At 37.4% G+C, this 144,179-nt stretch overlaps 2 protein-coding genes across 2 annotated transcripts; both read left to right on the top strand.

The window, feature by feature from the left end:
- The first annotated feature begins 23,096 nt into the window (after nt 1–23,096).
- Nucleotides 23,097–83,940, top strand: kcnd1 (potassium voltage-gated channel, Shal-related subfamily, member 1). The gene is made up of 7 exons (XM_026269106.1): nt 23,097–23,503; nt 24,404–26,213; nt 70,277–70,439; nt 71,653–71,736; nt 80,645–80,737; nt 80,840–81,078; nt 81,838–83,940. The coding sequence occupies exons 2-7, from the start codon at nt 25,099–25,101 to the stop codon at nt 82,040–82,042; spliced, it is 1,899 nt and encodes a 632-aa protein (XP_026124891.1). The 5' UTR covers nt 23,097–23,503; nt 24,404–25,098; the 3' UTR covers nt 82,043–83,940.
- Nucleotides 83,941–97,205: 13,265 nt separating this feature from the next.
- On the top strand, nt 97,206–121,747 carry LOC113106994 (scavenger receptor cysteine-rich type 1 protein M130-like). The gene is made up of 18 exons (XM_026269105.1): nt 97,206–97,257; nt 101,831–102,160; nt 102,283–102,390; nt 104,476–104,655; nt 104,802–104,990; nt 106,820–107,119; nt 107,253–107,564; nt 108,056–108,262; nt 109,085–109,393; nt 112,998–113,303; nt 113,843–114,139; nt 116,279–116,545; nt 116,782–117,066; nt 117,247–117,387; nt 117,601–117,681; nt 119,576–119,647; nt 120,404–120,556; nt 120,932–121,747. Exons 1-18 carry the CDS (start codon nt 97,215–97,217, stop codon nt 121,153–121,155), a joined length of 3,804 nt encoding a protein of 1,267 aa, XP_026124890.1. The 5' UTR covers nt 97,206–97,214; the 3' UTR covers nt 121,156–121,747.
- Nucleotides 121,748–144,179: the final 22,432 nt, after the last annotated feature.

Here is a 144,179-nt window from a genome sequence, read left to right as displayed (position 1 = left end):
ACATGACTTTAGAAAAACATGCGTTTCTTTTTTTTCTGAAGAGTTTCGAACTTTGTTCTCCTGCGTCCTATTCTTCATGCAATCCAGAATGGGTGAGGCTTATTCATTTTTTTTTTTTTTTTGCTGTAAAATGCCTTTTTTTTCACATTTGCTCAAAATATAACTTTTTATAGTAAGAACAAACAAGCAAGCCCAGCCCAGATGAGAAAAAGTAACGTACATAACTTTCCATAAAAAGTAACTAAGTAGTGCAATTAGTTACTTTCTAAAGGAGTATAAAGTAACTTAACCCCAACACTGTTTGAAACACTGGTTAAAAATTTCTATCTTTCAAAAGATATTGTTGCTTAACCTAGGGTTGAAAAAAATGGACATAAACTAGAGTTAATAAAGATGTAAAACAAAGGTTAAGCAGTTTCGTTGATCTAAATTGAAAAGAACAAAGAACAAATCAGGCCGACAGAAATCACTTTGCGTTCCTTCCAAATTTTTGCTTCTATATTTGCATTTGAGGATATTGATCAGTGTATTCAATCTGTCCAGAAAAAGTTGTACTGTACACCAGTGTTCTCAAAATATTTTGCTTGCGCTTTTGTAAAGTTAGAAAGCAAACGGATCTTGTTGCCTCCGTCCTCTAGAAAGGTTCTTGGTGTTGTATCGCTCAGATGTATTTAAAACCAAGATATGACCCTGGATTGTGACCCTGCATTTGGACTCAGTGTTGAAATCCTTGACAGATACACAAAAAATGTACTCCGGCTGAAGTAGGAAAGAACATTAAAGATTACCTCGAGGTGAGACGCATGCAATATTGAATATTAGTGCAAAACAGGGGTTACAGGGCTAGTTAAACGAGTTACATAAATATTGCGAAATTCTGCGGATTCCAGTTGCCTTGGTGATTTTCAAGAGAACAGTTGACCGGGACTGCACCAAAACACAAGAAATGGACATGTACACTTCACTGCCCCGCAGATTTTTTATCCTTAAGAATTTACACTTTGCTGAGAGTTTGATTGACAGGTGATTTGACCAATCATAATGGTGCCATTTTTTCTGAAAAACAAACTGGACAGGAGAGTTGATTAACGTTGGTGGACATGAACTTGACAAATAGTGCATATGTACGTCTTTCTATGGTTAAAACAAGATACATTCTGATGTTCATTTTTATTTACGGCTATCACTAGTAAAGAGGAAGACATGATTGTTTCACATGACTTGCGAAATGAGGCGCTACCGCAATATTACGTCTTGTTAAAGAGGTGCACTATGGTATTTATTGTTTGAATTTCTTTAAAAAAATGCAACATTTGGACGCTGATGCTTGTTAATTTATCTAGCATGAAAATAGGCCACTTTGAAACCGATTAAATGTCTCTATGCACCTTTTAAATGGAGATTTTAACCTGACTTGTTTTCGGCCTTTAAACTCATATGCATTGACATAATCTGCTGAACTGATTTTCAAATAATTATAATTTTAGTTTATTTAATTTTTATATTAAGTCCAAACATTAAAATCACACGAATCATGATTTGATTAGACATATTTTTATGTAGACCCATTATTTTTTAAACCATTAAAACATTTTTATTACTTAAAATAAGTGTTAACTGAAATCAAATAAAAAGGCACCATTTCTAATTTTAATTTTATTTAACTTAATGTACTAAAATCAATAAAACTGAAATAAAAATGATCTATCTGTCTGTCTGTCTAAAACTGACACAAAATGACAAAACACGCAAAAAATAAACCCTGATTTTGGCCGTTTTTGCTAACAGTGTTGCAATCCTAATATTAAGTTGAATAGAAAATATAACCTCATGAAAATTTTGATTTTACCTTCCAGAGTTGATGATCAATACATGTTTAAGCACATTCCTCCTTCAACCAATTGTTCAAAATATACATATTTTTAAGTTTCAGACCCTATTGTATGGAAAGTGCCGCAGTCCATTTTTTTGTGCTCTATTGTAAATAAAGAAAAACAACATTTATGAATTAATGTCCCTCAAGCATACGATCATGGAGTTGACTCTTTTTGATGATGCGTTGTTATAGGAATAATAACGCATCGGTTTTCAAAAGACCCCCTCATTAAATTACTTTGCCTAAACATTAGGTTTACTTAATATTCATAACCTTATGACTGTGTTCTGTTAATGAAGAATTTACTTTTATAAGGAGAAGATCTCATGTCCTTTTGGTGTGTATTAGACTATTTTTTTCCCTCTTTCCTTTTTCTCCACCACTGGGAATGAAAGTGTCTTAAGGTGAACTCAAGTTTCAACAGAGTTCAGCTGGTGAAAGAAATCGACAGATTCAGATGTTAAGGCTAATTGAACTGACACTCCAGCAACCTTTGAAATCTGTTTTTAATTAAAGGCTGCATGCTAAAGTGCCTGGTGTTAAACTTTCATAATTACACTGCCGCAGACACCGTCTCCATGTAAGATTTAGATAACGGCCTTCAATGCACCATCAACTAACTGCATCTCATTTCTCACTGCAGCCCAGTCCTTCACTGCTGCTTCAGTCATTCAGAGCTTCTGAGGAATTATTGATATTACTGGTTTTGATATTCTAACTCTAGCCAAGAACGTATTACACATTTGTAGCTTTTTATTTTTCCCCTGAAGGACACTTATAATCTCAGTCAAGGTTTTTGAGAGGATTTGAAGATCGTGTTTATTCTCTTGAGCTCGTCCGTGTATGCCAGTGGTAACATCTTGCCTTAAATGAAAGTTTTGTCATTAATCATTCCCATGTCGTTCCAAACCCGGAAAAGCTTTGTTCGTCTTCAGAACACCATCCATCCCTCCATCCATCCCTCCCTCCCTCCCTCCCTCCCTCCCTAAGATGTTTCTTTCTTCATCTTTAGATTCAGGTTTATGCTATTTTTATTTAGTTTGTTTCTGCATTAAAAACTATTTCTGTTTAGAAAGTAAAAATGGTAATTTTTATTTAATGTTGCCTTATAAAATGAAACTACTTAAATTATTAAATGATTGCTATCTGTTGATAAATGAACTTTATATTCACCCTTTCCTTCTCCAAGGAATTTTTTTGTCCTCTATTCTGAATGGACTTGGGTTAGCTTTGTGTTATGAATTTCAAAAACAAGAAGCAAAACCTTTTTTTGCTGGATATGGCACTTTAAAATAACTCCTGGCTCTGTACCTGCTTTAAAAAGAGCAGACTGACACATGGAGCAACTGTCTGACCACCACAAGCTTCACAAAAGTCTTTTCATCCATATTTGATGATAAACAGCAGCAGCAGCAGAGAACTGTACTGTAGTGCTGGTGACCATTTGTTTGGAGACGGTTTCCATAAAGGAAACTCCGAGATTGAATGGAATGGCCTGCAGCGTATGCGATTCCCCTCGTGTGGCGCGAGACTGATGTGCTTCTTTCGTGAGCTCAAATGTCCCTGACTGTCTCTCCTTCACACATGCTGCATGGTTCCACTGCCCATGTGGCCATAGGGTTAATATTTCATGACTGAGAGATTATTTTCAGATTTCTGCTCTGAGTAGGACATTTCTGCTTATTAGGTACATTGATTAGTGCTTTGACCAACTACATATTATGTAATTAGTTTTTGTGTAAAGTGGGGACATCCCATAGGCGTAATGGTTTTTATACAGTACAAACTGTATATTCTATGGCCCTACACCAACCCTAACCCTCACCCTAACCCTCACAGGAAACTTTGTGCATTTTTACTTTCTCAAAAAACTCATGTCCTCATAAGTCACCCTCTCCTTGTAATACCTGTGTCATACCCATGTCATTATACAGAGTTGTGTCCTGATATGACACACACACACACACATTCTTCCTTTCTTTGCTCTGGATGTATACTGGGACAGGATTGATTATTTTTCATTCATTCTGTTCAGTCATTTTCATTTTCACTGAATCTAGTAGGTTGCTAAATTTGAAAATAGATTATTATTAAAATATTTACTTCAATTGCATGCTCAAAACCAAGTATTCTGAATTTTTTTTTACTAAAAACAATCATTATTTTTTCAATATCGTTTGATGACCCTATAGCGGCTCAAAAATGACGATGAAAGTCTCAGAAGTGTATTCTGATTCTTCAGGACTTGTTGGCCATGAGCAGATGTGTAATACAACCAAACAGACGGTATCAAAGGATTGATGAAGAAAAATGGAGGCAATCATTCGCTTGTCCTCAGCCTGTCACAACGAAATATAACTCAATTATTTCTTGTCAACAGATGAGAAATGTTGAACGTGACATCAGAGTGGAACGGAGCCTGACTTTCACACTGAATGTGCAAAAAATACGAATGATGTGCCAGCTAAGATGTGCTGGTGTGTGCGTTAGGCTGAAGTGTGTGGACAGATCGCTCACAAGCTGTTGCTGGAGAGCGTGTCAAAGCGGGATATCCCAATGTGACCAAATGTCACTCGATTCAACATTTGTTTTCGACATCTTTCTGAGGAAGGTTGTCTTTCAGTATGCGTTATGTAATATTATATGATTTCTAATTTAAAAATCTATAAATTTAGTGAGACAACTAGCCCGGTATCCCCCACACATTAAGAACTTGGAGTTAGAGTTATTGAGTAAATACACTGTAATATGAAGACTGTAATGTCGGTAGCACTTTATTTTACAGTCCTGTTCCTCATGTACATACTATGTACTTATTATAGTAATTACAATAACTATGTAATAACTAGGTACTAACCCTGAACCTACCCCTAAACCTAACCCTACCCTATGTAGTTACCCTTTATTACCAGAACCTTCTTAGATAAATAAACTGTAAGTACATTATAAGTACATGTTAGTACACGTACTGTAAAATAAAGTGCAACCGTAATGTCAATTGTGATTGTCAACCTAATACTGAGCTCGAACAGGACTTGATTTCCTTAAAGGAACAGTTCACCTTGAATATAAATCATATCATTCCAAACAGCATGACATTTTTTTCTGAATATAAGTGCATATAATAAGATTTAAAATGTATTTTATTTATGTTTAATGTTTTTTATTAAGAGTTTATTATTTTATTCTTGTAATATTTAAATATGTATATAATATTTTCAATATAGAGCAGTAGTTCATATACCATGATTTGAACTGAATTTTTTATGTTTTGGATATCAGTCACTTTTTTTATTTCATTTTAATGTAATTTCCATGCTTTGATTTTTGGCATTCTTACGTTTCATTGAATTAAATTATGCTTTGAATTAAAAATGTTTTTTATAGAATTTCAGATTTTTTTTTTTTTTTTTTTTTTTTATGAAACCTTGAAATATAGTGCCTAATTTCTTCATTTTATGAAGTAATATTCAGCAAGTCATGAACTGTCTATCAATCTCAAAAAGACCAAACAATTTTAAAAAGTAAGAAAAGAATTAGCTTTTGTGTTGCAGTGAAGAAATAACCCCATACGTATTTACAATATGACGGTAAGTAAATGATGATTTGAACTGTGACCTGACCGTTTACACTTGTTCTATGTTTAAATCCAGAACACTTACTGTCTGAATTTTAGGAGGTGATGTTCTCCCCCGTGTCGTGACGTAACCCAGTCTCCTTTGGACAGACATAACAGAGATGGGAGAGGAAGAGCAGAGGCAAGGAGGTGAGAGAGGCCTGAGAGACTGGAGTCTTGAGTTTAAAAAATTTACTAGTTTCTTGATTCTTTTTCGCTGCCGTCTATAAATAGCTTCTCCTCTCAGCCTTACAAAGGATGCTAACAACACGGGACATCTGTATGAGAGGACTATGTCTGCGCTCCCATGAAAGTATTAAACTACACAGCACATGTTAGTCTTTTCCCGGACGGTCTGAGATCAGCTCCCTTCCAGACATTCATTATCTCCTGTAGTTAATTTCCCTCCCTCAGTCGTGCTAAACATGTTTGCCAGAGGTTCATAATTACGCCTGCATCATTTTTTTATGAAACCGTGAGTAGTGAAAAAAAACAACTCCTATGATGTTGTGGAGAACAGGAAGTTGAAGGGATAGTTCATCTGAAAACAAAGGTTCTGTCATCATTTGCTCATCCTGGTGATTTAGTTTCTGTGGAAAATGCAAAGATGTTAGACAGGATCTTGTGGTGCTCTCTTCCATAGGGACAGTAAATGAGGACTGGGTTTGTCACGCTCTAAAAATGACAAAAGGCACACCAGAAGAACAATAAAAAGAGTCCACATTAATTATACACTATATTTCAATTCCTCTGAAGCCATGCAATAGCCAAATGTCATAGGTTCACACATATCTTGAAACGTAGTTTTCACCAACCTTTACTATTTTGTCACGCCATAATTCAACTGGGTGAATATTGTGATATTCAAATTACCATGGCAAATCAATTAATATTTAATTGAATTTAACTAAATTATGCTTTAAATTTCAACCAATTCATTTTCAATTTGATATAATTTTAATTTCATGTAAATTCCAGTGTTTTAAATTTGTTACTTTTATTTATTTTTGTGCTTTGAATATCAGTCTTTTAAATTTAATTGAACTTGTATGCTTTGAATTGTGTACCTCTTATTGAATTTGTCATTGTAATTTAATTTTTTACATTTATTTTATTATTTTATGCTTTGCATTTCAGCCTATTTTTTTAATCATTTATTGTTAAGCTTAGAATTTCAGGTTTAATTTGAATAGAATAAAATGTATATACTTTGAATTCCAGTTTCTTTTTTTTTAATTAAATAATTTATTTATTTAAAGTACATATTTTATGCTTGGAATTAGATAAAAAAAAAAAACACTTTTTTTTTTATACTTTACATTTTTAATTGCAATTGAATACATTTTTATGCTTTGAATTTCTCTTTTTAATTTTGTTTGTTTTAATTTAATGTATGCTTTGAAATTTAATTGAAAATTAATTATTTTGATTTCTTATTGTTTCAGAAACCTTGAATTTTATAGTCCTACAGACTATATTCATGGTGCTTTTTTATCGACATCCTAAATCCCCATGTACTTTGACTAAGAGTAAGCAGCATTAACAGTTTTTAAAATTGCTTATTTTGTCTGTTTGAAATAACATTAGGGTATGTAAATGATGACATGAAATACAAATGTGTGTAAAAAAAAAAAAAAATGTATTTCTCTTACTCTTGCCACATTTGAGTGTAAACCTCCATCAGGGATGTCCTATAAATGAGTTTTGTTCCAGCAGTGATTTTGTTTGCTGTGCTCTCCTCCTTTGTCTTTGTGCTCTGGCAGGTGTGTAAAGCTGTAAAAGGATGTATTGATTCTCCTCATCTGAATGTCAGAGTGTAAGAAAATCTGCCGGATGGGACACAGCGTGTCATTGCAGCAGTGTGATAAGACACAGGAAAAGGATGGATTGGATGATAAATCGAGATACTGTAGGTCTGAATCCGTTTGTGGAGAACCGTTTTTCTGAGTCTAAATTGAGAAAGAAGACTAAATCTATCCAGAAACAGCCCCATTTTTGTGTAACTGATCCTGTATGCCAGTCCAGAGGAGATGGAGACCTTTTCTCTGAGATTTGATATAAAGACAGTCTTAATAGTCACACACAGATAATGATAATGAATTAATGGTAATGAATTAAACATTTAGTTGTGGTTAAAAACCAACACAGGCTTATTTTATACTGCTTTCCTTTCAAAGTCAGATGTGGGATCTTCCTACTGGACTTCCAATGGTATGGGTAATATATATATATATATATCTACACATACATACAGTGGGTACGGAAAGTATTAAGACCTCCTTAAATTTTTCACTCTTTGTTATATTGCAGCCATTTGCTAAAATCCTTTAAGTTCATTTTTTTTTCCTCATCTATGTACACACAGCACCCCATATGTGGAGGGCTGCAGTGATGGTTGACTTTCTACATCTTTCTCCCATCTCCCGACTGCATCTCTGGAGCTCAGCCACAGTGATCTTTGAGTTCTTCTTTACTTCTCTCACCAAGGATCTTCTCCCCTGATAGCTCAGTTTGGCTGGACGGCCAGCTCTAGGAAGGGTTCTGGTCATCCCAAACATTGTGCTCTTAGAAACCTTAAGTGCAGCATAAAATTTTTTGTAACCTTGTCCAGATCTGATTAGATATGCGTGTGTGTGTGTGTGTGTGTGTGTAACACATGCAGCCTATTCAAAGTACAAAAGACCACATTTATGCACGTTTTAATGAAACTTTTCCTGTTTCCTCCGTGATCCAGATGGCATTTTGTGTGTGGCTGTTGTGTTCAAAACGTGCCGCTGAGACAAAAGGCTGCCCGCACACGCACCGTCTAATATGAATAGTGACAATCTGATTGGGCTTAATCTCTGAAGCCCAAACCCACACGCTCCGTCAGCAGCTCTGGAAGTGTCAGTCTTTGCAGCATCTCCTAATCCTGGCTTTTGTGCGCCAGCGGTTAGCATGCTTGTAGATGCTGCTGTAAGGATGCTGTTGAATGTATTTTGTTCTCTTTACAGTGCTTTGTGAAGGAAGGAGGGCCTCATGGCAGGATGGAATTTCAGCTCTTGGTTCGTCGTTTCAGAAGTGGCCAGAGATTATCTGTTTGTTTGAGGTATCGGTCTGTCACTTGAGCCTGCTCGTTGGAACCATATACAAGTTGGGATGGGACTTTCACCGGTGTTAATTTCGGACCTCAGAGGCCCCGCGACAAAACTACAGCATTTATAACTTGATGACAAGTGTTTTATAGTCAGTACGGGATGACTAATTCGACTTGATGATCAATTTTACCACGCAGAAGTGCCCTCTTCACTTTTCCACTCAATGTGGGATGTTCACCCTGTCCAATTCATTAGCTACTCTGGGTGCTTGTAAAACTGTGGCCCAAGATGCACCTGTGGAGAGCTTCTATTAATGGTGACAGCCAATTAAATTCCCCATCAAGAGTCGGTTCGATGCCCAGAAGTCCTCGGTTAAACATACTGTCAGGTCAGAGCAACTGAGCTCTGTTTACCTTTACACCAAACAGTGTTTTGTTAGGGTGCACTGCTACTATTTTACAAATCCCACTTACCTGTACATTGCAAAAATAGCTTCTTAATACGGTTTTGATTAGGATTTTTTGACTTTTTGATTACAGTTTAAATAACTAATATATCCTTGTAAAGAGATGCAAAAGATGTTAAGAATTGTTTTTGGAGAATGTATCTTTAATGCGAGTTTATTTCATCTTGCTGCACTGGCAGATTTTTGCAAGTGTTTTACATATAAACAAGTTCAAACAAGGGGGAAAAAACCTGCCAGTGTTATAATATACAATGCACTTATGATCAAGTTGCAGTCTTTTAAGTATAACACTTAAAGTACTGTTATTGTATTTAATAGTATTTTGAATTAGTTCTTATTTTAATTTAAACATATTTTAAAAAAAAAATAAAGATTAAAGTTTTCAAGGCAAATGTTTTTTTTTTATATAACATTTTTAGCTTTTTTTTTGTTAACAAATGTTTTTAATAGTTTGAGGTGTAGTTATAGTTAACAAGGCTTATTATTAAATGTCAACTAAAATAAAAGCAAAACAAAAAATGTAACTTTTAGTTGCAGCTAGTTGCATTTTTTTTTTCTTTTTTTTTTACTTGAAGCACTAAAATAAATAAAACTGAAATAAAACGTAAAAAGAATGATTTGGGCATTTAAGAAATGAAATTACAAAAACACCTATTAAACAGTTTTTTAAGAAGGAAATTTATTAAAACTATAACAGTATCTCAGTTATAAATAACATTGATAACAACGCTGCTTCTCAAATACACTATGTCTAAATATATATTTTTAAAGAAAATTTCGATATTTTAACTGGAAAATAAGTAAAAAATGCTCATTTAAAGTGTGATTTTGATTTGAGTTGTGTTTTTCTCTAGTTCACTCCAAAATTTAAATTCTGTCATTATTTACTTGCCCTTATGTCACTCAAAATTTTTACACTGTATATATGCATTGGTAAGTTTTTCATGAAGATGGCTCCAAAAAGACGAAAGCCAAAAAAAAAATTGCATTGTGGCAGTGGCAGCACACTCAGTCTGTGGCTTCATCCATTATCTATCATCTACTCCTGGCTTAAGAAAGGCTGACATGCCACAGCCAGACATGTTAATGAAAGAGATACGGCATCGGTGCTGACGAGGGGTCAGAGAACAGCCCTGAATGGGGTTCATATTGATTTCACCACCAGATCCACCTTTTCATGCAACATCGTTCTGTCCTGATAAAGTTGATGTCGCACTTAGACCAAATGTCCAGTGCAAACAAATAAAGCTCACGATTCCTCTTTCCGTCAGATGGATGGATAGATCAGGTCATGCTACTGATGTGCAACTGGATGCTTCAACCCCACTGACATTCATATAATGGACATTATTCCAAAACAAATCATGGCTTGACCAGAAACTGCTCTCAGATTACTAAGCCGTTTAAACAATCAAAATAGCTGATATGTGAGCCATTACATTACTTGACCCAGCTTCCAATGGCGCTATGAATGTGCACAGATTTTCCTGCATGCATTGTGTCATCTAATTGCATCAACGGAAGGTTCTGGATGATCCAAAAGGTCTGTGACCTGTATAAAGGACTGCCATCTTTATATGCATGTTTAAAGAACATGTTTAAAGCTCTGTAAATATCCAGAGCCTTTGGTAAACAGTTGTCATAAACAATCAAGTAATTGGGCCTGAAACCTCCTTACTGGCTGATGTCATTGAGTTGAATTAGCTTTATCGTCTCGCAGAAAGAAGTGGCTGTTTTTATCTGTTGTCCACTAACAGCCTAAAAAGCTGGCTCACACACAAGGTATTTCTGCAGATTTCAAAATGATTATTTTTCAATTATTGACTCAGGAATGTGGGTAGATGCTTGCTCTGTTTGGCTGATGTTGCCATATGTTTTATACACATTCTCACTCACTATTAAGAACTAAATGTCTTAATGAACATTTTAAGTTTTAAATTGAGAAAATATGATTGTTTTGAAAGTACTGTGATGCATTTCTTGTTTGTAATTCTTTATAGGCATTGACAGATTATTATTAAGTGGCATTTATTATATTACTGCAGTTATTTATTTGGAACTGCTTATAGTAATATGATTGTATTTATGCATAATGATTTCTGATTTATATTTTATATCTTTAGAGAAGGCCAGAAGACAAGTTTTTGATTAGATAATATGGGTGAGTCAGGCTTTTAGGACAATTAATAAAAAATAATTGATAATGATTCACTCAGTTTTGAGTTAAAATAACAGAAGCGTTTTAAATATATCAGTAAACAAACAAGTGTGAATTTTTGTCTGTTGGTTGGTCGCATCTGTCCGACCGGTATATTGTTTGTTCATTTGTTCAATCCATGTTTTCTATGTATATCAATCATTCTTTTTGTATGTATATCACACATTCATTGTATTTATCAGTTCATTTGTTTGTTCATTGTATATATTGTTCTGTCATTTTGTCTTTTAATTTAAGCATGCATGTACTTATTTTGCTATTTTATTTTTTTATTTTCAATTGGGTTTTTATTGTTTTACTGTGAATCCAGCTATAAAAGATATGTTCAGCAAATCAATTGATCCGGCTGCAACCTCTGATTGGTCAATACAGTTTTTCCCACCAAATTAAATAAAATTAGATAAATACATACCTAAGTACATATGAAGAAAACTAAAGTTTGACTAAAATAATCAAATGTCAGAATAATACTAATTAGAAACAGACATAAAACAAATTTGCATTCCAACCTAAATTGGAGGCCATAATAAAATGGAGTCAGATTTGAGTTTAATTTGAATATGTGCTGAAAAGACTAAACACTCTGGAAACCTACAGCCAGCACCGGATACCTTCCTTGGACAGATTGCCCAATCCAAAAATAGAAGCAACAGGACTTCACAGTGGACTATTACCCAGCAGTCCATGTGGCAAAGCATTTTGAGGAGGATGGTGAAGGCCAGTAGTGACGTTTGGGACCAGGTAGGATATCTATGACCACCTACTAATGTATATGTAAAGTTTTAGTCAGATTTACCTAATCCTAAATGTATTAGAACTCTTCTTGACTACATCCCACTTTCTGTCTTATTGGGCATTTTATAGTCTGAATACGCTGCAATATGGACCAGACCTCATGCTTATACTGTATGATACTGCACTCTCAAACTCTATCAGTGTCCGCTGTTGCCGCATTGACGTTTTGCTGTAGTGAATAAAAATGACGGAGTAGAAATATAGAGAGGGTAAACGAGAGTGGCCATTAAAAGAAGGCAATCTATGGGGTAATAGGAATCATTATAGAGTCATCATGAATAAATAATGTGTCCTGTTTCTTTCCTTTATATTCAGCTACTGTATCTCTCTCTCTCCCACTCCCTCTCTATCTCTCAGTCAATACTCGACTCAGCAGGTTTCCTATCCCTAGCTTTCAGTCCATCCTGGAAACGGGCGAGGGTGGCGTAATTGAAATCTAATCAAGTTGATGAGTCAAGAGAGGAGAACTTACATGAGGGAAACACTCCTTCGCATGAGAAAGAGATGGGGTTTATAGGAAAGCAGAGTGATTTTTCAATGGAGTCAGTATGGAGGAGTGTGTGTATATAAACCTGCTAATGTACATCATTATAAAAACATCTGAATCACTTGAGAAGAAATAACCCTTGTTCTCTTAGAAAGATCTGAACCATGACAACTAGAACCGCCAGTTTAGTCTGTATTTTAAGTATAAATGTGAAGGACCATAATGTCTTGTTTTTTTACATTCTCTGAAGATAATGTGCACATTTAGGTGAAGGAATAGAGCTAAAGTTTATGGAGGTTTACTTTCCTAAGTTTTTTTTTTAATTCTGTCTAGTTGTTGTTTTTTTTTTTTTTCAAAATGATTTAGTTGAGTTGCACTAAAAGCACTTTCCATTGCTTTGCCATTAACAACTAAAATATTGCTGTCAAATGTTATTAGGCAGGGAGCTTATCTGCGCAATAATCTGTAAAATATCCCAACATACCAGATTGTACATCATCTCTCATGCTAGCTTATTACGCTTTGTTCATATGAGGTATCTTATACATATTTACATTTACATTTAGTAATTTTGCAGATGCTTTTAGAAAGGGAAGGAACAAAAAAAGTGATGGACAAAATAATTATTTTATATAAGTCAAGTATCGTTGAAAGAGATGAGTTTTCAGCTGTCACTTGAAAATTGTCAGGGATTCAGCATTGCAAATCGGAGTGGGAAGATCATTTCACCAGCCTGGAATGGTGAACAAGAATGTTCTGGAAAGTGGTTTTGAGCCTTTCTGTGATGGTACCACTAGGTGTCACTCACTAGCGGATCTCAGACTTCTGGTGTGGATTTAGATTTGTAATAGTGTCTTGAACTTGATGCGAGCCACAACCGGTAGACAATGCCAGGAGAAAAAAGAGAGGTGTAACATGGGCTCTTTTGGACTCGTTGAAGACCAGTTGCTGCACTGCATTCTGAATCGTTTGTAGAATTTTTAATTGTGCTTTATGGAAGTCCAGCCAGAAGAGCATTGCAGTAGTCCAGCCTAGAAATGACAAGGGCCTGAACAAGAAGTTGTGCATCATGCTCTGTTAGAAAGGGCACAACATTCTGATGTTGTGCACTGCAAACCTGCAAGATTGTCTTCGCAATGTGGTCTTTGAAAGTCAGCTGGTTATCAAAGATTATACCAATGATGGGAGATTCTGACAAAAACTGATTGTCGAAGAATCTGGGTGGTGAAATCATGCTGTAGAGTTGAAGTGGCAGGGAAGACAAGAAGCTCAGTCTTTGCCAGGTTAAGCTGTAGGTGATGTTCTTTCATTCATGCCAAGATGTCCGCCAGGCAGCCTGAGATCCGTGCAGCTACCTTTGGATCTTTTGGTTGAAATGAGAGAGAGCTGTGACTCATCAGCATAGCAATCATGTGCCTTTATGATTGGACACAGTGATGTAGTGTATATGGAGAAGAGGAGGGGTCCAAGAACTGATCCCTGAGGAACCCCAGTGACCAGTTGATGTGCTTTGGATATCTCTTCTCCCCAAGCCACACTGAAAGACACTACCAGTGAGATAGGATTCAAACCAGCGAAGTAGAATCCCTGTGATCCCCAGTGATGAAAGGGCAAAGAGGAGGATCTGATAATTGACATTGTCAAAAGCAGCTGATAGATCCAACAGAATAAGAACTGTTGATTTGGAATCAGCTTTTGCAATCCGCACGGCTTCCGTGATTGAAAGTAGCGCAGTATAAGTTGAATGGCCACTCCTGAAACCTGACTGGTTAGTGTCCAGTTTGTTGTTGTGTGAAAGAAACTATGATACCTGGTTGAAATCAACTCATTCGTGGGTTTTAAATATGAATGGAAGGAGAAACGGGTCTGTAACTCCCTGTAGGTGAAGTGTTTAATGTAGGTTTTTTGAGCATTGGGGTTACCTGAACCTGCTTGAATGCAGTGGGAAAGGTGCCTGTGAGGAGAGAGGTTTTAATGATGTGTGTGAGTGCTGGTAAGAGTGTAGGAGAGATTGTTTGGAGAAATTATGTGTGTCTGGAACGCTGTTGATCTTGTGGAAATATGAATATTTGGCAGTATGGACTTCAGCAGAGAAAGATGAAAGCAAAGACTGATACATACTCAGGTCTGACTGATCTTTTGATTTGTGCCATTTTCTCTCTGCTTCCCCTTAGTTTGGTCCGATGCTCACAAAGGACATCTGATAACCAGGGGTTAGAAGGAGCAGCCCGTGCTGGCCTGGAGGAGAGAGGACAAATATCATCTAGACAAGAGGTTAAAGTAGAGCATAAAGTGTCAGTTGCTGTATTCGCATCCAGAGATGATATGGGTTGGTGAGGGAAGAGAGGAGGATACTACAGAGGGAAGATGGGAGGGTAAAAGGGAGCATAGGTTTCGTCTAAAAGTAACTGGTATAGGGGTTGGTGGCATACAGGTAGCAAAATGTAGTTTGATGTAATGAAGAAATAGTCAGATATATTTAGTGGTTCTACCAAAATGTTGCCTGCAACACAATTGTGTGTAAATTAAGTCAAGGTGGTTGCCTGATTTGTACGTGCTTGTACTGGTAAGGCGTTTGAGATCAAATGAAGCAAGGAGTGAATGAAAGTCTGTAGCATAAGACTTATCCAGATGAATTTTGAAGTCACCAAAGACTAAAAGTGGACTGCTATCCTCCATGAATGAGGAATGCAGCCCATCTAGCTCATTTGGGAAAGTGCCTAGAATGTGCCCAGGAGAGCAGGAACTGACCACAATCTGGAGTTTTATAGGAGCTGCCACAGTAATCAAATTAAATTTAAATGAATTTTAGATGTGTAAGGGACAGTGGGTTAAGTATTTCTAATAGTTTAAAATAAGCAGACCAGTGCCCACACTGGCCAACCAGACAGAGGGTGTGAGAGAAAGAGAAATTGTTAGATAGAGCAGCTGGGATTGCTGAGTCTTTTGGACGAATCCAGGTCTCAGTCAATATTATCGATACCTGTTTTTGTTTTTTTCTCAGATCCTCTGATCATACAGTAAATATAGAATTTTGAATATATTGCTCCCCATCCTGTGCTGCATACACTAACGTATTTATTTTATTTTTTTATAATTATAAATACTTTGTTTTTGAAAGAAGTCTCTTCTCTTCTGCTCATCAAAGCTGCATTTATTTGATCCAAACTATAGTAAAGGTAGTAATATAGTGGAATGCTATTACAATTTAAATAAAATAGCAGTTTTCTACTTTAATATTTTTTAAAATGTAATTTATTCCTGTCATCATAGTGGAATTTTCAGATTCACAATAAAGATTTCACAATACAATTTCGTCATGACTTTTTTCTTCTTCACAAAATGAGATTTAAGACAAATTACAAATGAATATAAATATAAGTGTACTGGCTTTGCCTGTGCTCTTTCTATTTATAATTATAGGCATACGCTGCATTTTAATCCAAACAAAGATGCTTGAAGGATGTAGCATAAGCAGTTTTTGATTTGAATTAGATTGTATAATTTCTATGGTTTGATTTTAGCTTTGTGAAATTATGCTATATAAAACATTTGTAAGAAAATAAAAGCAGCAGAATGAGAAATATAATGCAAATCCACTGTCTGACAGCAGGTGGCGCTTATGGAACAGCAGCAATACAGTGTTACTTTGCTTAACGCTGTAAACAAATCAGCGCTGATCTTATAAACGATACTTTAATAAGCATTATACAGAGGCAAGATGAAACTTCTGAAATCAGAGATGCTTTCATACAACCCACACCCTCAAATATATTGTTATTCATTTAAAATCTCAACCAACTTGAATCATCAGGTTTTTTATTTTCAGATATACAACTGGCTAGGGCTGCATCGTTTCATCCCTACATGTGATCCTTCAGAGATTATGCTCAACATTAACAATTATTAATTATAACAAACTTTTGACTGGTAGTATACACAAAAATTATCACAAATTATGTATCGTAAAGTAACCATACAGCAACTACACGGCAATTTACTAAAAACGCGACAGCCACAAAGAACATGCTAGCATTGTGGTGTTTTTGGAGTTCTGCATAGTTGAATACCCAAATCACATTTTACGCTCACAGAAAATCCAGTTAAAATCTAGTAAAATACATAAAGTACAGGTGACTATGGTAAATTTTGTAGGTGTTCATACATAATCATGCTCTGTACTTTAGCAAAGCTTCCTGTGACAAGCAAACAGAGCTTGTGTAAAGAGCTGGCCCTCGAATGAAGAGTCCCTTCAGGGAGGTAAAATGTGACATGCAAGCGAAAGTTTATGTGTTCCCCTGCTCCCAGAGTCCTCAGTGCTGTCCATCGCTCATTCACAGCACACGATAACAGTCCCTGTAATAACATCAGCAGCAGGCCTGCTGCTTTTTATCTGCATAAAAGTGTGAACTACACACATCCATCAATTAGATTGTTTTGGAGGGCAGAGAGAAACTCTCCAGCGGCATTGCAGCAGAGATTAAACTTTTATTCAAGATGCACATTCATTGTATTTGTGCCTAAATTTATACTTCCGGTCAAACTCTGAGATTTGTATCTCTGTTTTAGTGCACGGATCATCATTGCTAATTCTATTTGCATAACATTGTATGAGTTCACTATCACATGCTGTTTTATTAAATCACATTTTTATTATGTTAGTCTTTTATATAAAAAAAAGATATGACAAAAAAAGATAAAATATACAAAACCTGAAAAATAATATAAATGTTTGTCATGTAATATATTTATATTTATAATGTACATGCATACATGTACATTAAAAACAATTGATGTTTATAAGTTTCCTGCTTTTAATCACTCTATCACATGCCATTTTATACTGTCACATTTTTATTCTTTTAATCTTTATGCAAAGAGTTGTGATAAATAGGACCATATAAAATATTGTATCGTAAAATCAGTGTTATAGGCTATAAAAATATTATTTATTTTTGATATGCTAAAATAAAAAAGACATTTATACATAAATGTACTGCTCTATCACATGCCATTTTATTCAGTCACATTTCTTTATAGATCTGAATAAATCGAAGTATATCTCAGATCTTAGTAAACAGGGCGTGGTGCAAACACTGGATCCAGCATTTATCGGGATTTGGACACAAAACTTTGGTAGTTTTACTCAATCTGACAACTTGAACCAAAACTAAATGCTCATTCAGCAACTTTCATAGATTTTATTTGAATCCTTGTGCTGAAGTCCTAATAATATCAGTTAATGTGAGAATATTTTGCCGACTATTTATAAAGGTGGATGCAGTATTTTGAATAATATTTCAATAGCTGAGGACATTTTTTTTTTGCTATGGGTTTCTGATTAATCTACTTGCTATGCAGCACCAGCCCAGAATGACAAATACATAGTCAAATACAACTGTACCTTGTTTTAAAAGACCAACACACTCCACTGGCATTGTTTAAGCTGTGTTTTGTACTGGTTGGCTTCTTCTCGTCTCTCTTACTAATATTTATCTTGGCAATGGTGTGGACAGTCTGACTTTTATAGGGTGAGGGTTGAATTTGTATTAGTGGTAGACTTCTGCAGTTGTCGCATAAATGGATCCAGTGTTGTGCTGGTTGTCTTCCCAGAGGACTAGTAGATTTAGAAGTCTGTGCTCTGAATTTTAAGCGTGCTGTCAAATGCTATCTCGACCACATTCCCGATCCCATATTCAGGGCTTTTAACTGGTAAGTCGGCAGAATTTTTACCCTTTCTGAGTTGCGAGCTTTCACATTTAATTTCTCAATAGTGTCTGCACTAATGCTCTGAATGCCACACAAGTATATTCTGGACAGTGAACTGGGTTTGAGAAATATTTGCTTTCCAAATAGAAATTTTGCTCAACCTTTAACTCATGCTCATCCATTAGCTCATCTATTAGAGTTCACTAATAGTAATGTTGTGCGTGCAATAGTTGTGTTTCAACTGTTGAAAAAGGCTCTTCAAAATGATTAAATTTACAAAACAGACAATAATAATAATATCAAATCTGAATATATTAAAATGCTTTTAATTTAGAAAATGAATAAAAATACACTTTATTATTTCCAAAGAATGTTGCAAAAATATACAATGTCCCTAAAGTCTTATAGATAAATGTAATAAATAAGACAGTGTAAACTATTCTCCCTTTCTCTCTGTCTTAGCATTTTGCAAACCTTTTTTTGTTACAGTGATTATGCACTGAAACATTTTGGGGAAGTCACTGGGTATTAAAAATCATAATGTTTATGCATATTTCTTTTAGGGGTGAATTTTAGAAGGTTGCAAAAGGTCATCACTGTTATAATTAAATATTTAATTACATATGCTTTGATTTTCTTGGTTTAGACTTTAAGGAACCTTCCCAGCTACAGCAGGAGATTGAAATGACTGTATTCAACTGCTACTCTTTGAAGTCTGAAGTTCCTGAATTATTCCTGCACCTCACTGACCAGTAAAGTATGAAAATGCACATTTACAACACAGCACCACACCTCTATAAAAGTTTTGTCCTCTTATAAATGTTCTTATCACTATACATTTCAGAGTGTGAGCTCCTGTTAAAGTATGTGTAGATTTTAAGCCAAAATTATTGAAAAATGGCTATTTTAAAAAAGTATTTTGCTGTGCTTCAGAGTGATAAATAAACATAACTGTATACTCAGTCATATTTCTAGGTTTGATTTCAGTTGCATTCAGGTACATTTAGGGCACTTTTTTTTTTTTTTGCATCTTACAGTATTATGGCCTCCATTGTGTAGTGAAGTATTGCAGTAAAGTGCAGAGACCTGCATGAAAGCTTTTTTCCCCATCTTCTTCAATCATTCATAGAAAGACTCCAGAAGTATGACGTAACGGCTCTGCACATTAATTCCAGACTCTCCAACAATAATTCATTTCTCTGTGTGGAGCAAGTGAGTCAATGTTGCATTTGTTGTTTCTGTTATAAAGAAGCAAATATCCTCATTGTGCTGATACCTCGATTTGATCAATTTGATGTCATTTGTGGAACATGTAAGAAGACATTTTTAATTAGTTGTAGTGACCGGTCTAGTTTCAAAAAGGACTAAACATGCATTTGTGCTTTTAGTTTGAATATATATGAGATTTGAATTATATTTTCAATGAATAAAGACATAAATGTTGTTATTTCCTCACAGATCTTTCCAAAGACTTTAGCGCAAGAGTCATTTTGACCTCTTTTTAATGTTGATGGTGTGATTTTTTTTTTTTTTTTATCTTAAGAGTTCCAGATAAACATGAATTAATTTTTGAATATGAATATATTTCAGACAGAACAGACAGAATTTCATTTTTGGGTGAGCTGCTCATCTAACTTTGAGAATCTGTCAAGGTGTGACCGTAAACGCAGAGAAACTGGGTAACTAAAAAAATATACAAAACAAGCCCAATTAATATAACACTGTCATTCATTAATATGTGTGTTGAAGACAGTAATACAGTGCAGTGAATGCATGATCAGTCTGTTTCCTTTAGTTAATGCAGACTTTTGACCATTTCAGAAATGTCCCATGTGACTGACAGGAAGTGGAATCTTGAGGAAGTGGAAATTTAAATCTACTCCGTAAAATAGAAACCACCCTGAGATCCTGTTTATCTCATTTCCCCCCTTTTCTATTTCACCTTTCTTTGCTTTCCTCACACAGAGGATCTTGGTAAAATCAGCGAATTATTGATGTTTTTGTACTGATCTGCTCTTGTACTCCATGCACTACCACTCTTCTGTTCTCGCTGTGTCCCTACATTTGGAAATTTCTTAATTTAGTCAGTAAAAATCTCCTCCTGGTGAGGCACGATGTGCAGCTCTACATCTGAAAGTATCAACATTTAAAAATAAATAGCGTATTTTGCAGTTATTTGTTACTCTAAATAAGACCACATGAAACTAGATGCATGATAACACTAAAACAGCTTCGCTCTCTTTATTTTTAAACTAACCTCTTGCATTGTTGACCTGTTTAGCTCCCAGGATTCCTTTGAAGACTCCACCTGTAACACGTCTATTGATTTGAGCATCCAGGAATCAATGCTGCCATCATCTTGGCTTACTTCACTCTATTCCAGTGTGCTGGAGTTCCTCCCATGTGAGACTGCTTGTTTTTTCCCACTCTATATATCGAAACGACAATATTTCCACAGAATCAATTGTTACGCCCTGAAAACTCCTTTAGTTCAATTCTCATAACAGATGCTATCACTGGGAATTACAGTAGCAACTGTTCCTTTCCTCAAGTAGGCTCCGGAGGCAGCCAAGAGAGTGTTTCATTTTAAAGGGTCGACATGCTAAAAGACACTAAATTTGCCATGGAGTTGATGTGTGTAATTTTTGTGTCACTAGTTGCTCCAAATGGAATTGCACATCCCGTCAATCTGTCCCAAACCTGACACTTTGCTGAGAAATTTAATGCCTGCTCTATAATTGAAACCAGACAATGTTGACGAACATGTGTGTAGAGAATGCTATTACATTAAATGGTTAATTCCACAGCGTAAACGGGACAGATGTAACCAAATCCCTCTATTTTAGGGGGAGCTCAACAAGCCATTGGAGACCCCGGCCGCATGTGTGTTGCATCTGCATGACAGGAATGGAAAGCGCAGTTGTTTTAAATGCTACATGAATGAGTGAGTGTCAGGCTGCTGAATTCTGCCTTTGTCCTCATGAATAATACAGTATGTAGACTAAAGAACAGTTTGTGAATGTAAACTAGTGGTTGACTGATATGGGTTTTCAATGGATTATGCCGATACTGATATCTATAGATCAAGACAGCTGATGGATGGTTATATACTACCAATGAAAGGTTTGGAGACACCTTCTCATTCATTGATCTTAACTTTCCCATTTAAATTTTTACATTTTAGAGTAATATTAAGACAACTGTGAAATTATACCAATGGAAGTATGATAATTATGTAATGACCACCCTAAAAAACATTATACCAATGGAAACTCTTTCTTCTTCGTTTAAATTCCAGCTCTGCACTTTCTGAACTTTCAGCAGTCAGCTTCATGCAGTGAATGATGGGAAGTTTTGATACGGTATGTATATGGCACACTTGTTGACTGCTTTTTCTTCACTAACCTTAACAATTTGAATTTTGGTTTTTGTAAAGAAATATATTTTTAGAAACAACGTATGTCTCTTCATAAATGTCAACTCTGAAACAACATACAGTACTACCAAATTTAGCTATAAGTTTAATTTCCAACGTATATAATTGCTAATAATATATCCTAATTAGCTGGTCTAATTATAGAGCAAAAGGTTGTGGGTTCAATTCCCAGGGAACACACATACTGATAAACAATGTATAGCCTGAATGCACTGTTACTCGATTTGGGTAAAAGCATCTGCTAAATATGTATATGTAAATGTAGTAATTATAATAATTTAATAATTGCATATAATAATTGCTATAATATAAATAATCTTTAAGTGATTTTTCCATACATTTCTACAATATGCCTGACAGTCACCACTGATAATCTACTACTAAATATATTGTAGAAACTTAATTTTCTGTAAAGTTGCTTTGCAACAATTTGTATTGTAAAAAGCTCCATACAAATAAACTTGAATTTAATTAAATAAATAAATGTAAAGCATTTAAGAAGCTTTTAGATCAGTGGTTTTCAACCTTTTTGACTTATTTAATACTTTAATACTTTTTGAATAATACTTATAATAGTATTATAACACTATGTATTATTTTGCTTATTATTTTATTTAAATATGCAAAACAAATAAAATACAATAATACCATTATCACTATTATTATTTTATTTTTGTAGTTCTTTTTAATGAGTCACACTATGTGTAGTGTGAGCACCAAACAAACCCAAAAATTATACATATAAAATATATATAAATTAATATTTCTATAAATGTGTATATACTGTATGTATGTATGTTTACTCATAATAAATTTTTTACCTGCTCATTTACAGCTTGGCCAAAAAAAAAAAGGGAAAAAAAAGTTTTTAAAGATTGTTTTGACTTTTCCAAACAATTTTTGCAGATAAATCTTGATTTTTAGTTGTGTTGGCTTATTTTAATACTTGTTTTATAATAGTTTTAATTATTTTAACTCATCTTAAGGTCCTCTTGGGTGTTTACTGAGGCCCCCTAGTGAGCCGGGCCTCCTGTTTGAGAACCATTGCTTTACGTCAAAAGATGTAACACAAATTCAATAAAGTGTGTCCACACTTTTGACTAATAATCTACTGTATATAATACAATTTTATGATACCAAACAATGCTAAAATGAAATTGGACAATAAGGATTATCATTGATGTAAAGCTCCCAAAGCATCTCCCAAAGATTTCCGATCTCCGTCAATGATTTTAATACATTCTCCACTTTTCAGAAGTGTGCTGGCACCCCATTGTGCTCGGAAGCAGCTGAGGAAACTGAAATAAGAATGAAATTCTCATCCTGCTCCCACTGCCGAGAGAGGTGGAGCAACATGAAACGATCTGTTGAAAGAGGAGAGGATGCGATGTGTCTGAATGCAGTAACCTGCAACAAAGGGCACAAGAAGATTGTGTGATCTAGTATTGTCAGGTTGTGTGGAACCTGAGCTATTGCCTCGTTCTCCATGACCCATTGTAGGGCAGGATGCATTTGCGAGAGATATAAGCTTTAAATGGATGTGTATAAGTGTAGAGAGAGAGTGTGAGAGAGAAAGAGGGTGGGGAGGTTGAGCAAGCAAATGAGAGTAAAAGAGAGAGAGAGAGAGGCAGCGCACGAATGCAACAGAGCAGCGGAGGAGAGGAGAGAGAGAGGCAAGGAGGACTAGGCATTACGGTCGCGCCTTTACAAGCTGCACGCGAGATGCCAGGACTGCTGCAGAGAGATTGCTGTTTCTTTCCTTTTTCTTTCTTTCATCAGCTTTCCCTCACATTGAACTCTTCCTCCTCTCGTCTGTCTCAGAGGTAACAAGTCTTTAAAAATAAGTCATTACTTATCGTTGCTGCTGTCAACTTGCTTGACTTTTTTTATGTTGTTTTATTTACGGCTCTCATTAATTTTGTGAGTCTCTTAAAAGAATGTGCATTTAGCAAAATTTTAGAAGTACCTACATTTGCGTTTACACTCTCGTCTGAAGAAAAAAAAGAAAGAATAAGTTGGTTAATGTGTTTTGCTCCAAAGCTGCATTAGTGCTAATGTAAACCCAGAATTTACTGTTCGTCTTCTACGTGCATGTTCTTGAGCATGGCGCAGGAGGTGTAGAGTAATGCATTATTGATTTTTGATTGTGGGAATGTGTTGTATGCATTATGTTGGGACTGGGCTGGGTCACCCTTCCTCTGAAAGTCGTGTGGTTATGTGATGATAACCCTAAAAAGTTTGTGTTGGTTTCAAAATCTGATTCTGGGTTAGGGAGGTTCTTTATACTGAGACATTTAGATGCAACAGGAAGTTGCATTAGCTTAGAAGTGGGGAAACACATTATTGATTGACTTTATACGTTGCATATCGATTGTTTTGAACCTGAACATTTACTTTTGCAAAATAATAGCATTTTTCTGATTGCATTGAAAAATGATAGCTCTCTATGCAAACTATTTTTATTTTTTTAGAAAGTACTACAAATAGATAAATATTTATAAGCAATTTATGAATGTATTTCTGTGTATCCTATTTTATCTATCTACAGTGTAATGGCACATGTTTTCTGTGTAGCACAAAGTGTGCGAGAGCTCTCATAAACAGACTGTGAAGCTTGTTTATTTTAACAGTCTCTGACGTAAAACATGCTGGCGAAAGTAGCTACTGTATCCCATGTTGCTTTAAGACATCATCTAAGGATTTGTTGTGCTGTTTCATGACAGGTGCATGAAGGAACGGCCATACTTGGAGTCCAGGTGGCTGCAGTTCTGAGATCTCCGTTTGAAAATCTTCTCAGCCTCTTGTGAGATTGAGTAGCCACTTGAAGCTTGAAGAAAGAAAAATTAAAGACAAGAGCCTTGAAATTGCATAAAAAGGAGGGAGAACGCCTTCAAAACAAAGGAATGGATGGAATAGAGGAGAAATAGTCTTCTTGCCTCATCACAGACTAATAAAAATTTGAAACGGCACAGCGCAGCAACAAATCAGTATTCCCCGGCAGAGCTTGCAAGAAATGGCCAAGAGGGTTAACCCTTTAAATAGCTGAACTGATTCTTTGAACAGCCACAATCTGCAAACAAAAGACTTGAGCTGATGAATTTTAATGGGTCATTTCAGAATCTTTTTTGATATATGGAGATCCTCAGATTCAAATGGCTTTGACACTCTGACAGCCCCAAATTTTTTGTAGCAGATAATGAAAACACACGCCTACTTCCATTTACCTCACAGGATTCCTTCTTAGCTTAATAAATGTACAGACAGAGCAAGGAACTATTCTGAGATCCTCAGCTCGGATGACTAGTTTGGAAAGACTCTCTCTTGTCCAAAACGGTTCAGAAAAACTTCTCAGGGCTGACTGGTGTTCTTCTCATTGACATATTTGATTCATTAGCAACGCTTAGCCACCAAATTAAACATGGCTGCTGGAGTGGCAACATGGCTACCATTTGCCAGGGCAGCGGCTGTCGGCTGGCTTCCTCTGGCCAAGAAAACCATGCCCAAACCACCAGTGGACAAAAAAAGCCGCAACGACGAGATCCTGTTCGTAAACGTGAGCGGGCTCCGCTTCCAGACATGGAAGAACACGCTGGACCGCTATCCCGACACCCTGCTGGGCAGCTCAGAAAAGGAGTTTTTCTACAACGAGGACACTCAGGAGTATTTCTTCGACAGGGACCCGGAGATGTTTCGCCACATTTTGAACTTCTACCGAACCGGCAAGCTTCACTACCCGAAGCAGGAGTGCATTCAGGCCTTTGACGAGGAGCTGGCGTTTTACGGCATCGTGCCAGACATTATCGGTGACTGCTGCATGGAAGAGTACAGGGACCGCAAGAAAGAGAACCAGGAACGTTTGGCTGAGGACACGGAGGCTGAGAATGCGACAGATACCCCACTTCCGCCAGACAGCACATCTCGGGAACGTTTGTGGCGTGCCTTTGAAAACCCCCACACAAGCACCATGGCTCTCGTTTTCTACTACGTCACTGGTTTCTTCATCGCTGTTTCAGTCATCGCAAACGTGGTGGAAACCGTCCCCTGCCGACCCCCCAAAGGCAGCAAGAAAGACTTGCCATGCGGGGAGAAATACACGCTGGCGTTTTTTTGCATGGACACGGCCTGCGTCCTTATCTTCACATTCGAGTACCTCATGAGGCTTTTCGCCGCGCCCAGCCGCTGCAAGTTCATGCGCTCGGTCATGAGCGTCATTGACGTTGTCGCCATCATGCCCTACTACATCGGCCTGGTCATGCCTGAGAACGAGGACGTGAGCGGCGCGTTCGTCACATTGAGGGTGTTCCGCGTCTTCCGGATCTTCAAGTTCTCGCGTCATTCTCAGGGCCTGCGAATCCTGGGTTATACTCTGAAGAGCTGCGCTTCTGAGTTGGGCTTCCTCCTGTTTTCCCTCACCATGGCCATCATAATATTTGCTACCGTCATGTTCTACGCCGAGAAAGGTACCAAGGGAACCAACTTTACCAGCATTCCAGCCTCCTTCTGGTACACCATTGTCACCATGACAACTCTTGGGTAAGTCCATTCCCTTTTTATCTGCAGCTTGTGATGTTTTGAATCTGCGACAGATTGTTTTTCTATATGCAGCGACTGTCGACTGGTGTTTTTGTTTAGACTACAGTGAAACTGGTTCCATGGTAGCATTAAAAAAGCTAAGGAAGGATTAGATGAGGTCCATTAAGAACTTTCGAGAAAATTCCCATGTGATCCAAACCACTTACAGCTTCATTGCTCATTTATGATGCTGACAATGTTCTTATATAGAAGTTTAAATGAAACCTTTGCAGTGATGTTTGAATATGAACAGGGTTTTGTCGTAAAGTTATAGCTATTGTGTGAGCTTTTTTTTTTTTTTGATTGAACACTGATTTGCTTACAAGCATTCAGGTTTACTATCGCACTTTTTTTGTTATATCTAATAATTATATTATTATATTTAAAAAGTTAATACATAAAATAAACATAAATTTATATTATTTAATTATTGTATATTATTAATATAATTATTTCTATGATATTGTATTTAATAAAAAATGTCTGTAGTAACCGGGTTAGTTACTTTCTTCTTGCTTAAATTTAAGACACCTGTCTACATGTTAAAAATGCAAGGTTAGAGAAACTTAAATCACCCCTAGCTACAAAACCAGTATATGTGACTTTGATTCCAGCAGTTATACCCTGAAACCTCTTTTATGGTTCTCTGTAGTGAGACATTTGCTCATAAACTGAGCTGTGAATAAGTGATGCGCTGTTTCTGTGTCTGGCCATTGGTTTGCTGTCAGGCTTTAGGGAAGCAGAAATGACAGAGTCCGGTTTTCTCTTGTTCACTGATGCAGTTTAATCCCTCAGAGTGATAGATGAAGAGTGGAACGCTGTGTCACTGCGCTCCAGAGCAGAAGATGAGGGAGATAGGTGAAGCGTACTCATTTTATGTGTGTTTCTCCTGAAACGTTTGGCTGTTTTGCAAATATCTCAATGTGGTCTCTCTTTCTTTTTTCATGTTGTTGTTGGGTAGAAAACACCCACACAGATGCAATGAGAATAAGTCAAATGTTGCAGAGTATGTGATGCAGATTATAGCACATGTAGGCTGTGTTCCCAATGACTTAGTATCATACAGTACTACTATTTTTTTCAGTATGTAGTAAGTATACTGCACAAGTGTGCTAGTTTTCTGTATGCATGGAACACCTGAATGAGCTGCTACTTTTGGCAAAAAGCGTGGTATATAACCATAGCACACTGTGAAATGTATCCTACAATGTAATGTGCTCGATTTGACCTTCCATTTCAAGTGTTAAGAATAAATTGGCAGCAATATCTATTCATTTGTTTTGTTTTCAAACAGATTTCCCTTAGCACTAATGGCAATGTTTGAGCCAATAATCAGGTTCTGAGAAGAAAATCTCCCTTCATTGCATTATAAATCCACTTCTGTTGAAGCCATCAGCCAGTGTAACTTCAATTTAATGTAAGTTTTGTATTTAGAAGTTTGAATTTAATTCCCAAATTTCAAATGAGGACTTCTAATGTGCGACCTTTATTCTATCATATAATACAATAAGAAACTATTTAGCTATATATGTGTAATTATATATATAGCCAGTGACTAAAATTAAAGGGGTCATATGATGTTTTTTTAAAGATCATTATTTTGTGTATTTGGTGTAATAGAATATGTTGACATGCTTTAATGTTAAAAAAAAAACTCTATTTTTCAAATACTGCACATTATTGTAGATCCTCTGTGCCCCACCTCTCTCAAAAATGTCTAGTTTTCTAAAAATTCCCTCCTTAAGACAAGCGCAGTTTGCTCTGATTGGCCAACAGGCCCAGTGCGTTGTGATTGGCTGAACACTGCAAGCTCTCGTCTGAAATGTAACGCCCCTTTCCATAATCGCAAGCATCAGCTAAAAAAATAATTGTAAAGACAGTTAATCATTTCCTTAGTTTTACCATCAGTTCATGTCTGAAAGGGGAACAGAGTGGCATGACAGACACAGTGATGAAGCTCACACACAAGCCATGGATGTTTAAGACAGCTGACTCCACTGTGTGACTCTCTCTCTCTCTCTCTCTCTCTCTCTCTCTCACTCTCTATCACAGATGCGAGGGCACACACTCACATGCGTGATGCTCAAAACTCCGCATTTGAACATTCAATAGCAAATACTTAAACTAATAACAAAACATACAGTAGCTGATTCAGAAGCACCAGATTGTCATAGCAAAGTCAGAATTACCTCCTCTCCTAGGATCACAAAACGTTCATCCATAAAATGCGTTGCTGTTCTGTAAGTAATCTTAAAGATTCCTAAAAGCATCTAATGTAGGCCAAATAAAGTGCTTTTGCTTTCGCCTAGATACACGCAGCATCTCCCTGACATGACTGCTTCATCTGTGTTACTGAAACCTTCCCTTTTTTCTTTGTGTGAACATTTGGGTGGCATTGCGCAAATATTTCCACATAGTGACATAGACATGTGGGGGCGTGTTTGAATGAGCCATTTTAGAGTGGCGTGACAGTCTTAACTTTGATAAAGAATATCTCTTTGGATTTGCAACTAACTTTCACAAAAAGCTTGTAAAACTACAAAGAAAAAGAAAAATTTAAATCGCATCATGTGATCCTTTTAAAAAGACTGAACTATCAAAACTATGTCTTCCTTAATTTCAAATCTTGGCTTTAAATCAGAGTTTGTAATGTTATGAGTCACACATCCAGATTGTTTCATGACTTTTTATTCTTTATTAAAGAGTTTTTCAGAATGCTTTATGGAGAAAACGTATTGGAAAAATCTGTCTGATGGCTGCACTTTGTATCACAGTGACTTGGGGGGTTATGATCCAAACTCATATTTGTAATGTATATCGTTGCATACTGCATATGGTTTCACATACTTTTTTTAGTTGCAGCCAGTATACGTTGGATGCTTTGATATACGACATTGTTGTGATTTTGGTGCAACTACATTTCTCTTGCTTTCGGGGAGTGAAAAAGTTATGATGGTCTGTAACAATAGTGGACAGGTTTAGATATCAGATTCACGTTAGTATTAATGACAATCTTCCTGTGCATTATGCAAATGTCGGAAATAGCACCATATTACTCATAATATCGGAGCTTATCGTGCAAATGTCAGGAGCTGCGTATTAACACTCTCAGCAATACATCATCCTGTTTACATGATCATCGCACACACATATATTACCTGCTATCAGGTTTTCAGCAGTTTTTCATCAAACGACATGAACACTTTATACATTTATCTTTGGTGAGATGGTAATAACCATATCTGAGCAGAGTTATTGCTATCTAGAAGTCTACATATTTTATATACAATTTTTGTATATATTGAACTGTGTAAAATATGATCTTCTTCCACCTTTATGTATAATCTGAAACATATTATTAGATTTGCCCATTTCATGAAGTGGAGCTCCCAAACAGATGGTTCTTATTAATATAAGAGGTTCAGATGTTTGATCTAACAGTATCATGGTTTCAGTCTATCTGTTTATGCCATCTAGAAACCATCTATAATGTGCTTATTAGTAGATATAATCACTGTTGCTATTGCTAGAGGTGATTTTAAAAAATTATTAAACCTGTGTCACACATTTGCCATGTGTGATGGTTGATATTGCGTGGTTTAAGAATGGTTGGTATTGTGATTCAGTTTTACAATTTTTCTCCAGGCGAATTTTGCTTAATGCGTATTTATTTATTTATTTTGCTTTAGAATTTGTTTTTCCTTCGGGAAAGTGATTATTATTATTATTTTATTTTCAATTTCAATTGCATTTCCTTTTTTAAATGAACAAAATAAAAAATATTTTCACCCTCATGAAAAACTTGTATGATTTTTGGCAAATCATTGTTGCTGGCATGTTTGAATATGCAGAAATGTGAATGAGATTTCAGAGCTATAGTGGAAGGAAAGATTTTAAGCGAATAATGATGTCAAGCAAGTTTTGTCTGTGACGCCATCCTGCAACTTAAAACCTAATCGGTGACATTTCACCTTAAAACTAATTACTTTTACATAGACCTGGCTATGTGACCATTGTATAGTCTCCAAAGAAAATCAAATCTGGAAGCAATCATGTTGGAACAGCAAAAGTAATGTTCAGTGTTCAAATTCAGTACTATCTGTTTATATTTATATGTTAATATGCCCGGAAAAAAAACAGAGCGACGAGAAGTATGGCACTGTAAACCCTATAATCATATTTTCCAAATATAATTATGCACTTCTGTGGTTTGGAAATCCCGGGCAATGAAAAAGTAAATAACTCCATCAGGTTGCATGCTTCAGCGTGCATGTTAATGAATGTTTAAATTGAATAAATGAATATATTTGTGGCTGTTCAGTACAGAGATCACCTGATGCATTCATGTTTTATTCTGGGTTGGGTTGACTGGCCATGTTCCCTCTGGAGAGAGCCGGATAAACGCTCTGCTTTAGCATTACTGTGCAGTGAGAAATGCATGTGTGCAGATCAAAGGAGCGAGCAAAGACACTGAGCAAGTACAAGATTCGATTGGTTGGTCTGTGGCGGCAGGCGAGTGGAATTCACATTACCAGGACTTAATAACCAACTTTACGCTTCCTCTCCTTTGACCTTGACAGGGCAGTGTTTGGAGCAGGAGCTGCTGAATTAAGATGTCTGCTTCGTTCCATTTGGATACTGTGTTAAATGTTTAATGCACCTTCTTAGTTATTATTTAATACAACCTGGGAGAAAGCAGGATACAGTAGCCCAGTGTAAGACATAACAGAAGCTGCTCGTAAACGAGGTGATCTTGGTAGGAGTTACCTTGACTGCTTGAGTTAAAAATGTGCAGAAGTGAAGAGGAAATGTAATTTGAATTGAGTTGGCCAACAGAATGAAGAATTGCAATTTGAATTTGACACAAATTTGGGAAGTATAAATTAATATACGTGGACTCATTTTTAATTAAATGAATGGAATGTTGAGTTGAAAAATATTAATAAATTTTTTTAGTAATAATAGTAAGAGTAATAGATTAGATGATGGGTGGATTGAAGGATAGATTGAAGGTATGTAGGCAGATGGATGAATGGATAGATAGATCCTATTCTTGTCATTCCAATTCAATGCTATTCAGTTAATTAATTAATTATCTTGCTTATTTTAAGATTAATAACTATATATAATTTTTATTTTTGGCCTTTCAGCCTATTTGCCTTTCATTTTAATGAAAGTGGAGTGTAGACAAAATAGGAAAATAGGGTGAGAGAGGGTGAATGGGATTGGGACATGACCCAGGTCAAACTTAAACCTGTCTCCCTGTGGGCAAGCAGCTCTTATGCCCTAACATGTGCACAGTGCACTGCACCACTGCCGTTTTATATATTTATTTATTTACTTTAATTTTGTTTGGACAGAATATATAGTGTATTTAAACATCTACATTCATTTTTTATAGCTTTCAAAGAGCATATTAGGGAAGATATGGAATTGCATTTTTTTAAAATAAGATATAGGAAATAAAATCTGTGTAATCCAAAGAAAGTGTTACGTAAAACAGGAGCAGGATGCAAAAGCAAGAGCACTTTATTAATTAGGTAAATAACAGTGGCCAGAAAGGAGACATCACCGATAGTCCACAACCCAGATGGTAGGTCGAACGATCACAAACTCCGATGGTGGGTGACGCAGGGGCTTCGGTGGACAACCAGTGATGATCCTCTGTGATTCGGTGTAGTATCCCAGGTGACGGTGCTCATAATCCCAGTGCAGGTTGCAGGAAGACATGACGAAGAACAGAGAAGAATCCACGATTTACGACGGCACGATAAACAGCACGGGGGAACAGAAGGGAACACACCGAAGAACCACAACGATCTGACAACATGACACCAGTTACTGCACTTAAATAGACACACAATAGGTAGCAGGTGGAGCTACTGATCAGCCGTGATAATAGGCCACGCCCACAGACACAGACCTGCACACTTAACAAGATGATAGAGAGATAGCGAATTCATAAAACGTGACAGTAAGTTTAACAGATTGATTGGTTCTCAAATGAGTTTCGGTCCTACATTTTACCACGGTACAACCACAGTACCCTTTAAAAAAATAACAGTTGTTTTATTGTAGTAAAAGTGATGTAACCATGGCGTATTGATTACTATTAGTATAACCACAGTTTTACTACAAGTACCATGGCTAAACTATGGTTAATTTGTGGTTACCATGTTGGTTTTCTATGTTTTATTTGCACAAAAACCATGGTTTATTTTCACATGGGACATTTGTTAATTATTCTTTGCTTGTTTTAGCATTTATCAATAACAGATATGATGGGCTGTTCAAATTATTTCCAGTCAGGGAGTAACGTTAAGCTGTCCCTTTATAAGAGGACAAAATTTGTTGTCCCAGAGCATCGGTGTCCCTCTCTAGAGTCCACACTCACCATCTGCTGTTGGCTTATATAAGTGTCTTGTGGGAAAAGCGTCGTCCTTGAACAATGCTAGACCCAAGAGATCTCACAGCAGCCGTGCTAAGCGCTAATGTCTGTGACAGAAACCACTCGACTTATCACTTCATTGAAGCTGTCAGGCTGCGTGATGAGATTGGGCCTCGTATTTTATTTATTTATTTTTCTCCTCGGAGTGATGATCTGTCAGAATTATGTATTAGTGATGTAATGTGGTTCTGGTCTTGGTTCAGTTCACATAATTTATCTTGTGCTGGAAGCAGCGGGAACCACATGTTTTTTTTTTTTTCGTTTGGTGTGTAAAGGTCAACCGTGATTGGCTGGGGTATTTGACTGTGGCATAAGAGATAATGTCGGCTGAGGACAGATTGAATTCAGGTGTGGATATGGTGCAGTTCGTTGAAGGATTTGTGCAAATTTATCAGTCAGCCTTTCCAAGTATTTTCTCCTTAAAACGTCAGTTTACCAAGTACAGTTTTTTTTTGTCCAATCACAACAACATACAGAACGGGCCTTTTCATATCTGTTGTGTTTTTGCTACTTCGCTAACTGAGTGAAAGAGAAGCAGTTCTAATGCTGCATTCAATTTGTACTCAGATGTTGGAAATTCCAAGTTTCCAGTTTGAACTTTTAACTGGAATGCCTTACCGGGTCAGAGTTCCGACTTAAGAATCCAATATGGGTGCTCAGTGCATCAACAAAAGAGAAAAAAAGTAGTAATATGTTGTTTGTCTGGGTCTCAATAAACTCTATGGAATTATCTGTGAGAAAAAAGGATTTTTAAACAACTGGTATTGCTAACAATGGATGCGTAGATTTGACAAGTTCAGCGGAAGGGAAGATTTGAAGCAAATTATGACTTTTGGGTTCTTTCCTCACACATATATGGCTTGGACTTAGACTGTTGCTTTTTTGATGGTATTCTTCTTTTTTCTTTCAGTATTTTGTTTGACATCCGCTTCTGTGTTTTGCCGAAAAATCGATGTGAGGATGAGTAAATGATTACAGAATTTTCGTTTTTGGCTGATCTCTACATTTAACTTAATTACTCCAAAGAGAAGTAAATTGACCTTTTTGTTGACATCTAGCACATTGTGTGTTTTATAATTTAGTGCAATGTCACATACTGATGGATGTCTAAGTACATTTATTCTGCCATTTAATCAAAGCAAACCAACTTCCTCCCTGCAAATGAATTTGAACTCCTCTGATCTGAAATAAAACCAATATCATCAGCTGCCTGTGGTCTTTCCATCTGTAATTATGGTCTGCCTATCAGGTGTCTCAGACTGTCTGCCTTGTAGAGATCGGTCTTAAAAGCATAAGCAGTGTCTCAAATGTTCTTCAAATTCCACCTGATTTCCAGGTACTGCTGAAGAAGTGATCAAGGTTAGATACTGTCCGCCTTTAATGGCACAGTCTTTGTGTGATGTGTGTGGTTTTTGGATAAGTGTATGGTTGCATGGCTGTAAATATAACAGTTTGAATATTTGCAAAAGCTAACAAATGCACAATTGAGGAAGTCACCATCTGTTTTCTAGCCACCCATCTTAACATATTTTTGCCATTTCATACTGTATGTTATTTTATGCTGTTTGTCTGTGATTCATGGACTAAGGCTTTTTTTCATACTGCCAATCCAATTTAGTCATCAGACCGGATCTCTAGGACTGCACTGTAATTTGCAGTCAATTAAAATCACTGCAGTTAATATGCATTTTTTAAAATAATTTCTTTATCTTTATAATATGTATAAATTTGCATATATTAATTTAATTGTGTTGTTTATATTTTTCATTAATATTATTTCTTATCTTAAGACTAATCATATTTGATACAAAAACTAAAAAAAGTCCGATTTTTATAATTATGATGATGATTGTAATTACAGCAACATTTGAATTATTTGTGTATATTTATTTATTTTATATTATATTGTTGTTTATTTAACTCCCTCTTCAGACTAATAATATTTTGAGTTAGACACAATTCGAAGATGATTTGTTTTTTTTTTCTGCCTGTCTGAACAAAGCTCAAAGGACTTGTATTGAACGCTGTAGTTCACACTCATGCTGGCTTCCTGACAGTTCTCAGGGTCCAGACAATAACAGGCAATACATAATCTTACAGGGAAAAGAGATCACACCTGGATTGCTGCAGATAAAGGGATTTGTTGAGGACTAGAGAGTCGTATGGTGCCATATGATGGATTAGATTAAAAAATCCTCTCAGCAGTATGCCATGGTGATTATTCGTCATTTCATTCAGATTTTTAAAATGATAAACAACTTTACAGCATAAGGAATAATAATTCAATGAAATTTAAAGGTCTGATTTTACTTTGCCTATGAGGTTGCAGGTTCTCACATACATGAGAACAGAAAATGAAATGTCAAAATGTCATGTGTAAATATCATATTTATTGTGGGGAGACAGCAGAGGTGATGACCCAAATGCAAATATCATTGGCAGAAAGGTGCTGAGCATGTATTATCCTTGTAGTTTAGTAAATCATAGGATAAGGGTCAGTGGTCAGGAAGAGGGCGATATTTTAAATCCATTTGACCGTGATAATAATAGCGGGCCCAGGACAGAGCCATGAGGCACTGCCATCAGAGCTAGCTTTGTGTCGTAATACTGGGATTGAACAATAGCTTAAATAGAGGTTCCCATTGCCTTTCAGATGTTTTATGAAGGACATAAAAGCTGACACATGATTCAGAAGGTCAACTCACAATCAGGAAATCCAGCTCTCAGAATTTTCAAGATGATTATCTTTTTTTCCCATGCATGTAATTCTCATCAAACACATCTATGAATGTAGAGGTTGGTTATGGTTACAGTGACCTAGATTAATCATCACAGGTATATAAACCATTCAAATTGTCATACTGAGAGGCATTGCTTAATCAAAGTGTTCATAAGTAGCGATAGCTCTGTGCACAATTCATCTTCATGGTGCTGTTGCAAAAACGCACCCTCCCATTCTCCAGTGCTCCTGACATGATTTGGCCAACTTACACCTCCCTCCTATCCAAAAATAATCGGAGCTGCTCAGTCAGGTGGCCCCTGGCTGTGGTCCTTTTGTGTGCATGAGCCTGACCCATTTACCGCCTTTGTAGAGAAAAATGACAAAGCTGACATCATTTCCTCTTTTGCTTGTGCCTCTTGGTGAGGTCCACACCTTTCCCACAGGAGCTTGAGAGAAAGGGAAGACTGCGGCACTAGACTGAAGTGCAGGCACCGTGGAACAGCTAGTGCAGAATACTGTTGCTTTGATAACACTTTGCATGTCAGTCTGTTTTCATGTTCGGTTCTTAATTAACTACTTACTTCCAAGCAGGACTTAATGTGTCACTGTGCAGACAGATATGTATTAGTAATGACAAACTTTCACTAAAAGGGGTCGTACCATGAATAATCAAATTTACCTTAATTATTTTGAGATGATAAAATCATAAAATGATAGTGTTCCTGTAGGTCAATTGGTAGAGAATTGCGCTATCAAGCCAAGGTTGGGGGTTCAATTCCCCAGGAACACATGATAGATTTATTTAAATGTAACTTAATTTAATTTTAATATTTTTAATTTAAAATACCAAGTGTTGCCAAGTCTGTGGTTGTTTTTCATGTCCGGGGTTCGAAGAGACCCCAATTCAAATAACGTGATGTTTAGCCCCTAAAATGCTAATTTTACCAAGGGAACCCCGCCAAATCATTTTTATTTTATCGCCCGGAACGAAACGCGATTGGGCTAGTTTTGAAAAGTAACGCTAATTGGTCAGGTTTTGTTTCTTTGAATCACTGATCATATCTGTGTAAAGGAAAGCTCTTGCGCTCAAATGTGCTGGAAGGGAATCGGTCGTCCTTGCACATTGCCGCCTGCAAACCTGTGGGACCCATTTACAAATCCATTTACACGCTAAGAGCTGCATGTGCGCTATGTGAAGGTGTGTATATGCTTCAGCCCAGTGTGCAGAGGTTTGAAAATGTGGTGTGACAGTTTCCTGACCATGAAGTTCAAGGGAGAGAACTTGACAGAATACGTGATGGATAATTGTCTCACTGAGAGATGCAGATGAGTTCCTTTTCTGTTTTTCTGTTGAAAATTGTTTTTGTCACACATCATGAATTATAACGACACAGGTCAATCATTCCATTCTGAATAAGAAATTAAATGCAAACTAAAGATTTTAAACTCTTAAAGGGATAGTTCACCCAGATGACAGATTTTTCATTTTTGTTTGAACTATCTCTTTAACTTTTTAAAAACAAAAATCCTATACGTTTCATCTTTAATGTTGTTCGTTTCCTGGGAGCAAGAAGCGTCCCATGAATGATCACCATTGTGCCCTTGAGGAAGGCACTTAACCCCAGGTTACTCCAAGGGGATTGTCCTTTTTATAGGGGTATGTCAAATTCATTTTAGGTCAAGAGCTGGATTGGAAAAAAAAATATCACTATGTGAGCCAATTCTTTAGGACTAAAAAGAAATTACACTTTGGAAGACATTTTAAGACCCTGGTTGTCTGGCCACGTTCTATTCTATTCTATTCTATTCTATTCTATTCTATTCTATTCTATTCTATTCCAATTCAGGTTTTTATTATTATTATTATTTATAATTTTTTTTCATAAAGTCCAGTCTGGCCTAATCTACTCTATTACAAGCCCAATGTTCATCTGCCCCTCCCGTTTCTGTTCCTCCTTTTTTTCTTTCAATATTAACTAGTTAGGGCTTATATACACAGTCATTCATTTTCACTCTGATAGTTAATCACTTTAATCATCTAGAGAACTATTCATTGTTCATTATGCTTTGATTTATAACCCACTAAACATGTCTGGTTCTGGAGGGAAAACTCAGAGCTCAATGTCACCTATAAGAGAGGCACCTTTACATTGACTTTAATATGGTTTTTAATGTATGTTTGGGCATTTCAATAACATGTAATGGTAGAAAACAGTATAATTTTATAAGAAGCCAAAAATCATATATATTTTTAATTTTTATTTTATACAGTACAGGGCTAGTTGTCACATGGGCCTTCTCAGGAAGTTTTTGAATGAAATATTTCTATAAAGAATATGTTTGGGCAAGTGCACATTTATCCTTTATGTGTTGTAATTGGAATATTTTAGTTTCATCATTTTTCAGTTTGTTCTTTAATTGCTTTTAGTTGAATTTTGTTGAAAACTTTACAACAGGCTGTTTAATGACAACTTACCCCATTAAGTGAAAAATAAGTGAAAAATCTACGTATGTATCGGATAAACTGTAAATTAAACAGTAGTAACTTTTTGGAGCAAAAAACAACTTTTTTTTTGAAAATTTACCCCACACAGAGAAATATTCACTAGAGTAAAAAGTGTGACACCCAGATCTGGTCTCCTCTACATCATAACACCAACAGCCACATTTTTGGGGACAAAGTTATCAGTGTTGACCTGATTATGCAACAATGTGTTATTAATTAAATATACCTTGAGACATTTATATATTCGCTATATTTAGGTCTCGTGAACTACAGGGTATTAGAAAAGAGACAAAGAGCTTCTACATGTTCACTTCTTCAGCTTTAAAATGAGGTGCATTTTATCATTTTATCCCAAGAGCTCTCATTGTGTTCCAGAAAGAGCAGACATCATGATTTTTTTTTTTTAATCTTTACGTTGGAACATGGATTATCTGAGTTTAAACTGTTCATTTTCAGAGATCTAACACGCTAATAATACTTAAGAACCAAGTCTAACAGGCACATCGAGCTCTGGTCGCATGTGTGCAGTCCACAGATCTTTAATTAGACATTTCTACAGCTTCCAATGTGGAGTCAAATTAAGTCCCTGCCATTTCCCCTCATCCCAGAGACCATTATCACCTTTCTGCATGATTGGGAAAGACTTTCATTTACAGCCTCAGCTCTATCTGACAGTAATCATGAGGAATGACAGCCGTGCAACCTTTCTTATTTTGAGCACTTGTATGATTGGGTTGGACTGTGTTCCTGTGATCCTGGCCAGCCATTGCAGCTTTGATTTAAGTGTTGATGCATGCTCGACTGTCTGGACATAACCATGTTAGCTGGAAGAAACCTGACAGATCCATGCACCGACCCAACAGCCTTTTTCAATTTGGCTTAGATGCTCTCTTTAGGTTCCATAATAGCTTTCGATCTGAAACAGCTGTATTCTACATTTTTGTAGCATTTTTCTCCAGATATAATTTTATTTTTATTTTTCTGCCTCTAAACCTCAAGGAAATAGTTCCCCCCGAAATGAACATTTGCTAAGAACGTACTCTCCCTCAAGCCATCCAGGATTTGGGTTTGAAGTTTAAAAGTCTTAAAGCTGGATTTGTTTATTACATGCACACAGCTTGTAGATTACTTGGGGATTATTGTGGTGTTTTTATCAGCTGTTTGGCTCTCATTCCGATGGCACCCATTTACTGCAGATTTAATTCCATTGTTGAGCAAGTGATATAATGCAGATTGTCTCCAAATTTGTTCTCACAAAGAAACAAACTCATCTACATCCCAATTACCAGGGTTGGGAAATGCAGCATTTCAAAGCTTCAAACTTTTTGAAAAAAAGAACACAACAAACCTAATTTAATAGTTAAATTCTGCTTTTTATTTTTTTTTTGCCATTCACATTTTTACCTTTTAAATTCTTATTACACGTTTACTCTTTTATAATACTACATTCCTATTGTGATTACTTACCCCATAGAGTGTGACAACATACTTTAGTACTGGGGCATGTTGTCACAAATGATCAATGCATGTTAAATTAAGTGTTGTTTTTTTGTGTGGTTTTGTATAAACAAGACTTCAAGGTGTGTGCATATAATCTGATTAATTGAATCAGTTCAACTTGTACAACCTTGGAAACACAATGTGAGTTACATTGCTGTTTTGCACAAACACACACTTTTGTTGTGCTACTGTACCTTTAAGACTTCTGTGGGGAGCTATATGTCTCTTTACATGCGACAAATAATCAAGTTCCTGAATTGAAGCATTGAAGATCATAGGCTGTGACATAATTTTTAATGTGGTTTCCATAAATAAGAATAGACTGAGAGCTTTGTTCAAGTAGAAACATATTTAGTTTGTATGCACACCACAAACTATGCAAATTTAAAGGTAAATGTGGAATAGATTACTGTGTGATCACATAACGGTCTGTTCTGTCTAAATTAAGGTCTTGTAAATTTAATTTAATCAAAAACATGTTCCTCTTGACCTGTACTTCTGACCTTCTCTTTGCATATCAGATGGTCAGAACTGGAAACTTATTTCCAGGAATGAAACTTTGGTTATGAGACTTTGATACTTTTCTCCTGTTTGTGCTCTTGGCTCATAAACTGAAGCACTGCGATTAGACTCAAGTATAGCATATGGATCATACAGATGCCATAGCTTATCTTGGGTTTGTGCTGCTTTTTATTGAGCAGGTGGTGTAAACAATCAACTATCAGGGGTTGAAGGAGGAACATGATTTCCCAATCCATTCTCTTGCAACTTTTATGTACTTCCCATTAATAAGTCATTACAAAATATTGCATGCACTTAATGAGGTAATGCTAAAAGCCAAGAGGCAGCTTTGCATTTGTTGAGTTTCTGTGAAGCCACAGTTCAAATGTGCGATTTTCTTTGTGTTGTTGAACGCATTGAAAATTGCTGTCTTATTTCTAAGCAATGTTTTAATATATTGAACTAGTTGGGCGGCGGGACTATCTGTTTGTATGACCAATGGCAGATTGGTTAGGTTTTTAGCACATCTACAGTATTTTTATTTATAGTAGCTATGTGTAAAACCATGTTGTGAGTTGTGGTAAATTTTGTAGATTTTCTTTTTAAAGTTAAATGAACAATATAAATACATTTATTGTATATTATTCTATGTCATTTATATTAAAGTTCAGCATTTATTCAGAATAGAAATCTTTTGTGACAATATACACTACTGTTCAAATGTTTGAGGTCAGTAAAATGATTTTCCTTTCTTTATGAAAAAAAAAAAAACTTTTATTGAGCATAGTGATAGTAAAGACTTTTATAAATGCTGTTCTTTTGACAGTTGTGTGTGTGTATATATATATATATATATATATATATATATATATATATATATATATATATATATATATATATATATATATATATATATATATTATTTTCCAACATTTCCTCAAATGCTTGGTTACTTTGGTTTTTGTCTGTCTCTTAGAGTTCAAGCTCCCTTTAGTTCAGCATTTCTCTGACCAAACTTCAATAAAAGTACACTTTTTCACTCAATTAAATTTATGTCCATTCTTATATTACAGATGGATGGAGGCCTGATGGTCTGATGACGAAATAGGGTATGAATTTTTCTCTATTGAACTGAAACTGCGGGGTATGCTTTCTTACATTTTGGAAGAATTGTTCAATACTTCATCTGTATTTACTCAACATGAAATCAGAATTGACTCTATTCACTTTAATACTTGTTCCCAGTCTTATTGGCGAGATTTAATTGGTGCCTTCCTTTCCAACGAAATCTCAATTTCTCAAGATAGGATGTTGCTCATCTGAAGGCACAATAGCACACGTATAGTTGGATAAATTATCATGATCATAATTTCATTTTTTAGTTTTATAAGTGCTTTTAACTACTGAATGAAGTATGTTTTTTTTTATTATCAGTACTTTACATCTTTTCCACCATATTGTCTCTTTAGATTTTTCTTTAGTGAGCCTTTTGCATTTTGCGAGGTCATGCTGCCTTGTCTTAAATGGGGGCTGAGTATGTACAGTAATTATTTTGTAAAAGTAATTACTTCATGGCTGATAAAAAAGTATGTACTATATGTATGCAGTGTAAATATAATCTGGACGTGCTACAGTTGCTTTGTTGTCATTGTCACGTGAACTTACAGTACCAGCGTCAGTTGCATCATTTCACCTTCACAAATCCTTTCCCATGGCCTCATGGGATAGTAAAAGAACCTATTGTATGCACTTCAGTAGGTCTTCTGGGTACATAATAAAAAAAAAAAAAAAAAACAAACAAAAAATAACATTTAAAAAAAAAACTAAATTAACTCATATAAAAAAATTATAATAATTAAAAACTTACCAAGACAACATTTCTCATTAATTTTCTGACTGATGTAGGCCTACTAAAATGAGGAGAATAAATAAATAAATAAATTATTTATTGTTATGCAAATAACACAAAAATTATGCAGCACACTATGCTTTGACAATGTTTTTTTATTTAAACAGCAGGTGCGTGTTGTCATTTAGATTTTCACTACATCATTTATACTATGACTCCATATTTCCATATCTCATAACTTAGTAATTTTAAATCACAGACTTGATGTTTGTAGACTGCATAGTAAAATCCTAGTTTATCTAAGAGCATTTTTCCTCCAGTTCCTGAGGCCTTTTTTTCTGTGCAGGAATAAACCCCAGCTTTGTAGTCTCTGTTTTCTACACTGATGGTATTTGTGAGCGGGTGGTCCATTTAACCTGTGGATGCCGCATATATATCTCGCGGACGAGGCCTTTCAGCACACTGGCAGCATCAGCGCCGGCTTTCCATTTATGGAGGTCTGCTGGAAGTCAAGCCTATGATCAGTTCTGTTTGTTTAGCTTCAAAGCTTTGATAAAAAAGGAAAGAATGTGAAACAGCAGATGGATTCTAATTTGTGCTCTGTCAGATGTCTCAATAAGTGGACCGCAAGCAAAGATCAGAAACAGGAGACTGAATCTGGCCTGAAAGCTTTAATAGTAAGTTACTATTTTATGCATACGGAATCCAAAAATAATGATCCCTTGGTTGATTCTCCAGTTGTTTTCTGCTGATCTGACTTATTCCCTGATGGTGTATTGATGTTGTGGCCACAGAATGAGCTAAATAAAACCAGTGTCTATTAATAGCTTTAATTTCTGTTGTTCTCCCTGTGAAGAGATGAGGTTTCAGAGCAGAAATATCATTTCTCACTTTCTCAGGCACGCTTGACGCCTCTCTCTGCTGCAGTCATCTCAGCTGGAGTCTAATCTGACCGATCACGTGATGCACGAAAACCCGTCAAAAACCTGTTTTTTCAGATTCTGACATCTCCTTATAGCCGTATCCACATCTCCTTCCTGTTTGAATCTCTCTGGTGAAACAATGTAGCTGTAATTTGTTGATATCTGCAATGTTTTTCCCGACTGGTTGGTTGTCTGTGAGTATGTTGTCCTGTTGTAACTTCGCCGTCATTGTTGTATTGACTTATACTTACTCAGTGTCTTTATAACAGATGAGTTTCACTGTTCATTTGACCTTCCTTGAATCTTAAAATATTGGCAGAAAAAGAACAGCACAACACTGGTGTAGTCACTTCATATAGCATTTTACTAAACCGACAAATTGCAAATAATAGTGAAATTTTACTGCCCATAAATGTATCTTCCTGGCTTTGAAACTAGTTTTTGTCCCTGTGACATTGGACTTTTTGCCGCCTTTGCATATATTTGAGTTTAATAATTAAGTGAATGGCCAGTTTTTATTTATACACCAAACCCATCATTTTCTTTCTTTGGGTGACTGCTGGTTTTAAACCCTGAAGTTTTGGACCATGACATTACATTTCAAAGCATATATATATATATATATATATATATTTTGCAATGGGCCCCTGTGCGTAATGATTAATAAATGTTTCTGTTTAACATGCATCTTTTTTGTACATTTTGCAGTTTAGCTTTTGTTTTGTAATTTCTTAATTCATTTTTTATTTTATTTTGTTTTTTTATTTCTGTGAAGTTTACATAATAGGGCTTGGGCGCCGCGTTCTCAAGCAGGTTCTCGAATCATTTGAGGCAGTTCGGCAGTTCGTAGCGGGTTCGCGAATCATTTGAGGCAGTTTGGGGATTGCGAATCATTTGAATCACTTCGGGAGTTCGGAGCGGCTTCGCGCATCATTTGAATCAATTCGAGAGTTCGTAGCGGGTTCGCGAATCATTTGAGTCAGTTTGGGGAATGCGAATCTTTTGAATCCGTTCGGTAATTCTTAGCGGGTTTGCGAATCATTTGAGTCAGTTTGGGGAATGCGAATCATTTGAATCACTTCGGGAGTTCGAAGCGGTTTCGCGGATCATTTGAATCAATTCGAGAGTTCGTAGGGGGTTCGCGAATCATTTGAGTCAGTTTGGTGAACGCGAATCATTTGAATCTGTTCGGGAGTTCGGAGCGGCTTCGCGGATCATTTGAATCAATTAGAGAGTTCGGAGCGGGTTCGCGAATCATTTGAGTCATTTTAGGAGTTCGGAGCGGGATCGCGAATCATTTGAGTCAGTTTGGGGATCGCAAATCATTTGAATCACTTCGGGAGTTCGGAGCGGCTTCGCGGATCATTTGAATCAATTCGAGAGTTCGGAGCGGGTTCGGGATTCATTTGAGTCCGTTTGGGGAACGCGAATCATTTGAATCACTTCGGGAGTTCGGAGCGGCTTCGCGCATCATTTGAATCAATTCGAGAGTTCGGAGCGGGTTCGCGAATCATTTGAGTCAGTTTGGGGCACGCGAATCTTTTGAATCCGTTCGGCAGTTCGTAGCGGGTTTGCGAATCATTTGAGTCAGTTTGGGGAACGCGAATCATTTGAATCACTTCGGGAGTTACCCTTACGAAAATTAACCATGGTTTTACTACAAATAAAACCAAAAAACCATGGTTACTGTAGTTAAACCATGGTAACCACAAATGAACCATGGTTTTGCTATATTAACCATAGTTTAACCATGGTATTTGTAGTAAATCTGTGGTTTTACAAATGGCAGTCAATACGCCAAAAAACCATGGGTTACTACAGTTTTACTATAATAAAACCATGGTTATTTTTCGTAAGGGTAGGAGCGGCTTCGCGGATCATTTGAATCAATTCGAGAGTTCGTAGCGGGTTCGCGAATCATTTGAGTCAGTTTGGTGAACGCAAATCATTTGAATCTGTTCGGGAGTTCGTAGCGGGTTCGCGAATCATTTGAGTCAGTTTGGAAGTTTGAATGCAGTAGTTCAGTAGCTCTTTCTAAGGGTATTTTTTCAAAATCCTTTTGCACATTTTATTTATGTTCAGTAGTTCTTTCTAGCTCAAGCAAATCCACAAACTAATAAAAGGATTTATTATTAAAGTCGCCTGTTGACTGCTGTATATAAAACCCCTTCAATATAGTTGTTGTTACCTCAGGGGATGAAGGGAGTCATCAAAAAAAAAAAAAAAAAAATTTAGCACCTCTTTTAGGCCACTTAAAGCACTGACTATATAGTAGGGAAGTATGCGATTTTGGATGCAGCTGGGGTGTCAGATGAGGCCAAATATTTAACTTTTGAAATATTGTTTATGTTAGGAACACTCACATGATATCTCATATTATACTGGGTTATTATAGTTTAGTAAAACTAAAGCCATGAAAAAGCATTTTTGTCACTTGAAATAAAATAAACATTAATTCAAATACAATAAAATAGAAAAAAAAATAAATAATTTCAGCTAGTTTTTCAACATTTTCTGATTGATGTAGGCTACTAAAAAAAACTAATGAAATAGAAATGAATAACATCTATAGATATTAAAAAAAACTACTAGGGATGAGTAACAACAAAATTAAAACTTTACATTTAAAATGAACATTAATATATATATATATATATCTTGAGGCTAAAATAACAGTTATGCAAATAATTTAAAAACTATTTATTTTACAATTTATTTTATTATATTAATTTTTATTTTATTGAAATATTACATAATTCTGATGGTGCATTTCAAATATACTTTTCATTCCAACTGCATTGACATGATCTGTTTTAATGAATATAAATATAGGATTTTGATTTTGAAAACAGATCAAGTACTATTAAAAGTTGTTTAGGGGAGAAAAGGGATGTGGTTGTTTATTGGACATTATGATTTCAATCCACATAATGTATGGGAAAAACTTTGGTGAAGTGGTATTTAGTTGCTTCACTTGCCATATTGCCATTCGTAAAAACAGCAAAAATACAGCTTGGGAAGCAGCTTTTAAAGCAACATTACCAGATGCAAAAATAAAATAGATTTGAGTGCACGGTTTGCTTCTCCACTCACTGCTGAACTGATTATTATTTTCATATACCGTGGTACTATGAAAGTTGCTTTAAACAATATCTGGTATAAACTTCATCATACAGTAGTGTGCAAAAAGCAAAGGTATTCCATTTTTATCATCTGAAATAAATCCATGGTGGGGCTTTGGTTTAGAAGAACACCTTTTTCTGCTTTGCTCCGATTACATGAGTGTCACCCAGAGGACTAGAGATGCATCAGACAGGAAGCTATGTACAGGCACCTCTGACTTTCTCTTTACTGGCCTATCCATCCTTGCTATTAGCATGATGGTTGATGCACTTTTGAACATCAACTTGTTTTCCACTCTTCCTTCCTCTGATCTTTCCATTCCCATTAGCTCATTCATAAGGGAACACTGAGAAGATTTTCTTTTTCTGCTTAATGCTGGCTAAGTAGTGGTTATTATTATTCTTTCTCAAACTTTTAATGCATGACTATTTTTTTTTGTTCATTTTTTTTAAAATTGGTATTATTGTCTTGTTTTCCAGTAAAACATACCAGAACATTAAAGATCAGTTCACTTGAAATGCAAAAGTGTGTAAGATTTGTTTTGCATAAAGAAATTAGTGAAAATGTTTTTGTAGGCTAGCACTAGAAACAATTAGCCTTGGAGAAAGAGCAATGTAAAAAAAAAGGTTGGAGTTGCCATTCTAAACAGCTGTGATTTCACTTCATGAGTTATTTCCTTGCTTCGCCTTTGTTTCTCACTACGTTCTGCGATCATTTCTCTCTGTTATTGCCGCTCTCTGCTGCTATTTCTCTGCTGTCCTCTGTGGTATGTGTGATGGCTTCCGGGCATGATTGAGCTCAGATAATGACTACAGTTCTTGTCTCCACATAGTGCCATTTAGCTGTCTTTTATTGACAGGCAGAGGTCAGTCACAGCCAGGGGAGACTTCCAAGACCACTGGAGACAGAAAGTGGACACAAATGTTCAGGGCAAACAGTCCTCACCGCTGAATAATTACAGTCTCAGGGAAGGACTGGATTTTGCTCAGTTCTGTAGTGATCCAAGGGATGACAAGTAGACTAGGACAAGGCACTAAAAACTATTAAGATTCAATTCTGATAGCTTGTATAAATCAACAACAGTATAGCCAACTACTTTAGAGGAGACCTATTGTGTCTTAGGTGTCCCCAGAATGTGTCTGTGAAGGTTCTGCTCAAAATACCCCACATATCTTTTATTATATTATTTTGAAACAGAAAAAATTGCACTTCTCTTTAAATGCAAATGAGCTGCTGCTCCCTGCCCCATTTTCCAGAATAGGACTGTGCTTTTACAGCTTGCTCTTCAGATACTCTGCTATACAAACAGCTGTTTGGTTTGGATTATATTGTCTATTGCTTTGAACTTGTGCATTTTAAACCATATTAGTTTAAACTTTAATAGCACACACAAAGAAGATTGGCCGTCAGACAGCATGTGATTAATAATACTTCTCTTTCACGTCTTATTGCACTTAAACATGGAAAACATCAGATTTTCATGATATGTCACCTTTTATGTACAATACTAATTTGTTCAGTGCAGTTTTGATCATGTTGATAATTTATAGGCCTTAGAAATTCACTTTTTCAAATATAATACAGTATGGTTTTATAGGATTAGTATGCTGTTAAATAACAAAACATAAGAAATGGTTTGTTGTAGGTAATCTTCCCAGACTATACCAGAATGGCAGAACTTTTAAGGGGTCCTATTATGCTCTTTTACAAAGTCTTGATTTTGTTTTGGGGGTGTACTAGAACATGCTCTCAGGCTTGGTGGCTCGAAAAAAGCATTGTTTTTTCACATAATTTACATTATTACAATACCTTTTTCCCGAGCCTGTTACAAACGTCTCGATTAGTTCCGAGTTTGATGAAGGCCCGCCTTCCAAAAAACTAAATGTGATGTGATTGGTTAGCTGTCCCAGTGTGTTTTGATTGGCGAACAGCTTAGACAGTGTTTCAGTACTGCCAAATCTTCAAGTTCCCGTCAGCTCTGGTTTAGTTAAGGATGGCCTCAATATTGCCATACCAATTTGAGCTGGATTCAGACTCAGAAAATATTGAGCAAGAGGATCCACAGAACTTTTGCACGCACAGATATTGCAAAACATATTAGAGTGGTAACGTAATTTTTTTTTTTTTTTTTACATAATACATAAGTGCATATGTATTATGTTTATTGTTCTTTACACTATAACATGAATTGCAGTGAAACGGTTATATAGTTGAATTTTATACTATAGTCCATTGTTACCCACATACTTGACCTCTATTTGTGGCGGCTAATATGCTTATTTATTCTCTGCCAGCGGAGGTGCTGTTGGAGTGGTAGAGATGGGGGTTTCCCGTTTACGGTTGAACACAAATCAGCACTACGCTCACAAACACAGTTTCATCAGACATCACATACAAGATGAAATGAAAATGACATCCAGTTTTCTGAAGATAGTCAATTCGGATTTCCACAGGCGGGAATTATTTTATTGATATTCTAAATGGCCGCTTTGTGACATCACAAACCCCAGAAAAGTCCAAACTGGCCGTTTGTTGTAGTTCTTGAGGGATTTTTTAAAAACAAAATATCTCCCTTTGGAGTGGACTTTGAGATGTGAAACTTTGTAGATTTTTTTTTATGCCCAAACATACTGTACACACTACACACTGACTAAAATGCAAAAAATTAAAAAGCATAATAGGACCCCTTTAAGGAATTTTGCTGTATATCTTTAATTTTCTTTTTGTTCTTGTTGGATTCCAAGGTTTGTCCTGATGGCTGATTGTTGGCCATTGCGGGCACTAGCGCAGTTTTGACATTGATGTATAGTTTTGTCCTGTATGAACTCTTTACACCCTGAAGGCACTTTAAAAGTATTCTTACCTCAATGACGTACATAATGGCTTATAGTGCTAAAAATAGCGAAAACACTCATTTCCATGGCTTAATTTTATAGAGACTATTTATGGGTTTGAAAAAAAATTATCACTGGGATCAATTATGGGACATTCAGGTACAAAGTATTTTGAATTAGTTTTTATTTTTATATTTTCCATATTTTTATTTTAGTTAATTTTGTTGTGTTTGTTGTTTTGTTTTGTTGTTGTTTGTTTTTTATTATTAACATTATGATTCTTTTTAAATATGTCTATATTTTTATTTCTTTTTTATTTCAGTTTTAGTTATTTTAGTACCATTTTAGTTTCAAGTTAAACTAAATGAAAATAAGAAATGTTTCACTTTTCAAAATGTTTGATCATCACAAAATTCATTCTGTTTTGCAAACATATATCTCAGAAAGTGAATAAATTTTGCTTAGTGGAAGGAAATAAAATTTTACAGCACTTGATGGACATTTTAATGTCAAAAAAGTGTCAAAAAAAAAAAAAACACCTTCTTGCAAGTAACTTTTTTTATTGAACGTAAAAATTGCTTGTAAATGCAAACATCACAATAAATCACCAAAGTACTTCTAAAAGAAAATTAATAAGAGTGATGAAAACTAGTAAAAAGTAATACTTTTCCAACACTGCATGACTTACTTACTTATAGACTCTGATGTTGTTTGCTTTTAGGCATTGTTCAAAATATCTTCTTTCGTGTTCTTCATAGGTAAGAAAGTCATACAGATTTGATGTAGACATTAGGATATAAGTATATGATGACATATTTTTTTATTTTTGGTTTGTCTGTCCCTTTAAAACCAACACTATTGTGTTGGCAGATGGATTGTATTCAACATAAAAGTGTGCACTGCTAATGAATCTGCTTTAACACCAGTACAGAGGCTCATTTGGTATCATCTGCAGTATATCTGATAGCCCCTTTGCACCCGTCAGGTGGTTAAAAGTCTAACGTGACAAGTAAATGAAACATTAAATTAACCTTAGCATCATGTTGCGTGTGGCGTGTTGTTCTTCATAACTTATGTAAATTGACCTTTACTCCAAATAGCTTGTCGGAGATGTCTGACAGCAGTGCTACAGTTACTCCAGCCGTCGGCTCCAGGCCGTTAGCCAAACAGTAAGCATCTTGGTTAGCAGTTAGCAGTCTTGGGTTGCATTTTCCCCTCCTGAAACTGGGGTACGGTGAAGGGCAAGGCTAAAAGCCACACAAATATGGTTCAGCATTCTGCATCGTGTTATCCATTATTCATGATTAGTGGTGCGCAAAGTAAATTTATCCGAGCTGTTATGAGGTGGAAGGGATTTTTGTGGAGTGATTACTGGTAAAGCACAGGTAGAGACTCCATTATGCCTTGTCTTTTACACGGTTTTCTGCTTCAAGACAGCTGGACAAGCCAGGCTAGATTTACTGAACGCCGCTGACTGTTTACAGTTGATTTCTTTTCCTGAGAGGATAGACGTCACTTTTTCCCCCAGTTAATTATCAGTAAAGTAATTTAACAAATGTTTGAGAATGCAGTAGAAGAGTCCATTGAAAATTAATGTGCACTTGAGATACAGTATGGATGTGGCCATGATGCAAAATGGAGTGGGAGTTACAGCTCTAGTGTGCATTCATTTTCAATAATTCAAAAACACGTGAAGTGAGTCAGTTGTTCTTGTTGCCACATATACACGTCTATATAATGTTTATCTAAAGACATTTCTCATGTTTATATGCCTAAACTAGTGTTGTGTGTAGTTTAAAACAGCTTTATCATTGCAGAGCAGAATATTACAGACAGGATGTTTTGACTTTTGGCACATTGGATATTTAATTTAATTTTTGCTGTAATTCTTCACTCAAATTTTAATCCCAAGTTTTAAGACCAATGTACACCAGTTACACATCAGTTACAATATCTAAAACCCCCTAAAAAAAGATTTACTTAGCAACACTGTGAAATGTTAAAAACTTGTTTTCAGAGATTGTGTCTATATTTGTATTACTGCCACTGCACTGACAGATTATCTTTTTTTACTTGTTTTACTTATAAACAAATTGAAAACAGGTGAAGAAAATCTGCCAGTGCAGTGAGACAAAGTATAAATATATCTATGAAAAAAAGTTGAATAAGACTAATTAAAACTTTTTAGCTGTGCATTAATTATCTAGGAAGATGAATAATAATCAGTGGAAACATGAACAAAAATAATTAGTGCATATTTAATGGTAGCTAATGAATAAATAAGACAACACACCGGTATGTTCCCACACCACAAATATAACCAGTTCTAGAGTTACCACATTTTTTGTAAATGGTCTATAATGTTAAGTAAGTTGTCATTAATTAAGATATACTTTAACTTTGTCACTGTATACAGATTAACTCTTTCCATGCACTCATGGGAGTTATGAACTCATGACCTCCAATAGACAATTTTGCAGGCCCAACTGCCAACAGATGATGTCTATGAATCACAATGATCATCTTGGAGTGTTTCCTTTTCAATACTCTTTAGCTCTGCTCATGCAAAACCTCACCCAGTAATGTGTAAAAATTCTTCCTCTGCTTTTTTGCGCTCTATTAAATTGGGATTTCAACAATCCCCTTCAATCTCATAATATGTAAAACCAGGAAGAACTTTCTTCTTCTGCTTATCATTTGGCTCATGGGTGGATTGTTATACCTGACACAGTTCCGGCAATAATATGTATCTCTAGCACATATCACTTTCGTCTTATTAGATAAGGGAGCTTCATATTCTTCCGCCTGCCAGTATCTCTAAGCAGAAATAGTGCTTCCCAGATGTCAGCAGTCCTACAGGTAACATTCACACTAGCAAAACTCTGTATTTACTCATCTATTCTCCTTGGAAAAGATACCAGAGGTTGGAATTGCAAACTGTTTTTTTTTATGTATATATAGCTAGAGTAATATAAAACTTTACAATAGTTCCATTAGTGTTGATTAGTGACTTAATAGGATAGCTAAATCTCCACCGGTTGCCCACTTCTCAGAAGATACAGTACGTCATCAGACTATATTTCCCTATTGTATCATGTATCTGATTGTTTATCAGGGACAAGCGATTAGTCCACAGAAGAGACGGACGGCAGTGCATGAGTTTTTTGCTTAATACTTTGAAGATCTGCTGTTTAAATGATTAGCCTACTTGCCGCTAGGAAGGAATATTTCGTTGTCTACCTATTTCTACTTTGTGTTTGCACTTTAGTCTCTCAAGGCTGATTTACATTTCTGTGTCAAAACTACGCCATAGCTACGCCATAGGTTGTGCATAGTACGTGCAGGCTGCAGCGTAACCAGTGCTTTAAGTGGGCCGGTACGCACCGGTACCCTCTCCGTGCGCCCAGAACGTGCTTTTAGCGTACTGGTATGTTCATTTGGACATCTGTTTTAATAGAGGTTTTAATCCTTTGCCGCTTTTCAGAGCGCCCTTCACAATGCACGCTTCCTAATTCTCTCTAGTTCGGAGTATGGAGCTCGAATCATTTGAAACAGTTTGGGGATCGCAAATCATTTGAGTCAGTTCGGGAGTTCGGAGTGGCTTTGCGGATCATTTGAATCAATTTGAGAGTTCGTAGCGGGTTTGCGACTCATTTGAGTCAGTTCGGGGAATGCGAATCATTTGAATCAGTTCGGGAGTTCGTAGCGGGTTCGCGAATCATTTGAGTCAGTTCGGGAGTTCGTAGCGGGTTCGCGAATCATTTGAGTCAGTTCGGGGAATGCGAATTATTTGAATCCGTTCGGGAGTTTGGAGTGGCTTTGCGGATCATTTGAATCAATTCGAGAGTTCGTAGCGGGTTCGCGATTCATTTGAGTCATTTCGGGGAAAGCGAATCATTTGAATCAGTTCGGGAGTTCGTAGCGGGTTCGCAAATCATTTCAGTCAGTTCGGGGAACGCGAATCATTTGAATCAGTTCGGGAGTTCGTAGCTGGTTCGCGAATCATTTGAGTCAGTTTGGAAGTTTGAACGAAGTAATGCAGTAGCTCTTTCTAAGGGTATTTTTTCAAAATGCTTTTGCACATTTTATTTATGTTCAGTAGTTCTTTTCTGCTCAAGCAAATCCACAAACTAATAAAAGGATTTATATGTTAACTGCTGTATATAAAACCCCTTCAACATAGTTGTGGTTACCTCGAGATTCATAAAAAAAAAAAAAAAAAAAAAAAAAAACAGAAAAGAAAAAAAATCAATTGGCTATAATAGAGTACCGACACCTCTTTTGGGCCACTTAAAGCACTATGCGTAACCTAACGTGCACCTCCAATAATGTCACAGCGCGTCAAATTTACGCAGACTGTAGGCTCTGTGATTGGTCTACTAGTACTCCTCCCTCCGTATGTATTTGAGTTTTGTGTGTGTTTTGCACTTTAATATATTTAATGTTACAAAATAAAACAAAGCAAAAAAACAAGTCTTATCATTTATAATAAAATGTAACATTACATCACTTTGTTGTCGGCGACAAACTGTTCTTCTGCCATGGTACAAGTCTTTGTGGAGATTGAAACAATGCCATCTCCTGCGGTTCCGTTGTTTCTTTTTTGTAGTTTTAAATAAATTATCAGTTCTTTGATATTTATTGGCCGCCATCACTGCTGTTGCTTCTCTGACAAGCTTCTTCTTCTTCATCTTTTGCCGTGGTGGTCTGCGGGTTACACAAGCAACATGCCTGTGGACACTGCAGACTAGCAGTTTGTATTTGAACTGCACGTCGACACGGACAATGATGCAGAAGTATAAATGAAAACCGGCACACATTCTATGGTGTAGAGGCTACAGCGTATGTCCGACGCAGAAGTATAAATCAGCCTTTAGACTGTGTGTTTCTTTTGTGTCTGTGAACTGATGCAGAAGTGTCAGCGGAAGCGTTCGATCCTCATGCTAAGACCAACGAGTGTAAAGACTTGCCACTTTACCTGTGTGACTTCACCGAGCAACGAAAATGGCAATGCACTTTTATCTTCCCTTTACACACTCTCTTTTCCACCTCTATCACGTGTTTCCAAAACATTTCGGTAGTTTCTCAACAACACTTTAACATCACAGGCAGACAGCAACTCAGTCTTGATAACCTGCATCCTTTCTCTACATCTTCTACTGCAACTCTTTCTTTCTCTGTGGGTCTCTGGAAATGTCAGTCAGCTGTCAACAAAGCAGACTTCATTTCTACTTTTTCTTCACAATTCACACTCAGCATCTTGGGCTTGACTGAGACCTGGATTTGTCCAGAAACTTAGCAACACCAGCTGCTCTATCAAACAATTTCAAACAATTGGAAACAATCAACCCACTCTTCCCTATGCAATTATAACTCATTTGAATCACTTGCTATTACTGTAACAGCTCCTATAAAACTCCATGTTGTGGTAATTTACCGCCCTCCTGGGCACCTTCCTAGAGGAGCTGGATGGGCTGCATTCCTCATTCATGGAGGATGGAAGTCCACTTTAAGTCTTTGGCGACTTCAACATTCATCTCAACAAGCCTTAAGGCCCTGATATACTTTAAGTGAAGTTCATTTTCATTCTTCATTTGGTGGCAAAGAGAGGTTTGGAAAAGCTGAGCGATGGTATACTGTTTTCGAACATTCCAACACCCCTGCTCTGTTGGAGGCGGGGTGTAGATTAATGTAAACATGTTGCAGTCTCGCGCATTATAATGAATGAATAATGCATTATAAAAAACCTTATAATATGTTGTATCATCTCATGAATATTCATAAAAACTGTTTTAATATATGATAATATTTACTTATTTTTCGTAATAGCTTTTAAGAGCATGATAATTTATAACACAATAAACACGTTGCATCAACTTTTACAATGGATTATACTTCTCATAGTTATAATATATTATAAGTCTCATATCTTGCCTTTTTCTGATGCTACTTTACTTAAAGTGGTCAAAGATCACTTATAAGTAGTAATAATAATAATAACAAAAAAATTCTCTCAAACAGCCATAAAATCAGATATCAGATACCAGATTAATGTGTAATATGACACATTTGCTTTGAACTATTTTTATTGTAATATCAGTTTGATTATTTTGATGGTACCCTTTAGACAGCTGTTGATAAGTAAATCAACTAGCAGTCATCAGAGTATTAGTATGTCTGCTACTGTATATATATATATATATATATATATATATATATATATATATATATATATATATATATATATATGCTAACACTTTATTTTGATGGTCAACCAACAGATCAACTGACTATAAGTGTCTTTGAAAGTACATCAGCTTATTCTACCATACTAGATTACCATTCTTGAGCATACTAATACTCTAATGAGAGTTGTAGTAGCAAAGTTGCTTTTAGTCGATTGATTAAGGGAACTATCAAAATAAAATGTAACCATATAAAACATTGCTTTTTTTCAGTTGGAGTATTAAGCTCACATCAATTAATTAACATTAGCTCCACTGGAAACACTCAAATAACACTCAACATCTAACCACTCACAAGCTGTAGTAAGATAATGTGCAGATCTTAAATAAATAATGTGTTCATTGTGTGTTATAAATAATCATACTCTTAAACTTATAACCACAAATACGTAAGTACTATGATGTATTATAATTGTTGTTATTATTCATGAGTTGATATATTATATAATAAGGCTTTTTATAATGCATTATGCATTCATTGTAATGGCTTAAGAATACCCATAAAATATATTATGAAGACAGGCTTCATAGAAAGTGTTACCCAATCTCTTTCTAGGAATTGAAATGCTTTCTCTGAAACTTTAAAGTCTGTCCACTAGTGATCATATGTGGATATATTTGTGTCAGCTCAGCTATTTGACGAGGAGATATTGATTTCTTGTCTGACCTCGGTTGAATGAGAAATGAAATGACAAAAAAGAAATTGCACATCAAAGAGGGTGGAGTTTTAGAAAACACCCACCAATTGCGTACTGGTCATGGAACAATGGAAGCTCAAAGGTGTTTATGAGCCAAAACAAACTCCCTCAGAAAGTTTGCTTTGGTCAGATGTTTCGAACTGCTGAAACGAACTCAAAATGAACTTAATTTAGACCTGACGTTAATATCAGACCTGACATCAAATCCGTTTGTTCTTCGATTTTGTTTGAAGTAAATAGGGGCTTTTATGCTACAGACTTCCATTCATTTGCTTCATTTGATCTCAAATGCCTTACCACCATACATGCACAAATCAGGCAACCAACTTGAATTAATTTACACACACCATTGTATTGCAGACAACATTTTGGTAGAACCCATACATATCTTTGACAATTTCTTCATTACATTAAACAACATTTTGCTGTCTGTATGCCACCAACCCCTATACCGGTTACTTTTAGATGAACCCTATGATCCCTTTTTACCCTCCCATCTTTCCTCTTTAGTATCCTCCTCTCTTCCCATACCTACCCATTTCTTGTCTCTGGATGTGTGTGCAGCAACTGACACTCAGTATTGTGTGTCAAAATCCGTATTGTATCTGATCAGTATTGAAGAGTCAATTTAAATTTTTACTCAAAATGCGATATTCGCAGGGCTATTAGGTCATGTTGTCTACCTTTTTTGCAGAATTAGATACATCCGCTCAACCAATCACAGTGTACCAATACACTTACAGACAACAGTAACAACCAATCACAGCGCACCATTTCACACACTCAAGACAGTAACGGCAGTACTTTGAATACACCTGGCATACTAGTTTGCCTCATATACTTTGTAGTTTGTGATAAACAAGGGCTGCATGATAAATCGCATGTGATTGTCATGCGCATCTCATCAGTAAAGCAGATGTTTTATTCAGACGCATTTAATACACAGAGCCATAGATCACTGACAAGCTACACTAATATTGCGTTCATTAGATGAATCACATTCGATTATGAACGCCATATTTCGTAGCTTGTCAAGTGTTTTTATTAATGTCATCTATGTTTTTGTTAATACAGCACATAGCACTAGTCAACTAAATAAATGTATCATGGCAAAGATGAATGCACTTTTGGAAGTTAAATGTAAGGGAAATGTGATCTTGAAATTTCTGTGGTCTAATGTGATGTTTTTCATGTTCTTTGTTTATGATGAAATTAGATTTTATTGCTGTAATTAATTTATAACATTAACAAGATTGAGTTGAATTCATTTTGGAAAATGACTGATGAATGTATTTTTAGTACACTGCCTGTATAAAGGATTAGTATTGACCAAGTTCAGAGGCTGTCATATGTCGATTAACTTACTATTTTGTGTATTTTCATTAGTTTCGATATGAAAAATAACTTTCATATTGATTCAATGGGGATTTATTTTTAAATAAATCTTTGAAAATCGAAACCTTTATTTAAATTTTTAATGTTTTTATAACCTAAAGATGCTCTGTGAAAATTTGAAACAGAAAATAATGGTTTTCATCTTGACACTTTCTTGGTAAAAAATCCAAATGGATTTATTGCATTTTGGAACTCTTCATATATATACATATATATATATATATATATATATATATATATATATATATATATATATATATATATATATATATACACATATACACATATATATATATATATATATATATATATATATATATATATATATATATATATATATATATATATATGAGACATTCCTGTTGATCAAAGCCGGATATATTGTGTGCGTTTCTCTTCTGTTCTGAAATGAGTAATTAATTTGTGCGGTAGACAAGAAACATGAGGCTTAGTTGCCAAGGCTGCGCGGTCCAAGAGGGTGGATGATAAATATAGCTCTCAGTCCAATAGGGATGACATCTGACCCCAAACACTTGGCTCATCCCGCTCAGCCTTGCCGAACAGCGCTGAATAGCTAGCTAATTGAATGTTAACAGTGGCTTTTCACACCAGCAAGGCCAGGGAGCTAAACCTGAAGCATGCAGAGAAAAATGGATTGGTTTAATGTTATCTCCTCGAGGGTGTTTTTACCGTCACACTCGACTGATGTAATCCAGTGTTTGGTTTCCTTTCTTCGAGAGCCAAAATTGGAAATGAAAGTGCAAAATAATCATGTGATTAAGAGTCTTTTTTTGTTGTTTTTTTACCAGCGCTGCTTCCTCAAAATATCATATTTATATAATCAGCATATTTTATTCTGAACGTATTGCGCGTTCACACTTTTGGTGTTAAAGTAATCGTGGGTGTTTTACCAGATGGTCTTTAATCTGGTGCTGCACATTGTACTTTGGTACTTTGTAGGATGCAGAAAATGGTAATGCTGGCATCACTATTGCTATGAAAAAAGCTCTTTATAATTCATACATATATACATTATACATATTATTATTTAACTTATGTGTAAAATCATATATCTATATCTATCTATCTATCTGACTATACATATACACTCACCCAAAGGATTATTAGGGACACCATACTAATACTGTGTTTGACCCCCGTTCACCTTCAGAACTGCCTTAATTCTACGTGGCATTGATTCAACAAGGTGCTGAAAGAATTCTTTAGAAATGTTGGTCCATATTGATAGGATAGCATCTTGCAGTTGATGGAGATTTGTGGGATGCACATCCAGAGCACGAAGCTCCCGTTCCACCACATCCCAAAGATGCTCTATTGGGTTGAGATCTGGTGACTGTGGGGGCCATTTTAGTTCAGTGAACTCATTGTCATGTTCAAGAAACCAATTTGAAATGATTCGAGCTTTGTGACATGGTGCATTATCCTGCTGGAAGTAGCCATCAGAGGATGGGTTCATGGTGGTCATAAAGGGATGGACATGGTCAGAAACAATGCAATTTAAATGATGCCCACTTGGCACTAAGGGGCATAAAGTGTGCCAAGAAAACATCCCCCACACCATTACACCACCACCAGCAGCCTGCACAGTGGTAACAAGTCATGATGGATCCATGTTCTCATTCTGTTTACGCCAAATTCTGACTCTACCATCTGAATGTCTCAACAGAAATCGAGACTCATCAGAACAGGCAATATTTTTCCAGTCTTCAACTGTCCAATTTTGCTGAGCTCGTGGAAATTGTAGCCTCTTTTTCCTATTTGTAGTGGAGATGAGTGGTACCCGGTGGGGTCTTCTGCTGTTGTAGCCCATCCTCCTCAAGGTTGTGCGTGTTGTGGCTTCACAAATTTTTTTCCTGCATACCTCGGTTGTAACGAGTGGTTATTTCAGTCAAAGTTGCTCTTCTATAAGCTTGAATCAGTTGACCCATTCTACTCTGACCTCTAACATCAACAATGCCCACAGGATTGCCGCATACTGGATGTTTTTCCCTTTTCACACCATTCTTTGTAAACCCTAGAAATGGTTGTGCGTTAAAATCCCAGTAACTCAAAATTGCTTAAATCACCTTTCTTTCCCATTCTGAAATTCAGTTTGGAGTTCAGGAGATTGTCTTGACCAGGACCACACCCCTAAATGCATTGAAGCAACTGCCATGTGATTGGCTGATTAGATAATTGCCTTAATGAGAAATTGAACAGGTGTTCCTAATAATCATATATATGTATATATGTATATATATATATATACTTTATGTTTGTGTGTATATTTGAATACTTGTATGTTTGTAAGTTCATATTGTTTGCGTTGTCATGAATTATGCGTAACTCCCTCTCATTAATGGTTTCTGTGAGCTTCTGTGCAATGTTGACAGCAGGTAGTCTCCATGGCATGATATTGGTGCATAACACCCTTGATTTCAGCTCCCATAATTCACTGATGTAGTGAGCCATTATTGTTATATATGGATCCAAGACGTTTTTGCCTTTCATTTCATATATACATATACAGAGGGTAAAATAAGTATTGAACACATCACCTTTTTTCTCAGTAAATATATTTCTTAAGGTGCTGTTGACATGAGGTGCAGAAAGGCATGGAAAGCCAAGACACCAGCAGAAATCTATCAGTAATTAGAAAGCAATCCTTCCCCTTGTCAGTGGAAATTAATATTAGTTGATTCAGTCCCAACTGATGGCCTATAAAAAGGTGTCTCATTACCAAGGTGTCACACAAGAAACATCTCATGATGGGTAAAAGCAAGGAGTTCTCTGAAGACCTCCACAACCTTATTGTGGCAAAACATACTGATGGTATTGGTTAAAGAATGATTTCTAAAATTCTGAATGTTCCTTTGACCACTGTTGGGCCATAATCTGGAAGTGGAAATAACACCATTTCACCATAAACCAGCCACAGTCAGGTGGTCCTCGCAATATTTCTAACAGAGGAGTAAAAATGATTATCAGAAGAGTTGTCCAACACTCAACTGCCGTGGCATGTCTGCATGCTCACCACACATGACTCCTTTGCTGAAGAAAAAGCATACTGAAGCCCATTTTAAGTTTGCTGCACAACATTTAGAGAAGACTGTAAAATACTGGGAGAATATAGTCTGGTCAGATGAGACCAAACTTGAACTCTTTGGATACTATAATACTCATCATGTTTGGTGGTCAAATGGCACTGTACATCACCTGAAAAACACCATACCAACAGTGAAGTTTGGAGCTGGGAACATCATGTTTTTTCACCATATGGAACTGCCAAACTACATATAACTTACATTCTTGATAAAAAATCTGTTGCCATCTAACAGGACGATGAAGATGAAATGACTTTGGACATTTCAGCAGGACTCAGTTGGTTTCAGAGAAAAAAAAATAAAGCTGCTAGAATGGCCCAGCCAATCATCTGACTTGAAATCAATAGAAAATCTATGGAAAGAACTAAAGATCAAAGTTCAAGAGTGGGAAGAGTCCCACAGAACCTTTTTCAAAACATCAAGATTTGAAGACTTGTGCAAGAATGAGCTAAAATCACACCTGAGCAATGCATGCCACAAGTTTCTCCATTTAGTAGGGGTCTTGAAGCTGTCATTATCAACAAAGGCTTTTGTACAAAGTATTGAATACATTGAATACAAGTGTTTTCAGTACTTTTTCTCTGTGACATTCCATTTTATTACACACAACATAATGTCTGAACTTATTTATATAGTTTTCTTTATATGTATGGATTACTTGGTTTGTTACTGAGATCTGATGAAAATGTCACGTCAACAGCACATTTAGAAATATATTTACTAGGAAAATGGTGACGTTCAATACTTATTTTACCCACTGTATACACACACACACACACACACACACACACACACACACACACACACATATATATATATATATATATATATATATATATATATATATATATATATATATATATATATATATATATATATATATATATATATATGGGCTGTCAGTTTACAATGTTAACTTGATTAATTAGTTTAAAAAATTTAACACAAAAATAGCATTAAATTATATTTTGCATGTATTTTCACAGCCATATATAATTTGCAGTTAAATAGATAAATTTATGACATATGTCATTAATTTAATAATAAAAAAGTAATTGACTGACAGCCCTAATACACACACATACACACACACATAATTATATAAATATATATAATATATAATATTTATTTTTACACACAACCAATCCATCCAGGCAGCTGATCCAAGAAACTCCAGATTTTCAGCCCATGCTTTATTTTGTTCTGTTTATGTCTACTTTTGGATACAAGCATAATGGCATATACACATGTGAACATTGAAGCAGTTGGATGTTCACCATTTTTCTTGTTTAATGTTCTCATTCAGCCTGCATCAGCGTGACTCTGGGCACAAACTCGTAAATCTGGAGCCGAATGTGAGATACGTGGACACAATCGCTTAGATTTCTCTGTATTCTGTGGGAAGAAATAAATCACTCTTGGCACAGCCAAATGCACTCAGCCAGAAACAGTTCCAGAACGATCATCAAGCCACTATCAGAGACCCAGAACACCCACCCTATCATTACCACAAAGAATTACAGTGTTGGAGTCAGTGCGCCTCCAGGACATCACAATTGTGAGGTTAACCCACATAGACCAACTGTTTTGTACTTCTTAGCTTGAACTACCTGACAAAATTTGGGACATGCTTGACTAAATTGAGGCTTTTTGTGGTCTTAAAGAAAAGCCTATGCTCATGCTTATGTCTATGTTTGAATTTCCTGATCCTTTGCATTTTGCTTTGTAAAGGGAAATGGCCACATGAGCACAGCAATTCCTTATATTTCATAAACTATAAAAATACACAAGTTAGACTAGATAAGTAAAAACATCCAACAAGTTGCCGGCACACATGAATGGAAGCTATTTCCACTTCAGAGTAAATAAAAACAACAAAGAAGAGGGAGAGAGAAAGGGATTTATTTTATTAATTTATTTTAATTTATGAGATTTAAAGACATCGTGAGTTAAGATTTATATATGTCTTAGTTGGAATTTTTTTTTTTTTTTTTTTTTTGAGTTTCACAATAAGAAATAATTATATTTGTGAGAGATGAAGTCGTACCGTAAGCTATAAAGTCACATTGTGTGAGATTTGAATCAAGTCACATTATAAAACAGAATTGTGATTGTGAGATATGAAGTCACTTTGTGTGAGATTTAAGTCCCAATTGTGATATGTAAAGTCTTAATTATTAGAAATAAAGTTGCAATTGTTATAAATAAGATTTAGATAAGATAACTCTCAATTATAGGATCTTAAGTCCTAATAGATAAATGAGAATATATATATATATATATATATATATATTTTTTTTATGTTGGGAGTGGGCTGTTTAAATTAGTTTAAAAAGCATCCTAATTAAATTAGTCTATGGGCTGTGTATGTGTTTACATAATATTCATTATTCATGATGCAATAATCCAGTCAATATCCTTGACTGGTTCTTACTCTAGACTTGGTTCCTAAAATATAATTTCTTTTCTCCGAATTATATATACCGATGCGGTTACATGGCTTAAATAATCATACAGACAATAGCTACATGATATAGCGCAGAACACTCGATCATCTCAGGTTTATCCAAAGGTAATGGCGATCTGTACTAGCGGTGAATGATACACAGGCTCTATGAGCATTTAGCATGCTCACAGTAACCAGGTGTTGCTAAGCTGGGATGATTAATGATATTAACACACTATGTGGAAACTTCAGCACCTCATTTAATTTTCAGCACGCCCTGACAGTTGCCCATTCATAATTGAAGTAATTACTTAAATGTGATTAAATCTGAGGGGGAAGGATTTGGGAGATCGGCCTTTGAACAGGGAACTTTTGGCATGTCAAGTGGCAGTTTTGGACATGTCAGTTGCTTAGCAAGAGCCTGTCAGCTGGAGAAGACTTGTGCTTGATAATATGGACTGTCAGGCGTAATCGTTGGCCGAGTCAAAACACATTCATTTCTGTTTTGTACGGTTTAGCTGTCAGGCCCGACGGCTGATGTATTCAGTCGTGAAGTGTGCTAAATGAACTGTTATGTTTAATCAGAGAGTGTTTCAGAGTTTATGGTACATGCACATCCTGCAAACGCCGAGTTTGTAATTGTAGGCGGACGCCTCGTGAATATTTTATGTACAATTAAAATGTATGTGTCAGGCTTACATGGTCTGTGCTTTGTCTACACGGGCGTTATCTTGCTGAGCAAAACTTGTTGTGCGGCTGCCATCATATTCATTACTTGATGTTTTTAAATTGCCTAGGTAACAAAACATCAAAGTTTGCATTAACTTGTTGTGCTTGTAAGACTTAACTGAAATCTTTAAGATTGGGTTCCAGTGGTTAGGAAATACCAAATAAATGCTATTAATTAAATAATCCATGCTTATGCTAAATTGTTTTCACAATATTTATTTTTCACAATAGTTTTCACAAAAATGTAAACCTACATAACACGTTTTAACACTGATAGTAATACAAATGTTTCTTGAGCACCAAATCAGCATATTAGAATGATTTCTGAAGGATCATGTGACTCTGAATTTAGATTTTTTTATTGTTATTATTATTATTATTATTATTATTATTATTATTTTTATTATTATTTAGTGTATTCTCTGTATAATGGCTTAAAATATATACAATATATAAGTATGTTATATATAGACATTCAGATTATTATTATTATTGTTTTAATTTGTTCAAATTTTGTGAAAAATGTAAAATGTGATTAAGTAAAACGATAATGCAATAATCAGAATGCATATTTTTATATATAATAGTAGTGTTTTGGAGAGTCTTAAAATCTTAACATGCACATATATTTGTTCCCTGTTATCTGTATGTGGGGAAAACTCTTGTGCAATGACAGCAAAATTTAAATCAGATACTTCCAGGACTGAATGTGCAAGCCATTGAGATGAATGGTTTGCACCCCCCCCCCCCTTTTTAATCTATTCAAAGTCATACTTTTTGCTATGTACTTAATAATAGCTGACACTTCAATTACGAATTAAGTAGAAAACGTAATATTGACATGTCCACTGTTAGCTTTGCTTGAATTTTAAGCTTTAGATGTCTGCTGTCAGAGAATTTGCATACTGTCAGAACGTTGATTCCATCAGTAGCACAGCTGAATGCAATGTGAATGCAATCAGAGGTGTGTTTGTCTTGAGACTTGTGTGCAGACACAGACTAGCTACAGAGGGAATGTGAAGACAGGGCCAAATGAGAGTTTTAAAAAAGACGGAGATTGATGATAAATGAAATGTAAAAAAAAAAAAAAAAAACATAAAAAAAAACTAAATGGCACGGCTGGAATCCATGAAGCTGTGTTTCCACATGTAATCTATGCTTGAGCCTCCTCGATTTCCACCAGCAGATAAAAACCACCCATTCACCAGTTAACCCTTGACCTCCCACTGCTGGTCAGGTATATGTTTGTGCATGTTCAGAGTAGCATACTACCATTCTGAAGTATGTATTCTGTGCATATTGTTCAAATGTTTGGTTTGCTTGAAATATATACTATATTTGAAATGTATAGAGCACCGAATATACATATACAAAACATATATTTTTTTCAGAGGTTGTCATGGAAATTAAACGACATTAGACATCGTTGGTTTAAAGATACTCAACATTTTTTTGCTTGCGTTATATTGCACTGGTAGTTGTCATGAATATCAACTCCTAGTGGAATTAATGCATCACCATGCAAAAACAAACTTTCAGTCAGAGACTGAAATGCACAATTTGTTATTCGCAATCATGATTAAGGTGAGATAAGCTCTTAAAAATAATGCGTTCAAAGGGGTTTTTTCGCAGCTGCACCAATGAAGAACCATTTCAGTTCCCCTAAGAACCTTTCAGTGGTCGGTTCTTGAATGATTTTTAAAGTAAATTTTAAAAATGTGAAATGATATGGTTCCATTGATGTTAAAGGTTCTTTATGGAACCATCAATTCCAATAAAGAACCTTTAATTTAATTAAAGAGTGTAAAGGAACAATTTTGTGGTTTCACAACAAGCCTTTCAGTGACCAGTTCTCAAAAGTACCATATTTCTTAGTGTAAAGAACATTTTAATGATCTTCGTAACCTTTTTTCCACTATAAGAAACTTTTGTCCAGTGGAAAGGTTCCATGGATGTAAATGTTCTTCATGGAACCATCAATGGCAAAAAAGAGCCCTTATTTTTCAGAGTGTGCTGTTTTTTTTAATAACACGTATGCAGTATGTAGATACTGTACCATGCAGCAAGCAGTACATCAGCTGGTATTTCAGCACATTGCCCTTGTGTGTTACGCCATGATGGTGTTCTCTTGATGCTGTGAAGGACTTCAGGATGACATGCTCCTAATTGCGATTGTGCAACCGCTTCTATTCATAGCTGAGTTTTGCCGAGTTTAAAGTGATGTCATGTTTCAAGGCCGGGGAAACAGGATTCGCAGGGAAAGACATGTTTGAGGAAGCTGTATTTTGGGCTCTGTAAGTTCTGTCCTCCTGTACCTAATCATCCCTTTATCTCCAGCAAGATTTCCGTGAGAGAGAGAGAGTGAGAGAGACAGAGAGAGAGAGAGAGAGAGTGAGAGAGTAAGCATGATGTCCCAGCACTGGCGCCTCAGGAAGGGAGGAAAAACTCAGCATCAGCAGTCATGAAAACAACTGTTTGCTGTTTTCCCTCTGATCCTTTCCATGCTGTCGCCAATTAATATTCCGTCCCATTTCTGCTCAATGTTCTCCGTGAACTTCTGACAAACCTCCTTGACCCCTTTCCAGACCGGCATCTAGGCCAGGCAGCCTCGTTCTTGCCCAGGGGACGTCTGTCTAAGACTTTCTATTATGGGAAAATTAAAGGGATAGTGAGCTCTCCTGGATAATGCCTGAACGATATGCATGAATTGACACTGCATAATAAAAAATACGATGCGGCCTTGTTACATTACCTGTCCTTTTCGGAGCTACTTTTACTGTTTATGTAGCAGTTTTATGTTTCAAAGTTATCAGCATCCACCTCATGTAGGTAATGATGTTTTTGCTCTTGCAAAGGTTATTTTTTTCCTCCTCACTAACTGCTGATCTCTGCTTTATAGCTGAATAACAATAGTAGACAACAGAATGAATGTTCAGAGATCAAGAAAACGAAGAATCATTGGAGAGATAATAGGCATTGTCATTGTACAAATCTATATCTGCTTCTTGCCCTCCTTGTGCACCCGGGGCCATCTGCCGATGCCAGAATTTGGACGTTTACCAGTTGGAAACAAGATTAAGGGGCCAGGCCGATGTAGATTAGTCCCAGGAGTGTAGTGTGTGAGGGCCTGAAAAATGAGGAATGCTGGAATGTGTCAATAAAACATAATTGTGAGTCCTGGTCTGATTTTGGTGACAGGCCTGGATGTGACTGCTTTTACTGGAATCTTTCCAAAGAGATTGTTCCTGATCTCTGGAGAGACTGTAAAGAACATGTCCACATGGATATGGCATATGATTACTGCTGTTTAGAAGGGAGATATTGTAGATTGTATTGTATTGGATATTTTGTAGTCTGTAATAGCACTTAAAGGAATAAAAATACTAATTCTGCCATGATTTAATGACTCATGTCATTTGACTTCAGTGTTGCTTTTCTTCTGTGAAGGAAATGTTTTGGTCTTGGAATTTACTTGGTTTATTTAACAAAAGACGCATGAGAACTGATGTCTTTTGGCTTTTTTTAAATTGAAGTGTGAGAGAAATGTTTGTTTTTCTAAGTTATAAATAAACATAATTAGTAAAACAAAATGTCACATTTTAATTAAATTTAATAAAGGTTCTTTTATAAAAAAATTTATTAATAATTTATGCATTGTTTAATATATTTAAATGCAATCCCTATTAAAACATGGCAATGGAAAACGATTACAAGGGTGGGTGAAATACTTTTTTCAGTGCTTTTCATTAATTGTTTTACACTATCCTTCTTCTGTAAAGCACTAAAGGGCATTTTTGGTCCCGGAGATTCTTTGCTTTGTTTGCAAAATTATTTATGAGAGAATATTTTTTTCTATGAATAAAAATAATTACTCATATTTATTTTAAGTAACAATTCATTTAAATACATATTTATTAACAATTTATTTTTTATGATATTATATTTAAATGGATCTCCTTATAAGACATGGTGATTGAAAAAAAAAAAAAAAATTAATGAGGGGAAAATACATTTAGTCCCTTTGCTAATGATTTGCATTCCCCCAAGTAATTTTGCATTCACCTTTATTTTACTTCTGTGCAACACAAACAAAAATGTTTTGGTTCATGCAACAAAAGTGGATGGTTCATTTTTTTATTTATTTGGTGGTTATGGTAATTGGTGACATGACATATTCAGCGATTTTTTTTTTTTTTATTTAACAAAGGCTTGAATGAGATTTATGAATGAAAAAAGGTTTTTAAGCAATAAATAAGCATTATTAGTAGCATAAAGGTTAAAATTGTATTTAATTTATCATTTTAATTAATTAATTTATTATTTGTTCATAATTTTGCATATTCATACAGTACCCTTAAAGAGACATGAAGATAGAATATATATATATGGGAGGAAAAAAATATATTTTGTGTTCCCCTATGAAACTTTGCATTTGCAAAAAACTCAAAAGTATTGCAAACAGGGTCAACATTTCTCTGGAAAATGCAAACATTTTGTATTGTTCACACAATAATAATAATAAAAAAAATTCCCTTAGAGCTCATATTTCTTACCCATCACCTTGTCCCTTGGCTGCTTTGTATTTTTATAATATTGTATATAATTAGTTTTACTGAAAAACCTGTATTAGAGAAATTACATTTCTTTGAATTGCAGTTCAGTAAACTCTTTTTCCTGTTATTCAAATCTTTTTCCTGTTATTCAAATTTAAATTCCCACTCATTGAATGAAAGAGAATACGTTCTTAAATTCAGAATTGTACCTGATTCTGCTGACCACACATCTTAACCATGGTCAAATCTCTATAATGCACAACCCTGAGTGTCTTATATAGCATTCCTGTTGCTCAAAGAGTAGATCACTGTGCTAGCAACATCAAGGTTACGGGTTTGATTCCCAGGGAATGCTTGAACTGATAAAATATATAGTTTGACTGTAGTAGTGCAAGTCACTTCAGCTAAAACCTTACTTATGTCACAACTCCAAAAAAATGTATCCGAGTTTTGATTTGCATGTACTGTCTGTATTATTGAAGAAAAGTGTTCAGACAGTTTCGTTCTGGTGATGCTGTAGACAGGATATAAGTGCAGAACATCAACACCGCTGTAAAAACAAATATTGGTTTAATTTACGCCACCTGCAGATCGGTCTTCTGTGAAGGGATGGAACATGATGTGAATATGAATGTGCCGTATGATGATTGCGTTCTCTCTCTCTCTCTCACTCTTTTGTTGTGTTGTTGTCAGCGACTGATCCAAAATGCAGAGTACACCTCAGAGAAATATTTATCGCACCAGGACCCTTTCAGAAACATCAGAAAATTACATTTCAAAAGTATTGCTATTTGCTTGTAAAGCTGTGAATAATTGTGCTATGGCCGTTTCATTCCCCACCATCCAAAAACTGTATGCAGCTATGGATTTTATAGTTTTTTTTGTTGTTGTTTTTTTTCATATTTTTTGCTTGTTTGAGTTATAAAAAAGTTTGATGCACCTTGCTATAAAAAATACAAAACTTTCAGCTTTCAGAACTTGCTTAATCCAGAATGAGTACTTATTGAATGACTTGATTTGATTTTAACTGAAAAGTTAGGTGGTTTAATTATAAGTCATACATGACTAAGTAAAATTAAGTCATTAATAAAAAGAGCTAGCTTAAATTTTATTTCAGAAAGTAATGAGTAAAGTTTTAATGTAGTAGGTGAAGCAGTAGGATTTATTTTAAGGTTAGGGTTTTTAATTGATTGTATATAACACATCCTGAAAATAGACACTTTATTATTTTTGATGTATGTATGTCTAAGAACGAATTTAGTCTAGTCTTTAATTTTAATGAAAATGTAAATTATAATTTCATATATATATATATATATATATATATATATATATATATATATATATATATATATATATTTTAAATATTTTCCCATTAAAATGTTGTTCAATATTTTAGTAAACAATTTAAGTAAATAATATTTACTGAAATATTGTATATTATTGTATATATATATATATATATATATATATATATATATATATATATATATATGTGTGTGTGTGTGTGTGTGTGTGTGTGTGTAAACAGGAATTTCATCTTTGAACACTAGTAATGTTCTAATGAATTCTGTTTAATTTAAGCTCTTTATTCAGTCATTAAATTTCCATTTGTCATTGACTTTCTAAATGTTATTTTGAGTAAATTTACTTGTATTTTTCTTTATATTGCATATTAATAATAGTATGAATAGTATGGTATAATGTAATTATCCAATAGTAATCCAAACAGATCAAATAATAGACAAGAATGTAAAAAAAAATCACAGTTGTTTGAAATGCAAAGTCAAACTGAGTGCATTGTAGAATATATATGTAGAATATATAGAATATTTTAGAATATAGTATTTCACAGTGTGCTCTGGTTGTAAACTGTATACCTTTGCAAATGTCATCCAGGAATTGCATGCATACAGAAAATGTGTATATTGTACACAGTATGCATACTGTAAAAAATCATATGAATAATATCATAAACAAACATACCTATAGTGTTACATCTTAACCATGACAACTCCTCAAAATGAATTAACCCTCATGCAGTGTGTAGGAGGACAGCGCTGATTATGGCTGCTGCAGTGCTGCGGTGTGTGTGAGTGTTTATGAGAAGCACATCACTTTAATAGCATTCTGCAATTCTATGATGGTATATTTTGCTATTAAACATGGGTAATGGGATGTGTTAGGGGTCTTTTAGAGCCCCAGGGGTCTCAGAGATGAGCTTTGGAGCCTTGCGAATTGAAATATGCATGCACTTTTATAAACTCATTTACACAATTACATTAAATGTGACTGCAAAATAGATTCTAAGCAAGCATTTATCATTAAATAAGCGTAATTATATTTACACAAATTGCCATTGTCTTCTACACACACACACACACACATAGCAAGCACACAAACAAATAGAGTTGTTAAGTGTTTGACTGACGTTGCTGTTTGTTGCAGGTATGGAGACATGGTTCCAAACACCATCGCTGGAAAGATCTTCGGCTCTATCTGCTCTCTCAGTGGCGTGCTGGTTATCGCCCTTCCTGTACCCGTCATCGTGTCCAACTTCAGCCGAATCTACCATCAGAACCAGAGAGCGGACAAGATGCGAGCCCAGCAGGTACTACATGACCGCTTCATCTCAGTCTAGATTTGTTCTGGATATTATTTTGGTTTTAAGAACTAATTCCTCCACAATTAAGTTTTTGCAAAATAGGTTTTTCAATTAGAAATATATGATAGAGTTGGATGTAGGCCTGTCGCAATAATCAGTATATCGACTTATCACGCTATATATATATATATATATATATATATATATATATATATATATATATATATATATATATATATATATATATATGACCTCAATAATTTTTGTTGATGCAATATGTCACTCATTATATTTTTTATAATAACATTCACTAATGACACCATGTTTTTTACATTCCACTTGCCGCGGTGTCTTTTGCAGCTTATCGTATATAATGTGGTGTAGTCATGAGGTGCTAGTTCAAACAATTATTAAAACTTATCATGACATCCCTAGTTGAATGCTATGCCAAATCAAGAATGTGATTGGATGCTGTATTGACTGGATTACGACGTAGTGAGCGGAGGCAGAAATCCGAAACAACAATGGAAAAAATGAATATTTGCAAAAGCCTAGAAACATTATCTGGTTTAAACTGGTTTCATAGTGTTTTGATGCACTGGACTATGCTGAGTTTAACCAGTTAAAAGTTCACCCCAAAATAAAAATTCTGTTAGAATTTACACATCCTCAAGTTTTTCCAGACCTGTATTAGTTTAATTCTTTTACTTACCACAAAAGAAAGTTGTTCTTATTTGTGGGAAGTGGTGGCCTAGTGGTTAGAGAGTTTTACTCCTAACCCTAGGGTTGTGGTTTCGAATCTCAGGCCGGCAATAACACGACTTAGGTGCCCTTGAGCAAGGCACCGAACCCCCAACTGCTCCCCGGGTGCCGCAGCATAAATGTCTGCCCACTGCTCCGGGTGTGTGTTCACAGTGTGTGTGTGTGTTCACTGCTCTGTGTGTGTGCACTTCGGATGGGTTAAATGCAGAGCACGAATTTTGAGTATGGGTCACCATACTTGGCTGAATCTTTTGTGCTTAAAATAAACTTATACTGGTTTGGAACAACTTGAGGATGAGTAAATTATAACAGAATAAAAATTTTGGCCAAAAGGCCAAAAATAACAGTAACTGTATAGATATTTCATAACTAAACAGTCTTACTGGCATCATTGCAGTTGTGTGTGAAAAAAAGTGCTGACAGTATCGATTCAGATAAATTCTCTTCTGTTTTATAGAAAGTCAGACTGGCCAGGATTCGCTTGGCCAAGAAGGGAACCACCAACGCCTTCCTACAATACAAAGAAGAAGGAGGATTTCAGGTGAGATTTTTTTTTCATGAGTAGTCTACAAACAGTGTAACCATGTACTCGCCCCCATGTTGCTCCTTCGAGTTATGACTGCCTTGCTTCAAAATAAAAGAGGAATTTTTGAGGACAGCAGTGGTCAGGAACTGTCATGCTCCAAAAAGGGGCAAAATACGTAGTACATATAATCCATGTTACTAGTGGCTTTGAGGACACACTAAAAATTATTTGAACTTCTCAAATTTTATTTGTGTGTATGCAGACTTCATGCACACTGTCATTCAAAAGCTTGGGTCAGTAAGTTTCTAATGCTTCTGAAAGTCTCGGATGCTTGCACAAATGCTCTTTTATGCTGCATTTATTTGATTAAAAAAATACAGTAAAATGGCAGCAATATTGTAAAATGTTATGATTTATAATAACTCTTTTCTATTTGAATATATTATAAAATTGAATTCGTTCATGTGATGCCAAACTGAATTTTCAACTTCATTACTCCAGTGTTCAATGTCACATGATCCCATCAGGAATCATTCTAATATATAGATTTGATCATCGAGGAACATTTACTATAATTATTATTGTTATTATTATTATTGTTGTTGATCACAGGTGTGATGCTTGATATTTTTGATGAATGGAAATTTGAAACCAAAATTATTTGTAACTTTGGGACTTTTGATTCATTTAATGGATTCCTGCTGAATAAAACAAATCCGACTCAAAACCTATGCACTAAAATAAAAAAAATTAAATAAAAAAAAATGCATAATTTACATCAAATCAAGCTTGTAAAATAAACAGGCAAAGTTTGAATAAAGGTTTAGTCTGTTCTCAACACAAGGTTATCCCATATCTTCAGAAGACTTTAATTATAGCACAAAAATCATGTGAATTTAATTTTATGATACTTTTTATGCTTGTTGACCTTTTTGGAGCTTCTGATTAAAATTCTTCAGAATGTCTCTTTTCTGTAAGAAAGGAAGTCATGCGAGTTTGGTACAATAGGAGGGTGAGTAAATGATAACAGAACTTTGCTTTTGCTGTGAACTATATTGAATTGATCTGAAGAACAACAGTCTGGCTCGCTGAGCACATCCAAGAAGAACTAGTTTTTGACTGTGTTTGCCTGACATCAAATCATTAAAAGATACACAGAGATATATGGAGATATAGACGGTAATATTTGTGTGTATTCTGGGAAGTTGTATTGTTGAAAGAATCGTTAAGTGTTCTCTCAACTACAGTCAGTATTGTGTCTGCTTACATAGAGTGTAATAGATGCTGCAATGATTCTCCAGCAGAAATGTTTGATATTGTATCTTCCATAATAAGATGGATTTCGGTTTAGAGGCTAACAGTATCATCTCGTCTGACAGCAAATTTAAAAATGAAAAATCTCACAACATTTCATGCATATTACTGGCAAAGCTGTAATGTGCATACATACATTTTGCTCCGTATACTCAAAAGGATAGTTCACCTGAAGATACTAATTTTGTCATTATCTATTTGTGTTCCACAGAAAGAAAGTAAGTCAGGTACCGTGTATGTATGTATATATGTATATGTATGCATGTATATATATAGTTTTTTTTTTCATGTTGATTCAAAACTGACTTTCTTTCCATGGAACACGAATTAAGATTTTGTGTGTGGGTGTGTGTGTGTGTGTTTGGGGCCCAAAATTCTTAAAAATATATTTTTTGTGTATGTGTTCTAAAGAAAAAATTTCATTATTACTGTAGACATCCACTTTCACTACATGCAATTATGACTCTTTGTGGAACATAAAAGAAGATATTTTGAAAAAAGTTTTTTTCGTCCATACATTGAAAGTCAATGGGGACCAGTGTTGATACACTCCAAATTTCCATATGTGTTGTAGTTTTTGTTTTTGTTTTGCTTTGTTTTGTGTGTTCTGCATAAAAATGAATAATGTACTGTAGTTTGTAGTGACAATACAATGCAACGAAGGTGAAAGGGGTTTAATGTTGTTTACACACCCTAATATACCCAGATTTTCACCCACTTTGCTTGGAAAAATAAAGTCCTACAGCTTTGAAAAAGCATGAGGGTAAATTTATTTTCATTCTGTTTATAAATTGCCATAGCTCAGTCATCTTTAATTCATCAAAATGTATTTGTCCATTAATAATCTGAAACATTCACAGCTCAGAACTGCAACACAAATCTGATTCCTCAGATCTTAAAAGCATAAAACTATAAAAGTTTAATACAACACATTAAATTACAGTAGAACCCAGCAACAAGAAAAAGCTCCAGCTCCAGCATCAAAGTATTCATATTCACAGCATGACACAGAGGGTCATTAAAGCTTAACACAGCAGCTCGTAAAAAGTACAGTATATTATTCAGCTGCCAGCGTGCTGCTAAGCACAGAACAGATTTCTGAGATATTAACGATCATATGGTCTTTCCGATCTCATCAGACAGTGTTACAGTACATGTAAAGGTCAGTCATTTGGCCTCTGAGAATGCATCAGTCCCACAGGGTCCTTGTAATAACAGCTTTTTCATATGGCCACTGACATTCAGAGTCAGCTAAACGTGTTTGAGGGCTGTGCCCAGGGCGCCTCGTCCTTGCTGTGAGGAAATAGCAATTAACAACAGGGAATGAAAGGCAGGTGATGCCGGACAGATGGGATGCACGGCAGTAATTACAGAGAACCTTTAAGGTGAGTCGGTTCACTTGATGCTTATCTTGGTAATAACCCCCAGGCATTTTTTGTCAAGGGGTCAGGTTCAGGTTAGTACAGTTCAGTTAGCCTCCTGCTGGTAGATGCCGTAACTACACCATCTGGAGACCTGTAAGAACTGGAGATCTAGGAAAATGTAGCTTTGTCCTGGTTCTCCTTCCTGGGTAGTTTACATCATGAAGTAATTTATCACAGAATGATTCAGCAGTTTGAAAAGTATTTCAACAGGTTTTCTTTCTCCTTCCGGCATGTGGGTACGCTATGAGAAAATGAAAATTCTGTCATCATTTACCCACCCTTATGTCATTGAGAGAACTTCATGACTTACTTTCTTCTGCTGAACACAAATGAATTTATTTTTTAAGAATGCCATTTCAGTTAACTTCCATAGTATTTTTGGTTCATATGGTGAGCCAAAACTGTTGCCAACATACTGCAAAATATCTTTTGTGTTAATGTATGCATTTATTTTCTTCTGCTGAGGACAGAAGAGGATATTTTGAAGAATGTTGATAATCAATCAGTTTTGGTTCCCATTGACTTTCATAGTATTTTCTTGCCCATACAATGGAAGTGAATGGGAATAACAACTGTTTGGTTACCAACATTCTACAAAATATCCTCTGAATTTATTTATTTCCACCTAACACAAAATATATTTTGAAGAATTTAAATAGCCAAATAGTTTTGGTTCCCATTGGGTTCCATAATATATATATATATATATATATATATATATATATATATATATATATATATATATATATATATATATATATATATATGTATGTATGTATTTATTAAGTCAATGGGAGCCAAAATCAATGGGAACCAAAGTTGTTAAGTTACCAACACTCTTCAGAATATCTTATTTTGTGTTCCTGTATGCAATTCTTTTTTTCCAAAAAGTTTCAGCTCCCATTGTCATCCAAAGTATTTGGAAAAAACAATCAGTTGACGTAGTATACTGTATTATACTGTAGTATACCATGTATACATAGTATTTTTTGTCAATACAATGGAATTTAAAGGGAACCACAAAAGTTTATTCTTCAAAATATCTTATTTTGTGTTCTATGCTTATTTGTTTTGTTTTTTAAATCCGGATATTTTGAAGAATGTTGGTAACCAAATCATTTTGGTTCTCATTGCATAGTATTTTACAAAGGATGTCAATGGGAACTGAAACTGAAACCAACATTCTTCATTCTTCAATGTTTTTTTTATGTTCCAAAAAAGAAAAAAAAAGACTTTCTTCCTTTTGTGGAACACAAGGTTTGGAATGACACGAGTGTGAGTAAATGATGGCAGAATTTTCATTTTGGGGTTTACTATCCCCTTAAAATCCTCAAATGGGATTTTCTCATCTGCATTAAGTGATATTAAGTACAAGGTTTATTCCAATAGAAACAATCTCTTGCCCTTTTCCAATCACTGCCTTTGAGGAAGCCCTGCTTATCATTATTCTGCAGTAATTGCCATCCCGGGGAAAACAAACCTGTTTAAATATCTGTGTCTCTCTGTGGTTTATGTAATTATTGCACTCGTTGCAGTTCCTCTTGCTCCAGGGTGTGTTTCCTGTGCTTGTCGTTGATCGTGTTGCTCTTGTAATACATTCTGAATATAGAGTCTACTTCACAGTTAAGAGTGGAAAATGAAGATACACTGTGTAAATAACAGTGTATGGTTTTTCCAATTTGTTAAACATAAATCCAAAGTTACTTAAAGAATACGAAAGAATAAGAGCAAACCTTATGATTAGCCTATGCTTTCTGAAGAAATTATGGTGAATGATAATGCAGACATGCCAGCATGATGCTAAGGTGTTCTGGGTTGTTGTTAGGGTGTTGCTAGGCTCATGTCATTTAGTCAAAGTGTGTTGGATTGTATGTTTTATCACTTGCCGTGCAAACCGTGTAGCACTGTAAACATCTTTCCTTACTTAGTATTTAATCATGTGTTCCAGTACACATATTTAAACATTCTTAAATGAAAATATATTTATGTAAAATAACCTTTAAAGTTTAACCTAAAAAGTACTATTTTACTTACTTAGCACCCATTCATAATCAATTTAAAGGTCTCTTAAAGCTGCAGTCGGTAACTTTTGATGCTCTAGCGGTTAATAAACAGAACTGCTTGCGTCTTGCGGAAGAACATCGTAGCCGGAGCTACTTCTCTCTGTTTATGTCTATGAAGAATCACAAAGGTACTGGGTTCCTCCGCCGCGGTACCCCCGAAGCAATCTAAAATAGTCTGAATATAAACACTGATAGATGTACCCTAGTGATTCAGGACAAGCCAAAAACACGGTTTGGAAAATGGATTCATGGTGTACTCACTTATTATATACATTTTTCTACATTTTGAATTCAAACAAAGTTACGGACCGCAGCTCTGATTGGTTGATTTCTTACCGGGAGCGGTCGGTAACTGCAGATGGCAATAGGACCACTGGGAAGGAGCTGGAGGAGCTTGAATTTTTTCACAGATTATCTGTCTCATATTCTACTGTCAGGACATAATGGCAGGTTTAACAAATATGTAAAAAATATATTTTTACAAAAGTTACCTACTGCAGCTTTAAGATTAAAGGGATAGTTGACCCAAAAAAGAAAGTTCTGTCATTATTTACTCACCCTCATTGTGTTCCAGTTGTGTAGGACTTTATCTTCTTTGCCATAAAATGAAAGTGAATGTTGACCGCTACTGTCAGATAGCTAAGCTAGATAATTTATTTTATGTTCTTCTGTTTCTTAAAAGCTGGATTTACAGCTTGCAGGATTTTTTGAAGTGTGTGTTTGTGGTGTGTCGGTCTTGAAATCGTATCAGCCGCAGACTCGTGGCCTGTCAGTTTATCAGATCATAACTGCAGGGATTAAAGCAGCGCTCTATTCCATCAACACACCTTTTCCCACTGCTGAAATCCATCTTCACCACGCTGGAAAAGTAGCTGTATTCAGAGCGTCTTTACTAATGCAGCAGGTAGAGTTCTCCGGAATCTTCTCAGGTTGTGAAACCCACAATAATCCAATATTTACAATCCCCGAGTGAGAGGGGTATTTTTTTTCAGCGTGGATCTATAAACCCATTACTAACAGGCCTGCAGTGCTATTTATAAACCAGACGAAGGCTTTTTTCAACTCTGCAGCCTGTTCTGGCTTTGAATTTCTACTTGGGTCTTACTTTTGTCTCTGCACAATGTTATTCACCACTCAAGAGTCTGTGCGAGTCTTGTCCTTTGATGAAAGGTCAATAGTAAAAGTTTATGTGGTGTATGTATAAATAACCCGTTATAAATAAGTTATAATTGTAAGTAAGTGGCACTACATTTAATAGTGTATTTCAATAATAATAACAATAATATATTGTCGGAAATGTTCAAAAGAATTTAAAATAAAATTATACATCAAAATAACTTCATTCAAAATACAGCATTTTAAGTGTGGTTAAGACATTATAAATTAATATAAAATTATTAATAAAATACATACAGCAACAGCAACAATAATAGTTTATTTATTTTTAAGTAAATTATAATTGCCTTAGGAATCACCACTAAATATAATTTTGTATATAATAAGTAGTACGATTTATTATGATTATTATTAGTATTTTTTTGTTAATCATAATTATACTTGCATTATTAAGCACCACTAAATATAAGTATTATATTTACTTTAATAATAATACATTTTAAAGAGTAAACGTATTTAATTTAATCCTGTATTTAAGTTAACTCATCTGACTTTACCTAGAAGAAAATTCGGAAAAATTTCAGCATTGTAATCATCTTTTTAAAAAAAGTTTGTGTTATGATTTACAAAAGCCAGTGACCTGCTGGATTTCTTGATCTTATCTAACCTTGGAGCTTTTCGGAGTACTGCACTGTGATGCATAGGTTTTTTTTTTTTTTTTTTTACACCAGTACATTCTGCATAGAATGCTAATCACAGGTAGTTCTGTCATCCAAAGGCTGTATCTCTTGTCTCCACTGAGAAAATTGTGTCGTTAATGTGACTTCCCTATCAGCGCTTTTTTAACAATGGAATTGTCAGTGATTGATGGTTTAATACCCTCTGAGGTTTCTCCACAGGGAGGCAAATCTCTTCTCCTGATGGAGTGTTCGGGAAGAGAGTATTGCTGCCTGTGGATTTGACTGAAATGTATTTATTTGGGATTTATTGCTGGCGTACCTGTGATTGGGTGGCAGGGAAATTCACTTTGGGTTCCTCGGCCAAACAGGAACTAGATTAAGACAAATTGAGATTCTTTAATTTTCTCTTTTCGTGCCGCACCAAAGGACGTATCGCATTGTTACGAGTCAAGATAACATAGTGGATCCTTTATTGAAACAGCTCTCTAGAATTTGTTTGCTTACACACTTGTGCTTTGGGGCGTTTTTAAATCTAGTTCCCGTGTTGAATTAGATGGGAGTGAAATGCTTTGTATTATGTTCCTGGTTGTCTCGGTTCTGGTGGGCCACAAACGGATTGAGAAGTTTAAGTTTTTCTATCTGAGAAGAGGAATTGCCTTTTTCTCCCACTCGCGTCCTACGTGATCAAACTTTCTGGAATGTTTTCGCCGACGTAGCTGTGTCATGCCATTCTACTTGGGACTTTTAGTTTTTGCAAAAACAAGTCTAATTGTGCTTAGGTCCAGGTATTGGTGATCTTATCTGCCCAGACTCTCTCAGTCATCCTTGGTTTCGGCTGACGGGGCATTTCCTGCGTGGAGGACAGCGCCGTCCTTGCTCCTTCCCGGCTGTCAGAGCCGCTCCGAACAGCCTGTCCTCTGTTTTCTCGATAAGATCGGCTGCTTTAAAGGCCTCCGATGGGCTGCATCTAGATGCGATAAACCACCTTGCCTTGAGCTACAAAGTGCTCAGGGGCCAGATGATATCGGGAGGCATAAAAGGGAGACGCTGGGACTGATGTTTTCTTGAGAGACTTGTTCTTCAGGACACAACATCCTTGTGTGTGATTGTTTTACAACCAGAGGTTAAAAAGGTTACCGGATACGTGTGTGTGGCATCAGGGACAGCGGTCTGTCTCGAGAGGTAGATGAGTGGTGAAGCAAGGTCAAATCACAGGTGACATGAGGACAATGATGTTTTTAACCCTCAGTGAGCCAGTGCCATGTTGAAAGCAGTTAAATAATGAATCAGGAATCATGGTATTAAAGTGCACAGAAACGGCTGCTCTCATTCTGAAATGTATCATAGCAACAAATTTGGCAGGAACAGAAATTAAATCTCCCAGCATGCCAAAGTCAAAAAACATGGTCACTGCTTACTACATTGCTGACTGTTTTGGATCATATTTAGCAGTCTTTCATGTACATATTTGGTCTGTATTATTATTATTTTTTTTACTGTAGTTATAGAAAAAAATATATATATATTTATTATATTGTGTGTTGTTTAATATCTAATTAAAAAAACAATGGCCAAGTTACAGATAAAAGAAAGTAACTACACTCAGAATATTACCAAAGCTTTCTGTCATATAAATGTTCTTTTGAACTTATATTAAAATACATATTTATATAGAATACAATAAGACTATAATGTGTATATATATATATATATATATATATATATATATATGAAGTACAGAGTACAGGATTGATATTAATAAAAACAATCATCATAATGCATTATTATTATGTGCCAGTTGCTATGGTAAGTATATCAGATTAATATTAATTATACATTATTTTAACTTTTTAGTGTTATTTCTTATTATAATACGGCACTTGCCTTAGTATGTAAATAAATAAAATATTGTTCTCGCTCCCTCTCTGTCTCTCTCTAGATACATCAACATATTTTTGAACATTTATATCTATACAGAATTTAGCTTGAATTTGAGGACAAAATTGTTTTGTGGAATTAATCAATATAATGAGTAAATAGCAATATTTTTGTAGATTATACATATAAGGAGGATATATATATATATATATCCAGGCATTCTACATTGGAGATGACAGTTGACAAAAGTGAACTTTTGTTCTTTAACAAAAATAAACCTGAAGTCATGCTGATGTTAACATCCTCTGAAGGCTTTAAATAATCGTGGTCTCTTTAAATAGATTTGTGTTCACTTTAGATTGATGTTTTAAGGTGAGTTGCTGGTATCTAAAAACGTGGTTTTTATGGATCGTCTTAAATAAACTCTTGTGGTGTTTTTATCTCTCAGGGTCGAGGCAGTGACAACGCTGTGTGTCTGAAGAACAGATCTTCCTTTGAGCACCAGCACCATCACCTGCTGCATTGTCTGGAAAAGACTACAGTAAGTGCAGCTCAGTCTGTCACTGGACACAAAATATGTTTCTTGTTCAAAATGTCCCAAATGAAGAACTGCATGAAGCATTTCCTCCTGTATTTCCAACAGAACCATGAGTTCACAGATGAGCTGACTTTCAGTGAGATGTGTATGACCGAGTCGGTGGGCTATCGCACCAGCCGCAGCACTTCCATCTCCAGCCAGCAGGGGGTGTCGACATCCTGCTGCCCCCGCAGAGCTAAGAGAAGAGCCATCCGCCTCGCCAACTCCACCGTATCCGTCAGCCGGGGCAGCGTGCAGGAGCTGGACACTCTGCAAGTGCACAAAACCTCTTCTGGACCCCAAAGGTACGACATCACACAGAAATTGAATTTCTAATGAAAGATAATGAAAAGTCTTATTAGAGCCATTTTGAATTTTGGCATTATTACAATAAAAAAAAGTCCTCATTACTGTAATAGAAGTAAATTATAATTAAAAATATGTAATTGTTTCATGAAAATGTAAACACAATTTTAAAGTAGCTGAATATCATTTATATTGATTTGTCATTTATATAGAATTTAGGGGAAGCTACATCAATACAAATAATTCAGATAACTTTTTAATTTTTTAATATTTAATAATGGTATATTTTAAATGATTATAAATGTTTTATTTTCATATTTATGCATATAGTAATTAATAAACATGATATTTGTTTTGAATTAATATTTTTATCCAACATAGGAAATCCCCTTTTTATTATAACTTTAATCATATTTCTTGACATTTTCCTTAACGTTTGTTAAGATTATATATTATTCTCTTTTTTCTTTTCTTTTTTGTCATAGAACATAATTCCTATAAAAATGAAGTTGGCCATATTTAATACAAAATTGACAATAAATTCTAAAGAAAATTATACTCTGAGTAAAGCTTGTTAGACTTATGTCACAGTTGATATTTTTGTCATTTTTATACTATTTTTTTTATGTATATGACTATGTAACACTTAGGATGATATCTCATCTAACCTATAACTTTTTCTTGTGTGGTGTGTGTGCATACGTGTGTGCGTCCATGCATGTACGCATGCATGCGTGCGCACGTGTGCATCCAAACAGCCGCTCCAGTCTCAACGCCCGGACAGAAGACCTGAAGCTAAACTGTGAGGATCGGGATTTCACTGCGGCTATAATCAGTATACCCACCCCACCCGCCAACACCCCTGACGAGAGTCTGCCGCCCTCTCCTGCCATTCCCGGAATCTTACGCAACTCTCGCCCTACTTCCTTCACCCATGAGACAGTGAAGATCTCCTCCTTATAACCGCCACGAGCACATAAGCATCCCCTTCTGCACAGAGGAAAGGAAGTGATGCAGGCTTCTCCCAGGAAAGATCGCAAACGCCACAGAAAAGACAAAGTGCATCTCGTAACAAATCTGCTTCATTCCAAAATCGTCAATTCGACGTGGACTCGCATGAGCTGACATGCTTTGTGTGACCCCAGACAATTCATGCAAGACTGACGGTACGCGTTTGGGGGAGATTGAAAAGATGAACTCAATCGCATTTTACGATAAATCAGCAGTTGTAGTGGCACAGAAGGCCTTTTACTTTTAAAGATATGCAATGTTTCAACAAGCAGGAATTATGCTTATACGTCCACTGCGTAATACAGTTGCAGGAGAGATTACAAAAGGCGGAAATTATCGTAAAGTACATCGATATATCAAACCCGTAGATCTTTGCAGGGAAAAATACAATGGCCGAGATAAAGCAGGTGGTGTATATGTACCAATATTTGTATCATACCTCTTTAGATCACATGCATCTTCAAAAGCCCACAAAATAAGATGAGGAGATCTCTGACCCAAACATGCATGTTGTTGTATAGTAGATACCATGGCAGAGAATGGAGCCGCCAACATGCTACTCTCACATACTTTTGCATGGTACTTCTTTTACCTCCATTTCGTTTGTCTCGTTTTCTTTCTTGACATCGATGAAAAAAGACGATATTTACAGTATTAATGATCAAATGTGTTGCACCAGATGTGCACATTAGAAAAAAAAAGAACGATAAACAGAAAAAAAAAAAACATTCAGGCATGTTCTTTGCAAAAATCTGAGGTCGGCAATGAGTGTGTGTGTGAGTGCGTGTGTGTATGATGGGTGACTGGGAAGGACTTGTATTATTTGATCACAGATATGCATGGATACCGTTGTAGGTATTTTTATGTGTTTTCTCCCATGGGAAAATGAAAGGTTTCTATAGCATTTTAAAGCGAATGGAGGGCGTTTACCACTGTCATAGAGTTTTACTGCAGTAATTAGAGTCACTTCAACTTATTTTTCATTTGGCTTAGTAATTAAGTGTAACCTTTAAAACCAAGCTAGCTATTTTTATACAATAGCTTATGCATTGAACACGGCTATGTAATGATCCAGTGAAGCATTTCTCAAATTTGTTTTTAAAGCTCATCTGTTAATGTTTATTTAAAAATCATTAGCAGCAATGAGACAGGCAATAATAGTGTAATTATTTTTAAGTACAGAACAGAAATGAAAGATACAATTATGTATGGAAATTAGTACAAAAAAGGAGGAATGCAAATTTGCACTTGACTGTGATGAAAATATACAGTATTTGTTACTCTGTTTACAAGCATTTTTCCTAACTTATTTTTTACGTTCGTTTTGGTTCTGTCTATTTCTCTCTCTCTCTCTCTTTTTTTTTCTCTCCAGCTTCATAAAGCAGTGTGAAGTGGTAAATTTAGTAATTGGTCAGGCACCTGCTCATTTTCGGTAGGGGGTGTTGGATGAAACGGCTCCCGGTAGGAGATTAAAGAGTTAGATAAAGCACAGAGGTGTAAAGTCTATTCCACAAATAAAGTGAACAGAACTCAGAAAACATGGTGTGTGTCGGCTCTCAATTACATGTAAACATACACATCAGTTCATTTGTTTGAAATGTGTCATTATTGAATATCAATGATGGCACAAAAATGTCTGAATGTCGACCAATTATGGTCTTTTCTTCAGATTTGCTGACACCATCTGATATTTTATAGTGCTAATCTTCAATGTGTTGGTTGATGTTCACTTAAAAGTCTCATGGCTAATTGTTTTCTGGTCTTCTCCTGAGGGAGCACTGTGTAATTGGCTATCAATTTGCATAATGTGAGAATTTGCCATTAAATCATAATAATTTGGCTGAGCGTAATTACCCACACTGCATCCAATGATTCACTGTTATGTCAACATGAAATAGCATTAAAAACCCATTTAACTTCTAAAATGTGATATTTCAGAGAGGAATAGAATGCTAAAAATATGTAGGGTTGGGCTTGGTGTTATCTTCTGAGATTTAATGAATGAAATGTGGTGAGGAAATGGAAGATGTTCTTACATTGAGTTGCAGTGAAACTTAAGTATCACAAGATATTTTCTTCTGTATGTACATCTGAGTGTAATGGATTACTGGAAAAGAAAAATGAAGGGTGGGGACATGGGTCTTTGCATCAGTTGTTGATTGGATTTTGAGATGTAGCCTATACATTGCACTCAACAATGGAGGCAGATGAACATGACTTTGCAGGGGCAGGTTTTAAACGGAAACAAATTATTGAAGAAAGTCCCCATAAGGGACCCTATTCACAGACTGTGGTAACCACTGATCTATAATATAGAACTGGATTGCTCATGACGTCATTAAAGTGAAGCCGCTGCGCCGCCATATTGGTAATCCCTAGTGTGCGAAAACATTCCATTGAATTAATAGGAATTTGTATGATTTTAATGAGAAAACATCCCCTAACAAGTCAGTGTTTATAAATATGAAGTATCACTGTGCATTATTACAATGCGAACACCCTAGGCATGTAAACGGTTATTTTTTAAATGTCGGGAATTTCCCTTACTTATTAAAAAGCTACGTTCATTACAGCAGTGAGCATCATGAACATGATAAACATCAGAGGGGCACGATCTCAACACATATAACAAACTACAAAGTGTTCGTTCTGAAATCTGAATTTATTCAGAGAAATAACTGACTATATACAGTACAGATTTAAGAAATAAATACAAAGCTTTATTTCCCAGATAGTAAATTATTATTTTTTATTTCATTATAGAGAAATATTAACAACATAATTGTATAATTCATTATAATATATTAAAATCCATTTCTTATACTAATATGTTCGTTTAATAATTCCTGAATAATTTTGTTCATAAAGAAATAAGCCATTTTTGTGTTTGATCAGTTACCTGTGTCGTCAGTGCGCAGCAGACACACCCACCAACACGATTTAAATATATCGCTTATCCTGTCCCAAAAGACCGTAAACACTGAAGATAACTTCTGAAGTAAACATTACTTCATTACACATAGCATAAAAACGAGTCCCGTTTGACTGATCAGCTTCAAATCGAGTTATTTTAGGACAGCGGTTTGAATGTAACTCAATGGTGCTCTCTGCTGGTAGGGATTAGTAAAATGACGGATCGAACACTTCCGGTGGCTTCACTGCCTGTTGGCAGTTTAGAACGCGTTGAGCGATCCAGTTATATATATATATCAGTGGTGGTAACACATTTCAGTGGTCATCAATTCTGTTTGGATGACAAAATTAGTTAAAAGCAAAATTTTTAGGCTGGTCTGCCTCAGCTGTCTAACAGCATTCATCAACGTAAAAATGAGAGCTTCATTTAAGTGTTGCCAGACTGTATGATAAATTTGTATGATAAATTTTACATCTTCATGCATGGGTGTAGAATATGCATAGTACTTAATTTTTGGGAACTTTTGTAAAGTAACTGAAATTATAAATAAACCCACATATTATCATCTAAAATAAAGAGAAAACCTATGAACAGCTAGCCAGCCAAGCAGTACATCCACCTGGAGAGAGCTGGAGAAACATCAAATGTGCGTTAATTTGCTATTTATCTATCTATCTGTATAACATTTCTCTCTCCCTCACTTATGAAATGATGGCTGCGCCCCTGTCTGTAAGATCGGTATCGAAAAACATGCCATATGTACGATAATTTCGGAATTTCAAAATCTCAAAGCCCTCAACATCTGACAACAAACAGGATTCTGATGACGACAACTCAGAAGTGGAGTTTGGACTTTCCCACAAGGTACAGCTAGGGCCCTTTGATTTCCACGAATTGGAAAAATAATAATATATCTTACTGAATTATGGCGAATGTCACAGAATTGGTCAAAGTTTAGAGGACTTAAACAAACGAAGGTCATTAGACTTAAATCAAATCATGACATGGACTAGTACCTGTAAATATTAAGCAAAGAAAAAGACTATTAAAAATTAATCCTGCATGTTCTGTGTCTGTTTGAATGAATGACGCAGATGCGTGGTTTTGTTTACTACCCCAACACCCCCCCCCCCCCCCCCCCAGCAGCAACCTTCCATAATTCTTGTAAAACCAACACGGAAGAGACTAAAACATCTCGATTACATATGTAACCACGGTTCCGTGAATAGGGAACGAGATGCTGCAGGGATGTCACCGTACGGGAACACCTCTTGCTGTGACGACTGTCTGAAGCCCTGTGCCAGCCAGCAAATCCTATTGGCCAAAGGGTGATTGGCACCGCCTTATGCATACGTAAGCACAGTACATACCTAACCGAAATGTTCCCTTTTATAGGTCACTTAATGATATACCATCACGCCTGATGTACCTTAGATAGCTGGGATCTGAGGACAGCATCTGCTCAAGTGGAAAGAACCCGGGAGCCATGGGCCGTCCTCACATCCAGGCTATAAAATTTGACAAAAGTGCTCTGTGAGGACCATCCAGCCACAGCACCTAAGCTACCTATAGAAGTTCCACTGAGAAAAGGTTTGATGAAGCCAAAGCCCTTGTTGAATGAGCTTGAATTCCTAAGGGCGAAGCGAGCCTGCGCGCCTCATAGACTAACGACATAGCCTCCACCAGACAATGGGACATGTGTTGCTTTGCGACAGCACTACCTTTATTTTTACTCCGAAAACAAATGAACAGCTGGTCGGACTCACGCAATTGGGCTGTACGATCAACATAGATCTTCAGTGCCCTCTTTGCCCATCTTCGGTTATCCGGGAGTGATGCACAGTGACATTCTGCGAAGATGGCAATGGTTGGCTCCACCCACTTAGAGCTTCAAAAATACCCTTCAGAAACCTATGGGTGATGTCACGGACACTACGTCCATGTTTTTATACAGTCTATTGCCTTGTCCAAATACCCACACTTGTGGTCTTGGCCACTTATGAGCATGTGCGCATGACAGGAAGTAAGTTGCCAAGACTGTCCAGAGTCTTAATAATGATGAAGTGCAGTACCCTGAATGCACACTAAATCAACACTATCTCAAATACTGCTCCTAGGCACTATTCAAGGTTTAGTGTATCCCATCATGTTCTGGAAATAAAACGTGAGACATTTTGCAACGATCGCAAGAGGTCATGGAAAACGTCTCGGTTACGTATGTAACCCTTGATCCCTGAAGGAGGGAATGGAGACGTAACATCAGAAAGAGACTGACGAATGGGATCTCGCCCGAGAGCACCTTCGAGTGATTACAAAACAAGCCAAGTTGGTCAGTCGGTCACGTTCTACATTACGTCAGACAGAGACTGATGAATGGGGTCCCTCACAAAACGCAACATGCCTGTCTTCCAGTGACCCCTGAGAGAGATAGCACCCTGTCGTGAGGCCAGCACGAGTGAGGGCCTATAGCTAACACAGAATACACTTGGTAGCATATTCCAGCTGGACGTATGCTAGCAGGCTGCCTGCTCATAGGAGGACTTACAGGTATCAGGCAGGTATCAACCAAGGTGGTGATACAAATTAACTGTGAGGTACCCAGCCCGCAGGGTGGAGGTTTCAATGACAGAGCTGGCAAGGGGCTTTCACAGTAAGTCATGCTTCGAAGAGACTTACTGTGGACATACACACGTGGGATTGCCCAGAAAGGGGACTCACAACACATGGAGGCACCTAGTCCCACACAGGGCTGACCAAAGGGCACGCAAGCATGCAAGTGGACATCAAAAGTGCTGGAGGAACCCAGGATTCTTAACTGAGGAACTCACCTTAGGGGAATAGCGCACATATCCATTCCGTGGAGTGGAATGGCGAAGCAAGCGGATTGACACCAAGCAGGGCCTGTAAGGACCTTTGTAGGGAAGGGGCGAGTACCTGGGTGGACACGGGCTCTACACAGAGATTATAAAATCTTGCAAATGTGTTAGGTGTCGCCCAGCCTGCAGCTCTACAGATTTATTTTAGCAAGGCGCCATGCACCAGCGCCCAGGAGCAAGATACACTCCTAGTTGAGTGAGCTCTCACCCCTAGGGGGCATGGCAGGTCTTGAGCCTGATAAGCCTGGACAATAGCATCAACTATCCAGTGGGATAACATCTGCTTGTAGACAGCCTTTCCCTTCTGCTGGCCTCTGTGACAGAAAAAGAGCTGATCTGAGGTCCTAAGGCACTGAATTCTGTCTATGTAGGTGTGGAGCGTACGTACTGGACAGAGCAGCGCCAGGGCTGGGTCTGCCTCCTCCAGGGGCAGTGCTTGCAAGCTCACCACCTGATCCCTAAAAGGAGTGGTGGGAACTTTGGGCATGGATCCAGGCCGGGGTCTCAAGATAATGTGAGAGTTGGCTGGCCCGAATTCCAGTCACGATGCATCAACTGAAAATGCCTGCAGGTCCTTGACCCTCTTCACCGAAGCCAAAGCAATCAGGAGAGCAGTTTTCAAAGATAGAAACTTTAGCTCTACTGAGAGAAAGGGTTCGAAGGGAGCCCTCTACAGTGCTGATAGAACCACTGGTTGAGGCGGATTGAGCCTCCTTGCTCCTCTCAGGAACCTGATGATCAGATCATTCTTCCCAAGAGACTTACCTTCAACAGGGTCATGGTGAGCCGAAATAGTTGCCACATAGACCTTGAGGGTGGAAGGAGACAGTTTTCGTTCCTTCCCCTCCTAAAGAAAGGGAAGCACTGACCCGATCGGGTATTTCCAGGGGTTCTCACTCCTTGAAGAACACCAAGTGATGAAGAGGTTCCACTTCAAAGCATAGGCGTCTCTGGTGGACACGGCTCCAGCTGAAGTGATAGTAGCTACCACCCGAGGTGGCAAGGTACCTAAACCTTCTGTGACCCATCCAGAAACCACACATGTAGGTTCCAAAGATCAGGACGTGGGTGGCAGAGGGTGCCCCGTCTTTGAGACAGAAGGTCTTTCCTCAGAGGAATTGGCCAGGGAGGGGCTGTGGCAAGGAGTAAAAGTTCGGCCAGCTGTGTGCCAGAGCCTCCGTGCCAAGGGTGCCCTCGGCCAGGGAGTAAAACAACTGGCAGTGGGAATTTACTGGAGAGGAAAACAGGCCTACCTGAGCAACTTTGAAGTGTTCCCAAATCAGCTGAACCGACTGGGGGTGGAGTCTCCATTCCCCGGTGCTCAGATTCTTCTGACACCAAAAAGCAAGCGAGCGAGTTGCGACATGCGGTGGGAGTGTAGACCGCCCTGACGGTTGATGTATGCTACGGTCGCAGTGTTGTCTGTACAGACCAGAGCGAGCTTGTCCTTCAGCAGGGCCCTGAAGTGGTGCAGAGCAAGCCATACTGCTAGCAACTCGAGGCAATTGACATGCCACTGAAGTCGGGGTCCTGTCCAGGAGCCTGACGCAGCATGCCAGTTTCACATGGCACCCCAGCCCGTGGCAGAGGCATCTGTTGACTCTACATGTCTGGACACAGATTCTAGGGGAATGCCAGCCCATAAAAATGAGTCACTCTGAGCATGCCCAGTTGCCATGCCCATCTTGGGACTCGGTCGTGAAGTCAGTACTGAAGCGGTCTCATATGGAGTAACCCGAGTGGTATGACTGCCGCCACGGATGCCATATGCCCCAGGAGCCTCTGAAACAGTTTCAGTGGAACTGCTCTCTTGCCCTTGAATTGTCTCAAGCAATTCAGCAGTGACTGTGCATGCACGTTTGTAAGCCGCGCGAACATGGTGACAGAGTATATTTCCATACCCAGAAAAGAGATCCTCTGCACAGGGGAGAGTTTGCGAGGGTGAGGTGTCTGAGCACCAGATCCCTGTGCTCATACAACCACTCACGAGAGTGAGCTAGAATCAGCCAGTTGTTGAGGTAGTTGAGGATACGGACACCTCGTTCCCTGAGAGGAGCCAGGGACAGAGCCAGAGACAGAGCCAACCCGAATGGGAGAACCTTGTACTGAAATGCCTGCCCCTCGAAAGCAAACTGAAGAAACTGTCTGTGTCGAGGAAGAATAGAGACATGAAAGTATGCATACTTCAGGTCGATTGCTGCAAACCAATCCAATGGACAAATGCATTCAAGGCACGCAAATCCAGGATTGGCCGTAACCCACCTGTTTTCTGGGGTACTATGAAGTAGGAGCTGTTAAAGCCGAACTTCATGTTGGTTGGAGGGACTGGCTCTATTGCGCCCTTTGCCAGCAGAGTCGTGACCTCCGCGCACATTGACAGGAGCATCTTTGCCCACCATCATACCGTGAACACCCCAAAACCTGGGACACACTGGGCAAACTGATTCATGTAGCTGAGCCTCATCGTACGGATGAGCCAGCGGGATGGCCTGGGAAGCTCTAGCCAGGCTCACAGAAACCGATCCAGCGGGATCAAGGGGACTACAGGTGTACCCACAGTGGGGCAGCGAGGTGGAGCAGACAGCCCTGGCCCTGACTCCAAGTAGCAAAGAGGGCATGAGAAGGCAAATCATTCTCGAGCTGGCTTTGCATGGAAACTGGCAAGGGGAGAGGGGAATGAGACTGGTGAGGAACAGTCAGATTCAGCCGTTTATTTAACAGTCAGATTCAGCCGTTTATTTATGATCCAGAGGCTGAAACTGAACGAGAGCAGCAGCAGCACAACTTCAACAGAGTCTCTATCAGAATCAGAATCAGAATCAGAATGAGCTTTATTGCCAGGTATGTTTACACATACGAGGAATTTGTTTTCGTGACAGAAGCTCCGCAGTACAACAGAATGACAGCGACAGAACATAAAACACATAATAAAAGAATAAAAAATACAAATATGTAGACAGTGAATGACAATATACAAATGACAATTGTAGGCAGGTATATTACAAAGTGAAGTATGTATGTACATATATATTGTGTGCAAAATTTAAGTGTATACTAAGTATGTGTGTTAGATAAATAAAGTGTGTGTGTATATAAATATAAAGTGTAGTGTGTTCGCCATTATTGTCAGCTGTTCATAAGATGGATTGCCTGAGGGAAGAAACTGGTCCTGTGTCTGGTCGTTCTAGTGCTCAGTGCTCTGTAGCGTCGACCAGATGGCAACAGTTCAAAGAGGGAGTGTGCTGGGTGTGAGGGGTCCAGAGTGATTTTGACAGCCCTTTTTCTCACTCTGGATAAGTACAGTTCTTGAATAGATGGGAGAGTTGAACCGATGATTCGCTCAGCAGTCCGGACTACTCTCTGTAGTCTTCTGAGGTCAGATTTAGAAGCTGAGCTGAGCCAGACAGTTACTGAAGTGCAGAGGATGGATTCAATGATGGTGGAGTAGAACTGTTTCAGCAGCTCCTGTGGCAGGTTAAACTTCCTCAGCTGGCGGAGAAAGTACAACCTCTGCTGGGCCTTTTTTACGATGGAGTCAATGTGAATGTCCCACTTCAGGTCCTGAGAGATGGTGGTTCCCAGGAACCTGAATGACTCCACTGCAGTCACAGGGCTGTTCATGATGGTGAGTGGGGGGAGTGCAGGGGGGTTTCTCCTGAAGTCCACGATCATCTCCACTGTTTTGAGGGTGTTAAGCTCCAGGTTGTTGAGAGTGCACCAGACAGCCAGCTCTTTTACCTCCTGTCTGTAAGCAGACTCGTCACCGTCCTGAATGAGGCCGATGAGTGTGGTATCGTCTGCAAACTTCAGGAGCTTGACAGAGGGGTCCTTAGACGTGCAATCGTTGGTGTACAGGGAGAAGAGCAGTGGGGAGAGAACGCAGCCCTGGGGAGCTCCGGTGCTGATTGTACGGGTGCTGGATGTGTATTTTCCCAGCCTCACTAGCTGCTGCCTGTCTGTCAGGAAGCTGTTGATCCACTGACAGAGGGAGGTGGGCACGGAGAGCTGATTTAGTTTGGGCAGGAGGAGGTTTAGGATGATCGTGTTGAAGGCCGAGCTGAAGTCCACAAACAGGATCCTCACATAAGTCCCCGGTCTGTCTAGGTGTTGCAGAACATAATGCAGTCCAATGTTTACTGCATCGTCCACAGACCTGTTTGCTCTGTAGGCAAACTGAAGAGGATCCAGCAAGGGCCCAGTGATGTCCTTCAGGTGGGCCAGCACCAGTTTTTCAAATGACTTCATGACTACAGACGTTAGAGCCACAGGCCTGTAGTCATTTAGTCCTGTAATTTTGGGTTTCTTAGGGATGGGGATGATGGTGGAACGTTTGAGGCATGATGGGACTTCGCACAGCTCCAGCGATCTGTTGAAGATCTGTGTGAAGATGGGGGCCAGCTGGTCAGCACAGGATTTCAGACAGGCTGGTGTAACACAATCTGGGCCTGGTGCTTTTTTCCTTTTCTGCTTCCGGAAGACCTGGCGCACCGCATCCTCGCTGATCTGAATTGCAGGTGTGGGGGAGAGGGGGGATGCAGGAGGTGAGAATGGTGAGAGTGCTTGATTGGAGAGGTGTTCAGGATGGGTTGCAGGAGCTGTTAATGGTGTGAACGGTAGTTTGGAGAGGCATTCAGGGCTGGTTGCAGGAGTTGTGAAGGGTGTGAATGGTTTTGTGGGGAGGCGTTCAGGGCAGGTGATGGGTGTTCTTTCAAACCTGCAGTAAAACTCGTTCAGATCGTCTGCCAGTCGTTGATTCTCTACGGTGCTGGGGGGTGGTGTCTTGTAATTGGTGATCTTCTTTAGACTTTTCCACACTGATGCGGAGTCGTTGGAAGTGAACTGAGTCCTTATTTTTCCAGAATAATTCCTCTTTGCCACTTTGATCTCCTTTTCCAATGTGTATTTAGCCTGTTTATACAAGACATTGTCCCCCTTCACATAAGCATCTTTTTTGGCCTGACGGAGCTGTCTGAGTTTTGCAGTGAACCACGGTTTGTCATTATTGTAAATTAGTTGAGTCTTTGTAGGAATACACATATCCTCACAGAAACTGATATATGATGTTACGGTCTCTGTGAGTTCATCCAGATCGGTGGCAGCAGCTTCAAAAACACTCCAATCAGTGAGGTCAAAACAAGCTTGTAAATCCTGCTCTGCTTCATTAGTCCATCTTTTTACAGTCCTTGATACAGGTTTAGCTGATTTTAGTTTCTGCCTGTAGGACGGTATAAGATGAACCAGAAGGTGATCAGAACGTCCCAAAGCTGCTCGTGGAACAGAGTGAAATGCATCCTTTATTGTTGTGTAACAGTGATCCAATATATTACTGTCTCTTGTGGGACATGTAACATGCTGTCTGTATTTTGGCAGTTCACGGGACAGATTGGCTTTATTAAAGTCCCCGAGAATGATTAAAACAGAGTCAGGGTGTTGTTGTTCTGTCTCTGTGATCTGATCAGCGAGTTTCTGTAAAGCTGAGCTCACATGCGCTTGAGGATGGATGTAAACACTGACCAGAATGAACGAGTGAAACTCCCGCGGCGAATAGAACGGCTTACAGTTAATGAAGAGTGTTTCGAGATTTGAGCAGCACGTCTTCTTTAACACAGTTACATCTGTACACCACCGTTCATTGATGTAAAAGCATGTCCCGCCGCCGCGCGATTTCCCAGTGGATTCTGATTCGCGATCCGCTCTAAACAGCTGAAAGCCCGGCAGATGGAGCGCGCTGTCCGGTATGGTGTCATTCAGCCAGGTTTCCGTGAAACACAGAGCAGCAGAGTGTGTGAAATCCTTATTAGTCTGAGAAAGCAGAAGGAGTTCGTCCGTTTTGTTGGGTAGAGAGCGGAGATTTGCCAGATGGATGCTAGGCAACGGCGTTCGAAATCCGCGCTTCCTGAGTCTGACGAGCGCTCCCGCTCGCTTCCCCCGTCTGCGCGTCCTGAAGCGTTTGATCAGCGCCGCCGCTCCTCCGATAACAACGTTCAGTAAAACATCTGAATAATTGAAATCCGGAAAAACATCTTGTGGTGCGTTCTGCCGAATGTTCAGCAGTTCTTCCCTGGTGAAACTGATGGCAGGAATATAACTAAAGACAGGACAAACTAACAAAAACACAAAAACATATGCGGAGCTCGTCACGGAGGCAGCCATCCTGTATCGGCGCCAGCGATCGAAAGCACATTGCCAACTGTCATTCATGGCCTCTTGGGACCCGGAGGTAGAGGAAACAGCTTTTTTAGTGAAGGTTTGGGTACCACTGGCCGCAGCTTGGCCTGGTAGACTTGAAGGGAGGCCATGGCATGCAGGGCAGAAGTGGCCTGGCCCATAGCTCTGTAAGCCTTGGCCACAAGTGTGGATGAGAACTTACAGGCAGTGAAGGCGGAGGAAGTACCAGAACGGTTTCAGGCAGTTAAAGGTGCCTTCCACTGGAAAGAAACCAGAGGGGGTTTCTGGCAATCAGCACGAGCAGCCCCCAGGAAGCAAGTCTCGTCCAGCCTCGAGCGCTCGGGACAGGGTGGAGGATTCCACTCAAGCCTAATGTTCTCAGCTGCCTGGGAAAGCACGGCCGTCAGCTCGGGATCTGACTCGGACAATGCTGGCACTCCTGAGGACTCAAGCCCGCCTTGTGATGTGGCGATCGACATAAGTTTCTCCTCCCAAGCTCCGAATGAGATGTCAGGATCCTGAGAGGGTCCAGCAAACTCTTACGGAAACTCAACTGGCTGCGGCGTTTGTGAGGGGGGTGTGGCCTGAGGAGGCTTGCTCATTGGGGAAGTAGCAGTTATGAGAAGAAGTGCTAGAACGGGGTGTGGCAGACTCTATACCTTTTAAGGTAATCAAGTCTCGATCTTAACACCGAGATGGTCATGTCATGAAATAGCTCTTTTAGGTGCTGAAATGCTCAGGGGAACGCGGGAGCTGACACAGGAAACCCAGATGAACCGCTGAATCGTGCCTTCACACCAACACCAGCTGATTCATTTGTAACACTCCGGTGAAGCAGCAACGATGTGTTTAGCCCGATGCGAAAGCTTGAATGCGAGTTGCTTGCGCTGCTCCCTATATACCCGCTCTGCGGGGCAGAGCTCGGGATGCAAGTTCCATAGACCAAGGTACTCGTCGTACCATTGGCTCGTTTTGTAACCACTCGAAGGTGATTGAGCTCTCGGGCAAGATCCCATTCGTCAGTCTCTTTCTGATGTAACGTAGAACGTGACCGACTGAAAGGGAACTTAAGTTAAACATTTATAATAATTAGATATTACATGTTGGTAGTAAAACAAAGTGCTACACATATTATTGGTGCACAGATGAGTATTTTGTACATCATTTGCAACTGTTTTTTATCACTTAATTAGGAGAACCAGATATTTTATTGTGTCCTCTGTAATAGGAACTACTGAATAGACATTTAAAAATGTATATTTTAAAATGCAAAGTATTGAAAACAAACATTTAAGCTCTGTGCATTTTTACAACACAATAAGTTTGTCCCATCGGGTAATGAAGTTTTACTCACAATTATGGTCTTCATCCTCATTTGAACACTGCATGGGGCTAGATACAGGAAATACATCATGTTAGTAGTCAAGCGATCGAATGCAAAGACCACATGTGTGGTTATTTGGACAAGGCTTCTGCTTACTACACGCACACACACACACACTGAAGAGTGCGTGTGGTGTGACACTCGCAGTGTTTTCAGCCTCTACTGTCTCACTAGATAGGATAAATACATCTACACAACATCTAAATACAACATCCCCAGAACTGCTCTGAGAGTCAGATATATATATATATATATATATATATATATATATATATATATATATATATATAATTTCTGTCAGAAATACATTACTATTGTTCAGTAGAATGTACATACAACTACTAGACTTACTTCAGAAATTAAAGCATAGCCACATAATAGCCTATTTCTTTCATGTTTTAATTTTATTTTAATTTTATTAATTCCTCTTTTTTTGCCAGTTAAAATTGGTTTCATTTTTATTAATTAAAATATATATTAAATTCATGTGTTATGCTTTCATTCGAGATAAAATAAACCACACAATGCAGAATTAAAATAATAATAATAAAAAATAAATAAATAAAAACATTTCATAAGGGTTTATATATACAATTAGTTTTTAATGCATTCAAATAATTAGACATGCTAAGCCTCTAAACATGTATTTTTATTATTTATCAATAGTAAAAAATAATTCACTTATTAATCGATTGATGTTGTATATGTTTCATGATTTAAATTAATAAGACATGCTTTTGATCAATACAATTTAAAAATGAGTTCAGAAACATTTTAATGGAAAAAAACGGAATCCAGAAAAATTTGAAATTTGGGGGAATTTTTTTTTCTTACGGTTTTCACAGGGACCTAGCCTAGTTATTTATCTATTGTGGTAATTTGAAGGTCATGTCAAAAAGTTGTTGGTCTAGTCTAGAATAGATAAGCTGTATTGTGTATGTTTGACTTGTGTAGGACAATTTTCTTCCAAATACAATAATTTTGTGCTTCTGGTACGATACTTGTATATTTCCAATTTGACACTATTCAGTTTTAACCAGGTAAGGTGAAAGTAGTAAAACATTTAGTATTTGACTACTGTTTCACAATATAATTTTTAATGCAAAGTACTAGAGTTTTTTTTTTTTTTCTGGAATATGGCCATTCTGTATTTTGGATTTCTGTATCTCTTTTTATCACTCCATAAATCAGAAAATACTGTCAACAATCAGGAAAATAATAATAATAATAATAATAAGAGGAAAAAAAAAATTTTTTTTCTTCTTTTTCTTTTTAGGAATTAAATTTGTAAAATCAGGCAAATTATATATGAATAAACACTCTGAAAAAATCTCCAGGATACAGATAGGAATAAAATTGCATGTAAAACTGTACGTAAAAACTGTATGTATTATAACTGAATTCTACAGATGCAAATAGACAAAGTGCTATGAAAGAAACAATTGAAATACAAAGTGTATTTTGGATGTTTTCCTTCTACTAGTCTGAGAGAGAAAAAAACGGAAAGCCAAAATCTCAAAATTAACAGGTATATTAAAAAAACTGTTTTTGCCTGTTGTGTCTTATTTTTAAATCTGGATGTGAGATTATCAATAAATAATTGCCTAAATTAAACGCAAAGCTCATTTTTATCAAGTGAAATGTGGATGAACGGTCTCAGGTGAAGAAAGTGAACAGGATGTTGAATAAAAAAAAAAAAAAAAATGATGTAACATCACAGAGCCCTTAAAAGCAGGTACAATATTTGCCCTGTCCCTCTCCTCTGTCCTTCTTTCTGCGATCATGTGGTTCCTGCTCCTGTATTTTCAAATATCAGCTATTCAAGGCAAGTGAAATTGTTTTTAATAGATAAAACTAATTCCATATTCTGACATGTATTGTGTTAAATGTTGCTGTTAATTCGGCATTAGATGAAAATAATTTATGTGGCATACATGTGTTTAATGTGGGACCAAAAGTAATATAAGACAGCTAATGAAAATGCTTATACTTTGTGCAACTCAATGCAACTTTTAGTATGTATCATTAATTAATTTATATTTTTATATTTTACAAAAAAAGAACAATTTGAATGAAAAGAGGAGAAGCAACTTAATATTACAATATAAGCAATATTACTTAAAACATGATGATGATGATTATGATGATGATGATCATTTATATCCATATATTATTTATATCCATATATTATTTATATCCAACATTTAAACATTGTAACTTTATTTAGAGGAAATAAATACGTACAGGTAAATCAAATAACGTTTCTCTATACTTTTACTTTATACTTAAAAAAAAAAAATATATATATATATATATATATATATATGTGTGTGTGTGTGTGTGTGTGTGTGTATATATATATATATTTTTTTTTTTTAAAGTATAAAGTATATATATGGGAAAAAAAGCTTGTCAAACACACACACACACACACACACACACACACACACACACACACACACATATATATATATATATATATATATATATATATATTATATGTTTTTTTTTTATATATGTTTTTTGACAAGCTTTTTTCCCATGACAAGCAGACGAAGATGAGCAGTACCACAACTTCCTTTCCTCAGAGTACTCAGATTGCTTAGTGCACCATCTCCCCAGGGGGGCACCATCCCAGTTGCTCAAATAAATAAATAAATAAACAAACATTTGACACGCCATTGCCCAAGCTCGCGACCACTCTCACCTCATTCTTGCGGCTGAATGCAAATAATCATAACTGATGGATGCACAAGATTAAATATTCCTTTGTGTGTTTTCTGAATGCTTGAGACTATAAAATCAAGAAGACAACTGTGATAAAGTCATAGCCATAGGTCTCTAGAGCTACAACTGGAATTTGTAAATAATACAATTTATTTATCTACTTTTATATTTTATTAAAGTTCTATTTTATCCTACTATCCTACTGAGAACCAGAAATAAAAAGCTTTGTGAATTTAGTATTTTTTCATGTCATTACATTGTTTAGAGCGTAAGAAAAAAAAAGGGTGAAATATATATATTTTTTTAATTTTATTTTATTCATATGTCATGCTATGTCCTCTGTAGAGAACAGCAGGACTCCAGGAAATAAAGAATAGAGAATAGACATGAAAAGTCAAAAACAATGAAAAAAAAAAAAAAAAAAAAAAAAAAAAAAAAAAAACAATTCATTTTTAGGTTTCAGTATTTTTTTAGTAACACTTTACAATAATGTTGTATTAGTTAAAGTTAGTTAATGCATTAGTTAACATGATCTAACAAAGAACAACACATCTGTTTAGCGTTAATTAATCTTTATTCATGTTAACTTATTCATATACTAATGCATTAGTTAATGCTTTAGGTAACATGAACTAACAAAGAACTATGCCTGTAGACAGCTTTATTTAATAAACTTTATTTAATTAGACTAAATACAGTATATACACAAGTTTATTTAGCAGCTAACACACAATGGATAAACAATACCAACTCCCCATTTGGAAATTGATTTGGGCTATTGGTAAACTTGGAAACCATCTAAACATCAACTGATAATGTCTCTCATGTTTTTAGACTGTTTATTAACATGACTCACACTTAACAAAGCATTTATATAGGGGATTTGTGAACCTGTGGTGTGCACTAGTCTAACATTAAATAACTTTTAACTAACATCAGTCATTATTGATTTTACTGGACCTTAAACGAGTGAAAGCCATGCATGCATCTCTTACATTTTTAGAAACTTTTAAACATAGGCGTAATTTATTATTATTATTATTATTATTATTATTATAATTTTTTTTTATTTTTTCTAAAGTTTCTATAGTTTTCTAAACGTTCTGTATTAGTGTATTAGTTCTGCTATAGAGCCTAATACAGCATGTAGGTCTCTGCCATGCCTCATCTTAGTTTGTCATTGAATCTAATTCTGTTATTGTTGTTGTGCATTTTAGTTAAAAATAACAATGAATCCATCTTTTTTTTTTAGTCTTAAAAGGTGAAAGGTGTCTAGATGTAAGCAAAACAAACAATTTTCTTTTTTTTTACCTGACAAGATTGTGAAATTGAAAGTGAAGGCATCCGAAGCCTGGCTTATAAAACAGCAAAAGAGGAACTCCTTTCACAAATAATATACTGATGAAAAAGAACGGGTTGAATGTTATCCACTTTCGTTTCCATATAACTATAAACTACGATAAAAGTTTAGCGGCATGCATTGATTGGTAGTGCTCAATTCCAGTCCTCGTGCCCTCTGTTCTGCACATTTTGTATGTCTCTCTTATCACTTCAGGCGTTTGTTATATTCGAAACTAAGTGATCCGCGAAGTGGACATCACAGGATATTCCGCAATGATTCCCGTTCGAAGTGAACGTATATTACATTCAAAGTGCACTGAAGAGTGCATTGTATTTATTTACCGAGGTATATGATGTCACACTTGTCCGTGTGTGAAAATCTGTGAATAAATTTCGTATCATTCATTCAAAGCAAAGTTACGCCACTGTTATTACATATTAGATTATTCTATAACAGTAGTATAAATTATATACATTTATGTAATATAATCAATGCATTAGATAAATAATCAAACAAACAAACTTCGAGAAAAAGCTGTTAAACTTCGCTGTTAAATTTATATATTTTCTGCCCGGTGTTTTTTGCTTATTTTAAGCAATCTGGCAACCCTGCGCACATGCTCACTCATCATTAAAGAAGCAGCGCCACAGATGATCTGATCGATCTAAATGAAAGCATCATTCAGCCTGTCAGTGTTCTGTCATGAGATCTCACTGTATTGTTTGAGATTGTGATCGCTGAATAAATACACTTACTCAATCGCTTTTGCTTTTATTAAGAATAGACTATTGCAATAATGGAATTAGTGGAATTACTATGAATTTCACAGTTATAATATTTTTCATTTGTTTTAGATGTTTTCATAATATAAACAGAGAGTTTGCATATGTCTTTGATGTTTATTTAGATAATAAAAAGCCTATAATAAATCAGTACACTAGAAGAGGTAAAATACAACGTGGCATAGGCCTATGTGTGTCCACATTCTATTGATTTGTGCTTACTGGAGAAAGTGCAATAAATGAAATGCAAAAGTACATTTCTCAAATGACAACAATCATTATGATTATAATTTATTTATTGATTTTTTGATCTGTTTAACCATTATACAGAATGACGAAAATGTGACTAATATTTAATTTACTAAAAAACCTGACTAAAATGCTCATTCATTTCATTGTATAAACAAAAACTAAATATGATAACTAAAATGTTCTTTTGAGTAAGACTAAGACTAAATAAAAAAATAGCTGCCAAAATTAATACTGCTGTAAGGTTAATTAATAATAATCTTATTGCTAGAACTAGACTAAAATAGGCCGACTTCATGTTTTATTAGTCTAAAACTTAATCAAATATGAAAAAAAACTAACAAGGACATTTTAGCCTGGGACTAAGACTAAGACTAAAATGAAAATAACTTGCAAAATGAACACTAGTCTCCATCCTGATTTATAATTAATTTGTTAATTTTACATACATATACGTTAATACATACATAATATAACATATAAATACACCCTTCATCTTTTCTTTTTTCTTGTCTCCTCTAAGTATAAATTTACAAATTTAATACAAAAACATTGCATTAATTCTAAATGAAAACCACTACAGTGATTAATATATATTAGTACATGATAATGCATCTTTGTGATATAATAGTTACTCAATTATCTATTTATTAAATCTACCTGGTGGAATGAAAATGGTAAGAATAAATAAATATTTATGCAAATGTAAACAAATTGCATTAGATATGAGACCATCTTCAGATGTAGTGCATACATTTTTAATTACTTTTCTATGAAGAGACCAAAACCAAGATCACGCTGTGGTTTGTGTGTCAAGCGTATGTTCTTCATAACCCTGTGTGGAAAGGCACAGTTATACCTGTGGTTAACGTACTCAAACTTATGTGAAGCGGGGTTATCTCAGAATCTGCATAAACATGCAACCTGCCAGAGTTTCAGAGCTGAAAACCACGGGCAGATATGAAACCGCAGCAGTTTCTGCAGAGTATGTGGCTCATCTGTTCTCAGAACTCAGAGCCGCATTTTTCCAATGACCATATAAGGTTAAAAGAGGAACATTGACCCTCAAAATATTAATTACATGTTTTAATTTACAAATATAACTTCTGTACTCTTTATATGTCATTGTATGTTTTTGTTTATTCAAGACGTACTGTACCCCTTATATTGCATTCAAAAGAAGTGTAGCAAAAAAAAAAAAAAAAAAATATATATATATATATATATATATAAATATATATATTATTTTTTAATTTAATATAATTTCATTCAATTTAATTAATTTACATTTCTTGCAGGTCTCAATGTGGCTTTGCGCGGATCTGACAGCCCTTGTAAAGGCCGGCTGGAGGTGTATCATGGCGTTAAGAAGCAGTGGGGCTTGGTGTGTCATTACGGGTGGAGTAAAGAAAATGGAGAGGTTGTGTGTAAATCAATAGGGTGTGGGAATCATACACGCTCTGATGTAGACATGACCCTCTACAAAGAACCACCTCTGCCCCAACAATACTGGATGGATCAAGTGAAATGCACATCTGAAGAAGAGAGCCTTTGGAAATGCCCTTATGTTGACATAAATAAAAAAGAAAAGTGTGATGAAAATAGTTTTGTTGCAGTTGAATGCTCGGGTAGGTAGTATTTCTTTAAGTATGTGTGTGTGTGTGTGTGTGTGTGTGTATATATTCCTTTAATCTAAGTTAGTGTTCAGATGTGAATCTACACATTGCTGATGCCAAGCTTTTTACCACAGGAGAAGTTAAACTGAGTTTGAATCTGAATGGACAGCGTGATGTATGTGCTGGTGTGGTGGAGTTCTCTACAGCCAACGGCATCATTGGGGTCTGTAATGATAACTGGGGTAAGTGACCAAAAACAAGACGTTTATTTTAGTAGTATAAGAGATAATCTTTAAATGTCCTTGCATAACAAAATAAATAAATGAATAAATAGTAATCTCAAAGCAAATAGCAGTATTTTTCAGAGCCATCTTTGCAATGACTTTTAATCAACTGGTCATTTAGTGGACTGATGCAATTTAAGTAAATGATTTGTAATTATTTAAGTATTTTAAATTGATAACAACTAATCTTCAGTTTATCTAATCTGTTTAAGAATGCAGTATGTATAATTATTATTTAAATCCCAATACCCTTTTTTTGTGAAATGTAAATATTAATTATTTATATGTTGATATATTCATTTTAATATGTAATTGCTAATAAATAATGCAGTTTGAAAAGGTTGTTCTCGTACAATGTTCCATATTCTATTGCAAACCATTTAAATTTAAATTCATTGTTTCAACTCAGATTAACAAATCAAACCAAGTTAAATGTTCAAGCAAATGTTACTCTAGAACTAATGGCACTTTTCTAAGAGGTTTTTTTTTTTTAATCAAATGATCATTTAGTAGACGGAAATCAGTTCTCCTCAAGACCACAAAACTTTTTGTCCCAAGCTTCCAAACGCTTTTGACTCTGTTTTGAGCATCATGTCTATTTATTTATTTATTTAGTTTTTTTTAACTCAATAAACTTTATTTTTTTTGATACACACACACACACACACACACACACACATACACACTACCAGTCAAATGTTTTCTGATGTTTTTTTTTAAAGAATGCTCTTCTGCTCACCTAGCCTGCATTTATTTATTTTAAAAGCAAAACTATTAATATTGTGAAATATTTTTACTATTTAAAGTAATTGCTTTTTATTGTATTTTATTTTTAAATGCAATTAATTCCTGTGATCAAAGCTAAATTTCCAACTATTACCATTCAAAAGCTTGGAGTCAGTGTAATTTTATATAATTATAGAAATTCATACTTTTATTTAGCAAGGATGCTGTAAATTGATCAAAAGTGATGATAAATCAGAATCAGAATCAGAATCAGAATGAGCTTTATTGCCAGGTATGTTTACACATACGAGGAATTTGTTTTCGTGACAGAAGCTCCGCAGTACAACAGAATGACAGCGTCAGAACATAAAACACATAATAAAAGAATAAAAAATACAAAAAAAAAAAAAAAACATAATAAAGGCATTTAGAATGTTAGAAAAGATTTATATTTCAGAAAAATGCCTCTTCTGAATTCTCCTATTCATCAAAGAAAGCTTAAAAAATCCACTCAGCTGTTTTCAACATAATAATAATAATAATAATAATAATAAATGTTTTTAAACAGCAAATCATAATATTAGAATGATTTCTGCAGAATCATGTGACTGGATTAATGATGCTAAAAATTCAGCTTTGAAATCACAGGAATAAGTTACATTTTAAAATATATTTAAATAGAAAACAGTTGTTTTAAGTAGTAAAAATATTTGAGTGTTTTTTTTCTGTACTTTGGATCAAATAAATGTTGGCTTGGTGAGCAGAAGAGACTTCTTTAAAAAAAAAAAAAACATTACAGATCTTACTATTCAAAAACTTTTGACTGGTAGTATACACACACACACACACACACACACACACACACACAGACACACACAATATGTTACAGTGCATTTCAAACAAATTAAAATATGTGAAGTTTGATGTTTTATACAGTTATACAAACAGTATTTTAGCAGAAATAATATGTTTAATTGGTTCTTCTTAGTTTAACAAATTAAACCAAATAGCATGTTCAAGCAAATGATGCTTTGGAACTCTTTAATCACCTAGTTAGATCTTTTTTTTTTCCAAGCATATAAAGTTTTATTTTATGTATTTATGTAACCTCAAACAAAGTTAAGACAGACTACTATCCATGGAACACTAATTTTGATTTCATGTCATTTAATAATGGTTTCTTCTACATTTTTGATGTCATTTTTACATTTGTAAATTAGTTTTTGACAGTATATTATTTGAGAAAAGCTTTAGTATTCACAGTGATGCTGAAACTTTATACATTCATTTTCTTTGTTGTTGTGTATATTTATTTAGCAAATAAGACATGTCAGGAGCTTGGTTGTGGAGATGTTCATTACAGTCCCAAGCCTGGAATGTTCAAAGGACAACAGAGCAAACGAAATGTATTGCTTAAATGTGTTGGCGATGAGAAGTTCTCTTGGCAGTGTATGGAGAGGTCAGACTGCCGGGAGCGAGCCAGTGTGATCTGCAGCAGTGAGTGTATACTATTATTAAACAGCTCTATGGAGTATGTTGTTCTGTTTGGGGTAAATGAAATGGTGCTGAAACGGCTTCTCAGTATTTCCATGTTTTGTGTGAGAGGTAAAATGCACATTTACACAGAAATACTTGTATTACAGATCACAGGAGGTTCAGTCTACGAGATGGCAGCGATGCTTGCTCTGGGTTGGTGGAAGAGAAAACTGTCAAACAAAAATCATGGAATCCTGTTCAGCCGGCAAATGTGAAGCCTGAAGTCATCTGTCCACAACTGAACTGTGGTTCCACTGGAAACTTTACAAAAGGAACTAACATACTGACGTGCTCAGGTGATGCTGAGTTTCAGCTTTAAATAAAATTACATCAATAAATATAAGTAATTATTATTAAAAGATTTAATATGTTAATAATAACTAGGTAATTATAAATAAATAAATGTTGCATTAATACAAGATAAGAATTACACAAGTTTTTTGACAATTGTTTACACAGCAAAATCCTCAGTGTTAATTTAACACTCTGAGTGTGGACTCATATAAACACTAAAGCAGTGTTAAAAGGTTACACTGAAGCAGAGTTGAAGTTAATGAGATAATTAAGAAGTTAATTGAGTTATGATTGACCATTATTGAAGACACCTGATGTTAACAAGCAGAATCACCAAACGAGAAAATCACAATTTGTGTGTCACCATTATAGTGGTCAATGTTTGCTTTAGTTGGGATCTTGACCCTTCAGTTATTATATTTAGATTTTATGTGGCTGTGGTGACTGAATTATATCATACAGACAGACCACAGCAAAGGCAATCATGTGTGCCATTTATTGTGGTTTGAGCTATTTGTTATGGAGTGACCTGAATGCCTGAGTTTAGGTTTCTTTACTGCATAAATTAAGTGAAAAAGAAAAGTAAGCAACCCAGCATTTTTGACATAATATGACATTGTATGACCCAACATAATATGACATGTTTTTAATAGTTAGTTCTACGTAAAAAAGAAATCTTTAGTTTAGACACACAGACATCAGGAATCAGCGTGAGCATCACGACAACGGTGACCATCAAAAAAGCATGTTGTAGCCAATAAAAACTCATCCATGGCTCCCATCAAGCATTGCGGCATGAATAAATTATGAGCTGAACTGTCTTTTTAACTTTTTATTCTAACTATATTTTATTTTTGCTGTTTTTATGTTCATTTTTTGTGTTTTGTGATGTTCAGAGTTGGTCTGTTTATCTGAATATGTTGTTTGTCACCGTTGTTGAGATTCATACGCTGATTATTGTTATCTGTGTGTGTCTAAAATTTAAATTCTTTAATAAAAAAAAATCAGAATCACTTGCAAGAGATACCTACAAAATGTATAGAAAATACAGACTTTTTCATTGTGGAATCAAAGCTGTGACAATCAATAATGGAAGTTTTACTTTAGAAAAGACTGTAAATGAGTTCAGTGACTCATGTCAAACAACGATTACATTAAAACATAATCATCAACACGCGATGATTTTTACTCTTGGTTTGACAAACAAACTTTAAAAGTAAAAAGTCACAAGCCAAGATCCCAGCTAAAGCAAACACTGAACACTATAATGGTGACACACAAATTGTGATTTTCTCGTTTGGTGAATCTGCTTGTTAACATCAGGTGTCTTCAATAATGGTCAATCATAACTCAATTAACTTCTTAATTATCTCATTAACTTCAACTCTGCTTCAGTGTTACTTTTAACACTGCTTCAGTGTTTATATGAGTCCACACTCAGAGTGTTAAATTAACACTGGGGATTTTGCTGTGTAGTGTTAATAAATTAATAGGATTATTATTATTATTACAGTAATAGGGTTGACATTGTTTGTTGACATTACAAGTTCAAAGTTAAACTATTCTATTAATATATTGTAACTATTAAACTATTAAACAAAGACATCATTCTGTCAAATATTTTTTTTCTTTTTCTTTACATTTAGTTTAACATGTTTGTTCTTATCTTATAAAACGTTTAATTATAACTACAAATATTTTATTACAATGTATTAGATTTTGTTTATATATATATATATATATATATATATATATATATATATATATATATATATATATATATATATATATATATAAGGCATTGTAACAAGTCATTTTGCTGTGTTCACAGACCGCGTGAAACTCCAGAATTTCACAGCAGATTGTTTTGGAGATGTTTCCATTGCTGTGAATGGTATTAACTATGAAGTGTGCTACAGTGAGCAGGATTCGATTCAGTCCCGTAAAAAGATGGGGGCTATGGTCTGTCGAGAGCTTGGCTGTGGTGAGATGCTGCGTGTAAAAAAGGGCTCCTTCACTTCCAATGGTTTTCTGAGTAATGTTGATTGTCAGGGTGATGAACGGTCACTGTGGCATTGTCTGGCAATTCATGAGAAACAAACATGCACAGGAACCAACGTTATATGTTCAGGTAACTAAGACGGCTTTGCAGGTAATTATAATAAACTCAGAATCTAGGACAACCAGAATCACCCATAACTGATAAAGTCTATGTCATACCAATCTTTTTTTTTATTTTTTATTTTTTTTTATATAAACGGCAGGCAGCTTGGATGTGCGTTTGAGTGACGGTCTGGGTCGCTGTTCCGGACGTGTAGAGGTGAAATGGGAAGGCTCATGGAGGCCCATTAGCTCTAAAAGGAACACTATGAATTCAGACGTCGTGTGTAAACATCTAAACTGTGGTGCATCCTCAGAAATAAATAGACAACTTTTCACTGAAGGAGAAAAGACACTGCAATGGCTGTGGGATGTCCAGTGTAAAAGCTCTTCAGCAAAGCTCCATGAGTGTTTCGAGAATACTGTCTTGAGGACACCAAGTCTAGAGGAGAAAAACAAAGAAATCATTTGCCAAAGTAAGACAATATACTACACACCAGTCATACTGCTCAAAAGTTTGGAATACTTTAAATTTTATTATGTTTTTTTTAAAGAAAACTCTTATTAAGGTTACATTTATTTGATAAAGTAAAATGAGTAATATCATGAAATATAATCACAATTTAAAATAAGTGTTTTCTATAATTTATTTCTATAATGGCATAGCTGAATTTTCAACATCGTTACTCCAGTCTTCAGTGTCACGTGATCCTTCAGAGATCATTCTAATAAGATGATTTTCTGCTCAAGAAACATTTCTTCTTCTTCTTAAAAACATTTGTGATGCATGTTTGGATGTTTAGTAATGTTTGATGTTAAGCTTTTTTGTTTACATAATTTTTAACAGGCTTTCCATGATTCCAGTAGTTTTAAGTTTTGCTTATTTAGTAAAAAGTCTTAGGTGTTACTCTGATTATATTGCCTGTGCAACATGCAGTAACCACAAATCCATTTTATTTGTTCTCAGAGGAAGAACTGAAGTTCTTTGAAGGCGATTCTCCATGCAAGGGAAAAGTGCGCATCAAGCAATTTGATGATAAGACTGCATCAAATCTGCCTGCAACACCAGAGGAAGAGAATAAGAAAAAAGCCAATGACGCATGCAAAGCAATGCAGTGTGGAACTCTGCTCTCCTTTGAACAGGAGCAAAAAGATGCCAAAGTCACATGTTCAGGTACAGTACATGCGGCACCAGAATTGCCTTATTGTTTTTAACCTACTCTCATAAAACTATATATTTTTTAAAAAGTTAAAATATTTTAAATGATATAAACTAAATAGCACGATTTTTGAAAATTTAATGCCAACTTAATTTAATTGTGTTCACTCTACCAAATATATTTATAATTTAAATTTGCATAATTAATTTGTATTAAAACCACATAAATAAATTTTGTTGACATAACTAACTGAGTAGTAGATCTTTATCCCAGAATGCTTAGCAAGGGACTGCATTAGAAGAGTAAATGTTTAATATTCAGTAATGTTGGACATTTAGAGGAGTTTCTGTAATGTTTTTGAATTTTGTTCTTACCATTGTGCTTAGGGCTGTGGGCACTCAGTGAGTTATTGCAATTAAAAAGTCAGAACTTTTCTAATTTGTTCATTATATGCATTGTTTATAATGATGAAAGCAATAGACTGTTTAAACATAAGAATATTAAATAAACCTCATTAAATTTATATTGATTCATATAAAATTTTTGTTTGACAAACCTAAAACACTTAAATTGTGTTTTAAAAACCAAATAGATTTATTTTAAATGAATTAAATTAAATCATGTGTATAAATGTTCTTCAGTGGTATTGAGGGTTGTGAATTCTTTCTTTTTTTTCTTTTCTTTTTTGAGTAGTATATAACTGCAATTTCCTGAAAACTTATTATCTTCTGCTAAGATGCATGCAGTTTTATTTTCTAGAAGGTCAAAAGTTACATAGTGTAGCTTTATCAGTTCTGTGTGTAAAATGCTTGTATTCTTACTGATGTCACATGTAGGGACAAAGACTCTTGCACTTGAAAACTCGCTTGGAGAAAAATGCTGGGGAATGGTGAAGGTCTGCGGAGATGACCAGTGTGGAGGGGTTTGCAGCAACAATTGGAGAACAGAAGAAGACTCCAAAATGATCTGTGGGAACCTGGGCTGTGGAAATCCAATTCAAGCCAAGTTACCACTTCAGATAAATAATCTACCTGCCACTTACAGTAGTGTGTACTGCTCAGAAAATGTACAAAATATGATCATGTGCAATTTTATTCCCAACAAAAACCCAACCTGCAAACCCCTGGCCCACGTGATATGCACAGGTAATGTAAACAGTCGCTTCATTCAAGACCAAAACTTCATGTTAACTCCTGCTTTATTTATCAGATTATTTATTTGGGCTTGTCACAGTCAAAATTGTTCAGGCTTACAATGTGTTCTGTTCCATGTTTTACAAATACTTTTAGTTTTCAAGGTCCCCTGAAGTTCGCAGCATTTCAACTGAAATGGGAAAGAGAGGGTAGGACATATAGAGCAGGCCCAACCCCTTTTTAAAATAGTCTTTTGACAGCCACAGTCTAATAGATTACCCCCTAGATTCAATATGAAATTCTAAGTAAAACAAAATAGTGTTCATAATCATGCTGAGGATGTATAGTTGTAAAGGTTTTTTATATATATGACGACTTGCGCATATGATCCGCTCCGTGTGACCACATCTCTGGAACGGAGCCAAAGTGCAGATCAGACTTTGTGTGCTACCGCGGTTTGCCTGAAATATCGTGAAACCAGACCTCATTTGCCCCAATCAAAAGCATATTTACACTGTTTGAATCATTCACTATTACCTACATTGTGCACTAGGACCCATTCACTATACAGGAAATACTACACTGTAAACAGTGACCGATCTCAGCTGGTGCTTCAGCGTCTATCTGTAGTGCAGGGGGCGGGCGCTTTGGATTCTAGAGAGCATTTGATTGATCAGAAGATTTGATGAGAAGATGAAGTACAATCAAAGAGTGTAGATTACCAAAGACGTGAGACACGTATAGTATAGTTTTGAATGGTGAAAACGCTAAATATGGCCGCTCAATTGCAGGAAGCCCCGCCTTCTGAATGAAAGAGCCAATTGCTAATCAGTAATGTCAGCGTGTCACTGCAGCTGCCGTTAGAAGCATCCAGTTGCTATAGAAACAAGCAGCACTCTGAGACGTGCATTTAGGTTTGCGCAAGCTTTTTTATTAAGCTATTTGAGCAAGAGTAATAACATTTAGTTGATGTCAGATTTTTTTGGTGATTTCAAATATGAAATGTAACCGCAAACTTAGTGAGCAGTTTTGGAGAATTTGATGTTTCCCCATTCAAAGAGCACTTGGATGCAACTTGGATGTGTTATTAAAGATGGTGGCCGAGTGACATGACTTGACTCAAAAGGACTTTGGTACAATGTGATGTAAAATAAAATACAAAATAAATAAATAAATTATTAAGCTGTTTTGGCGGAAGTGACGAAGTACAAGCTTTGAATTCTTATATCTTCGAATAAGATTATATCTTTGAATATCCCACCAGCACTACATTAGGACTGTGCAATTCTTTTCTGTGAAACAATAGTTTACTGTGTTTTGCAAAGTATGTTCACAAAGCATGTTTTAGTGACAATTATATCAACAAAATAATATAAATATAATATGAACATAAACAAAGTATGAAAAATGTCCAGAGTTTTCATGTTATTATAGATTTTTAACAAACATGTTATTACCAAATCTATGAGGCAAAAGGCCCCTCAAGTCTGACAAAGAAATTTGCTTTAAACATTTACAGCAAAATCAGAGTAAAGACAGTTTTTGCTTAAAATTAAAAAGATTATGATCAATAATTTTAAATTACAAAATTAAAGAAAAAAATATTTGACACATTTCGTTAGCTGATGCTAACTGGCTAGCTAACTAGCTACCTGAGGCTAACTTGAGGTATTTTTTAAATATAAAATGCAAATATTTTAATTTAGCCAACTAGTTAGAATACATCTGATGGAAAAACAAAGAATGATGTTCAAAAACAGAATAAATACAGTAATTGTGCATTGCCAACTGGGGGCCTTTTACCCCATAGGCTATGTTTAAAAATAATATATATATATAATAATATTTTTAAGAAATAACACGTACTCTCTATCTACAAGCCCTACTGTTCTCACATGTCATTAATAATTGTGATGTTCTACAAAACAACAAGCTTTAAAACAATTTTTTTCTTATTGCTGAAAATTAGATAATTTAATGTGAAATCGGTTTTCTCTCTGGTACATCACCAGTGTAAGCTTCATGGTGAAAACGTCTACATCACTCTCGTCAACGCTGTCCATAGTTACAATAAAAATTGATCTTGACTTTATCTTGTGGTTATTTTGGGAAAAACAGTTAGGGGGCGTTTCCCCCCACTCTATCTTAACATGTGTGAAAATGGCAATGTTTAAAAAAAAACTTACCACGTAAACCAAAATTTGCAATCTATATGTCACTATTCAACAGTTTCTCTCCGATGCTGAAACTAAAACACTGAAACTTTTTTGACTGTACAGAGCACATTAATATTTCATATGGCACCTGTTGTTTATTTTAAGACTGGTTGTCAAAAGATGCTCTTTACCCTTTCTACAGGATTATAAGTGTGATATATTGTCAAACCCATGACTAAAATGGGCCTTAAAGGAATAGTTCCCACAAAAAATTATAATTTGCTGAAAAAATGTACTCACCAAAGATGTAGATGAGTTTGTTACTTCATGGAAACAATTTTGTAAAAATTTACAATTTTTACATCACTTGCTCACCAGTGGATCCTCTGCAGTGAATGGGTGCCATCAGAATGAGAATTCAATCAGCTGATAAAAACATCACAATAATCAAGCACCCAATCTCTGCAGATTCAAATTTTCTCCAGATCTGTTCCCATGAAGAAACTATTTCTTTATTACACTACCCAGGTGAAAAAAGAGTGTACTTGAATGCTATACTTGTATATTTGAAAATACCAGCAAGTACATTTATAGTACATTCATATTTTTTGTGCTAAATAAAATTGTAAAAGTTATACACTATATACACTAATTTAAAGTCTATTTTTACGTCAGTTTGCAAATAGCAAAAGTATGCCAAATACTACTGATATATATATATATATATATATAGTGCATTGAAATAAAGTATATTACCACAAAAAATATTCAGAGGACTTTAATTTCTGTATTTCTAAAAAGTTTGCTTTGTATAAGTTAAAAACAAATTCACTTTTATGTAGTTATTGTTTAAATTACATTTATTTTAATTAACATATATTAGTAAAGTAATAGTTATAAGTACGTTTTCCCAACTGTACTACTGAAGTACACTTAAAGTAAATGCACGTTTTTGTACAAGTGGTAGGTAAATACATATTTTTAGAGGTATAAAGTATTTTAAAAGCACCTTGGTTCATATGCATGGTGTCCCAAAACAGCACAGTTGAGAACCCTTAGATGTTCTTAATCTTTATTTTCTGCTTAGATTAAGACGTACTAAAGAATAATTTTTGTACCTTAAGTACAAAATAAGTGTGCGGAAATAGAAAATTGCAAGTACATTATAGAATTGTACTAAATAAAGTGACCAAAATGAAGTGAATTTTACTATACTTTTTTTTTTTTTTTTTTTTTTTTTAAACCAGGGTATGTATAATGTTTAACACTGGATTAAATTATCAACTAACCATTTAGTTTTCATCCATTTTCTGTTTCAATATTAAGACAAATGTTAGTATGTAAAAATACATTTAGTTCATCCAAATTTTGGATGGCCTGAGGGTGAGTAATTTTCATTTTTGGGTGAACTATTACTTAAACACAGTTTAAAATTCATTTATTTGATATACTCTTCACAGACAGCATCAAAGCTAGACTGGAGGATCCAAGAGACAAATGCGCTGGAAAAGCATCACTGTTTTACGCTGGGAAGTGGACACCCATCTGTAAAGACAGTCTTAATACAAATCTTAAAAATTTGATCTGCAAGGAACTATCTTGTGGCGATAGCATAAATGACCAACATGATTGGATTTCACAAGAAGAATCTAAATCTAGAGGACTATCAGGAATTAAATGTCTGGATAATGCCAACTCTGTTTCCAAATGTGACCTCAAAGAGGTTTCAGAGAAAGAATGTATTGATGGCTATCTGAAATGCTCAGGTACTCACCTTTTTAATTTTGTGCAGACATGAAAAATTTTTCTTGCGATGGAAATTTTTGTGATCCCAACTAAGTTTTCTTTTTCTTGCAGTCTGGTTTGTATCCTTTTGAGAACAAAAGGTACCAACACTTTAGCCAAAGTTAGTTAATATATTGCCATAACAGATGCATATGAACGAGGTGACTAGATGTCTATCTTAATGTAATAATAATCATAACAGCCCATGACTTGATTAACATCCTGAAGTAATCATAAATCAAATGTGCTTTGCCTTTGAGTTTTCCTGATTTGCACATGAAGAACCAATTATTAGAGATAAATGATATAATAATGTCATCTTTGCCAAGAAGGTTTGGTTCACCGTTGCAGTCAGAATAAGTCACCTGTAGATAATTTAACTTTTTTAGGGTTTGAGAGATGCGAAGGGGAATTTTTACCACACTCTCTAAGTGTAGTTTCTGCAAGTCCTCTGACCTTTGACCTCTGCTCCTGCACATGTGATACAAGGTTTTTGATATTTCTGCCCTTTATGTAACAGCATGGAAACGATTGCTCCTCTATAATAAGGAAGGAGAATGCAGTGGTCCAGTATATGGTCTGCGAGATAGGAAAACACCCACTCCAGTCAGCATAAGTGGATGGGGCAACGAGGAAGGACAAAAGCTGTGCGAGTATCTACAGTGTGGAAATTTCACATCAAGCATCCCTAAAGACACGGACACAAACGAGTGGTGGAACAAGACCTATAAATGCTCAGGGAAGAAGAATATTTGGGAATGCGAGAGCAATGATCAGCCCGTCCAGAATCAACAGCAGTTAAACATCCAGTGTAACCGTAGGAATGATCTCTTTCTTCTGTTTGTTAGCACCCTTACACGGTCAACTATAATTAGAGTAGATTAACAGATTTAAAAAAGGCATTGCCAATTTAATTCTGAATCATTAATTCAATTACAGTTTTATTCATCTTTTGAATTCATTTTTTTAATTATTATTATTTCAGCCAGTTGCCCAGACAAAATTTCTAATTTTCATTGTTTAACTTTATTAAAACTTTATTATAACTACTAAAAAATAGCAAAAATGCACTTCAATGAAACTAAAATCCCACTACACAAATAATTTAATAACAAGTTGAGTTTTATAGACCATAGTGGAGAAACATTTATTTATTTATTTGCTGCAAATTAATTATACATTTATATGGAGACATTTCAAGAAACTTTACTGATTTTTGAAACAAATATACTAAAACAATAAATAATTAACCCTTTCATGCATGAATTATGATAACCTCAGTCAGGATTTTTTCCCTTTGTGTTTTTATCGTTCTTATATAGGGCATGAAAAACAAGAATTTATTTTTTTTTTTTTTACATTTTTCAAAGAGATCTTCAGATGTTCACTTGAGTGGACAGCATGCGGTTATGGTTTAAAGATATATTAAATATAAGACGATAATCAAACAGATAAAGTATGTGAATTTAACAAACTAATCAATACAATTATTCATATAAAATCATGTAAAAACGATAAAATATATACAAAAAATATATATGCGAAATATTGCACTTCGCGTATCTTTGATATTAGAACATGAGGACTTTATTACATCAGAATTTTCTACAGCCTGTCAAGGTACAAATGTGTTAACCACTCAGATGCTCCGTCCAGTGCACCAGAGTATGGATATTTACCCTTATTAGCTGATTAATTCTGATTATGTTCAAGATGGACAGATGGACATACTTTTTGATGTAACGAGTAAGGAAACACATTACAAGTAACATGCATTACATAATCAGATTACTTTTTGATGTTATGAGTAAAAAAAAGCATTACAAGTAACATGCATTACGTAATCAGATTACTTTTTGATGTTTTGAATAAAGAAACACATTACAAGTAACATGCATTACGTAATCAGATTACTTTTTGATGTAACGAGTAAGGAAACACATTACAAGTAACATGCATTACATAATCAGATTACTTTTTGATGTTATGAGTAAAAAAACGCATTACAAGTAACATGCATTACGTAATCAGATTACTTTTTGATGTTTTGAATAAAGAAACACATTACAAGTGACATGCATTATGTAATCAGATTACTTTTTTATGTTATGTGTAAGAAAATTACAATAATGTGCATTACGGAATCAGATTACTTTTGGATCTAACAAGTAATGCATACATTATGTAATCACATGACTTTTTTGATGTCAATGAAAATTACATTCTAATAATACAAATACATTTATTTACAGTAAAAAGTCACTGCAGATTAAGTTTTTAAGTTTTAACTTTCAAAAACAATATTCACATTATAATTATGTGATTAATCAAGAGTTTTCTCTAAATCTAAATTCAAAATTTGGAAAATGTTACTGTGATATGACTCATTAGATATTGATTGATGCTGCAATATGTTTTTTACTTACAAGAGTCTCCTAAGATGTCTGACTGACCCTTGGCCACCTTGGTTTGGAGGGGGAAAAATCGGAACACAACAGCTTGCCACTTGGTTGCAATTTATAGGATGATGCACCAGGGTCCAATGAAGAAGCTGATGTGCAACTTTGCCATAAAACCCTGTGCAAATTAAAGAAAATGTTTTTTTTAATAGCTGTCCACTGTAGTGACCACTATGCGTGAAAGGGTCAAATAAAAATCATATAAATAAATATTTTTATTTAATAAATTAACTCTAAACTATTTTTTTTTACAGAAACATTCATAGAAAAACACGTATTTTCCCAGAATGTTAAAATTGACCCTTACAACATGGCAGCATTTTACCCATTTATTTGAATATCCTTGGTTGCAGTTCAGTCATTCTCTTTTAATATCCTGAAGTGAAACAAACAGGAGTCAGTTCTTAAATGATGAATTTTCTCAACCCTGCACAAAGAGTAACACTTCACTCTCATATTACAGAAATATTTGATTGTCTGATTTCTCTCCTCTCCAGATAAACCTCCAAAAATGATGCTCTCAAAAAACTGCACAGGCGAGGTGCTCATAGATGAAGAGCATGTTTGTGCATCCCGGTGGGATGATGGGATGTCCAACAAGTTATGTGACAGCCTCAATTGTGGTAAGGAACTCTACAGCTGGACCACAGAGTCCAGAGAAAAAAATACTTGGCATTTCAGCTGCACAGGCATAGAGACATCGGTGTGGCAGTGTGGCTCTAGAAAAGACAGCTGTAAGAACATCCTCTCTGTGGCCTGCAAAGGTGAGTCATACACGTATTTCTGGACCGTAATTAAGAGTGTTACTGTAGTTAAATCATGAATAGATGTTGAAATGTAGTTCAGTTTCCCTTGTAAATGTCCCATAATGCATGTGTCCTCCTAGTTCATGTTTGCAGATAGATAGAAATATTAAAAAGATTAGTCATATTAGTCATATATCACATTAGTCATAAGCTGTGCTTTACCTTCAGTGACAGAAGTTATATTTGTATTGCAGATAGTGTTGAATTCAACTCTACTGAGAAGTGTGGTGGGAAGCTTGTGATCAAGTATCAAGGGCGATGGGAATATGTCTGTGGAAAACTGACTCCGAATGATAACAAGAAGTTTTGTGATGTGCTTAAGTGCAATGATAGACAAGAATTGCTGGAAGGACAGATAATAGAAAAAGAAATAAAGGTTAAAATTAATTGCCCAGAAACCCATTACAACATTTTTCAGTGCATGCACCATCTCAATAACGATAAATGCAGTCATGGACCTGCTGAAATCAAGTGTGAAGGTAAAAAAAAAAAAAACACACACAGATGCCATACACTTTAATATAGGAAAATCATTTTATTGTTCTGGGATTTGTTTTGCTGTTGCTTGCCTTCTTGCATGAAGTTAAGTAGCTGTGAGTTTACTTTAACAAAGTTTCGTTAACATTCTAACCTGTGAAACTGTTTCATTAAAACTATAGGTTATATTCCAAAAACTGCAGATAATACTCCAAAAGGAGGTAATTCTTCAGTTGGTCTGATATTGGGTCTGTCGGGAGCTGTGCTGGGGTTGCTGATTTTGTTTTTAATGTGGAGAAATCGGAAACGTCTACTTTTAGCCTGTGAGTATCACTTGCACCAGAAAGACATTGTTCTGATTCGCAGATAAACATTATTTTTTCATGATGTTACAGCGATATTTGAAAGGTCTTCATGTTTTTAACCTGTTGGTGGCAGTGTTTCCCACTCCTTGTCTCACTACACACACTACACATCAAACAATAACCTGTAGAATTAATAGAAGCATAATTTTCTACCTGTTTCTGTTTTTGCAGTAAGATATTACAGAAGTAAAAAGGGCAAAGACGTCAGCCCAGATGTGAATGAAATGGATAAGATGGATACAGGGGACAAAGGTATACTGTAGAATTTAATTATTATTACTTTGAACAATGTAATTATAAAGACATAAGCAAATGTTTTGCTTAATTGCTAAATGTTATTGTTATTATAGTTATTTATTTATTTTACTTGTATAATAAGTTGAAAGAATCATTCACAAACAATCTATCTATCTATATAGATAGATAGATAGATAGATAGATAGATAGATAGATAGATAGATAGATAGATAGATAGATAGATAGATAGATATTCACTCTTTTATTCATATTTTAATTATAAAATATTTTCATGAGCAAAGAGATTTTATATATATATATATATATATATATATATATATATATATATATATATATATATATATATATATATATATATATATATATATATATACACACACACATACACTCACCTAAAGGATTATTAGGGTTTACAAAGAATGGTGTGAAAAGGGAAAAACATCCAGTATGCAGCAGTCATGTGGGTGAAAATTTCTTGTTGATGCTAGAGGTCAGAGGAGAATGGGCCGACTGATTCAAGCTTATAGAAGAGCAATTTTGACTGAAATAAACACTCGTTACAACCGAGGTATGCAGCAAAGCATTTGTGAAGCCACAACACGCACAACCTTGAGGCGGATGGGCTACAACAGCAGAAGACCCCACCGGGTACCACTCATCTCCACTACATATAGGCAAAAGAGGCTACAATTTCCACGAGCTCACCAAAATTGGACAGTTGAAGACTGGAAAAATATTGCCTGGTCTGATGAGTCTCGATTTCTGTTGAGACATTCAGATGGTAGAGTCAGAATTTGGTGTAAACAGAATGAGAACATGGATCCATCATGCCTTGTTACCACTGTGCAGGCTGCTGGTGGTGGTGTAATGGTGTGGGGGATGTTTTCTTGGCACACTTTATGCCCCTTAGTGCCAAGTGGGCATCGTTTAAATGCCACGGCATACCTGAGCATTGTTTCTGACCATGTCCATCCCTTTATGACCACCATGTACTAGGGTGACCACCCCTCCCGCGTAGCGCGTGCGCGCACAGCGTTTGAAGCCCAATTCATGCGTCCCACAAATTGAGACTGTGTCACGCCCAATTCAACACCACGTTGTTCTGGTGTTCTGGTGTTCAGGGCTCGCGCAGAGAAAGGCGTCTCAAAACACTTGAACACCGAATTTGCTTATTTTTGCTCTTGTGCCGACAAATACATACAAAATATGTCAAAATATCCACCTTAGAAATTATGCTCGAATAAACTGTCAGTTATTTCTTAAGTAAAAGTAAACAGTTGAGGAAAAAAATGGGATGTGTATTATATTGGATCATGCGTTCATCGTCTCTTAAAGGGACCGCGCCTAATTTAGCGACTGGCTGCTGTAATGTTAATCCAAGAAAATGAAAATCACTCACTGCTCTTGATTGAATTTCTTTGTAGTTTTAACAGTCAAACCAAAAATTATTCAGAAACTTTACCTTGACACCTACAAACTTGAAAAAAAAAAAAACATTGGTGTGAAAGGTTGTTTTTGCACCTTGTGCAATGTGGAATTAGTTTACAGCTTTTTCAAGCACTTTGTGATGCATTTTGGAAACAGGAGATGAGCCCCTTTTCTAATGCACCACCTAGCTTGATAAACCCCTTCTCAAAGACTTACTGTTTGTCAATTTTATTTGGGTAACACATATTCTGAATGCCTTTGGCAGAATTCGAATGAGCTATTTTAATCTAGATTAATCTAGATTAATTTCAAGATCATAGTGAGATTAATCTAGAAAAAAAAAAAAATCTATGCCCACCTCTAATAAGTGAAAAACAATATATATATATATATATATATATATATATATATATATATATATATATATATATATATATTTTTTTTTTTTTTTTTTTTTCAGGTTTTTCTGAAGAAAAGGCATCCTTTTTAGATGATGATTACGAGGATGTGGATTCTCTCATGGACAAGTCAGGTGAGATATTCAAATATTAGTCTTATAACAGCAGGTAATTTTTAATTTTCAGTTTCATTCATTGCAACACAATGTATGTCAGTCAATCAATCTTTTACTTAGTCTGTTGATTTTAGTCTGTTGCCTGACTGCCTGCACATTTGTCCATCCAAATAAATAAACTATACTAATACTCTACAAAGTAAACTTAAAAATAAGTATGTTCATCTCAACAAATTTTAATCAACAAAACTGCTGATTCTTTTAATGTTTGACAAACTAAAATGTCATGTAAAATGAGTATAAAAGTATAACCCAGTTTCACTGGGGTGGCAGTGGCTCAGTGGTTCATGTAGTTTGTCTACAAACAAGGAAGGTTTCCCTGGCTCCACCTGACCAAGTGTCGAGGTGTCCTTGAGCAAGACACCTAACCCCTGCTGCTCCCGATGAGCTGGATGGCGCCTTGAATGGGATGGCTGACACGAGTGTGAATGAGTGTGTGAATGGGTGAATGTGAGGCAAATTGTAAAGCGCTTTGGATGGCCATGTGGTCTGTTGAAAGCGCTATATAAATGCAGTCCATTCACCAAGTTTAAGTGATGTTTCCATGCAAAGATTCAAATTTAACTCCTGCGCAAAACTGGAATATCACATACAATTGATGGAAACAATTAAAAGGGCACATTCAGACTCTACAGGGGGAAATGAATAATGTATGAATAAATTAATATAGATGTATATCTATTCATGTAAGACTAAATCATGTTTCTCCAACAGGAGAGGAGGATGAAGATGACCGAAAGAGGGATTCTTCTGGGACAGAATATGATGACATTGAGGGACAAGCCAATGGAATCTCTCCTTCTCAAACCCACCATGATGAAGACCTCGACATCCCTCTCCTTCCCAAGAGACCCGAGAACATTCTTGGTACATCACTCAAATTTACACTTCACTGTATGTGTGTGTGTGTGTGTGTGTTTGTGACATATCAGGACACAACTCTGTATGATTGACATGGGTATGACACAGGTATTACAAGGAGAGGGTGACTTATTTTTCAAAACGCTTATAAAACATACAGAATGAGGTTTGTTTTTTTTATTTTTGAGAAAGTAAAAATGCACAAAGTTTCCTGTGATGGTTAGGGTTAGGTTTAGGGTTGGAGTAGGGAGATAGAGTATACAGTTCGTACTGTATAAAAACCGTTACACCAATGGAATGTCCCCACTTTTCACAAAAACAAACTTGTGTGTGTGCCTTTATGGAAATGGTGCTGAACTTTTCCTTTGTGTTTCTCATCAGATCAGGACACCTATGAAGTGGAGACAGAGAAACAGCAGGACTATGATGATGTCATGTCTGTCGAGGCTACAGCCAATGAAAATGCAGGGATGACAGGCACACAAGCTCATGTAGATGTAGACGTGGATGAAGGTGCAGATTCAGATTTAGATGCAGGTCTATTTGCAAATGCTGATGCAGATATGTTGACCACAGAGGTAGAGGTTCACGCTCAAGGAGAGTAATAAAGCAGCCACGAGACCAAATTGTTATTTTATGTTAATATTAATAAAATCTAAGATTGTATGTTCTTATGAAAGTAGAATATTAATAAGAAAATATGGATGAACAAATGCTGTTTAATAATGATGCTAGCTCTCTAGATTTTTTCTCAAGATGTATAAAAGAAGGGACACATACACAAACCTGATTTGGAATAACAAAATCTTTAATTATAGTCACAAAAGTGTATGAACTGAAGAAAAAAGCTAATTTTTGTACTGACAAACCAGTCAAACTTTTTGTAATTCTTAAGGTTTTGATGTGTAGTTTTGATCTGTTTGTTCCTGCTTTGCTTGATTTGTTTTTTAGTCTGTTAGAGCTCATGAGTAGGCCCACAAAAAACCTTGAAATTCAGTTATCATCATTCAATCTTATTCATTTGATTTGATAATTTTTTTAAACATTTACAAGATCAATGCTTTTAAAAAGGTTCAAGATCAGGTAACACAATGTTATCACAAACAGGCCAGAGCTCACTCAAATTTGCAGAATATTTCTAACAAGAGTTTGGTCACTACAGATAAACTAAAAAAAAAAAAAAAAAAAAAAAAAAAAGAATTAGCATTATGTCACTTCACCAATGGATCCTCTGCTGTGAATGAATGCCATCAGAATCCACAAGTAATACACTTGACTCCATCAGTTAATGTCTTCTGAAGTGAAACGATTTGTGTTTACAAGAAACAAATCCATCAAGACATTTTTAACTTCGAACATTGCTTCAGACAAGAATGCAATTGCATAATCCACTAACATATTTTAATGTTTTGGATTTTTATTGTAAACTTGTGCTTGATCTGCGCATGTTTCTCTTCTGATTCAAACAAGTTGACTTAAAAAAAATAAAAAATAATAATTATGTATAAAGTACTTGTATTTTAGCTGGAAGCAGCAGTTTGAACTTAAAAACATCTTGATGGATATGTTTCCTGACAGGATTAATTGTGGGTCATTGTGATGTTTTTATCAGCTGTTTAGACTCTCATTCTGACGGCACCCATTCACTGCAGAGGAATTATTTGTGAGCAAGTGATGTAATGCTAAATTCCTCCACATCTGTTCCCATGAAGAATCAACCTCATCTACATCTTGGATGGCCTGAGAGTGAGTACATTTTCAGCCAATTTTAATTAATTTTTTTCACTTTAATACACAATGTATATATGGACAGATAAATGTTCAACTGTCCATTTAGTTTCCATTCCTCTGAATCAATAATAAGGCAAATGTAAGCATGTAAAAATATATTTAGTTATGCAAAAAAATCAATTAATCTGTAACACCTAGTTTCTTTAACTAGAGATGTTACTTATTTTAAAAGGAGTTATAGTTTAACACAATTTAACAATAACAATCTTATTTTCCATTTTTGTATATACAGTATTTTGAAAGATAAACTTAAATAATGGATTGTTCAGAAATTGTGCAATTTTTTTTAATCTGCGATTTTTTTGGCTTGTTTTTAATGATTTTATATTAAAGTAATTGATGGCTTTGACTCTTTTGTACATTATTATGACATTTAAAGGTGTCAGTTTCATGTATCTCAGTAAATCTCAGAAGAGCTGGAGGTGAAACCGTGTCAGTGGAGTCATGCTCTGGTGCTGTGTGTTAAACTGTATTGTTCTATAACACCTATAGTTTGATTCACAGCACAAGAGTTTGCTCTCCTTGCTTCATCAGGAATTCTCCTTCTAATTGCAAACATGTCTGATTACATTTGGCATTTACTCACACATGGCCAGCTTTAAACACAGTAACAGCTGCCGTGTACTATAACTAGTAGTACTAGTGTTACTGTATTTTGGTGACGTCTTTCTGTGGCCGAGAAAGTTCACATGTCATCTGCTTTACCCTGGGGGACTCGTGTGTAAGTGGTTTGTGTAAACAGAACATGTTTTTTATTTTATTTTATTTAAGAGAACTAACCGTGTGTCTTTAGGGGCCAGAATCTTTGAATAGAACATTCCAAAATTCAAATGAGGATTATCCAGGATTTATTTAACATTCACTACAGTTCCATTAAGAGCTTTTTTTTTATCACAGTCTGTTTAAAAAGATTAAACATGGCTGATTGTGCTGATTTTAACTAATGAATGTGATGCTAACTGTTCCCCCACTTAAATCATGGGTGGACATTTTTGTATTTTGTTTATATTGTCATTTTGACCTTGTATAACTTATTCTAGCAGTTGGTTTGCTAAAGTTATTCAGATAATGACTCAAACATAACAACTCAGATAATTAAAACACACTGCACACAGTATATATATATATATATATATATATATATATATATATATATATATATATATATATATATATAGATAGATATATATATATATAGGACGCCAGCGCACAGAAGCATTCCTTTGCTCACGTTAGTTCAGAGTTACTGCTAGTTTTTATGAGGTTCCATTTGTGCCAAAATTATGTCGACATGCTGTCTGTCTATGCTATGTGTCGTCTCAACTTGTCATCTGTCTTTGTCATTTGACTGTGTCATTTTGCGTGTCAATGCTGCATGTGTTTTTTCGTTCTGTCGTTAATATGCGTCAATTCCCTCTGTCGTTACTATGTGGACATCCTCAGACCTCAGTCATTAAATGAAAAGGCGTCATGCATCAGACTAAAAGGCTTCAAGGGGCAGTCACACTAGACTTTAAACGTGCAAAATTATTTTGGACGCCGCTGCGAATATGGGCGGGAACGAGATAAAACGGTCTCTCCTCAATTATCACAACATGGATTAATATGTGCTTGTACTGAAAGCTTCAGGTCTCAGGAAAAACTACGTCAGGTATCAGGTCTCATACAATTAGGCATCAGACGAAACAGACTAAGGTGGAGTATCGCGTTCCCCCGCCCCATGTGACGTCACAGATACGCCGTTCAGAGGAAGTGGTATATAGAGCATCACAGTCCCGCCCACAGCTGGTGCCGGAAGTAAAAATTCGATGCAATTTCTGCATTGACATTTGGGGTATAAGCCATAAAAACTTAACCATACATGGTAGACTTAAAACCAGCTACGGCAGTACTAAGTGTTAGTATATGCTCATATAAACGCAAAAGGATCATGGGGCACTAACCTTGTTTTGATATAAATGCCTTTTATTCGCGATGTCTTGGCTATGTACTTCATTACCCACAATCCCGAACAATCCCACAATCCCACAGTGATGCATCTGATTGGTAGAGCTCGTGTTACCTTCTGGTTAAACCCCGCGAAGGTCCGTGAAGACTGAAGATCATTAATAAAAAAATAAAATAAAATAAAAACCTGTGTTGCGTTTCAGTACAATCATGATCTCCTTGGCTGCCATGATAGTTTTGCAGGGAGGTTGGTAACGCTAGTTAGCATTATCGTCCACTTTAGCTAGGCTACTGTAACCTTCATATGGTATGAGTCATATCAAGCATTTTATAATGCCACTTTCAAAACAATATTTAGCCTAGGCATACCTTTTTGTGCATTTACTGAACATTTGTGTAATGGCAACGACATGTGTTGACGACTGAGTGGTGATCCTAGAGAGCCGCAGTCCTGCAGAGTTCAGCTCCAACCCTGAAAAAAAAACTTTACCTACCTGTAGCCTTATTTATCCTGAAGACGTTCATGAGCTTGTTCAGGTGTGATTAATTAGGGTTGAAGCTGCACTCTGCAGGACTGCGGCTCTCTAGGACCGAACTTGCCTACCCCTGGTATAGGCTATTATTAGGGATGGACCGGTTGACCAACCATAAATCGGAACCGGCTGGTTTTTGGTCTTTTTCAGCCGATTTCTCCGGATGTGCGCTCGCGTGCACAGACTACATTGTGATCACCGTTCAGCACTGGAAGTGCAGAGCTACACATCTGAGGCACATAGACAGTAAAAGAAATGGACACAGCAACCCCATTGGATTCAACGGAGACAAGTGAAGTCAATTAGAAGCACGCACTTCTTGGGGGTCGAGTGTACTGCGCAGACTCAAACTGAGCTTGATGATGTAAATGTTACGTCGGCAAACTGTCTGACAATTGTAAGTCTTCTAATCGCTGTGTCAAGCGTAATCTGAATCACCCACCGAATCTTGGAGGATCTTGTTGAATAATTTTGTCCTGTTTTTTTTTTTTTTTTTTTTTTTTATGGACTCTATATGGGCTTCTCCCTTGACTTCATGCCTCCACGTCCCCCCGATAGCCTCATAGACAGTAAAAGATTTCCTGTGAGCTTCTCCTCCTGTACATACAGTAATTTCTCTACTGTGCCACAGAGAGTCGCAGGTTATGACGCAATCATTAGCCTATTTTTACTAAAACTGCTTCTACGGGGCCACAACATAAGATACAAGGTAATGGGGCCTTTTATACAGTATTGTCTTCTAGCCAATGTCGGCACTCAGGGATACTTCAATAAATATGAAACCCTGCCCCCTGCTGAGGCACAAATAGCAGGAAGCGAACAGCCGTTGGTGTACTGGTGTACAAAATAAGAGCATTTCCTGTGCTCACTGAAGTTGCGCGAGTGTACTGTACCTGTCCGCACCCTCCACAAGTGGAGACAGTGAAGGGATGTTCAGCTCAACTTCTCGCATGTTGGATGAGATGAAACGGACTAAATTGTGACAAAACAAAAGTTTTTTTTTTTTTTTTTTTTTTTTGTAAAGTAGAACTTGCATACACGTTTGAAAAGCTGGAAGTAAATGTCAATTCTATATAGGATGATTATTTTTATTTTACCTAAAAAATACATTGACTTAAAAATCACCTGCTGTAGCACACTGAAAAAAAAGTGTTTCATTCATCCAATTAAAAGATTTTAGGGTAATGATTCACATTTATATTTTATAACTTGAGACAATAGTTATTTATTTTTCATTGGCTCAAGTAAAAAAATGTAGATGTGAATCATTACCCCTTTTTTTAATAGGATGAATGAAACACTTTGCATCTTTGTTTTATTCACACCACTATTATTTGATTTTAACATTTTGTTTCGGAATAATGTATTTATATAGCATACTTTTATTTAGTCTCACTTGTAAATACCTTTTTTTAAAATTTAAAACCGAATTTAAAAACTAAAATACTGAATGCTGATTAAGAAACATCTTATTGAATGTGTGTTGATTGTGTTGTTTGGACTGTAGAACTATGCAGTTGTTGCCTTTAATTTCACATGGTTAGTTAATCTTTTAATTTAAGGCCAGTTCTATGTAGTTTCTGTCAGGGTTCTGTCACTTCAGTCTAGTGGTATTCATGGTTTTGTGACAGAGCCCTGATACTCTCCTCATGTCATTGTTTTCATGTGGCTTGCGATTGGTTTGCTGGCCATGTGCTTGTTTTTGTTTTTTGTGAGCACATGGCTTTTGTCTTTGTTCCTATGTGCCATGTGCTCTCGTCGATTGTCTTGACCCCACCCATCTTGTTACCTGATTATTGATGTAATTTTCCCCACATGTGTTCCCTCGTTACCCTCCTCATTAGCTTCCTATTTATTGTCCTTGTGTTTGCAGTCTGGTTGCTAGTTCGTTGTCTAATATTTGTCTGTGCACATCGTGTCTTGCCTTGCCAGTCAAGTTTTGTCTGTTTTCCCCTACGGGGTAGTTTTTGTTTGTTTATTTTATTATTATTACTATTAAAGAGCCCTTCTCTCTGCATCATTGAGTCCTCGCCTCATCCCTCTACCCAAACCCTGACAGAACGAACTAGCCAGTATGAGGACTCAGCGGAAGAAGGGATTGCACCGTCCACCAGCCTCCACTCTCTCCAGCCCCCACTACCAGCATATGCTCCAGTTTAAGACTTTGATCTCTCTTCATCAACAAGGGACTGGTGTGAGGGATTTTGCCCTGGAGTTCAGTGGTACTGCAGAGGGATTGGAGTTTAATGATGCGGCCCTCAAGGACCTCTTCAATTATGCCCTTGATGAGCCTCTCAGCTGGTGGAGAATGAGGGGGCTGGACCACCTGTCGTTTGGGGAATTTGTGGAGTTTGTGGCACGTTCCCCAGCTAAGGAGGCTGCAGTGCTGCCTGTGGTGCCCGACAAAGCTGCAGATCCACCTGTGGTGGATGAAGGAGCTGCAGTACCCCCTGAGGCGACTTGCGACACTGCAGAACCCCTAGAGGTGGCCGAAGAGACTGCAGCACCTCACTCTCGTAGACGGAAGAGGGGTAAGAAGAGGAATGGCTCTACCCCGCCACTGCCAGAGGAGCCTGATGAGGCTGCAGCGCCCCCAGAGGAGCCTGATGAGGCTGCAGCACCCCCAGAGGAGCCTGATGAGGCTGCAGCGCCCCCCTCTCGGAGACGGAGGAGGAGGAGAAGAAAGGCTTCCTCCATCCCACATGGCCTGGAGGCCATTCAGGAGCCCACTGCTGGCCTGGAGGCCATCCCAGTCATGCCCAAGCTCCTTGCCCTGCCGGCGCCGCCCAAGCTCCTTGCCCTGCCGGCGCCGCCCAAGCTCCTTGCCCTGCCGGCGCCGCCCAAGCTCCTTGCCCTTCCGGCGCCGCCCAAGCTCCTTGCCCTGCCGGCGCCGCCCAAGCTCCCTGCCCTGATGCCGGCTCCGCCCAAGCTCCCTGCCCTGATGCCGGCTCCGCCCAAGCTCCCTGCCCTGATGCCGGCTCCGCCCAAGCTCCCTGCCCTGATGCCGGTTCCGTCTATGCTCCCTGCCCTGATGCCGGCTCTGCCCTTGATGAGTGCCATGCCAGCTCTGCCCTACCTATCTGTCGGGGTCCCTGTTTGGCTGGAGGCCTCCTTGTCTCTCCGTCTGGTTCCACCCTGCTGGTCTGCCGGGGTTCCTGTTAGGCCGAATCCTCGCTGGTCCGTCCCTCCGGCTCCGCCCTGGTGGTCTGCCGGGGTTCCTGTTAGGCCGGATCCTCGCTGGTCCGTCCCTCCGGCTCCGCCCTGGTGGTGTGCCGGGGTTCCTGTTAGGCCGGATCCTCGCTGGTCTGTCCCTCCGGCTCCGCCCTGGTGGTCTGCCGGGGTTCCTGTTAGGCCGGAGCCTCGCTGGTCTGTCCCTCCGGCACCGCCCTGGTGGTCTGTCGGGGTTTCTGTTAGGCCAGATCCTCGCTGGCTCATCTCTCCGGCTCCACCCTGGCCCACTGCTGGGACTCCTGGACTGCCTGAGTCTCCTTGGTTCAACCCTCCCGCCCCTCCCTGGTCTCTTTTAATAACTGCTTGGGTTTTCCTGTTGCTTGACTGGGCCCCCTTCCCTCCCTCCCCTATTTTGTCTGTATCTTGATTTCCATGTCGTGTGTTCTGTTGTGTACCGGGTTTGTGTTGCCATGCCTGTGCTGTCTTGTTCCCGTCTTGTTTTTGGGTGTTCCTCGTTAGGGACGCCAGGTGGCGTCCCTTTTGAGGGGGGCTAGTGTCAGGGTTCTGTCACTTCAGTCTAGTGGTATTCATGGTTTTGTGACAGAGCCCTGATACTCTCCTCATGTCATTGTTTTCATGTGGCTTGCGATTGGTTTGCTGTTGTGTACCGGGTTTGTGTTGCCATGCCTGTGCTGTCTTGTTCCCGTCTTGTTTTTGGGTGTTCCTCGTTAGGGACGCCAGGTGGCGTCCCTTTTGAGGGGGGCTAGTGTCAGGGTTCTGTCACTTCAGTCTAGTGGTATTCATGGTTTTGTGACAGAGCCCTGATACTCTCCTCATGTCATTGTTTTCATGTGGCTTGCGATTGGTTTGCTGGCCATGTGCTTGTTTTTGTTTTTTGTGAGCACATGGCTTTTGTCTTTGTTCCTATGTGCCATGTGCTCTCGTCGATTGTCTTGACCCCACCCATCTTGTTACCTGATTATTGATGTAATTTTCCCCACATGTGTTCCCTCGTTACCCTCCTCATTAGCTTCCTATTTATTGTCCTTGTGTTTGCAGTCTGGTTGCTAGTTCGTTGTCTAATATTTGTCTGTGCACATCGTGTCTTGCCTTGCCAGTCAAGTTTTGTCTGTTTTCCCCTACGGGGTAGTTTTTGTTTGTTTATTTTATTATTATTACTATTAAAGAGCCCTTCTCTCTGCATCATTGAGTCCTCGCCTCATCCCTCTACCCAAACCCTGACAGTTTCGACCAAATTCAAATACAAAAGCTAAATGCTGATGTCTGTACCATCTGTTTGTATTAAAATGTAGGCTACTTACTGTGCAGATACTGCCGTTAATTTCAGATGGTTATGGTTATTGTTTTCAATAACCAAAAGCCAGTTTGGCTTATTAAATACCAAATACACACATTGTTTATGCACACTTTCTTTCTTTCTTGTTTGTTGGTTAAAAAAAAAATGGAAATAAGTATCAGAATCGGCCAGTTTGCTTGGAAAAAATCGGTATCAGAATTGGCAATGAAAAATCATGATTGTTCATCCCTAGCTATTATTTACAAAACTCTTCAGGGCTGCGTTTTCCAAAAGCATCGTAAAAACTAGCAGCAACTCTGAACTAAGGTGAACAAAGAATGCTTCAATACACTGGTGTCCTCCACAAGTTAAAACATTTTAAACAAACACTGTTAATACACATGCAGTTAATCAAATGAAACATTTTAATGCTATAAAAGTGTGCACATCGAGATTAATAAACAGCAGGCAGATGTTCATGTTAAAAATAGGGCCGGGACTTTAACGCGGTAATTGAGATTAATTAATTACACAAAAAATAACGTGTTAACTAAGATTAATTAATTACAGAAAAAAAAATCCCGCATTTTTAATAACTTAATTTTGCACCGCGGAACGTTTCTCACTGGATGAGTTTCGGCGGGACCGATTATACTGGAGCACCGACTAGCGTTCGCATATCACTGCAGCAGCACATCGAGCCTCAAGTATCACCTCAACGCAAAACATATAGCAGCTAGCGTGGACTTTACATTTTATGTTGAACTATGTATTATTTTGTTGGTGCAACAGTTTATGTTGAACTCTTTATTGTTTTGGCCAAGGTTGTTGAGAGTTGGACTTAGTATGTTATGGCCTCTGAAGCAACAGAGAGATGTTTTCTAATAGTCAGTGTTTCCAATGTTCTGAATGTAATTGACAGTATTGTGTTTTACTTAAAAAAAACACTTTACAGAAGGTTCCAGCACCTATAAGCTTCCTGAATTTCTGAAATGTACTATTTCTAAATTGTTTCTAAATATGCTATTGCTACACTTCATGGCAAAAATTGCAATGGTCTGCTAGACTTGGTTGAACAAAAATAAACAATATTTTGTTGCTTAAGCTTATGTATTCAGTCATTATTCAATGGTATACTATAAATCCATGTGAAAAAAAAAATTACTTCTCACTGTTCTCAGGTCAAATATTTATATGCGATTAAAATGCGATTAATTTCGATTAATTAATTACAAAGCCTCTAATTAATTAGATTTAATTTTTTTAATCGAGTCCCGGCCCTAGTTAAAAACTTATTTAACTTGAGCAAACGCTGCTAATACACACATTTGTTAATAAAGTTAATAAAATAAAATCATGCATGCTTTAATGCTATTGAATAATAATAAAAAACATCTTGGTTATGTATGTAACCATGGTTCCCTGAATAGGGAACGAGATGCTGCGGTGACGTCACCACGTATGGGAACACCTTCGGTGTGACGAATGTCTGAAGCCCTATACCATCCCGCCAATCCTATTGGCCAAATGGCGCATGGCACCACCCTACTCATGCGCACGCATGATATACCTGGGTGCCGCGCGCCATTTCGCTCAGATTTCATGACTGAAGATGAAGAACATTATCAAGGTACGGCACGGCCAGGACCGCAGCATCTCGTTCCCTATTCAGGGAACCATGGTTACATACGTAACCGAGATGTTCCCTTTCATAGGTCACTTCGATGCTGCGGTGATGTCACCACGTATGGGAACGATATACCAAAACACCTGACGTACCTGATAACTGAGATCCGAGGAAGCATCTGCTCAAGCGGAGAGAACCCGGGAGCCAGGAGCCATCCTCACATCCAGACTGTAGGACTTGATAAAAGTGCTCGTTGAGGACCATCCTGCCGCAGCACAGATATCATCCATAGAAGATCCACTGAGAAAAGCTTGAGAAGAAGCCACAGCTCGAGTGGAATGAGCTTTAACTCCTAAGGGCGAAGCGAGTCCGCGCGCCTCATAGGCCAAAGAAATTGCCTCCACCAGCCAATGGGACATGCGCTGTTTTGTAACCGCATGGCCCTTACTCTTATGCCCAAAACAGACAAACAGCTGGTCAGATTCACGCCAAGGGGCTGTACGATCCACATAAGTCTTTAAAGCTCTCACAGGGCAAAGACTTAGATCTCCTGACTCAGCCTCAGCAGGTGAAAAAGCTTCCAGGACCACTTGCTGAAAGCGAAAGGGGTTAGATGCGACCTTAGGAACATAGTTAGGCCTGGGCCGCAGCAGCACCTTCACAGAGCCCGGTGCAAATTCCATACATGAGGGTGAAACAGAAAGAGCCTGTAAATCCCCAACTCTCTTGAGGGAGGATAAAGCCATGAGAAGAAGTGTCTTCAGTGTCAGGAATTTATCCGGTACAGTCTCCAAGGGCTCAAACGGATGCCCTGACAAACCTAGCAACACAATGGATAAATCCCATGAAGGAACTCGCACAGGGCGGAAGGCCTCAGCCATCGCGCACCCTGTATGAAACGAGAAACTAGTGGATGACGCCCCACAGAGGCACCGCCTATGTATTCGTGGTAAGCTGAAATGGCTGCCACGTAAACCTTTAAAGTGGCTGGTGTTACGCCATCCGAAAAACGGTCCTGGAGGAACTCCAGCACTGAAGCCACTGGGCAGTAAACTGGATCCACATTACGATTGCCACACCAGGCTGTGAACAGTCTCCACTTGAAAGCATATAAGCGTCTCGTAGAAGCTGCTCTAGAATTCAATATAGTCTCAGTGGTTTCAACAGAAAGACCGGGACATACTGACGCACTCCGCTCAGTGGCCACGCCCACAGTTTCCACAGATCTGGCCTCGGGTGCCAAATCAGTCCCTGTGCTTGTGATAATAAATCCTGTCTGAGGGGAATCTCCCTCGGAGAGCCCGCTAGCAGACTGATCAGATCCGCAAACCACGGCTGCGTGTGCCATCGCGGAGCCACCAGCAGCAGCTGTTCCACTCTGTCCCGCCGTATTCTGCATAACACCGCTGGGATGAAACGAATCGGAGGAAAAGCATACAGACTGGTCCTGGGCCAGCTGTGAGCTAATGCATCCACGCCCAGGGGCGATGGAGGGCATAGGGAGAACCATAGCGGGCAATGCGTAGTCATGTTCGACGCGAATAAATCCACTTTCGCTTTGCCGAATATCCGCCATAAAAGATTCACCGTCTGAGGTTGTAATCTCCATTCTCCCTGTTCCAGAGCCTGTCTGGATAGCAAGTCCGCCCTGAAATTCAATCGTCCTGGGACATGAATAGCCCGGATCGACAGAAATTTGTCCCGAGACCAAAGAAGAACATGCCTTGCCAGCCTGCACAGGGGGCGAGAATGTAATCCTCCTTGATGGTTCAGGTATGACACAACCGCTGTGTTGTCCGATCTGAGCAGCACATGACGGCCGATCAGCAGATCCGTGAAATACTGGAGAGCCAGAAAAACTGCCAGTAATTCCAGTCAGTTTATGTGCCAGTCGCGCTGAGCCGCTGTCCACACTCCGTGGGCTGGGCGCCCTTGACAAACAGCTCCCCAACCAGTCAAAGACGCGTCCGTCGTGACAGTCTCTCGGAAAGCATAAATTCCCAGCCGAACTCCTGTCAGGAGAAATTCGGTTGACATCCATAATTTTAGCGACATCACACACCGCCGTGTCACCGAAATCGTTCGATGCGGAAGACAACGGGGTGAAATATTCTGCCTTTTCGTCCACCACTGAAAGGGGCGCATGTTAAGCAATCCCAGACGAATCACAGGGGATGCTGCTGCCATTAGACCTAAGAGCCTGAGGCACAATCTCACTGTCACCGTGCGACCCGCTTTGAAGTGCCGCATGCATGACGCAATCGACTGAGCGCGCGGGAGAGAAAGCTTCGCTGTCATCGCGTGAGAATCCAAATCTATTCCCAGAAAAGTTATCCGTTGAGAGGGAGTTAAAACACTTTTCTTGAAATTTGTGCGTAAGCCCAGGCTGTTTAAATGATTCAGCACAAGATCTCGGTGAGAGTGTGCCTGAGTCTGCGATTGCGCTAGCACCAGCCAATCGTCCAAATAATTCAAAACACGAACGCCCTGGAGCCGCAACGGGACCAGAGCTGCGTCCATGCATTTGGAGAAAGTACGGGGCGCTAAAGCCAAGCCAAAGGGAAGAACGCGGTACTGATACACTTTGCCCTCTAAAGCGAATCTGAGGAACTTCCTGTGTCTCTTGACGATCTGAATATGGAAATACGCATCCTTCAGATCGATCGTAATAAACCAATCGTTTGGTCGGATCTGAGACAGAATAGACTTTACCGTCAACATCTTGAATTTGCTCGGCCTGAGTGCAAGATTCAGACAGCGTAAATCCAGAATGGGCCGTAATCCGCCGTCTTTTTTCGGTACCACGAAATAACGGCTGTAAAAACCTGCCTCCATCTGAGAGGGGTGTACTTCTTCTATAGCCCCTTTGCTCAGCAGAGTTGACATTTCCTGTCGCAGCACCGCCATTTCCGTAGACTTCACCGTAGTGGAAAGAATTCCGCGGAAATGAGGCGGGCCTTTTCGAAACTGAATGGTGTATCCGTGACAAATTGTGCGTAACACCCATTGAGAAATGTCGGGCAGGCGTTCCCACGCGGCCCGAAACAAAATTAGCGGTCTCAAAACTTCCGCTCCCTGCAACGCTGTCATACGCGTTAAAACGTCCGGACACGAAAAACCTGTGGTGTTCGTGCACAGGGGAAGCGTATGCACAAGAGTTGTTGCGTCCCGTTGAGTATAATCCTGAGACGTGTTCACGGCAGGAATTAGGCCAACAGATTGAACATCGGGCTCTGCCGCTAGCGCAAAAGCGTCGGCTGTTTGTGTAGGGTCCCTGAGTCGCCCCTCGAATTCCAAAAGCAGGATTGCGCAGAGTGTCTGAGGGAGCGTCTGACATTACAGCTCGATCCAATGCTGCTCGAGGCGCTGTTTGCGGCGAGACAGTCAATGTTTGAGCATGGGGACTGCAATGAGAGTGTAGGATGCGCGAAAGCGGTCCGGCAGCGCTCTCTAGCGGAGGGCACAGTCCCTGGCAAGCAGCAAAATGATCAGGAGCTGCTATTCGGTACCCGAGAACGAGAGGCCTTTGCCGTCGAGGTCAGGTTCATTCTTTTCCGTTGACGCTGGTGAGCCGGAGGAAAAACCCTAGGGCCCCAATCCTTACGAGGAGGCGCCATAGGTGAGGGCTCCTCTCGAGAGGCTGCTCGCTGGCGGTGAGAGGAGGTTGAGCGAGAACGCGCGGGCGCTTGCCGGCGTTCAACCTCCCTGGGTCTGCGGGGAATCAGCTGGCGGAAAGCGGCTGATTGCTGTTTCGCTGCCCTGAACTTTTCCACTACCGACGTGACAGCCTCACCGAACAACCCATCCCTGGAGACAGGGGCATCCATGAGGAAAGATTTGTCCTTTTCCTTAATATCGGTGAGATTAAGCCAGAGGTGGCGCTCAACCGAAATCAAACCGGCCATAGAACGGCCCACTGCACGAGCGGTATGTTTGGTAGCACGTAGCGTCAAATCAGTTGCTCTACGCAGTTCTATTACTGCCTCCGGCGTGATGCCCTAACCTTCGTCAAGTTCCTTCAACAGCTCCGCTTGGTAGGCCTGAAGGACCGCTATAGAGTGGAGTGAAGCAGCCGCTTGACCAGCCGCCATGTAGGATTTACCCACCAAACTAGACGTGACTCGACACGCCTTTGAAGGAAGAAGGGGGCGAGACTTCCATGCCGCGGCCGAATTAGGCGCAAGGTGTTCGGCGAGAGTCTCTTCTACCGGGGGCATTATTGTGTAGCCATGGTTCGCCATATCAGAAACGGTGGCGAAATCCGAGGCCGCAGCATTAGTGATCCGCGCCGAAAACGGCTGTTTCCAGGACCTCGAAACCTCCTGGTGGAGGTCCGGGAAAAAAGGTAAAGGCCTCCGGGGCTGTGTAGGTGTCCGACTAGTTAAAAAACGGTCGTCCAGCTTAGAAGAAGGTTGGGCCTCGTCCTTGTCAACCTCCCAGTCTAGCCCCAATTTACCCACCGCACGAGAAACCACGTCCAACAGCTCACTGTAGGAGGGGGAAACATGCCTCTCCTGTCCGCTAGGAGGGAGAGGGCTAGTGTCGGTCGCAAAGTCCTCAGACCCCGAGGCCGCGGTGGATAAAACGTCATCATCATAGTGTCCACAACCGAAGGAGATGGCGGCGCATGCCTCCGGTGTGGGGTGTAAATCCTCATTCGAGAAGACGACAGGCTCAGTATAACTTTTATTCTGCAGCAGGGTAGGGGAGAGCGAGCGATGTGGAGAATATTCCAGCACTGCGCTGTCCACGAAATCCATGTCGCACGTGTCACCCAAGGCCCTCGCCTCGTGCGGTGCCTCGGCAGTCGCGGAGGTGACATGACGGGGGTTAGACTCGAGGGCGACATCGGAGAATACTTCCACCCTAGAGCGCAGTACTCTGAGCCGCAGGCCATCACAATGGGGACAGGAAGAAAGGCCGCTAAGTGCCGCCTGTGCGTGATGTAAACCAAGACACACTACGCACCTGTCATGAGTGTCCCCCGCCGTGATGTACCTGGTACATGGCTCCTTACATTTACAAAAACTCATCGCGTCCGCGAAGAGGAGTTAACACTGCTCGAAGAGATCGCTGGAGAACGCAAGATGATAGGGCACACATGATTCGCTATTCCTGAAGGAATGAAATCTGAGCGAAATGGCGCGCGGCACCCAGGTATATCATGCGTGCGCATGCGTAGGGTGGTGCCATGCGCCATTTGGCCAATAGGATTGGCGGGATGGTATAGGGCTTCAGACATTCATCACACCGAATGTGTTCCCATACGTGGTGACGTCACCGTAGCATCGAAGTGACCTATGAAAGGGAACTGATCCTCTTGCAAGCCTTTGCTCATCATGACAGTACCTGGATCAGTGAGCTGGGTCTGTGCCGATTACTCCCTTGACGCCCTTGACTCCACCCCCACGTCAAAACAGTGCCAGAAAAATGAAGTGCAAAGGGGAAAACGGAATCGCAAGCTCAAACTTTTTTTTTTTTTTTGCCAAAACTTTTTTTTTTCTCCAAATACTTTATTTCCTTTTGTAGTTCTTTATTTTTGTTTGCAAAAGTCTAATTTATTTCGCTCAATACTTTAATTTTCGTTTGCAAAACCTTCTATTCTTTTGCAAAACTTTATTTTTTTTATTTATTTATACGGCATTATGTTGACTCCATAGACCTCTTTACACAGAGGAGGAGTTTTGTAATCCTGAACCTGGGAACGCGCTGCTCAAATAAATGAATGAAATGACTATTATTTACAAAATGTGTTCTTATTATTATGTAAAATGCATTTAAAAACTACTTATTATGTAAAATGCATTCTTATTACAAGCATATATTATAATAACACATAGGCTAATCCTATTAATTATTTGATTATTTAAATCTCCTGTTTAAAAAGACGTGATATAGTTGTATATAATTAGGCTATACAGTTATTTAGCCTATATATGTTTATAATACACATTTTAAAACTGTATACCATACCTGCTTTTGCCATAATAAAGACCCGAACGAATGTTTACGTGCTTTTCTTCTTTATCTGCTCCAAGTCGCTGTGAGCAGTTATGAGGTATTGTTCTTTTAAATACTTTCATAAATAAATATGTAGCCTATGCAAATTACACCGAAGTTCATCAGTTAATGTGCCTTCGGTGTTTGGGAGTGCTAAAAAAAAAAAGGGTTTAAGCACTTAATTTTAAATCGATTTCTTCTTGTAAACTCAGAGATGTGGATTCGGATGTGGATGTGGATTAAATTACCACACGACCTCGGTGTTTGTCAGAAAACAGTAGGTAATTTGGCCGGATTCAGACAACAATTAAATAACCGACTATCCACTGTAAATTGTGAAAATCACTGACGTTCCCCTGAGAAACAATTACTGCCCTAATAGGGCTTTAAAGTCAAAAATCTCTTTTTATCACTCCATAAATTAGAAAATACTGTCAACAACCAGGAAAATAATAATAATAAAAATTGTATATATATATATATATATATATATATATATATATATAAATATATATATATAAATATATAGGAACCACCGTGTTACCCGGGCGTTGGTGTCTTTCGCCCCGGGCCATCCACTGCAAAGGGGCATGGTCAGTAATCAAGGTAAACTTCCTTCCCAATAGATAATACCTCAGCTCCAGGACTGCCCACTTGACGGCCAATGCCTCCCTCTCTACCGTGGCATAGCGCTGTTCCGTGGGGGTCAGCTTCCGGCTGATGTAGATTACGGGATGTTCCTTGCCGTCCTGTACCTGGGAGAGGACGGCTCCCAATCCTGTGTCCGAGGCATCTGTCTGCAACATAAAGGGACAGTTAAAGTCCGGGGCCCGCAGGACTGGTTCTGACGTGAGGGCTGTCTTGATCCGATGGAACACCTCCTCCTCCGCAGGGCCCCAGGATGGCTTCTCCGTCTGCCCCTTTCTGGTCAAGTCTGTCGGGGGGCTGCAATGGAGGAGAAGTTAGGTATGAAGCAACGGTAATACCCTGCCAACCACAGGAAAGCCTGTACCTGTGTCTTGGAGCTGGGACGTGGTGCGGAGAGGATAGCTGTTACCTTCTTCTGCTGAGGTTTAATCAGGCCGCGGCCCACCTGGAACCCCAGATACTTGGCCTCGGTACGGGCGAGGTGGCACTTCGGGGGGTTGGCCGTAAGTCCAGCCCTCCCCAGTTCTCCTAACACCCTCCGGAGCCGCTCTAGGTGGTCCTCCCACCGCTCGGAGTGGATGACGACATCGTTCAGGTAGGCGGCGGCGTGGGATTGATGGGGCCGCAGGAGGATGTCCATCATGCGCTGGAAGGTTGCCGTTGCCCCATGTAGGCCAAACGGGAGGGTCCGGTACTGCCAGTGGCCACTTGGGGTGGAGAAGGCGGTCTTGGGCTTGGCCTCCTCTGTCAGTCCGACTTGCCAATACCCTATTGTCAGGTCGAGGGTGGAGATATACCGGGCCCTCCCGAGTCGGTCGAGGAGTTCGTCCACTCTGGGCATTGGATAGCTGTCGAATTCCGAGATCTCGTTTAGGCGGCGGTAGTCATTACAGAACCGGAGGTTGCCATCGGGCTTTGGGACCAGGACGATGGGGCTGGACTAGGGGCTCCTGGATGGTTCGATCACCCCTAACTTCTACATCTCCTTAACTCCCTCCTCGATGGCGTGTCACCGAGCCTACGGGACACGATGCCCGGTCGTAGTGGCGTTGTTGGGCCCGCTGTGCTTGACTGAGGTGTTCCCGGACCAAGGGCATCACTCTGTCGATCCTCTCCCGCATCAGATGGACATGCTCGATCGACGACCGGTGGCCGGCTGGCTGCTGCTCCCGTGCCTCTTTTGCCACATCCAAGAGGCCCCGGGGCTGCCGCCCAAACAGGAGCTCGAAGGGGGTGAAACCGGTGGATGCCTGCGGGACCTCTCGGATGCCAAAGAGGATGTAGGGCAGCATTTGGTCCCAATCCCGTCTATCTTCAGCGGCCACACGTCTCAGCATTTGTTTGAGGGTCTGATTAAAGCGTTCGACCAAGCCGTCCATTTGAGGGTGGTAGACCGTGGTCCGGAGCTGCTTTACCTTGCGGAGCCGACAGAGGTCTGCCATCAGCCGGGACATGAAGGGGGTCCCCTGATCGGTCAGAATCTCAGCGGGGATGCTGACTCGGCTACAGAGGAGGAACAGCTCTTGGGCAATGGCCTTGGCAGTGGCCTTCCATAGGGGAATAGCCTAGGGGTACCGGGTGGACGGCGAGATGACACAATAGAGCAGGCCTTTCCTGACAATGAAGTGTGGGACCGGGTGGGGCCCTGGCTGGACCTCCGTGCGTCGCTCCTGGACCACCCTCCAGGGAAATGGCGGTGCTCGCTCCCCAGCCTCCCGCTGTTGGGCCGCATCTGCCCATGATGGCTTCTACCAGCTCGCCGAGAGTAGTGGGATTCCGCATTCCGGCTGCTTGATGATGGGGCCGGGGTAGTGTGCGCAGGAACTGGTCGATGACCACGCGCTCGGCCACCTGGCTAGCAGTGGGATCCCCGGCCAGCAGCCAGTGCTGCGCGAGCCGGGAGAATTCTGCCACTTGGGCCCGGGCTGGGGACCGTGCATTGTATTCCCAGTCAAAGAACAGTTGGGCCGCTGCAATCGGTGACAATCCCACCCGAGCCAGGATTTCCCGCTTTAGTTCCTCGTAGCTCCCACTGGCCTCGGGTGGGAGGGAGAAGTAGGCGCGCTGTGCTTCGCCGGTCAGGAGGGGTGCGAGCTGTCGTGCCCAGCCCGGGCATTCCCAATTCTCTCGGATGGCGACGTTCTCAAACATCTGCAGGAACATCTCTACGTCATCATGGGCGGTCATTTTGGGTATCAGCTGCACGGCCTGGACACGGGGATCAAGTGGTGAGGCATGTCGGCCTACCTGGAGGGCGGCGAGCTCATGTTCCGTCTCCCCTTGACGGCTGGCGAGGTGTTCAGCAATTTGTTGCTGGCGGATGCTGACCTCGGGGAGGTGTTTGATCAGTTCTTCCATGATGAGGGGAGGAGCGCCCGCCTGCATGGGGAAAGGGAGAGAAGAAGCATCGGTGAGGAAACAAAATAATATTATTTTTATTTTTTTTAAATTGAGGGCGGCTGTCGGTGACTCTTCACGCTTCTGCCCGCATTCTCCACCAGTGTCACGGGGTGAAGAATCACACGACAGCAAGGAGTGCAAAATAAAGCCCCGGAGGGTGGATTTATTTGGGTGAGAGGGTTCCGTGGTCAGGAGTGGGAAGTGCTGATGCGCTGGTCGTGGTGGTGTCCCAGGTGTGGCATGTCCGTGTGTGGGGGTGCTGATCGGCCACGAGCTTTCTGCAAGGGAACACGGAGAACAGCATTAGCATCCAGTCTTCTGGAGTGATCACTCACTTGTGTATCAGTGGCGGTGGCTTATGTAGCCGTGACCGATCAGCCGGTGATGAGGTTTCCAGGTGCTCCTCGTACGTTTCCAGGGCGACGCTAATGAGGCCTCGGGACACGCGTCACAATATATATATATATATATATATATATATAATAAAATTGAATAATTTTTTGCATGTAGTGTCTCACCTTAAATCTTGATGTGACAAGATTATCAATAAATAATTGCTTAAATTAGATGCAAACTTTTTTTATTAAGTGAAATGCAGATGAATGGTCTCGGGTGAAGAAAGTGAACAGGATGTTGTATAAAAAAATATGATGTAACATCACAGAGCCTTTAAAAGCAGGTGCAACATTTGCCCTGTCCCTCTCCTCTGTCCTCCTTTCTGCGATCATGTGGTTCCTGCTCCTGTATTTCCAAATATCAACTATTCAAGGCAAGTGAAATTGTATTTATTAAATAAAACTATTCTGACCCTGTTTACATGCATTGTGTTCAATTCTGATGTTAATTTGGCATTAGGAATTAATTTTTGTGGCATACCTGTGTTTAACGTGGGACCAAAAGTAATACGAGTCAGCTAATGAAAATGCTTATATTTTTTAATTCACTGCAACATTTTTCAGTATGTATCATTAATTAATTTTTATTTTGTCAAAAAAAAAAAAAAAGAATTAATTAATGAAAAAAGGAAAAGCAGTTTATTATGTGAAGACATATGAAGCTGATATTATTTAAAACATGATGACGATGTTCTCCAGCTTGATTTAAGATGTTCAACAGAGAATCTTGTGAATCAAAAAGGAACCAAAAACAAAGTAATAAATCAATAAATATGACCATCTATGGCATAATCACTGTGATAAAATGGCAAATTAGTCCCCTACAAATAATATAACTACCAATTGTTTTAACATTTTAACACTGTAACTTTAATTAGAGGAAATCAAATACACAACACTATACTTTTACTATATACTTAAAAAATGTGATTACTGATGGGAATGTTTTAACAACTGGGCTGCCTCAAAACTGCTTTAGTTTTTTAAATAACCTTTGTTTTGGACCTGGTGCTGTATATTGCACAAAGAGAAATTAAAAAACAAATTACAGCTGTAAAGTCTCCTTATTAATGTGTTTGTGTATTTTTGTTATTCATTTTTTGTATGTTTATTGCATGATATTAATTTTAAGTATTGTCAATGTTATGCATTGACAATACTTTTGTAGTGCAAATAATATATATATTTTTTAATGTTATTATTTATGTAGTTAAATGTAGTTTTAATGTTCCTATCAAATACTTGAGAACAACGTTAATGTGTTAAATTCAAAAAGAAATTGAAAATGAATGAATAAAAAAATAAAATAAATTAATTCATTAATTAATACTTGATAATTTTTATAGTATCTTCAAATATGTCTCCATCCTAATTTATAATTAATTTGCTTATAAATTAATAAATAAATAAAACGAAATAAATAAAACTAGATTTGGTTATACATATGCATACATAACATATAAATGCATCTTTATTTTTTCCTTTTCTCCTCTAAGTATAAATTAACAAATTTAATTTAAAACAGCTACAATTATTAATATATATGTTAATGATAATGAATCTTTGTGAAATAATATTAACCCATTTATTTATTTATTTATTTAATCTACCCGGTGGAATGAAAATGGTAAGAATAAATAAATATTAATGAATTTTAAAATACATTACATGAGTAATGAGTCCATCTTCATATGTAGATGATCAGTTTATACATTTTTAATGACCTTTCTACGAAGAGACCAAAACCAAGATCAAGTTGTGGTTTGTGTGTCAAGCGTATGTTCTTCATAACACTGTGTAGAAAGGCACAGTTATACCTGTGGTTAATGTTCTCAAGCTTATGTGAAGTGGGTTTATCTCAGAATCTCCATAAACATGCAACCTGCCAGAGTTTCAGAGCTGAAATCCACGGGCAGATAAGAGACCGCAGCAGTTTCTGCAGAGTATGTGGCTCATCTGTTCTCAGAATGTCTTGGTTACGTATGTAACCCTCGTTCCCTGAAGGAGGGAATGGAGACGTTACGTCAGTGACTGACGAAATCGGGGATCTTGCTAGAGAGACGAATCGCCTTCGAGTGTTAACAAAGCGAGCCGATTAATATTGGCATGCAAGATTTGCTTCGCACAACCCGCTCCGCAGCGCGGGTATAAAAGGACAGTGCGTACGGTCACACAAACAGTGTGCCCTGGCTGTACAACAGTGGTACAGCAACGGTGGCGATGGAATGTAACATTTCTGTTCCCTCCTCATGAAGTTTTCAAGGTGAATGCATACCTTTGACTCTGTAGGGGTCAAACAACTAAAAATCAAGTCAGGAATCTTGGTGTGATTCTGGAGACAGACTTTAGTTTCAGTAGTCATGTCAAAGCAGTAACTAAATCAGCATACTATCATCTAAAAAACATTGCAAGAATTAGATGTTTTGTTTTTAGCCAAGACTTGGAGAAACTTGTTAATGCCTTTATCACCAGCAGGTGGACTATTGTAATGGGCTCCTCACCGGCCTTCCCAAAAAGACCATTAGACAGCTGCAGCTCATCCAGAACGCTGCTGCCAGGATTCTGACTAGAACCAGAAAATCTGAGCATATCACACCAGTCCTCGGGTCCTTACACTGGCTTCCAGTTACATTTATTTTTAAAGTACCTTTACTCGTATATAAGTCACTAAATGACCTAGGACTGAAATACACTGCAGATATGGTCACTGATATAAACCACTCAGATCACTAGGATCGAGTCAATTTGAAATACCAAGGGTTCACACAAAACAAGGGGAGTCCGCCATATGCCACCCGAAGTTGGAATCAGCTTCCATATGAAATCAGATGTGCTAAAACACTAGTCACATTTAAATCTAGACTTAAAACTCATCTGTTTAGCTGTACATTGTAGCCGTACAATACAGACAGTAAACAAATACAAAACATTATGGAATCCAAATGAGAGAGAGAGAGAGAGAGAGAGAGAGAGAGAGTGAGTGAGTGATGGAGAATGAGAGAGAAAGTGAGCGAGAGAGAATGAGAGAGACATGGCCGCGATCTGAAACGGGAAAAATGTTCCTTTGTCTCTGGGGAAACACCCACTTGCGTGAGTTATGGCTTATCAGAATTCAGCAGATATATTCTAGCAAGTTCGTAATTCCAGATTAATAAATTTTACAAACCTTTCCTAGGGCCTACAGGTGGATAGTTCAGTCACAACATGAAGATTACACAGATACCAAAAATTACATATATAACTGATAGGAACAGAAAGTTACATTCATATGCAGAATTACACACATTTAAAGTTTGATTAACACACGATAAACATTATACAATTTGATTATAGAAAACATCTAATGCACCAAAAAAAGAAAAGGCAATGCTCAATACATTGAGAAAAGGTGCCAGTGAGCTGGCTTTGCTGTTCTGTAAGCTGGGTCATAAAGTTTTATGACCTGATCAGAGGGTAGGGTTACAACTCATGATTCTATTTGAGAACATTCATTCCAAAAACATTTCCTATTTACAAGTCAGCAATTTATAATCCTCGCATAACAGGAATAACCATTTTATGCAACAAACAAACCTATCAAAATATATCTTAGTAATACAATGACGAAGGTAATGAATGTTAAGAAAGGTTTGTGTGTGTGCTTATGTGTGTGTGTTGTGGAATGTGTTTCGTTTCTCCTTTGAGGCTGCTCACGTGGGTATCTCTGGACTCTCCATAGGAGGTTGCGACATCGCGGCGCCCAAATGGTGAATTATGTTGGAAGATGTTGTAGAAGGAAGGTCCTTGTTTGCTCACGTTCTGGTCTTTGAGTGCAGAATGT

Source organism: Carassius auratus, chromosome 8 (assembly GCF_003368295.1).
Source record: "Carassius auratus strain Wakin chromosome 8, ASM336829v1, whole genome shotgun sequence".
NCBI classification, from domain to species: domain Eukaryota; kingdom Metazoa; phylum Chordata; class Actinopteri; order Cypriniformes; family Cyprinidae; genus Carassius; species Carassius auratus.
This window is presented reverse-complemented; position numbering and strand designations above follow the sequence as displayed.

What these genes read in the sequence shown, in the direction of transcription:
- kcnd1 (XM_026269106.1), top strand. Translation starts at nt 25,099, where the DNA reads ATGGCTGCTGGAGTGGCAACATGGCTACCATTTGCCAGGGCAGCGGCT. An exon ending in ATTGTCTGGAAAAGACTACA is followed by an intron (nt 80,738 to 80,839) that starts GTAAGTGCAGCT and finishes TATTTCCAACAG; the next exon opens with AACCATGAGTTCACAGATGA. An exon ending in ACCTCTTCTGGACCCCAAAG is followed by an intron (nt 81,079 to 81,837) that starts GTACGACATCAC and finishes GCATCCAAACAG; the next exon opens with CCGCTCCAGTCTCAACGCCC.
- LOC113106994 (XM_026269105.1), top strand. Translation starts at nt 97,215, where the DNA reads ATGTGGTTCCTGCTCCTGTATTTTCAAATATCAGCTATTCAAG. An exon ending in GGTCTGTAATGATAACTGGG is followed by an intron (nt 102,391 to 104,475) that starts GTAAGTGACCAA and finishes ATATTTATTTAG; the next exon opens with CAAATAAGACATGTCAGGAG. An exon ending in CAAAGAAATCATTTGCCAAA is followed by an intron (nt 107,565 to 108,055) that starts GTAAGACAATAT and finishes ATTTGTTCTCAG; the next exon opens with AGGAAGAACTGAAGTTCTTT.